The sequence below is a fragment of the Adiantum capillus-veneris genome, chromosome 23 (assembly GCF_014529385.1).
Source record: "Adiantum capillus-veneris isolate H3 chromosome 23, ASM1452938v2, whole genome shotgun sequence".
Lineage (NCBI taxonomy): Eukaryota > Viridiplantae > Streptophyta > Polypodiopsida > Polypodiales > Pteridaceae > Adiantum > Adiantum capillus-veneris.
The window spans coordinates 15,099,448-15,243,626 of NC_140953.1; positions in this window are offsets into that span (position 1 = coordinate 15,099,448).

A 144,179-nucleotide genomic window follows, 5' to 3' on the forward strand; every position below is an offset into this window, starting at 1 on the left:
GTCTGCAGGGATAAGAAAATGAGGGAAATTTTGTTATACCCCCCTGAGCTAGTGCCACAACTCACAGTTGTAGATGTCACACATGATGTGAATACAAGGGCAAGGGCAGAGACTATTGCTCGCCAAACAGAGGACATGAGGGAAGCAGAGCTTAAGAAGAAAGCAAAAGTAGCAGTGGAGTCCCAGAGGCAAACAAAATGCAATGTGACCCTGTCCATAGAGGCAAGCAATCAAGAAACTCTACTTTCAATGAAGGATGGTTTGCTTGCAGAGATACCATTTGTAGATGGAGCTAGAAAGCTAGCTCTGGAAAAAGTGGACATTAATTTATTGCAGAATCCAGATGCTCAGATTTCAGACACAATTATCTATGCTTGTCTTAAGTAAGTGTTACTATCTTGCTAGCTTTGAAAACTCAGATAATAGGTTTGCTAACTGTGGTAAAGTCTCTGCAGCCTGATCAAAAGTCAACTCCCACTGCACACTCACACAGAGGTGTTTCTTCTTGGTCCACAAATGTCAGTGATTATTAGACAAAAGAACAGTCCATCTGGGACCTTTGAGAGTTGGTTTCTCCACTGTGATATGCTGGAAGTTACATTCATCATCTTTCCATATGAGAACAACCATCACTGGAGTCTCATATGCCTTGATGTTGACCAACCAGCAGTGTGGGTGTTCAATTCAATAAAAGGAACCCACCCTGAAATTAGGCTGTAAGTGTTTTGTATCAGAAAGTGTTTCTTATAGATATCCATGTAAATTTGAAGCCTCATGCTAACATCTTGACATTGCTTTGTGCACTTGTATAAAGAGGTTGTTGCTTGCCTATGGCAAGCTATGTGGAAGGTATGAACTATACAAGGCCCCAATCAAAGATGTACCTGTCCCAAATCAAACCGATGGAAATTCTTGCGGCTGGAGATGTCTTCTCCATGCAGAATATGTCCTGCAAAGCTAATTTGCATTAAAACCTTTCATGACTAAGGTAACCATTTGGCAATGCATTCAGTGAGTTTTGGTTTAGTTTATAAAAGAATTCTCACCATGTGGTCTTTCAATTTTGTAGAGTGCTTTAAAAAACTACACATATGATTATTTGCAAAGATACCGGGTAAGTTTAATACAACACCTACTTACTATGTCTAGCCCCAGAGAGATTGAAGATAGCGGCTTGGATGACCGCACTATTGATCTAACAATACATGACGTGCCACCACGACAAACCCCTGCATCCGATACAGTGGAATCACAATGGGCCGAGGGGGTCATATCAGCAGAAGATGAAAGAGCCGAGGATGAGGAAAGGTCAAATGAGCATATGGAAGGTGCTAGTGTACAACCAGAGGAGACAATGAAAGAGCCAAGTCAGCCAGTGGAGGAGCCAAAAGAGCCTATGGGTGAAACCCAAGATGAGGAAAGCAGGCCTATAGATGAGCAAAAGGATATGGATGAGTAAAGCAGGCCTAGGGATGAGCAAACTGATATGGATCAGGCAAGGATGTATGAGGCAAGCCGGTCAACCGAGGGAGAGGAAAAGACCTTGGAGGAAACCTTGAATGAGGCAGAAAGAGCCATGGGGGAGACCCCTGATGAAGATGTGAATGATGACTATGAAGATGTGAATGATGAAGCTAAAGCAGAGGAGAGCAACAACGACATCAACACTACAGAGACCCAGTATGGACCCTTGCTACCTGTAGATACGGTTGTTCCGGTAATGTCTATTCAAGTATGGAAAAATATGTTCAGCTTCTAACTACTTATATGTACTTGTCAACTTTTACAGAGGTTGATTATCTTGGACGTCAATGGATTGCTGCTGATGCGCGTGCCTCTCGGTGACACAAAATCCTTTGAGGATTTGCAAACGTTTTGGATGGGAACTTGTCCAGTCGTGGTTCGTCCAGGAACCAAGGAATTTATTCAGTTTCTTCTTCCGCGCTTCAGATTTTCCATATGGTCTTCAATGCAAAGGCAAAACTTGTCGCCACTAGTTACAATAGTTTGCAGTGTATGCGACGCTCACACGTCAGATTTTGCCTTTTTGTATGATCAAAGAAATGCGTTACCGTTGAGGGCCACTACCACCCTAAAAAACCACACTTACCTCTTTTGTACAAACCGTTTAGCCAAATCGGTGTACCCTTTGATGCAACTAATACACTACTGATTGATGATACTCTTGAAAAGGGAGAACTAAATCCGTCGGGAACAACTATCTCACCACCTTCTTTCGAGGGGCATTCCTTCGATTTTTACCTTGAAGACATTCTGATTCCATACTTACAGAAATTGTATCTCAGTCCATTGTTCACAGAGGAGTTTGTACTTTCTAATGAATTAAGATGACTCTTCTATCATGTCTTTGTCTTGTCTAACATTGAGAGAGAGAGAGAGAGAGAGAGAGAGAGAGAGAGAGAGAGAGAGAGAGAGAGAGAGAGAGAGAGAGATTTGACATGGTAAAGAAATGTATTTCAAGCACACTTTTTCACAGGGCACAATTGACAAATGAGCTCAATAAACTTCATGTATTGAAAGTCATTTGTATACACTTGGGTTCACAAGAATATCTGTTACATTGACACTACTTCAACCTGACCATCCAACTCTTTGCACAAAATATCTTTTTCCCTTCGCCGCATCACCTTACGGCCAGCTAGGAAAAAGGAAAAATCTGATAGGTCCCTGCCCATTGACTCTTCAATTATGTCATGCCGCAAATGCTAAAGACTGCATAGCTCCCTTATTGTAACCACTAATAGTAGGCCATGCTCTTTATCAATCACTTCCACATCCACAACAGGATTATCTTCCAAACCTGCAGAAACCTGGTCCATAGGAATGTACTTACCATTGAGCGTTTGTGATCGCATATACCAGAACGAGAGTAACAGTGATTGGCTTGCAATCATGTACTTGACAACTAGAGTATCAAGCGCGACCTCGCATCGTAAACCAATCTCTTCCTTTACATACCATCCTCTGTCAAGAAGTTTGTCACAGGATGACTACTGAAATGACTTGCACATGAACATAGTTTTCGTAACACGGATGTTGTAGCTATGAAACAACTCTATGAAGAGTGCAATAGGACAAAATTTTGCAATTCTAACCAGTTTGGTGGGAATAGAGCTACGTAGAGACCTCTGTATATCCTTGTAGAGCTTACTTCGCATTGCCTCCACCATTGTTTCCTCGGGAACTGGCCAGTCCACAGTGTTCCAATCGGTTGGTAGAGGCACTTTCACCAACATGCCATTCTTATTCCCTGAGCTGAGTTGGTAGAAGTGGTCATAAAAAAATATTCCCTCATCAGCCAGTCTTTTGCTGCTCCTCCCTGAATACTGTAGAGAACCAATGTGGGCATGAACAACATGGAAGAGGCCTATTATGCACTCCACAGGCTCCCATTGCTCATAAAAAGAGGGATAAACATCTGCAATATATATAAGAAGAGTTAAACTAAGAGTATCAATAAGTAAAAATGACAAATCTAATGTAATTGAGCTGTGAAGAATGGAGACATTGCTCATAACAAGCGGGAGAAACATTGCAAAATATATAAGAAAAGTTATAATGAGAGTATCAGTAAGTTCACATGTCAAGAGTACTTACAATTGCAACGTGGTTGATGTATATCTGATACATTTCCACCATTTGCTATCACCTCTGGATGGGTAAATACATGCTGAACAAGAACTTCCTTTACAGATCTTTTGTCGATTTCAACTTTGAAATCCAACACTCTGGCCTTCCATGCTGAGCGGTAAACGTTGATACCACTAGACCTCTTGGGTCTTCTTGGTTGCATGAGGACCCATGAACCTTTGTTTATCCTTTGTCCAACCCATTGGTTCTCTGCACTTATTGAAGTTGATATTGTAATTGAGGATATGCTACTACTTGGCCTTCTAGGCAAAGTGCAGCTGTTGGTTGTTGGTGTGAGAGACAGTAAACACCTGGAGATTCTTGGGCGAGAAGATGTGGAAGCCATAGCTCTCAGAGAAAAGCTTTAGTGGAGGGAGATTCACTTTGAAAGCATTCTAATGGAGGGAAAGTGTTTTAGAATTCCAATATCTTGTGCGGGCTTAATGGTCACCCTCCAGTACGTTAATGACCATAAGAGAATATCAGAAGTGGGACCACATGCAAGCACCTAAAAGCTCGGTAAAAGGAAGGAAATTATGATTCTACAATCCTAGATTCGTGAAAGTTTTATGCTATTTTCCTATTTTTTGAGTCTTTCCACGTACTTTCCTACGTAACGTAGCCTTCGTGCTCATTGGACGCGCTCTATTTTTCTCTCTCTTCATATGGCCAGCTGTGTTGTGTAAGCCGAGTGGTGCCCCATAGCGTGTGTGTGTATCATTCCAAGAGTGTGTGTCGGGTCGTTATAGAGGCGCTGTGTGTGTTTTCATCCCGCCCACAACGTGACCTGCTCTGATACCAATTGTTGGAATTAGGGTTGCAGAGAAACACACATAGCTTGGAGAAGACGAAGGAAGCTCAAGGCACACAATAGAGAGTGTATAACTTAGTGTGCAATGGAAAGATAGATAGCCCTAGAGTGATGGGCGTATATACAATGCACGGGGGAAAAAACCTCCTAAAGAGGGAAAAAATGCCCTGACGGTCCTAGTGTGTTCACACACATCACTACCACATGTATATGGTAACACAAAGCATATGCCAAACAACCAAAAATACGCATGTGCTCAATAGAAGGCTTTCTATCATGCCATGCTTCATTTGGAGTAATAGAATGCAAAGCTTTCGTAGGACACCTGTTTAGTACATAAGTGGCACACATGATGGCCTTAAGCCAAAAAGAATGCGGCAAAGCTTGACTTTTGACCATACATCGTGCCATTTCCGTAAGTGACCTGTTTTTCCTCTCATCAACACAATTTTGCTGAGGTGTATAAGGCATTGTACATTGGTGTTTTATCCCACGACTAGCCAGAAATGCATTGAATTCATGAGACATATGCTCCCCCCCTTGATCGGAACGGAGGGTGCCCATAGTACATTTCGAGACATTTTCAGCCATAGCCAAAAATTGTTTGAAGCACATAAAAACTTCGGACTTCGCTTTAAGCGGAAATACCCATGCATGCCTGGAGTAATCATCAATGAAAGTCACAAAGTACAGGTAATTGCCCAAGGACGGAGTTTGCATGGGCCCACAAACATCACTATGCACAAGCTGCAACCTGCATGTGGCCCTAACTGAACCATCCTTTATAAACTTAGAACGCTGCATTTTACCCAAAATATAGCCTTCACAAACATGTTTGACAGGTGCTTCAACAGGCGGCAAAGAAACAACCATATCAAATTTCTGCAAACGCAGCAAACTGGCAAAATTCAGATGACCAAAATGTGCATGCCAAAGTTTTGCATCTGAAATAGCCCTTGAATCTGCAACAGCATTTGCAAAATTTTGTCCACACTTGTCATACAAAGTGAGCTTATACAGCCCACGGTCCAAAAGCCCAGATGCAACAATTTCATCACCAAAACTGAGATCATGAAATGTACATCTGTCATCCATAAATTTGATTGCAAGTCCAAGTCTAGCTAGTGCAGATACAAACAAAAGATCTTCTTGATCCCAGGTACATAAAGTGCATCAACAAGTGTGAAGGAACTGCCATTTGCAGCAGTAAGCACAATCTTTCCAACTCCTTGAACCGGATAAGAGGCATTGTTGGCACAAGTGACTGAATCCCCATGAGGGACAGACTTGAGAGGTGAACAATTCACGATGTGAGGTAATGTTCTTTGTAGCACCACTGTCGAAATACCACACATGTGAATCTGCAGCAACTGACAAGCATGCATCATGGATAGCAAGATTGTAAGTGCACTCAACACTAAAAGCCCATTTTGCATCGACATCAGCATTACAATCTCCTTTCACAGAAGAATCAACGATGGCTGCATTTGTAGTAGTTTCAGCATTTTCAATGGAACTACCCTCTTTCTTCTTAGCCTTTTTGGCCTTCAACTTAGGACACTGCTTGATCAAGTGATCATTAGATTTACAACAATGGCAATGCATCTTCTTTTTGCCCTTATCACCAGAATTGCCAGACGAAGTGCTGCCAGCAGAAGCATTGGGAACAGAAGTTTTGCCACTCACAGCAGAACCATAAGAAGTGGCTGCATTGCTGTTACCACCCTTTCTTTGAGAAGCAATAAAAGCCTGTTCAACTGCACGCTGCCTAGTCCTGTTTTTTCTAGAAAGTAACTCTTGCAACAACAATGTGCATAATGCATCAAACTTGACAACTTCAGGATCTCCTTGGGTCATGAGTCTCCAAGTACTAGCAAAAGTCTGGTAGGAATCTGGTAAGGCATCAAGAACAGTCTGCACAAGGGAACTGTCTGAAATGACTTCACCTGCAGAAATAAGTTGCTCATGGATATCCTTGACACTAGCAAGGAAAGTGTCCATATCATCTTCCTCATGCATAATCTTCGACTCCAACTCTTTACGTAGCAAAACTATTTTAGCCTCATTGCGACTTGCATAAAGACTAGCCAATATATCCCAAGCCTATTTTGTAGATTTTGTTGAACGAATGTGAGGAACAATGCTGTGCTTCATAGACAACACAATCAATGCATGAGCTTGTGCATCCTTTACATCCCAACGAGATTGCTTTGCCATGGGCAAAACAACTCTAATAGTAGCAATCCTTGTAGCAAGACCTGGAACATCCTCAACATCGCCTGCATCCTCAGAACCAGGATGTACATCAATGCCCTGCACAATATTCTAGACGCCCTTTGACAAAAGAACATGTTGCATCATGTAAGACCACATAGGGTAATTGTCCCCATCCAACCTGTCCTTAGCAGCAAACATCTTGAACACATCTGTGTTGTTGTCAGCCATGGTAAATGCTGCACTTGATGTGAAAACTGCCCAAATATAGGAGAAATGGAGCGGGTACAACACGTGCTATATAGCACAAATCTTAGAAGACTGTAAGGCACCTGTTATGCAGAAAACGACACTGACAAAAAATCTGCACAAAATGAAAAAATAGCATGTGCAACAATGCCTGTAGTGGAAACGAAGGCCGAAATGAGCCCGAATCAGAAATCTGAGCAGACCCAAAGTAGTTGTCGACTTGCGAACGCTCGCCAAACCGCACTGTAATCGAAGAAAGTGAGTAGACGTGTGCTGGAGCAGCTGGCGACTAAGCCCAGGAGGACATAACCTGCTCTGATACCAATTGTTAGAATTAGGGTTACAGAGAAACGCACACAGCTTGGAGAAGACAAAGGAAGCTCAAAGCACACAATAGAGAGTGTGTTACTTAGTGTGCAATGGAAATATAGATAGCCCTAGAATGCTGGGCGTATATACAATGCACGGGGGAAAAAACCTCCTAAAGAGGGAAAAAATGCCCCGGTGGTCCTAGTGTGTTCACACACATCACTACCACATGTGTATGGTAGCACAAAGGTCTCATCCACAACCAAAAGAACTTGCAGAGACAGCACAAAGACAAGAGGATTGAATAACAAGAGATGTTACCTCACTGCAACCAACATATGAGAAAGTAGCCCAAACGATAGTAAAAAAATACGATCTCAGAGAAACCCTAGAGATGATTGAACTTGAATTCAAGATGGTGACTAGAATTTGGATCAAAGAAGCAAAAGAGGCTAAAGCTACCGCATCACAAGAAAATCAAGAGATAGCACATTATCTACTTAGCTACATCATATTTTGTAACAACAAGGCTACCCCCCAACCTCAACAACTGGTTGCAGCTCGCAACTTTATCAAAACTGTCATCACACCGAGCGTTTTCAGTCATCTGCCATTAACTGCACTACCTTGTTGCACGCTATTAACTATTCAAATGTTGCCTTATTTGCCCCATCTGCACCGCGATGACCACTATTGAGCATGCTACTCACTTAGAGCCTTGTTATTAACTCCACATAAACCTACAACACAACACCTATTGGACCTATTGTCTATAGTTTTGACTCCCGTCTCCTACACTCATCACCTCCAAATTGCCAAACTTGCTCTACCTCGTAGCATCTATCGACCTTCTAGACCATTATAGGATTTGGTGCTCATTTATTAGCTTTTGTTGATATTATGGGAAATCTTGGGAGGAAAGAAAGCATCAAAAATCTATAGAACGATATTTTCTCACTCATTTGGACACACACTTGGAGGCAGAGACTTTGTTGTTGTCGCTACTAGCCTTGGTGATTACTCCATCAAAGCTTTGAGAGATCAATAACTTCAAATCACAATAAAATATTGGTATTTATTGTATTCTTATGATTAATCAAGCTATCTTCACTCTCTTCTCTCATTCAATTGGAATCATTTCCAGTTGTTACAATACTATTGATGCTATACTCTTATTTACTTATACTTAGTTGGGAATCGGCAATGACTACACCTATTCTTTGGTAAATTCTCTACATATACTCTATGGATTAATGATAATGATCTCATGTCTTGATTACATAATCGTTTGCACGTTGACCATATGCAAAAATTATTCATCACTGTAGAATATATGCTTGTAGAAATTTAGTCAATATCATTCAAATTTTTGTCCAACAAAAATGATGGATTGTGCTTGCAAGTAAATCTATGTAACTAATCATGTGATTAGTGCACAAATGGATAATATGAATGCATATGAATGTTAAGCTTTACATAAGAAAAATCTTTGCTTGTGCTAAGTATGAACCATTAGAAAAAGAGGTGTAAAATTGATGACATTACCATTCTCTAGCCATCATTATCAATTGATTTTGTACAATAAGTTCTTACTTATTTTCAAGCTAGCTATTAGTGGTGAGATTGCCCCAAAAAGGACCCGTGTTAGGGAGACTCACTTTGATGAGACTCGCACTAGTGAGGAACCTGTTAAGGGAAAAAGAATAGCAACAGAGGATGTGCCATTGAACTCACCAGGTACCAGTCCTACACTAGAAAAGGTTAGAATAATTAAGTTAAGAATTGCATGCATTTCATAGACGATGAATTAGAAAAAGGAAACACAAGCTCAAATGGAGCAAAAACCATTGCAAACTATGGCATATATTTTCTTTTATAATTTCACTTTGTTGTAAATATTGTTTAGAAAGTAGACTGCTTGATCATAGGAAATAAATGTTTGCCTAGTAGAAAAACTCTTGAACCTTCTTCAGTCAAAGTCCTATATTGATATAGTCAAAACTCCCTTTGATATCCATGGAGGAGGGCTTAAGGGAGTGAATGCTAAAGCAGTGCAAATGGGTGCACATATCTTGTGGGTTTGTGCCCAAATTGCAAGATAGTTCCTACGGGTTTGTGCCGAGATTTCAAGAGAGTCTTGCAGGTTCATGCCCAGATTACAAAACAATTTGGTTGTATGCGAAACTAAAGACACAGGGATCAATAGAATCTTTTCAAGAGGAGTAAACTCTTGGGGTTTGGATATTTTTTATGAAGAAGATTCATATGTTGCTTTTCTTCTAGGAAATATTATTTTGGTGCCAATTGATATTATTTGAAGGGTCGTCTTAAGGAATCTATGAAGGGAAATTAAGAAGGACCTTTATGCTACAAAAAACCAAGTGGTAGTAATTAGAAAACAAGCTTAAAAGTGTGAGTGTGGGGGTGGAAAATGGGGACCTGGCTCAAGTTGCCATGTCAATGGATAGGTGGTCTCAATTATTCATGAAACTTTTGCTTGAGCAAAAGCAAAATTATAACCTCATTGTGCCAAGAGTCGAGAAGTCTCAAATATTCGTGCCTCTGAAAGTTATGGGAAAAAAGGAATTTGAGTTTCTCTCTTTTGGAAGATGAGATCTAGGAATGTAAATATTCATCAGAGATCATGCTTCCCATGTGAGACAGGACTAGGAAACCTATCTAATAGCTCAGACTCAAGTTACCTTTTGATAAAATCCTGTCCATGGGAATCGATACTAACTTGACTATGTTTTTTTAATGATTAGGGCCTATTGACCTGTCAGGAACTCTCTAGTTGCCAAGCAGATTTGGTGATAGGATGGAGAGAGAGAGAGAGAGAGAGAGAGAGAGAGAGAGAGAGAGAGAGAAATAGATCAACACCCAATTAGAGCTCGCTATATTTGATTTATTAAAAACAATACATATATATGAAAAGCCCCTTTGCCATGCAAACTTTTAAAGAGAAGTAGAGTGTATCTGCATGCTATAGGAGTATGTTCCCACAACACAAGACCAAGTGGATACAAAAGACTTGGAGGATTATTTTTAGCAAGAAAGACTTAGTCATGGGAGGGAAGTATATGAAGAATCATGGAGGAAAGTATTTGAAGAATCAAGCTATCCTTACTTGTACACAAGCTATCATATTTTATTACTTTAAACAAGTCCAAGTTTCGGGGGGAACATTTGCGTTTTGGAAAAAAACCTATCAACTGATGACTTTAATGAGATTATCCAAGAAAGCAGGGAAGTGTTGGTTTATTGGAAAAACAAGACGCTCTAGTGAGTGGGTCCAAGCGATTCAAGATATCACATCTAGAATGTTAGTGGAACAAACCAGCTTGGGGGTAATACCAACCATTGTACATATGATAAGTAGCTCACTTATTTTCTCTTTTAAAAAGACCTATTGTAGTACTATCTCTCAAGGAACGAGTTGTACTTGAGGTATTTTGAATAGTTTTTCATAGGTTGAATACAACTTCTCCACTCACAATTGTGAGTATGACAAAAAAAAAAGAGTTGAAAAATATTTAATTCGGATCAAAATTTAGATTAAATTTTGTTGTAACTTTGTTGCCTTATATATGGATTTTCTCATAAATATGCTCATGGTGTTTAGTAATGATATATTTAACACTCACTACAAGAAGCCTTTGGTGGTTGTGACGCTTGTAAAAATTAGTGGGCGCATCACATAAGTGACGTGTGTACGTTCTTATGTGTTGACACCCAATAATTTTCCACCAAAATCATAAAAGTGTCGTTACAACGTCGCTTTTGGAGTCACAAATTGCATCGCTTAAGTGACATAGATTTTGTGATGCTTTCACTATAAAACGTTCTCAAAGTTTACTGCATTTTGCAGTGAACTTTTCAACTTTTCAATTAAAAACACCCTTATGTATGTATATTTTTTGTAAGTTCATAAGTGAATTTAACCCTCTTGTTGAACTCATGCTATTGTACACATTTTTGAATGAACACCCCCAAGCATTTAATTAACATAGATTCACGTGCTTGATAAAACGTGAGAGAGAGAGAGAGAGAGAGAGAGAGAGAGAGAGAGAGAGAGAGAGAGAGAGAGAGGCAACACGAGGACAAACATTCTCAGAGAATAAAATATACAAAATGTTTATGAATCATTTTCAAAAATATATTTACAAGTGGCATCATCTGGATCTAAACCCATGGCTCCTAAATCAACAAAGAGAGAAATTGAATCGTCATTTGTAGATGTGTTGGCTTCATCATCTTTGAATTCTTCATCTTTCACAAATGATGAATAATTGACTTTGAAGATGAAACACGAACAAGCTATGAGGATTGCAATAGATCACAAATTGGCTTTGAGGATTGCAATAGATCACTTAGTTGATCCTCAAATGTGAAGATTTTTAGTGTATTTTCATGCAATAATTGGTCAATGTGATGAACATGGAAATGTTGCATTTATTTGTGTGTGTGATGGTACCCAAAATGTGATCAATGTGATGAACATGGAAATGTTGCATTTATTTGTGTGTGTGATGGTACGCAATATTCACTCGTGTAGCTTTGCAAACCAAAATGACAAATCCAATTAGGTTTGGATGGTTTTTGTATGGGATATGAGCAACTCAAAATTGCAATGATTGAAAATTATATTTTGATTGGCGAAGAGATCTTGATCACTTGATTTTTGTGTATGCAATGCTTGATCCACAAGTCAAACTATTTTTGGAACTTGCATTAGGATTTATTTGAGAAATGTATGACCGATTGATTTGAGTCAAACACTATGCATCAAATTGAAGCCAAGTTATGAATGCTTGATTGATGCTAGAATGAATAAGTTATTGTGTGATTCCATCTTGATTTATGTTAATACTGCAATAAAAAATGAAATGTTTGGAATCATTTAAATGCTCTATTGTGTGTGCCGATGTTTTGGTACTTGTGTCTCATGCATGTGCAAAAAAATGTATCAAGATAAAAATTGAGCTCTTCAAATTAAAAGAAGAGCGACGGGAGATGAATTGAATATGCATTATGTTATCTTTGAATGGTGTGATACATAATATATGTGTGCTTATGATCATGATCACATTGGATTGATGGTAAATGCAAATTTGGATTGAAATATTGATTGTAGCGTATTGCTAATGTGACTAACGTATAGTTGGTTGAACATGGCCATGAAAACGTAAAGAATTTCATATTTTGTGCTTACGTGCCATAGTCCATATGAAATGATTATGAGTCAACTCATCAGGTATATTTCATAGACATTAGTTCATTGACCATACCTTTGATTCTCTTTCTGTGTCATGTGGAAATGCCCTCTAGGAGAATCTTTAAAAAAAAGAGAGAAAAAAAATTCAACTTCACACACACACACACACACACACACACACACACACACACACACACACACACACACACACACATACATACATTTGGAAGTCTGTGAACTACTTTTGGTGCTCCTCTTTGGTGGCCCACCACAACCTGATCGCCCACCCGAGTGTTACAAGTTGAAACAAGTTTCACTCAACTCTCACCCACACACCCGAGTGTTACATTTATATCTGTTGAGAAGTCTGTGAACTACTTTTGGTGCTCCTCTTTGGTGGCCCACCACAACTTGATCACCCACCCGAGTGTTACAAGTTGAAACAAGTTTCACTCAACTCTCACCCACACACACATAGAAAGATCTTGCAACTCTGTTATCAATGGCCCCAAATTAAAGTGGTTTGCAGACTTGGCTCGTAGCTTCAAACACACACATTTGCACCCACAAACACTATTTCCACTCGATGACAAGCATGGGATGTGTATCGACTATCTATCATAACTTGTGTCCATTGTAACACTACAAATTTTGGTGATTTTTTGTGAGACTCTTAGTTGCATTTATTTAATACACTCATAGCCCTATGGCCCGTGCCCATGTTCTCAGCTAAATGCTCACACATGACCCAACTCCAAGCATGCCACTTGCACTGGTATGTCCCACGTGCCGCATATGGCTATTTTCTCATTGCGTGCACATGATGCCTTCTAGGATTTGTGCCCAATAAATGCTTACTAACCTAAATAGAACCTATTGATTCAGTGCCAAATATGGTGCTCTTGAGCCGTGCTCTGTAGTGTCTTCACCACTCCCTTAGCTACTTTGCTCGCCTGACTTGTGCCCACAATCACCCGACATGCACCACAGTCCACACACACACACACACACGTGCACGCGCACGCGCACACATGAGCCGTTTCTCTCCCCCACTCTATCTATTGATTAACACTGTCGCATGCTTGGCTTGACTGGGAGGGTGCGAAATGCCTCAAAACACACACACACACACACACACACACACACACACACACACACACACACACACACACACACACACACACACACACACACACACATTGCAGCCATGGCTATGTTCAATGCAGGCCCACCACCAAAGCACCACACTTCCTCATTCACACCTTCACACACACCTTGGACTTCAATGGCTCTAGACTCTCTCAACCACACCTCACAACACCCACGGTCCAACGCCCCCACCCTTGGTTGCCTCATGATGCCATTGATTCCGCTGAGCAAAGAAACATAAGAAAAATTTTGACAATTTTTTGTTGGAAGAGTGTTCCCACAATCACACCAAACACACATTTCACCACACCATACTGAGATAATTTGTTGAGATTTGAGTGCTTTGACTAAGTGGATTTGCGTTTATCAGGCATGATGATGTCAAGCTGAGAGTTCTCTTTCATGGTTTTGTGAACTAAAAACTAATTGATGGAGAGTGCATTAGCGAGTAGCTTATCAAAAACACAATGATGAGCATTTGACCGAGTTGAAGTCTGAAGCTCTCTCATATTGATGACACCATTATTTTTTGGTGATGGCAGTTAGACTTGAGAGCATGATACCAATTTTAGTATGTTCATCTACCAAGGCCATTTACTTACTCTCCTTTTTTGCTTTCTAATTAAGAATTTTTGATATGAGAGTATGAGGAATATGAGTGTTCAAATTATTTGAACATGATTCCATGGAATGCATAAACAATGCAACTTTGTGTGTCATGACAACTTAGTGCTTGTTTTGAATGTAAATGTTCGGTAGTAACTTTGACATATTGGCATTAAATTTGCATTTAAATCAAAATTCATTGACCACCTCAAAGAGAATTGAAACATCATCTCATCATTTGCTTTTCTCTATTTTCTATAGAAATTTATTCTTGATTGAGCAAACAAATGACCTTCACTACAAGAGGTTGTGTGCTCTTGTGACGCTGTTAGCGACGGAAATACACTGGGTTTTTATAACCCTCGGCGTCGCTAAAACCGTCGCTACGAGAGCGTCGCTATAGGCATCGCTATATGCGTCGCTATATAGCGACGCCCATAGAGACGCCCATAGAGACGCCCATAGCGACGCTTATAGCGACGCATATAGCGACGTTTACACAGAAGACTATAGCGACGCTCATAGCGACGCTACAGAGCCATAAATAGCGACGCTTAGCGACGCCCGAGAGAATTTTTTTTTGGTGGCAAGACATTGAATGCCCTGCCACCCATCAACCATATTGTACTTGATTCACTTTTTTAAAAAAGTGCAAGGATAGATAATAGACCCAAAATAGTCACCCACAAGACGCATTGTTTGCAAAATTGACAATTGTACACATCATAGGCAAAATGAATTGATTGGCAAATGTAATAATGACAATTGTACAACATCATAGGCATAAAGAATTGATTGGCAAAAGGAACTGCGGTGACAAATGTAATAATATACATGGTTCAAAAAGACGTATAAATTCGTCTCATGATACATAAGCTATGAGAAACCCTAAACTAATGCTATCTAGCTACGGCTAAACTGACGTCGTCTAGTCAGACGTCTCATCGCGTCCAAGCGGCGTATCTGTCGGATTTTGCAAAAAAAGACAATAAGACAGCTTTCAGTAAGTATAAACATATAACGACATTTATAAAACAATACAAAAAATAAAAAAGAGTAAACCCTAATACTAACCATGCCGCCGCGAGAACTGAGAATGTCCATCAGGGCGTTTAAGCCCTTCCTGCCTGCGTACTCGCGCTCGTACGGTGTGGGATCACGTCCTGTCATCGACCACTGTCAAAACATACAAAGATTTCATTATGTTAGAATTAAAAAACTCATAAACCCTAAACTATCGAACATAAAGAGCAATGCGAAAACACTTACAAAATCGGCCTCAAATGATGCCCATCCACCGCTCCCCAAGTGGTGCGAGCTCCCTGCCTCTACTCGCGCTCTGGCTGCATCCTTTTGTTGCTTCCACTTGTCGGGATTCTCGCGCGCTGCTTTCTTCACATTCTTCCAATCTTCTTTGGCCAGCCAATCTGGCCTGTTCCACCCATTCTTGATTGCTTTTTGCACTTCGGAACGCTTGTGTTTGCAGTATTCGCGCATTCGAATCTTCATCAGGTCTTCATTGAAGCGCTGATCCCGTGTTGGAACGGGAAACTCATCATGAAGTATGCTGATGACTCTGTTTTTTAAATCACTTGGTACTTCACTCCATTTGTTTAGTATGTAGTGTCTAAACAGCTGAGAGCAAAGACCACGCATGCGCGAGATCACCTTCTTGCCGTCATCATCCATGATGATGCCGCCGCTGATGTCGACGGAGTAAGGCAAGCCCTCTGGCTGGTGACGCGTGAACCTGGGTGTCTCGGCAGGGGTCTCTAGCGGTGTGTCGATGGGGGTACGGACGTCAGGTGTCTCCACCGGCGTCTGGGCCCCGAAGCGAGGAGTGTCGAGTGGGGTGGCTCCTGGCGGAGTAGGTAGAGGTGTGTAGCTTCTAGGAACAGTTAGCCATGCAAAACCTGGCGCAGATGGCGATGCTGTGGCTGGTGTGGGGGCGGGCAAAGAAGGGGAGGGTAAAGAGCCTCGTCGAACACGAGGCGGTGTGGAGGCATCGGTGGCGGAATCCCCACAACAACCGCCACCGCCACCACTAGAGCGCCGGTGTCTAGACGAGTGTGAAGCTCGTCTCGTCGACGCCGAAGCTTCGGAGTGCGCCGAATGCTCCGAAAGAGAGGGAGATGCGGATGGAGTAGGAACGCGCGATGATGCGCCAGAGCGATGACGCTCCACGTACCACTGTCTCTGCTGCGGTGACAAAGAAGAAAGAAACTCCTCATCATCCATACCTGCATTAAACACACGAATATTTAAACTTAATATTGAATGAATAGAGTAGACAATGACGCAAAGACCATTAAATACAATGACGTAATGACGCATATAAATACAATGACGCAATGAATTGAGTGATAGAAGAGGCAAGTCGAAAACTCAGAATTTTCAATCAAAAGATGTGAGCACGAGTAGAAAAGAGCGTTATACACCATGGAAGGTACTTAGAGAGCCAGAGCTTTTACAACACGGAGCAAAATTGTTCAAATACAATATTTGTGGCTTTAAGAGATCTCTCTCTCATCCTCGCATAACTCAGCATAACTTCCTATATCTATATAGAGCTCTCCGTTTAAACACATATCCTCTGTTTCATTTTGTAGCTCCTCTGCATGCACCCCATATAGAGTAGTAGCATCTTGATGCTCGTCTGGCACCACCGCAGCGGCTTCTGATTGAGCATCTTCTCTGATCTCCTCCATTGATGCCGTTGTGATTGGTACATGGTAGCCTTCATACGTCCTTGCACTACGAGGGGCTACCTCTATGACGTACCACCAGTTTGATGTAGACTTTGTAGGATGAAATATTACCTGCCAGAGCCACATAACTTACATGAGAGCTTTCAAGCACATAACTTGTAAAAGGGGGATGTTAACTATTTACATACTTACTTGTTCACAATGCTCGGGTAGTACGAAAGTGTCTCTTAGGTCAGTCCATTTCTTAGTAGAATCCACCTCAAGAAAACCAGACTCTCCTCTACGCACAGTAGCGTTGCGACCCTCCATGATTATCTTGAACCATTGCACGTCGAACAAGTAGACAAAAAATCCTCTGTAATCGATCCTCAAAATCTCTTGCAGCGTGCCGAAGTAAGTGAGTTCCGCCACCACAGGATCTGCATCAGAGGAACGTCGTCGACTAGACTGTTCAAATTTTGCCATGATTCCACAATCTTGAGTAAAACGCTTTTTGTCGATTCGTTCCACCCTAAAATGTCGACCTTTACACCATGCTGCTGTGTATGACTTATACTACAACGAACAAAGATTATGAGTGGCCGTTCAAACGTTTATAAATAAAGTCACTTGCTAGTCGTACATTGCAAACTTACCTTGGTCGCACAACCCCGAGAGTACTCCCACTCTTCTTCAGTCACTTCGTCACCGCATTGTTGTGCGCTTTTCAATTGGTTGTGCAACCATCTTAAGCTCATGAAGGTTGTTAGGCTCTCCAGAACCGCTGGATAGTGCATCGGTGGTCGTCTTCCCCGTCTCCACTCGATTCGTGCCCTTTGTCGCTCTTGCTTTGCATCCTCATATTGTGAAATCCACTTTTGCATCACTGGATTGTGAAGCATGCAAAATCGGTTGATTTTAGCCTCTAGATCTTCCGTCATCTTCTTCTCAACACCGAGATTGCACATGACAATCCTAGATATGCGCTCATCATCTATGGTTCGCCATAGCGTGTCCCGGGATTTATCAAATCCGTCTAGCCACTCTCCAATGTACACTAGGGACTCTGATACCAACCAACCTTCTGCCATGCTACCCTCCAGACGTGCCTTTTGACGCACATATCCCTTAAGCGTTTTCATGAAACGCTCTAAGAAGAACATCCATCGCGTAACCCAAAAAGCCGTCGCGTAACACATGATTCTCTGGAAGATATGCTTGATGACCTTCGTAGATTTGCTTCTTTAGTGAGGGTGCCCTACGTGCATTCAGTCTAGGTCCACATGTGACACATGCTCTGTATCCGCTTGTTTGAAGCCCTGCATGTATACACATGATAATAGATCAACTATGGGAAAAAACAAGATTTACAGTGTCTGAGTGAGGAGTGTCAATAGATCACCTGAGCATTCTGTTAGCCTGGGATAGTCATGCATGGTCCACATTAGAATGCCTCTGATCAAAGCATTCCGTCGTCCTGTGTGTCGGCTCATATCCACCACCTCTATGCCAATCCACAATTGTTGTAGCTCTTCCAATAGTGGACGAAGATACACATCCATATTCCCCACTTTATATCGCCCTGGCACAATCAAGCTTAGCCATAGGTGCCCCTTCTTCGTAGTCAACCACGGGGGAATGTTGTAGTTGACGATGACAACGGGCCATACACTGTAAGATGTTGATCTTTGACCAAATGGATTTACGCCATCCATAGCCAGGCCTAAGCGCAAATTTCGAGCTTCCCTGGCAAAATCCGACCATGTTCCATCTATATGTTTCCACGCTACGCAATCTGCAGGAATTCGTAGCACACCATCCGAAGATTTATTCTCCTCATGCCATGATGCTAGGGCGGCCATGGACTTACATTCGAAGAAATGCTTGATGCGAGGAAGCAGAGGGAAATGTCGCAAAACCTTTTGTGGAATTTTTGTCCCGTGGAGATCTACTCGATATCTTTCGGAATCACATTTCGGACACTTCTCCATGTCTATGTATTCCCCTCTGAAAAGAATGCAGTCATTAGGACAAGCGTGGATAGAATTGTAATCCATCCCCAAGTTTCGCAAAATCTTTCTTGCTTCATCTCGGGAATCTGGCATCACATTGTCAGCTGGTAGTATGTGCTCTTTCAGCAATCTACACAACATAAAAATATGATACAATCGTGTAAAAATCTATCAGATCATTATACATTTAGAGTTTTATTAAAGTAAACTAATTGTAATAGATCACCTGAAAAGCGCTGTGACGCTAGTGTCACTCCATCCAAACTTTGCCTGCATGTTGAGAAGAACCAGGAGTGCTTTCAATCTAGACATACGTGCTCCATTATACAATGGCGTATCGGCTTCACTTTTCATATCATCATAGATAAGCCTTTCTGAATCCATGATCGTCTCGATCATTTCATCAATCTCGGGCTCAAACATTGCCTCGCTGGGAATGTGCTCTGCATGATCATCCCCCGAGCTGTCAGAGGCTACATCTTGTGGCCTCACATATGCTGCTTGACCAAAGCGCCTGCGAACACGTCTATTGGGTTGCAAGATTGCTGCTTGTTGGCCAGCGTCAGAGTCGGACGAGTTATAATTGGCAACAACTCGATCTATAATAGATGGATCGAACTCGCCAAATTCACGAACGTGCTGCAAAGAAACACGTCTTGTCCGTCGCACAGCATGCTTGCATTGATTACAAGGACATAAGACCCTCGTTGAGAGATAGGTGTTTCGGTTGGACGGTCCCACATCCTCGTCGCTACTCATAATGAGGATAAAAAACTTATAACCTGGACAACAAATTTAATATTCTATTGGCATTCTTCGTCTTATCTCTCTCTCTCTCTCTCTCTCTCTCTCTCTCTCTCTCTCTCTCTCTTACCTCACATTCTCTAGTCATGTCCAATCCCCGCACACCTCGGTCTAGAGGTGCACGGAGATCAGAACCACCGGGTTATAATCTCGTCTTTATTGGTCAATACCTATATTTGTGGGTACAAGAAATCTACACACCCACGTCTACATGATACTGCATGTAGTGGACAAAACCCCTTTGCCTCTTCTCTACCTGTAGCACTTCACAACATCTTAACATCTTTTCACAGTAGATCTTTTCACTGTTCGTCTAACTCTAAACCCTAAACCGTAAGTAATTCTTGCGTGGACTCGATCTAACGTAAATAAGCGTAAATCTAAATAAACGTAAATCTAACTAAAAATAAACCTAAATCTAATTTAACGTAAGTCTACATCTAACCTAATCTTTAACGTCTTTTGGGATAGTTTCCTACGACGTTAAAACTCTCTTCTTCTTGTGTGTGTGTGTGTGTGTGTGTGTGTGTGTGGGTAAACCTAAATAAACCTAAGTCTAATCTAATATAACATAAATCTAAATCTAACGTAAATATATTATGTTATATTAAAAACAAAGAACTAAACTAACAGGGATTATAAGAACCTTAAAACTGATTTAACACATAATTTTTCACATAACTCGGCAAGAGTTGGCATTCTCATCACTAAAGATGTGAGAGTTAACTTCCGGCGGTGACGCTGCCTCATCTCCATCCACATCTGACGACAGCAATTGGCCCTTTAGACCGTTCTTGCTCTTGTTACTAACTTTGAAGTTGCTGTTGAATGACTAGAGGTTGTCTAGATGGTCATTGTGTCGGGGATGTAGTGACTCTTGCCGCCCTGAAGATCCACCTTCTTCCCTATCTTTTGAAGACATTTCACCAGTACTTTTGGATCGACGGCGCCCACCATGAGTGAAGGCAGCAATACCCTATATTCCATTGAGGGCTTTCTTCACCCGCTTCATGCAAGCATCGCAGTCTATGGAGACCTAAATCTAATCTAATATAATGTAAATCTAAATCTAGCGTAAATAAACGTAAATCTAGTTAAAAATAAACCTAAATCTAATTTAATATAAGTCTACATATAACCTAATCTTTAACGTCTTTTAAGATAGTTTCCTACGACGTTATAACTCTCTTCTTCTTGTGTGTGTGCGCGTGTGTGGATGTGTGTGCCAGTAAAAAAAGATAAATGGTATAACCTTTCTATCACCCATGCCAAGTATGATAGATTGATTATGCCATTTCCCTCTTGAATAATAGGTCTCGAGTTCAACTCCTCGTCGGCTAGATCTTTAGTTCTTTTAATTTTAATTAGTTTCCTACGACGTTAAATTAGTTTCTCTCTCTTTCTCTCTCAATGTGTGTGCGTTTTTTTGGATTGTATGCATGTTTTCTCTCTCTTTTCCTCTCTCAATGTGTGCGTTTTTTGTTTATGCATGTTCTCTCTCTCTTTTCCTCTCTCAATGCGTGCGTTTTTTGTTTATGCATTCTCTCTCTCTCTTTTTCTCTCTCAATGTGTGTGTGCATTCTTTGTTTATGTATGTGTGTGTGCGTTTTTGTTTTTGTTTGTACTCTCTCTCTCTCTCTCTCTCTCTCAAAAACACTATGTGTGTGTGTGTGTGTATGTGTGTGTGAGAGAGAGAGAGAGAGGGAGAGAGAAAGAGGGGAAGGGAACATGAGAATGAGGAGAGGGAAGGAGCATACCTGGCTCTCCTTCCTCTCCTCGTGTGTGTGTGTGTGTGTGTGGAGAAGAAAAAGAGAGAGAGAGAGAGAGGGAGAGAGAAAGAGGGGAAGGGAACATGAGAATGAGGAGAGGGAAGGAGCATACCTGGCTCTCCTTCCTCTCCTCGTGTGTGTGTGTGTGTGTGGAGAAGAAAAAGAGAGAGAGAGAGAGAGAGAGGGAGAGCATTACCTGCTCCTTGCTTGAGGGCGCCGAAAAACTCAGATCTGAGATCTGAGTTTTTGGGCGCGCTCCGTTATTTTTTTAGCCCAGCCGGCGTCGCTATGAGCGTCGCTATGAGAGTCCCAAATTTACAAAGAAATTTGCGATGCTCATAGCGACGCCGGGATTTTTTTTTGAGCGTCGCTGTGTGAGCGTCGCTAATATGAATAGCCTCTTGTAGTGCTTGCTCCACTAAAAATTTTCTTATGTGCTTGGTTTGATTGACATTCTCATTGCATTACATGAAAAAAACTTTTGGCATGCATACAAGATTCACATGAGAGCTACAATGGATGATAAATTGATGCTTGGTTGTGATAGGCAATTGACCTTGACCTTAGGTTAATGTAAGACCATTGCTTGTTAGTCCTAGACTCATAGTGATCACCTTAATACTTCACTCATTTCTAACATGACATAGATTTATGATTTAAGATTTATTCTCTTAGTCCATTTTCCATAAGCATCGCTAATGATGGAAGCAATAAAAAGGTGATAAAAAAAAAGAAAAAATTGACCATAAAAGTGTCCAAAAAGAGTAGTAAAAATTCTACTAGACACATGAAGATGAAATTTTTATGCTATGTGTGTGTCTATGTTAGGCCTAGCGCCTTATTGACACTTGCTAGGCAAGGGGAATCACCTTGGCATGCTTGGTCAAGGCCCTAAACCAATGGCTTGGATTGCTAGGGGTTAGCCTTTGCCTTCGTAGGCTAGTAGACCCCTGAAACACCTTCTTGAGGGTTTAGGATCCGAGAGTGGTAGCTTGACTTTCCTTGGGGTGGTCTCCTTGCGATGGGCTTTACTTTTTTCTATGCAATGCTAAAAAACAAAAAACAAATTTCCATGAGGTTCAAAAAGCTAACTGACTGTACTAATAGGTTAGGATTTTCTTTATGGCCCATAGACATGATGGACTTGGATGCTTTATTTAAAATGATCATATGGTTTTTAGGCTAGTAGGTTTATGAACTTGCACTAGCTTAGGGTCATAATTGATTGCTTGTGTTACATGCATAGATCTAAAATTTTTAGTGGTATAATCTTCATAATAGTTTATAAGTCTCTTTGCTTTATGTTGTTTAGTTTTTGGCTATGATGGATCCATTGTTTGGAAGAAAAACTTCACTTTGCATGATAGATCCTTGCACTTTTTGTTTTATTCCTATTTGTTGGCCTTTGATACTTATGACTTGTCTTATGTTTTGACAACTCAACATTCCTCCAAGAACGCATTTTCAACCATGTTATCGTGCTCTGCTTCAACAACACACAAGGATGTGCACCAAATTAGGAGGGGGGGAATGTAAGCAGTGGCTAACACATGCTACACCAATTATGCACCAATCTAGGGATGTGCTATTGATGTGCATAATATTTCCTATTCGCATTGTATAATGTCTTGCGCTCATTTAGGAGTTCCAATTTGTATATACTAAAGATAGAAGGCCCAATTAAATTGTAATGCATGGTGACTTAAGGTCCTTGCTTATAAAAGACTACTATGCTAAATAAGAATTCATTCTTGGGTGAGCTCTCATCTTTGTAGAGCCGATGGTCATGAGGCTTATGGTCTTTCCATGCCCATGTAGCTTTGATTTCTAACAACCAAATGCACGTTCTTTATTATTAGTATACTTTGTTCTTGATTATGTGTATGTGAGATAATATTAGTGTGATTCTAGATCTCTAATCCCTTTTTGATTAATCTCTTCTATCCACAACCTTGGCCATGGTGTGTGACGGCTATGTCTTCCTTCTCTTTATCTCTCCACAAAGTGTGTGATTAGTGTGTGTGCATGTGTAGTAGCATTGAGAGGATGGACTGGAATGGCCACCCTAATGCAAAGTAGGCATGCTAATTTCATGCTTGTGTATGTGTGTGATTAAGAGTTGTGACTAAGGCAATTAATGTGAAGGCTAATTTCAATCACATACTTGTGTGCAAAGTGATTAATAATTAGGAATGCGTGTTTGATTAGAGGAAGCCCTTTCCATGATTGCTCTATGATAGGTAGAAGGATCCTTGAATCCTCTTACTCATTGTGGTGGAAGACACTCTCACACTTCATTGTGTGATGTTTCCATGCCCTAGCCGGGTGATGCTCTCTCCGGATTGATGATTTTGTTAGAGTTGGCCTATGCTACAACTACCTTATACAAGTTTTATCATCAGTAGTGCTACAGACTCCAAAACTTTAAGTTCATATGTATTATTTAGCTACCCCCTCTGGCATGTCTCCTATTTAGTGTTTGAGCTCATCTGGAGCATTAAATTCTTGACGGTCTTCTTCTAGATCATGAATGCCTCCCATGGTTGAAGTACTAGGTAGGTATGTTAAGGGCAGTTGATGGGCATTTTCAAGCTTGATGTGTGTGGTTTGGATGACCAATATATGTGCAAGTTCTTGTGAAGTGACGTCAAAGTCCACAACTTTGTCTTTTATCTCTTTAGCATGCATTTTTTCTTGTGTAGTTAGATCTGATTTGGATTTGGCAAGTTGTTCCTGTGATTCTTTGATTTGTTGCAGCTTCTGTGCATTGGTTGTGAGCATGCCAATCATCAATGGTTGCCTTTGTGATTTCTCTTGTTGTTCCAACTCAGCCTTTAGTGTGTTTACCTCCTATAAATTGGCTATTGAAGGTTGAGAGGTCGAGGCTGGTGGTGCAACATCTTGATTGGCAAGGAGAGTTGAGAGAGTGTGCTTCATTGCATCATAGAAATCACAAATCTTTGAGTATTTTTCTTCTCTCTTTCTAGATCCTCTGTTATTGATTGCTACTGAACTTGTAATTGGCTATTCACCTCAATTTTGTATTCTAGATCCTTGTAGGTATCTTTAGCATCCTTCCTGGCCTTGTCTAGGTCTGTTTGTAGCTTCTCTTTGTCCTTTTGCGAACTGACCACTAGCCATTGAAGATTGAGTAGATTACTTAATGGAGAGAGATAATTTACACACAAGAGATTATATATATATATATATATATAGAGAGAGAGAGAGAGAGAGAGAGAGAGAGAGAGAGAGAGAGAGAGAGAGAGAGAGAGAGAGAGAGAGTACACATGATATACGTGGTTCACCCAATGTGGGTTGCGTCCACGGGAAAACAACCACTCAATGGCTTTAGTACTTCAAAACAAGAAGTATGTAATGGAATTGACCTATTTAACTTGAGAGTAGTGGAAATTAATGAGAGTACTTTTGAGAGATGACTTTGTGAGCATAGCGGGTGAACATAATTGAAGATATCAACATAATCATAGAACTTAGCTAACTTGTCATAAACAATACTTCTGCAATAGAGAGAATTTAGAGAACATGACAATAGTTGAGGACCAGATTTATGTGGAGCCGGTCCCCCCTCCAATAGGCATTTGTATTATGATTTCTCCCATAAAGAGAGACTTGTTACGATACAATCTTTGTGTTCCTTGTGACCTAGGTGATGCTGTGAAGATGGAAAGCTTCATACATCACAAGCATAACATAAACTTGAAGAAAGCTTTAACTATCCCAAGCCTTAGTCCCAAGACCTCAAACACCTTCCAAGGTGGAGAGAGCTAGCAGGGAATGAGGGTAGGGAAGAGGAAGAAGAAACATTTCATAGGAGAAAGAATTAGCTCCTCACTTATCATAACTCTTCTTGCTAGCATACATAATAGCATAGTAATGAAGAAGAAGGAGATGGAAAGCTTAAGCATTGAAGCATGGCTCTTGGTTGGATTTGCACTCCATAGCCAAGAGTGTTGGTGTAGGTTCTCAACCTCTACTTACTTGGAGAAGGAGAGGGAGCTCTTGCACTTTGCATAGCACACAATGAGAGTGTTTGTGAGTGTGTGTGGGTGAGTATACCCCCTAGGAAACCCCCTAGCTTGCTTGTGTTGACCCCCCTTCTAGCTCATGCTTGAAGCTCATTGGACCCCTCCAGGCCTAGCCAATCCCAAGGAGGATGCATTACAAGCAGCAAGGGTAGCCTTGGGACAAGTGTCCCCCTTTCCCCTTTGAGAGAGAGGACTTGATAAATGCAAAATCAATTAATAAAATCTCATAAATGATCATTGGACCCCTTGGGTGGCCAACCAATAGGCTTCGGGCACACCATGAGGGCAACATGAGTAGGAACTTGACAAGTGTCCTTTTTGCTTTCTTTGTACCATGCATGCCTTATGTGAGTGTGTGGGTGTTCTCTCTCATCCACCCTCACGTAGGGCTCGCCCCCTCCTTGTAGGGATTGGATATTTGACTTTTTGACACCTCAAGCCCCTCATGCTTAGGCCCAATTCCCACCACAAGCTTGGCCCTTAAGCACTTTAAGCTTGGGCTGGGTTCTCACCTCAAGTACAACCCTAGCATCTCAAGCATGTCAAGCACCTCAAGCATCTCAATCATCAAGCACCTCAAGCATCTCAAACACCTGTATCATCAAGCACCTCAAGCACCTCAGTCATCAAGCATGACAAGCAGGACAAGCACCTCGAGCTGGGTCGGGTTCCCGCCTCAAGATCAACCCTAGCTTACCTAAGGTCAAAGGACTTTTACACACATTATTGGAGGTCTTCAATGAAGCTAACTCTAAGGTCTTATGCTCCATTGGTTAATGTTGCTCTTTGATAGGCTAACTCTCATTTGGGCCCCTTTACCATTGGCCCCGTGTTGAGATAGATCTATAAGCACATGTCTATATCTTAACCCTTGTTCCCGTTTATTCTCCCACATTAAGTGATCAGTTTAATATGAAAAATCATTTGGGTTGGTTAGATATTAGATATTTAATTTTATGACATTACCTCTCTCTTGAAATCATAGTCGTCCGCGACGATGAGGTAGAAGAGATAAAGCCTTAGTCATTAGTCAATTTTACTTAGCGGGTAGAGAATCCCTTTTTACCCTACGAAATCTTTCCAAGATGGACGACTATTCCATTTGGTGCTTGGGAGACTTAGCTGCCGCAAGCATGTCTTCTCTTTAGTCCATTTCATTCTCCCAAAGTAGAGTGACAAATTCTATTTGGTGGGTTGAGAGACGTCGTCATCACAAACAAGATTCTAAGCATGCATAGTAGTTAAATTTGTGCACAATTAGGAAGAGGACTAGTCTTATAAGACAAAAACATGAGTCAGTTAAAAGAGATTTGTACATTTGCTTACTCTAATGTAGCATTGTAAGCATTGACAAGGTTCATACTATCCTTAAGCTGTATTCCTTGCATCCATCTAGCATCTTCAAAAGGATAATTTTTGAACTTAATAAGATACCGTCGGATAATCTTACCATGTCTTAGTACCTTGTCTTCATGCCGAAGGATAGCTTCAAGTTGTAGCACCTCTTCTTGGTCTTCAACTTTGGGAGGGTCTTCAATAATTGGTTCACTTGGTGGCTCTCCTTTGTAGGGCTTAAGTAGGCTTACATGAAAGGCATTGTATATGAGCCAATGGTTGAGAAACTTGAGTTGATAAGCCGTCTCATTGATGGGCTTCAAGATTTATAAAGGACCATAGTATCTTTTTGCTAATTTAGCATAATACTTTTGATGGCCCGTAGGATTTTTGCTCGTCATTTGCCTTAATCGAGCCTTAGGAAACTTGAGTGAGACCCAATCATTTTCTTTGAACATTAAGGCTCTTTTGTGCTTATCAGCATCAAATTTTTTCCTTTGTTGAGAGATGGATATAGCCTCCTTAATCTTTTGAAAAGATTCCTGTAGGTCACAACTATACTCATCAGCGGCGAAGATCTTCCCATGTACTTTGAGTAGCAAGGGATCTTTAGGTCTTCCCTCAATGATCTCAAAAGGTGATTTTCCCGTAGAAGTATGTACAATATGATTGTAGGCATAATCTACAAGAGGTAAGTACTTTTCCCATTGTGAGCGTTGATCTACTTTGCTAACATAAGTCTTGAGTAGTTGAGTATCGTAAGATTGGCTATCTCACTTTGGCCATCCGTTTGTGACTGATAGGCCAAAGAGAAATTCAATCTTGTTCCTAGATTTTCAAAGATACCTTTCCAAAAAATACTTGTCATTTTGGGATCTCTATCTGACACGATGGATGTGGGTAATCCATGGTGCTTGAAAATCTGAGATATGAAGAGAGTTGCCATTTGATGTGCCTTAATAGTCTTTTTGAGAGGAATAAAATGTACTTGCTTGCTAAACCTGTTGACTATTGTCCATATCCCGTATTCCATGGATAGACTTGGGTAATCCAAAGATGAAATACATGAATATACTCTCCCATGGTGAATTTGGGATAGGACATGGATGGAGTAATCAAGGTTGCTTCCCTCTATCATACTTGGTCTTTTGACATACTACACATTTTGAAACATACTCTTGTATGTCCACTTTCATGGTAGGCCAATAGACGTATGTCTCTACTCTTCGGAGAGTAATTTGAATACCTCTATGCCCCGCATATGGAGGAGCATGGGATTCATACATAAATTTCTCACGAAGGGAATGTGTAACACATAACCTATTTCTATGGAGAACATAACCATCCTGCAAGGTGAATGGTTCCTCTTTCTTCCCCATAGCAAGGGCTGACATTATGTCTCTAAAGTCAGGGTCAATAGCATACTCATCTATCATAGAAGATAGATCATTGTGAGTAGCTATAGACACCGCATTAACTTTTGGTCATCGTGAAAGTGCATCAGCCATTTGATTGTGCTTACCAGCAATGTGAGCAATATGAAATTTAAATTGCAAAAGAAAATTTGTCCACCTCATTTGTTTGTCGAAAAGTTGCTTTGCGCCATGAAATACTTGAGACTTTGGTGATCGGTTTGTAGAATGAATGGAGTCCCCAATAAGTAGTGCTTCCATGTGTCTAGGGCATGTAGAACAACTAAAAGATCTTTCTCATAAATGCCCAAGACTCGTTCATCTCTATTGAGCCTTCGGCTCTCATATGCTATGGCATGCCCTTCTTGAAGCAAAACTGCTTGAAGGCAATCACCACAAGCATCACATTGGACCTCAAATGGCTTTGAGAGATCAGGAAGTATGAGGATTGGTTGGGAAGTAAGATTATCTTTGAGCTTATCAAAAGCATTTTGCTCCTTAGCAGTCCATACATACTTAACGTTCTTCTTAGTTAAGTCATGTAGTGGTCCTGCTACTTGAGAGAATTTTGTTATGAAGCATCTATAGTATGCACACATACCAATAAAGCTTCTTAGCTCATGTAGATTCCTTTGGTTAGGCCATGCTTTTATTACCTCTAACTTTGATGGATCCATACGGATACCATCTTGAGAGATAATATGACCTAAGTATTGAATCTCTTGAAGGAAAAATTCACTTTTCTTTTGGTTGAGAAAAAGCTTATTCTCCATCAATGCTTGAAAAATCACTTGGAGATGTTGCTTATGTTCCTCTAAAGACTTGGAGTAGATGATGATATCATCAAAGAACACTCCAGTGAATTTACGATAAGATCTAAATTTTTTCTCCATTAGACGATTGAACGTAGCTGGTGCATTAATCAAACCAAAAGGCATGACTAGATATTCATAAAGACCAAACGTTATGTGAAATGCATCTTTAGGATATCTTCATCCACTATCCTTATTTGATGATAGACACTCTTAAGGTCAATCCTACTAAAGTAGGTAGAGCCTTGTAGCTTATCAAACAGATCTTCTACCCGAGGCACGGGAAACCTATTTTTGATAGTAGTGATATGGTTTAGTGCTCGATAGTCCACACACATCCGGTATGTACCATCTTTCTTTTGCACTAAAAGGACTAGAGAACAAAAGGGAGAGGAACTAGGCCTCACCATCCCTTTGTCTACCAATTCTTGTACTTGCCTCACGATCTCCTCTTGTTGAGCTTGTGAGACTCGATAAGGAGGCTTGTTAGGCGGCGAGCTTCCTGGAAGGAGCTCAATGCGATGGTCATCATCCCCTCGTGTTGGAGATAAGTCCATAGGGATATCATCTATGGAGGACACATATTGGAATCCTTTTAGAAAATTAGACAAGTCTAACTCTTCTTGATTCCTACCATTTACATTTGATGAAACATTAGAATCTTTTAGAGACTCTTTGACAAAAATCATGTACGCAGAAACTGAGCTCTTCATTGACTTATCAAAAGCAAGAGGACTTACAAGTGGAATAGTGCGAAAACGATCACTAGCATCTATATACATGTTCTTTTCCATGTAGGTGAAGTAGATTCTCCTTTCAGGGAACTTCATGTTGGCAACCATGCGATCAAACCATGGTGCCCCTAGGATAGCGTCCTCATGTTGGAGAGGAGAGATGAAGAAGTCTTCTTTGTCGACATAGCTTTGGACATGAAGCCTCAACTTCCCAATCAAGGGAGTAACGAAGGCTTGCTGTCCCTTGAAAGCTTCATCAGCCATTACCATATCTCCCATCTCAAAAGCTTGAATGCCCAAATTGGTGGCCAAATCCGTTGATATGAAGTAGTGAGTAGAGCCAGGGTCAAACACGATGAAGGCATCATGCTCTCTTACCTTTCCTCAAGCATAGGAAAGTGATGATCCTTTGCAATGAGCACTTGTTTGGAGCTTCGATGGTGGAAGCCCTAGGAGTCTCATTGCGAGTATTCTTCTTGGGGCAAGAATGATAGCCATGTTCTTGCTCCCCACACTTGAAAAACTTATGGTCCTTGTGAAAAGCTTCAAGCTCTTCAGGACCGAGTTGTTGTTGTTGTTGTTAGATGTGCCTTGGGAAGAATTTTGAACATTGGTTGAAAACAGTTGAGGACCGGATTTATGTGGAGCCGGTCCCCCCTCCAATAGCCATTTGTATTATGATTTCTCCCATTAAGAGAGACTTGTTACAATACAATCTTTGTGTTCCTTGTGACCTAGGTGATGCTATGAAGATGGAAATCTTCATGCATCACAAGCATAACATAAACTTGAAGAAAGATTTAACTATACCAAGCCTCAGTCCCAAGACCTCAAACACCTTTGAAGGTGGAGAGAGCTAGCAGGGAATGAGGGTAGGGAAGAGGAAGAAGAAACATTTCATAGGAGAAAGAATTAGCTCCTCACTTATCATAACTCTTCTTGCTAGCATACATAATAGCATAGTAATGAAGAAGAAGGAGATGGAAAGCTTAAGCATTGAAGCATGGCTCTTGGTTGGATTTGCACTCCATAGCCAAGAGCATTGGTGTAGGCTCTCAACCTCTACTTACTTGGAGAAGGAGAGGGAGCTCTTGCACTTTGCATAGCACACAATGAGAGTGTTTGTGAGTGTGTGTGGGTGAGTATACCCCCTAAGAAACCCCCTAGCTTGCTTGGGTCGACCCCCCCCCCCCCCCCCTTGTAGCTCATGCTTGAAGCTCATTGGACCCCTCCAAGCCTAGCCAATCACAAGCAGGAGGCATTACAAGCAGTAAGGGTAGCCTTGGGACAAGTGTCCCCCTTTACCCTTTGAGAGAGAGGACTTGATAAATGCAAAATCAATTAATAAAATATCATAAATTATCATTGGAACCCTTGGGTGGCTAACCAATAGGCTTCAGGCACACCATGAGGGCAACATGAGGAGGAACTTGACAAGTGTCCCTTTTGCTTTCTTTGTACCATGCATTCCTTGTGTGAGTGTGTGGGTGTTCTCTCTCATCCCCCCTCACGTAGGGCTCGCCACCTCCTTGTAGGGATTGAATATTTGACTTTCTGACACCTCAAGCCCCTCATGCATAGGCCCAGTTCCCACCACAAGCTTAAACCTTAAGCACTTTAAATTTGGGCTGGGTTCTCACCTCAAGTACAACCCTAGCATCTCAAGCATGTCAAGCACCTCAAGCATCTCAATCATCAAGCACCTCAAGCATCTCAAGCACCTCAATCATCAAGCACCTCAAGCACCTCAATCATCAAGCATGACAAGCAAGACAAGCAGGACAAGCACCTCGAGCTGGGTCGGGTTCCCGTCTCAAGCTCAGCCCTAGCTTACCTAAGGTCAAAGGACTTTTACAATCATTATTGGAGGTATTCAATGAAGCTAACTCTAAGGTCTTATGCTCCATTGGTTAACCTTGCTCTTTGATAGAATAAATCTCATTTGGGCCTCTTTATCGTTGGCTCCGTATTGAGATAGATCTTTAAGCACATGTCTATATCTTAACCCTTGTTCCCGTTTATTCTCCCACATTAACTTTTAAGTGATCAATTTAATATGAGAAAAGCATTCGGGTTGGTTAGATATTAGATATTAGATTTTATTACAAGTAGGTTACAAAGGGATTATACCCTTTTGGAGCTCCCACCTTGCTTCACTCTCACCACCTCACACGAACTTCACAATGCACCACATTGCTTCACAATCCATTTTTGTGTGTAGAAGAGGCCTCCTTTTATAGGCCAAAAGGGCTGCCCTCTCTCATGAGAGGCAGTCATCTGTAGCTGCCCTTGTGTAGATAAGTCCAAATCGGACCCTCCAATCTGCCCATGTGTGGCCGCCCTTGAGAAGACAAGTTCGCTTTTAAATTCGGCCACCGGACATTGAATTCGAGCACCGGCCACCTGCCATTGACTACCGGCCACCGGCCAACCAACCGGTCTTTTTCCGACCACTTTTCGGCCTTTGTTCGGCCAATATTTCGGCAAAGCCAGTCTCGAGCTTAGGCTCGAGATTGGGTGTGAAAATTTTGGTTTCCGACAAGTGATTTTTATTTTTGGCGAGTGATTTTGGTTCACGCACGGTGGCTTCTCCTCATAATGGGGGCCTTACAAATGTGCGTTTTCAATACAAAAAATTACAAGGGGTAAATCAGGTTCCATACTTAACAATCTCCCAGTTGGAGGCTGATCTCCAAACCAACCCTGTGACTGCTTTCCATCCTGGCTTCTTATCCTTGAATGCCAATTGAAGATGAGAAAAAGCTCAACTTCTCCTTATTAACCACCTTTGTAAACATGTCTGCATGATCTTCACTTGTATGCACCTTTCCTAGCTTTAGTTGTCCCTCTTCCAAAAGAGTGCGTATGAAGTGATATCTCACCTCAATGTGCTTTGTCCTTGAATGAAAGGTGGAGTTCTTTGCAAGATGGATAGGGCTTTGGCTATCACTCTACAAGACACAATTGTCTTGTTTGAATCCAAGCTCTTGTAAGAAGCTGTGAAGCCACATAATTTCTTTGCTTGCCTCCATCATTGATACATACTCTGCTACCGTGGTAGAAAGTGAGACCACTTTTTGCAGCTTTGAAGCCCAGCTTATTGCTGTCTCTCCAATCGTGAAGACATAGCCAGTAGTGCTCCTTCGAGTATCTTTGTCACCTGCCATATTTGCATCAGCATACCCTTCTAGAAAAATTTCAGTTCCTCCAGAATACAAAGCATTTGTAGTTGTCCCTTTTAGATACCTAAGTATCCACTTCACAACTTGCCGATGCTCTTTACCTGGGTTGTCCATGAACCTACTTAAAACTCCCACTGCACTTGCAATGTCTGGCCTTGTCCAGACCATAGCATTCATAAGAGAACCTACCGCTGCAGCATATGGAACTTTAGATGTATAGGCTATCTCCTCTTGTGTCTTTGGACACATATCCTTGGTTAGTTTAAAGTGACCAACCAAAGGTGTAGAAACCATTTTTGCATTTTTCATTGCAAACCTTTCTAGTACCTTCTTGATGTAGTCCTCTTGAGATAGCTATATTGTCTTCTTCGTCCTGTCCCTTGATATCTTCATACCAAGTATCTCTCTTTGCAACACCTAAATATTTCATTGAACAAGATTTAGACGGCTCCTCTTTTAGGTCTTTAATGTCCTACATGTTAGCACTTGCAAAAATCGTCATGTCATCAACATACAACATTAGGATGATGAACTTCCCATCTCCCAAATTCTTTGTGTAGACGCAGTGATCCGAGTTGCATCTTGTGAATCCATGATCCAACATCCATCGATCGAACTTCAAGTACCATTGTCTTGATGCTTGCTTTAAACAATACAAGCTCTTCTTTAATCTGCAAACCATTTTCTCATTACCTTTTACTTCATACCCCTTTGGTTAAAGCATGTAAATTTACTCCTCTAAGTCACCGTGAGGGAATGCCGTATTTATATCCATTTGCTCAAGATTTAGATCATGAGCAGCCACAAGGCTTAAGACAAGCTTAATTGAGTTCATTTTTACAATATGAGAAAATATTTCATTGAAGTCAATAACTGTCTTTGAGAAAACCCTTTTACCACAAGCCTAGACTTGTACCTTTTCTTCCCACCTTCTTCTTCCTTTAGCTTGTACACCCATTTGTTTTTAAGTGCTCGCTTACCTTTAGGCAACTCAACCAACTCCCATGTTTGATTGCGATGTAGTGAGTCCATCTCCACTTGCATGCTCTTCATCCATTCTTCTTTGGATTCGTGATGCATAGCTTCTTTGTATGATTCTGGCTCTCCAGAATTTGAGATCAAGAGATGGTTGAAGGATGGAATGAACCTTTATGGAGGTCTACTTGCTCTTGTAGATCTTCAGGGAATAGGTTGAAGCTCCTCATTTGGTTGATGTTATTGCACAGTGTCACGGTTTGCTGTCCTTGAGTCTTCACCGTCCTCAAGCTCCATGTACTCATCACCTATTTCTTTTGTTTCTTTTCTTTGCAAGTAATCTTTGTACATATTTTGTTCGTTAAAAATTACATCCCTACTCCTAAAGATTTACCATCTTTAGGATTCCATAGGCGATACCCAAAGTCACCTTCTCCATAGCCAATGAAGAAACACTTTTTGGACTTTGCATCTAGCTTTGATCTTAGGCTTCTATCTATGTGCATGAAAGCCTCACACCCAAAAACTTTGAGAAATGCATAATTCACCGGTTTACCTGTCCATGCCTCTTCTGGAACTCCCCCATCCAATGCCGTTGAGGGACTGGTTGATTAAGTACACAAACATAATTACAGCTTTTGCCCAAAGCTCAAGCTGTAGGCCTGCATGTAGCCGCATGCTTCGTGCTCGCTCCATGATTGTTCTGTTCATACTTTCAGAAAGGCCATTTTGTTGAGATGTCCTTGGGGTTGTTCTTTGCCTCCGAATGCCATTGCTAGCACACAAGCTTTCAAAAGCTTGGCTTCAATATTCGCCTCCATTGTCGGATTTGAGGAATTTAATCTTAGTACCTGTTTCATTCACCACAAAGGCTTTCCACATTTGAAATATGGAAAACACATTGGATTTATTCTTCATTACATAAACCCATGTTTTCCTAGTCGGATCGTCTATGAATGTTACATAGTACAATGAGCCACCAAGTGATGGTGTACTTGCAGGACCCCAAACGTCAGAATGAACCAACTCAAGTTTTTTATTTTTTTTTTCATTTCCAAAATTTTGAAAATTTACCCTCTTTTGTTTACCATAAACGCAATCTTCACATAACTCTAAGTCCACTTCCTTCAAACCTGGTAGAAGCTTCTTTGTTTGAAGGATTTGCATTCCTTTGGCACTCATATGCCCAAGCCGGTAGTGCCACACCGCACTGTTGACTTCTGTAGTTGTTGCACAAGCTGAAGGTTGCGTGCTAACAATACACAAGTAAAGTGTACCAACCTTTTCTCCCTTGGCAACCACAAAAGATCCCTTTGAGATCTTCCATCGTTTACTTCTGAATGCAATGTTGTGACCTTCATCGTCGATTTGTCCTATAGAGATCAAACTTTTGCAAAGAGAAGGAACATGCCTAACATCTTTAAGCTTCCATTTATTTCCGTTAGCAGTTTTGACACAAACTGTATCTTTGCCGACAATTTCACAAGCTTCATTATCTCCCAAGTATACATACCCAAAATTACCTTTGGTGTAATCTTGGGGATGTTGCTTGTCTGGTGTCGCATGGAATGAAGCTTTGGAATCTACTATGCAGGAATTAGACACATTGTTTAATGAGAGAATTAGAGAATCTTGCTCTACTTTACCTGCCACATTGGCCTCCGATGTTGGCTTGTTGTCTTGAGACTCCGACTCCTTCTTCTTCTTGGACCAGCAATCCTTCTCGACGTGGCCCTTCTTGCCATAGTTCCAACATCCAAGAACTGACTTTTTGCGTGACTTGCTCCGTCTTGAGCGATCACGACCCTTTTGGTTTTTGAACCTCTCCTTAGGCCTTACTCTTGTTTCCACTGTTAGTGCATCACTTGATGATTCTCCTGTGCTTCTCCTTTGCATTTCCTCGCTTAGGAGAACATCCACAACATCATTAAACTTAGAGTATTTGTGCCAGAAATAGAACTACTTACAACCATCACAAGGTTGTCCCAACTATCTGGTAGAGACGATAGTATAAGGAGAGCTCGCACTTTGTCATCGAAATTTATTTTCACAGATCGAAGTTGACTTAGGTTGATTTTAAAGTCATTTAGGTGTTCTGCAATTGAACCATTCTGTGCCATCTTTAGATTGAACAAGTGCTTCATGAGAAATACCTTTTTGGATGCTGATGGTTTCTCGTAGAAGTCGGCAAGTGACTTCATCAAGTCCTCCATGGTCTTCATCTCCAAAACGTTGAAGGACACCGTAAATGCCAAGCTTAACTGGATTGTTCCTAGTGCCATTCGATCAAGGACAATCCATGCTTCATCTGCCATCTTTGCGGGCTTCTTTGCAAGACCGCCTAGTGGAAAATAGAGGTCCTTTTGGTAGAGATAGTCTTCAATCTGCATCTTCCAATGTTGGTAGTTTTTGCCGTTGAACTTCTCAATCTTGAGCTTCCCTTCCTCCACCATTACTCCCACTCAATTTAAGGAATCCTTTCCTTGAGATAATTTAGCTACGAGCAAACCTTGCTCTGATACTATTTGGGAAATATGACGTAGCTAAGTAGAGAATTTGAGTAGATTACTTAATGGAGAGAGATAATTTACACACACAAGAGATTATAGAGTAGATATATATATATATATATATATATATATATATATATATATATATATATATATATATATATATATATATATATATATATATATATATATATATATATATATATATAGAGAGAGAGAGAGAGAGAGAGAGAGAGAGAGAGAGTACACACCATATACATGGTTCACCCAATGTGGGCTACGTCCACGGGAAAGAAGCCACTCAATGACTTTAGTACTTCAAAACAAGAAGTAGGTTACAAAGGGATTATACCCTTTTGGAGCTCCCGCCTTGCTTCACTCTCACCACCTCACACCAACATCACAATGCACCACAATGCTTCACAATCCGTTTTTGTGTGTAGAAGAGGCCTCTTTTTATAGGCCAAAAGGGTTGTCCTCTCTCATGAGAGGTAGCCATGTGTAGCCGCTCTTGTGTAGATAAGTCAAAATGGGACCCTCAAATCCACCATGTGTGCCCGCCCTTGAGAAGACAAGTTCGCTTTTGAATTTGGCCACTCGCCACCGGACAACCGGCCAACCGGCCAACCAACTGGTCGTTTTTCGACCAGTTTCGGGCCGTCGTCTGGCCATAATATTCCGACGAAGCCAGTCTTGAGCTTGGTCTCGAAACTGTGTATGAAAATTTTGGTTTTCGGCAAGTGATTTTATTTCTAGCGCGTGATTTTTCTTCACGCACGATGGATTCTCCTCATAACGGGGCCTTACAAATGTGTGTTTTTAATACAAAAAATTACAAGGGGTAAATTAGGCTCCATACTTAACACTTGTAGCTTTGCTTGTTGTCGCAGGGGACTTGATTTCGAGAGATTGCGGGCCCTAAGGTGGAGTGAGGATAAGCCTAAAGATGGTCTCTAGCTAGCCATTGACTTTTTCACCTGTGCCGAGGGCATTGACCGGCATTTGTTTATGCAAGGTGTGACTCCCACCATCAAACTTTATTTTAAACAAACACACTCATGCGCCTAAAGTTAGGAGGAAAGGTTAAGGGCTAATGAAGCACAAAGCAAAGATTAATTAAGCTGAAAATGCAGAGATTTAGGAGATCTTGATTGATGAGCCAAACGAGATGCGACTTAAGCATGTGAGAGCTCTATGGAATGGCGTCGCAAAGTACCTTACACACGCATGTCACACAATCAAATGAACACTACAACAAGAGTAATGCTAATGCAAAATGGACTGAAAATGAACATGTTAAAAGTGAAAAATTGCATGCACACACACAAATATCAGACGTCACAAATCACTAATCAATTAATTAAGAAGGGTAGTGTCTCATTGGTATTGCCAAGAGCATGCCCAAGCTTAATGGATGATGATAATGAGTAGGGTAAAAGAGAAAGAAAAACAATTAGGCCTAGGGGTGAACCGTAGTCTCTGATACCACTTGTTGGGAGACACGTTAGCGGAAGCGTCTCCCTAATCACCAATGGTTAGTGTTGCGCTATGGTGGGTGGAGCCTTAGTTTCACCATGGTGTTAGGGTTAGGGTTAGAGAGATGGATATTAGGGTTTAGGCTATGGAAATAGCAAGAGCATTAGGGTGAGAGCATAGACAAAATGATAGACTCAAAGTGCAAGTGATTGATTAGAAAGAATCCTCTTAAGTAGGCTTAGTGCTTTAACATCATTAGCTAGAGAGGTTGCATCCTTCTCTCATTGGACCATGTCATCTCCTCATCCATCCTAGTAGACAAAGGGTCATTCCCATGTGGTGCCACACGTGTGGGACTACCCTAAAATATGTAGGATTTGTGGCTAAGCATGATGGATAGAGGACAACCAAGAGGAGCAAGGGGCAAGGCAAGGCCGCTGCTAGGTAGATGCTACAATTGTGGAGAAGAGGGACATTACGCGCTAGACTATCCTCAATCACCAAGAGAGAGTGGAGGCATTTACCCAATGTTAGGTAGAGGCCGAGGTCAAGGATATTTCAATGGCCCAAGAGAGCAGGTAGTAGAGAACCCTGTGCAACCAACTTTGCCAATTGGAGGTGAATTCCCAAGGGTGAATGTTATTGGGGTGGATAAGCAAGATGTCAAGATTTTGGCCAACAAGAGGGCCAGAGTAGAAAGGAAAACAAAGACCAAACGTGAACGAGCTTGAAAGGGTAAAGAGAAGGTATACAATGGTAGAGAGTAGCCTTGGACTAGTTAAAGAAGGAGACATCGCAAGATCAAGCAAGTAGATTCCCAATTGGGAATGGGTACTCAGAGTACAACCTAGTAAGTGACGTTCAAAATCAAAAAGCAAACATTACTTTTGGTCAATTGTTGGCTTTGAACCCCAAATTGAGGAGGCATTGGTTCACAAGTACTACCACTAGGCTGCCAAGAGCTAAGGAGAATGTGTGCGCGGTGCAAAACATGGCCTTGAGGGTAGGTAGCCCTGTTGATGTTCTTCTGCTGGTAGATGTGGTCAATGAGAAAAGGATGCAAGTACATGCCTATCCCGGGGCGGTCACTTTTTAGAATGTGTATGATATCACGTGAGTTAACCGGAGAGGATTATTAAAAGACCAAAATGTATAAAAATGTATACATACAGAGGGGGGTGGGGGTTTTTAAAATAGGCTCACAATGTAAGTGTAGTATGTATATTGGGGTATTATTAATTACCTCTTGAACGCACGTGATATAGGGGTCTTTTGATAAGTGACTGCCCCGGGATGCCTATATAGATGGTGGAGCACATGTATGTGTCATGACAAAAGTAGCCATGAAGGAGATGGGAGTCAAGGCAATAGTCAAGTCGAATGTGCACATGTGGATGGCCAACCATGCTAAAGCTAGGTGTCTGGGTGTGGCTCAGGATGTGAAAGTCAAGGTAATGGGTATAAAGTGCCTGATAGATTTCTTTGTGATGAAGGCATGTGATAATTATTATCCAATCATCTTGGGTAGGCCATGGATTTTGGCAACAGGTGCTAAGCAGGATTGGGAGATCCAAGTGTTTACTTTGCCTGACAAAGAGAAAGGGAGACAGACTGTGCTGTATTGAAGGCTAAGGAGAGCAATTCTAATCCCATAGAGGCTAACGATAAAGACGAACGACAAGCTATTGATAGCCGTTTTTCGGCTCTCCATAATTGCCATACTAAGTTACTCCACCCTACCAAAATCACCCAAACACTGTGGCTATCCCTACCATTTCACTGTACATAGGCGTGCGTGAGTCACGGGACTTTTCCCTTATCTTCTTAAAAACCTTCAACTAGCTAGTCACTGGGCTAGGTGAGCCAAAAAAAAATAAAAAAAATAAAAAAATAAAAGTATATTATGGCCTCTTTGTGTGTAAATATTTCATTGTATATATGGCCTAAATATAGGGATTTTTTATAATTATTTTGGTATTTTATTTAAATATTTCTACTTAGGTGTGTGTTTTATTAAACCTATGTACACCTTCTTTCATCCTCTTACACCATAATTTTATTTTTTTGCCAATATGTACATACTCTAACCTCATATTTTTCCTTTATACAAATCACTCCCACATTTTCACCCTCACCCTCGTGAAAACAAAAAATTGATTTCTACTCATTGGTTACTTTTATTATATTATTTACTTGCATACATTTTCCTCTTTCACCCAAAATAATTCAAGGAGGGACCATATCATATGATTCCAATATCTTTCCATATCCATAACTCCTCCATATTTTTATTATTATTTTTACTCATTATTCTAACACCATGTGCTCATTGAGCTAAAGTCCATGAATAGTCCATACACTAGTCCCACCATGTATATATTTCTTATTTCACCAATAATCCTCCTCCATGCATGGGTCAAGGGCAACTTGAATGCTTTGTATTATAATATGACAAAGGAGGGGCTCACTCTTGGATGCATTGTACAAATTCAACAAAGGAGGGGGCCACTAAAAGACTTTTGCAGGCATAAAAAACAGGCTTTTTGGTGAGAATTTTGGCACCTATCTCCACTCCGAATTTGGAGCGGTGGTCAAAAGAGAAAATGTAGCCCACGCTCTGAATAATCATCTCAAATTTTTTCATGATTTTTGGAGCTACCAGCGGTGAGCTATGATTTTTTGAGTGGACCCCAGTCTGCCCACTTTTCTCACAAGTAGCCCTTAGTCTTCTCTCACCCTTCCACACACCTACTCACTCTTACACATCCCTCCCTCTCCTTCCCTCACTCAAACCTGCAATTTCCATGGCTTCTCCCACCCTCTTCACCATTACCCTTCTCTCTCATCCCTATAGTTCTTTTATGAACCTCTACATACATACACCCTCTCCATGTCTCTCTCTATTGCTTCTATGTTACAATTTCATTTACCTCTCCTAAAATATCTAAAATTCAGCATCTTAACCATGATAACTTCTGCAAATTGAGGATTTTTCATCAACAAATCCTCTTTTCATCGTGGTGGTCAACTGTGGCGGCGGCGTAAAGAAGCGAAGAAGAAGAAGAAGACCAGCGGTCATTTTTTCCACAATCTACACAAGGGTGAGTTCAAGCTTCTTCAAAGCTTCACCATCTCAATGATTCTCTTTTAATTCACCCCTCTTCCTTCATCAAATCAACTCACTCTACCCATTGTAAATGTAACATTAACTTTCTAGTGATTACTAACGACTAACATACTAACACAAAATAGCATTGACCTAACCATAAAAGACACCTCACCTCAAGACATGTATAGTAACTCTCTCTCTCTCTCTCTCTCTCTCTCTCTCTCCCCTTCCTTAAAACTTACTTTCACCTTATCTACCATCAATAATGCTCTCTTTTGAGCCCACACCCATGACTCAAGCAGACAAAGAAGGCCCGCAATGTTTTGATATTCAAAAAAATCATAATCCTGATTTGTTAGCTTGTAAATTAGGATTTCCAATAATCTTAATATGGGGTCTCCAACCTATAAATAGGCCCCTCTCCTTCTTGTAAAACAACCTCCAACATCTCACATAGCACCCCAACACTCTATGCGCGAGGAGAGACTTAGGTGTAGCAACCACTTGTGAGCTTCACTCTTGGTGTGAGAGAAGCTTTCAAGCTACACATTGCAAGTGAGAGAGCGTGAGTTTCACAAATCTCAAAACCACTATTGTATATGCTCCTTTATCATCAATAAATTGAGGTTTGGTGCATTCAAAGGCGTGATTCGACGTTCAAATCTTCGTCCTTCCATTTGTACAATACGGTTTGGTGAATTCAAGGTGACTTGTGTATTTTGAGTTTTTATCAGTTGATCTTGATTTTAGAAAGTGTTTTAGTGTGTTTTTCATTGCCAGTTTTGTGTCCATTGTAAGAGGGTATTGTGGTGAGAGGTCTCCCACACCCTAAGACAGTGTGTGTGTGTGTTTTGGCAATGTTTAGCAATCACTAAGCATTGAGTGAGTTTTATACAAGTTCTACGATATCATCATAACGAACCATCTTCATTTGCAAGTCACAAATAAGGTATTACCCAAGATCCTTTCTCTCTCTCTTCCCTTTGCTCTAGCTCTCTCTGGTCCAGTTTGTGTGTGTCTTGGTGTGAGGTTGTTTGTGTGTTTTGTGTGGTGCATCTTCTTGGTTGTGCCAAAATCTCTCTTGCGTCCTAGTTCGCATACCATAACTAGGTGGTGCCCCTATCTTGTTTGGGTTTGGCTGTGGGTTTGTTGTTGTGTTGTGCTTGTGGTTGCCCCAGCCCCAATTGAGCAGCACGGGAGCCTTGAGGGGTGTTTAGAGGTCGCCTCTCTTGTTGCCCGCCCCGGACCGCCTCACTATGAGTGCGAGATGGAGACGGCCTACGATGAAGGCTATACTAGTAGAGGAAGAGGAGAGCAAGGACGCCATGCTGAAGATAGACGCAGATTTGTTTGGAGCCACCATAGACGACTCTCCAAAGGAAAAAGGCATGTAGCCTCAAGTTCATGGTCTAAGTGTATATGAGGTTTCAAGCATGTTAAGTGAGGATTTGACCAAGGGTGAGAAGGAGAATTATGTCCAATTGTGTGGGTCATATCCTAACCTATTTGCAACAAAATACAAAGATTTACGAGATGCAAAAAGGGTAGAGCATAAAATTGTTCTCAAGGAGGGACATAGACCTAAAGCACAAAAGCTGAGAAGACTAGGGGAGATCCAAAAGGAGGCCCTTTGGCAAGAGATCAATAAGTTGTTGGATGCAAGTATCATATACCCTATGAAGGAGTCAAAGTGGGTCTCATTAGTGGTTATAACCCCTACAAAGAATGGGAAATGGAGGGTATGTGTCAACTACAAGCCAGTAAATGCAGCGACCAAGAGAAATCACCACCCTCTACAGTTTCAAGACGAGATCCTAAACCAAGTGGCTAGGCATGAAACATACTCGATTATGGATGGCTTTTTTAGGGTATTTTCAGATAGGGATTGCACTTGAGGACCAACTGAAGACCACGTTTATCTCTCCATGGGGTTGTTTTGCTTACCGCAAGATGCCATTGGGGTTCTGAATGCATATGCTACTTTCCAAGATTGGATGAATAGGGTGTTTGACCCCTACTTGGGCCGCTTTATCAGGGTTTTCATGGATGATATAGGTTGTTCTAGCTCAAGAGTGGAGCACCTATCAAAGCTATAACTATGCTTTCAAAGGCTTGGATGAAGAAGAAGGTCAACTGAACCCCATGAAGAGCAAGCTAGCACAGACTCGAGCGCAGCTGTTGTGTCACGTGGTGTCGTAGAATGGTATAGAGGCTGATCCTGAGAAGGTGAAAGCATTGGTGTTGATGGAGCTAGCATCAAATGCTCAAGGTGTGCCTTTTTTTTTCATATTAAAGTATATGTCATGCTTATTTTGGATGTTGTTGCGATATGTGCATCCTCTTCAAAAAGAGGGCTCAACAATTGTACGATTATCAATGGGATGAGTAATCTTAGGAGGCTTTTGACAGGGTGAAAGAGATTCTATGTAAGCTATGGGTGGTGTGTCCTCCCAATCGAGAGGACGATTGTTATGTGTCTATGATAGTAGGCACAGTTGCGATCAGAGTAGTTTTACTGCAAAAGGTAGGGAGAAGCTACAAACCTATATACTTTGAGAGCAAGATGATTAGCCCATGGGAGACGACTATCTACACCCAAAGTAGAGCAATGGGTGATGGCTTTGGTCTTTGCTTGCAGGAAGTTCAAAGTACATTTAATTGTGTGCAGGTTTTTTTTTGTTGATAATTAACAATCTGTTACCAGAGGTAGTGTTGCATTTGAAGCCGGGGAGGAGGATTATGAAGTGGGTATTGGAGCTGTAAGAGTTTGAATTCAAGTTCAAGGTCGACCATACGAGTCGGTCCCACCTAGCGAACATTCTTGTCAACAAGGCTATTGATTTTCCAACCTATCCAAGACTGGTGCAAGACAAAGCTAAAGAGGAGCTTTTACAATGTGGTTTGATGGAGCATACCAAAGGGTAGTACAAAAGGCAGGTGGAGGTGTGGTGATACACGAACCACATGGCAAAGTCATATTTTTGAAAGCTTATGATATAGAGAATGTCCATACCAATAATGAGGTGGAGTATCTTGCTTTGCATTTGGGTTTGAAGCAGTGTATAGAATTCGGCATTTCCAGGTTGGTGGTAAAGGGCGATGCATTGCTAGTCATCAAGCAACTGTTAGGCCAATGGAAGGTAAAGCAGGATTCTTTGAATAATTGGTTATTTTCCATTAAGAATATGCTAAAGTCTTTTAAAGAATTTCAATTTAAGCATGTGAGGATAGAGCAAAACCAAGAGGTGGAAAAGTTAGCAAGTATCAGGGTGCAGGTGCATGTTGCAGGCCTATATGTGGCCCCAACCACTTATGCAGGTAGGGAGATCTTGAAGGAGATTGAAGGACTTTTGAGTACACGACAATGTCTAGAGGGTTTGTCCAATTTGTAGAGAAGGAGAGTGGTGCCAAAGGCTCGCAAATTCACAATGGTAGATGAAGATTTGATAAACTAGGCATGACGGAGTGCTAAGGAGGGTGTTGTACAAGGAAGAGATAGGTATGGTGTTGGAGCAAGGCCATGAAGAGATCAGACATCAAGGTAAGGACCAAGTTCTGTTTTGAGTGATGAGAGTAGGCTTTTGGTGGCCTTTCGTAGTGAAGGATGTGCATTACTGGTGCAAAACATGCCACGATTGTCAGATTGTAGGTGAAAGGAGATTGGTACGGAGTCACATGGTGCCATAATTGCATAAAGTGCTTTCGAGAAGTGGGGTTTGGATGCCATAGGTCCACTCCCAAGGTCTACAAGTGGTAAGAAGTATGTGGTGGTAGCCATTGACTACCTTACAAGGTGGTTTGAGGCCAAGGTTGTGAAGGAAGTGAATGCTGATGTGGTAGCTCAGTTTGTGTTCGACAATATTTGTTGCCATTTTGGGGTATCGTGCATGCTAGTTTCTGATAGGGGTCAAGGGTTTAGAAGCAAGCTAATGTGTGCATTAGTGGAGAATTAAAGATTTAGCATCATTTTTCCTCACCCTATCATCCCCAATGCAATGGTCTAGTAGAGAGTGCTAATGGGAAAATCATTAAAATGTTGACAAAGTATGGACAAATTTCACTCCATTCAAGCTAGTCTATGAGTTAAGGAAGCAATATTTCAAGTGCATGCACAATTAGAAGCTCTAAAAGGTATGTGACATGTCAATGACACTCAATATGAGGTTTTATAGAATCGGATAGCCAGTTTAGAGGCTTTATAAATGGACATGGAGGCAACATTGGACTACTATGTGAAGCAGAGAGAGAAGCGGATTGCCAACTTCAATTAAAGCTTGCCAAACAAGAAGATAGAGGAGGGAGACCTTGTGATGAAGTATGAGAGTTACCTAGACTTCACGTTCGAGAAGAAGTGGATGGGTCCGTATAAAGTGCATAAGACCTTCCCAATTAGGACCTATCAGCAGCAGGCTGGTAAGAGCAAATGGTAAGCTTCTTAGGCACAGGGTGAAGGGTGTGCGACTCAAGCTATATTTTGAAAGAAGTCTAGTTCCTAAAGTGCATCAAATTGTGGCTAAGGGGGTTGGGGCACCCACCTAAAGTCTGCAGTGTGCGAGAGGAGATGAAGCTTTTGTACATAGCCTATACATAGGGTTGTGGTTTTGCAAGTGTTTCGAGTTGTCAGCTTGATATGCTAGTTTCTAAAGTTTTGTAGACATACTTTTTGTCAACATAAATGTTCTAAGAGGGGGCTAGGCAATGATGGTACATACAAAGTTGATCAAGGCCAGAAGTAGTGCTAAGAAGTGCCAAAAATGTGTACAAGTGCGTGGCAAAGAGTTTAGGCAAATATCAAGGTCCTGGGCAACCAAAAGGTAGGAGAGATGTGTTGGGGTATAAAGCCCAATGTGGTTGCCCAGGTAAGTGGGCGGGCCGCCAGGTATGTACACATATTCTTTTGTTAAAACCTAATAAGAACTCACTATGCTCTACACATTACAGTAGAGCTAGTTCACCATATCAACGTGCTCTTATTCTCGCACTCTCTCTCGCGTCGCACTTCCGCTCGTACTCCTTCAACTGGTATCAGAGCTCAGATCGAGGCTCGGGGCATCACTGTAGGAGGCTAGAGTCACCAGCTCAGATTGGAGTGAAATTCGACAGGCGAAGACACGGCCCCAAATCCTGTGGGAGACCCCGAAGGACTCGGTGTTCTCAAAATTTCATTCTGAGGTCATCTCGGCCACTGTTCGGCTTTGACAAAGGTCTGCGCAGGCCATTTTCGACTACGTGGTCTCAGTGGGTGCAGATCCGACTCTGCAAATTTGGGGTTTTCGGCCTACGACTGCAGGTGCTGAGGATATCGACACTCCCAGAGTGTTGATTTGTGGCTGTCTACACATCGAAGGACGGCTCACAGTTCTTGGAGGCGTGTCACATACGACACGGGTGCATCTACACACAGACTATAGGCGACATCCACTAGTTGATCAGGTAGCTTGTGTTTGCTGCTTGATATTCTAGATTTCATCCTGACATTGCAGGTACTTCCACATGGGATGTATTGTCAGAGATGATGTATGTCTGTAGAGGGTTTGCTGGCTGTGAGTCACGTAGCAAACAACCGCCGCAGCGGTTACAGCATACAGTGGGAAATTTGTGGATGTATAACTTTGTGGGAAGTCTATGTACTGTCAGATTTACTGCAGCCTTTGTTGAGGGTCGAGTGAGGTTTTATTGAGCTGGGGGATTCTCGAATGTTGAGATCCTTTCGGTGATACAGGTCTTGGAGCGATCCCTCGAGCACCCTTAGATAGGCAGCTAGGATGTATTGACTGTGAGTTAGACATTTGGGATTGCATCTTTGCTTTGCTGCCGTTGAGGCATTGTCGCAGTCTATGCTTATAGGACAGTGAGAGAACAGTGAGAGACAGTACAGGTGCAGGATAGGTTTACCCGCAGCTTACAGTGTCAGAGAGACAGTGTTTTTTGAGCTGTTTTTTGGTCTGTTTTTAGTACACCAGAGCCATTTTACAAAGGAGACTCTGCCAAAATTTCTGCAGAATCTGAAGCTTTCTTGGTTCATTTGACAGGTTGATATTGGTTCAGAGGTCAGTTTACAGGGGAAACTCTGCCGAATTTTTCCCAGAAAAGTAAACTACTGTGAAGCGTAGCTATGGCTGGATCACAAGACACTGCTCTTTACAATATCAAGAAGCTGGATGGAACCAATTTCCCATTGTGGAAGAAGCAGATTTGGCACGTGTTGGTACAAAAGAAGTAGATAAAACCTATAAAGCTCAAGGGGATAAAACCAGAAGATATGGACGAAGATGAATGGAGCGAAATGGATGAATTGGCACTTTCTACCATTATGCTGACTTTGGCAGAAAGAGTTTACTTCAATGTAGCAGACGAGATGTCGGCTTATCAAGCATGGTTAAAGCTGAGTGATCTTTATGAGAAGCAGAGTGCAGCTTCACAGGTATACTGGCTTAAGAAGCTTGTTGACTTGAAGATGAAAGAAGGGACACCTATGTCCAATCATCTGAATGAATTCAACACCATCTACAGTTAGTTGTCAGCTCAAGGTGTCAAGTTTGATGAACCTGTTAGAGCTATGTTCCTGTTGATCACATTGCCAAAAATTTGGGACACTTTTCCCACAGCTTTGAGTAATTCTGCACCTCCAGATGGTTTGAACATAGCAGGTGTAGAAGGAAGTCTGCTTACTGAAGAAACCAATAGAAAGACAATGGACAAAGGCAAAGGAATAGCCTTAGTTGTCAGGGGAAGGACCAAAGAAAAGTACAAAGGTGGAAAGAGGAATCAGTCTCGTAGCAAGTCCTGCAGTGCTAAAGGCAAGAGTGACATAGAATGCTACCATTGTGGCAAGAAGGGTCACATGAAAAGAGACTGCAGAGAATGGAAAGCAGAAAAAGGCAAAGAGAAAGCTGAAGACCATGGTGAGAAGAACAAGTCCTCAGTGAAGATTCAAGAAATAAATGTGACAAACACTGTTGCAGAGGATGACAGTCTAGTGTCAGGAGACATCTACTTCTTGAAGAATACAATGGACTCAGCTCTTCTTACAGCATCTGATGGAAATTCACCGAGTGACTGGATTATAGACTCAGGGGCATCACTTCATGTGTCTCCAAACAAGGAGTGGTTTACCTCTTATGTGACCACTAAAGATCATGTTCGGCTAGGCAATGGGCAGACATGTGAGATCTTAGGTGTTGGAGATGTTCAATTGAAGTTTCAGAATGGCTCTTCTTTCACGCTGAAGAATGTGAGACATGTTCCCACAATTACAAAGAGCTTGATCAGCACAGGTTTACTTGATGATGCTGGCTACGTCACCACTTTTGGACAGAACATGTGGAAGATATCCAAGGGTTCTATGACAGTAGCACATGGAGTAAATTCTGGAGGACTTTACATGATTTATGTATCAAATGTCTCTAAAAATGTAATCAATGTAACCGAGTAGCCGAACGTTTCTTTGTGGCATAGCCGGTTAGGACATATGTCCAAGAAGGGAATGGAAATCTTGTCTCGTTCTGGTTATTTGCCTGGCTTTTCATTTAATGATTTTGAATTCTGTGAACATTGTCTGTATGGTAAGCAAACACAGAAACCACATAAGGATAGAAGCAGTAGAAGAGATACACAGTTGGCACTTGTTCATAGTGATTTGTGTGGACCTATGCCTAACCTATCTCGAGGGGGAGCTTCTTACTTTATGACATTTATAGATGATTACTCGAGGAAAGTATGGGTTTACTTTCTCAAGCACAAGGATGAAGCGTTTAGTGTTTTCAAAACGTTTGTGACACTTGTCGAGAATCAGAGTGGCAAGAAGCTTAAATGCTTACGCACTGACAATGGTGGAGAGTATGTTTCAAAGGCCTTTCAGGACTTTTGTGAGTCAAAAGGTATAAAACGTGAACTTACTGCTCCTTACAATCCTCCTCAAAATGGTGTTGCTTAGAGGATGAATAAGACCATACAAGAGAAGGTCAGAAGTATGTTGTCTAATGCACAGTTGCCAAATGGGTTTTGGGCTGAAGCTGTATCAACAGCTGTTCATCTTGTAAATAGATCTCCTAGCAAGGTTTTGCAGAAGGATTCAGTGCCAGAGATGGTATGGTCAGGCAAAATGCCCTCATACAAGCATCTCAGAGTCTTTGGGTATGAGGCATATACTCACGTTATAAAGGAATTTAGGAACGAACTTGAGCCAAAGAGTAGAAAGTGCATCTTTCTAGGCTATGGTAATTCTGGTGAGATGGGGTACAGACTTTGGGATCCCGAATCCAGAAAGGTTGTCTGCAGCAATGATGTTCACTTTAATGAATCCAAATATCATTCTAAACCAGAGAGGGTTGAGGAGATTAGAAGAGTTGTCTTCCAAGAAGATGGACATGCACGTGCAAGACAAAATGTCAGGGCTCAAGAGGAGCAAGGACAGGATAGAGTGGAACCACAGGTTGTGGCTGAGCCTGAGCCACCTATTGTGCGTAGATCTGGACGTGTCATGCGACCTCCTGATAGGTTTGTTCCATCTATGAACTATGTCATGTTGACTGATTGCAATGAGCCTTCATGTTACAAGGAAGCAGTGCAAATGAAGGACTCCGGGAATTGGCAATTGGCCATGCAGTCAGAGATGATAGCTCTGCATAAAAACAAGACATGGAAGCTAGTTAAATTACCACAGGGCAAAAAGGATCTACCTTGTAAATGGGTTTACAGGTATAAGATCACCGCTCATGATAGTCAGCCAAAGTACAAAGCAAGGCTTGTTGCCAAGGGCTTTAAGCAAGAACAAGGCATTGACTTTGATGAAGTCTTCTCTCCGGTGGTCAAAATGACTACATTGAGATGCTTTCTTGCATTGGTTGCCATATTAGATTTGGTGTTGCACCAAATGGATGTCAAGACAGCGTTCTTGCATGGTGATTTAGATGTGGAAATTTACATGCAGCAGCCAGAAGGGTTTGTTGAGAAAGGCAAGGAGGATTGGGTATGCCAGTTGTTAAAGAGTCTTTATGGCTTAAAACAATCAATGAGGGCATGGTACCATAAATTCCACAAGTTTATGCTTTCTCAAGGCTACAAGCGTAGTGAGTTCGATCACTGTCTATATACAAAGAAGGCTAAGGATGGCAGTTGGCTGATCCTTATTTTGTATGTGGATGACATGTTGATTGCTGGCAAGCACTTGGAAGAAATTTCAGCTTTGAAGTCAAAGATGGCAAAATCGTTTGACATGAAAGACATGGGTGAGGCAAGTCATATACTTGGTATGCGCATTGAGAGAGACAGATCAAAGAAGTTGATTTGGTTATCTCAAACAGAGTATATTGACAAGGTTTTGCAACGTTTCAATATGGAGAAGGGAAAGGCATTGAGTGTTCCATTGCCACCATATGTGAAACTTAGCAAACAATATTGTCCAGTGTCTGAGGAAGAACAGGCTGAAATGGATAAGATTCCATATGCGTCTGCAGTGGGTAGTTTGGTGTATGCAATGATTGCTACTCGTCCAGACATTGCATTTGCAGTGGGAGTAGTAAGTCGATACATGTCAAACCCAGGCAAGAAACATTGGGAGGCAGTGAAAGGAATATTGAGATACCTGAAAGCTACAAAGAGTATGCGTATATGCTATGGGAGTCAGGAGCTAAGTGTAAAGGGTTTTACAGACTCAGATTATGCAGGTGACTTAGACAACCAAAGGTCTACGTCAGGGTATGTCTTTACATTGGCTGGTGGAGCAGTATCATGGCGTTCTAGATTACAAGATTGTGTTACTCAGTCTACTACAGAGGCTGAATATGTTGCAGCATCAGAGGCAAGCAAAGAATCAATTTGGCTTAATCGACTAGTAACAGATTTGGGAATCAAAGAAGAGATGCCTGTGTTATATTGTGATAGTCAAAGTGCTATACAATTGGCTCGCAATCCAGTTTATCACTCAAAGACAAAGCATGTGGATGTGAAGTATCATTTCATCAGAAAATGCTCGAGGATAAGCAACTTCAGGTTGTCAAAGTTCACACCACAGAAAATCCTGCTGATCTACTTACAAAAGGACTTCCCTCAGAGAGCTTTGCGCATTTTCGCAAGCAGTTAGGTGTAGGGTAGTACATCACTTATCTACATCTCTTGTATATTAGCTTGTATAGTAGCTTCTCTCACACTTGAAGTACCACATTGGACTTTAAGGGGGAGGTTGTTGGGGTATAAAGCCCAATGTGGTCGCCCAGGTAAGTGGGCGGGCCGCCAGGTATGTACACATATTCTTTTGTAAAAACCTAATAAGAACTCACTATGCTCTACACATTACAGTAGAGCGAGTTCACCATATCATCGTGCTCTTCTTCTCGTACTCTCTCTCGCGTCGCACTTCCGCTCGTACTCCTTCAAAATGTATGCTAAATGTGACTTTTTAGGCCAAGGAATCCCCAAAATGGGCCAGTTTAGATGGAGGGTTCAAGTGTTCAAAGTGATCTATCAGTGTCTTGGAATGTAGTGCTCGGTGTGCTCTAGAAGCTGCTCTAGACAGCTCGTCAAACAGAGCCCCGCTGTGAAAGTTATGCCAGTTCAAAGTTCGGAGGTCTAGCAGATCCTGGGACGGATAGGGTAGCTGGGGATAGGTGGCAGTAGTGTTACTTATTGCATATATCTTTGTAGCTATTGACTCACAAGTTCGAGGGAAGACTCTTTTGGGAAGCCATGATTTTGAAACACCCTCTCATTTTTCCCTCTCCCCCCCTCCCCCGCCCCCATGAATATGATACCCCCTCCCTTATTTTTAAGCTTGGGATATAAATTATTGGGGACCTGCCCCTAACTTATTCGCTTATGTCACTTGTAAAAAAACCCCCCTCCCCTGCAGTTACATGGTGCGATAAGTTTTTGATGGTGAATCCCTTGGCCCCAACCCCACTAACACCCAAGTGGGATGGGATCCTTGACAGGTCTCTAGGTCTAATGGAAGTCAGAGTCTCTAAACAAGAAAAATACAAGGACCTTTACCATTGACAATGTCTTGGGTCTATAGCCCTAGACAAAGGCCTAGTCCCATCTCGTTAGAAACGGGACAACTTTTTTGAAAATTCTAAATCTATTCAACCCTACAACTTCCACAATTTGGGCTAAGGTATCCTTAACCAACACTTTTTTTCCCCCTAACATATGTGAAGGCACAACCACTGGTGGACTTCTTTTCCAAGTGGAGAAGTTTTCTAGACATTTTTAGTGCACGGGAATGGATAGTTACCTGACTAATCAGGTCCACCGGTCCATGATTGACAACCTTAGTCAATCCCCACTTACCACCCTCGCACTCACACATGATACTTTGTTTTTTAATTACTACCACGTTCTTGTCACAATTAAAATAGTGATTCCTTTTATATTTCATAACAGTAATTCATTAAAACAACCCTTGAAAGCAGTATTGAAAACATTCTTTTAGCAAGCATACATCTTTAGACGTAAAGACAAGGTACTATCAATCTGAAGTAACTATGACCACTACTGACTTCTCTCAAGAACACCTATACAGGGGTGAAAAAAACGGCACCCATTCCGTATTTATAAAAAACGGGGTGGAAAAAACATCACCCAAAGTCCGGGCGCCCATACGCCAACCAACTGCATATACAACCGGGCGGTTCCTCTAGGATAAAAACGACACCTTAAGTAGTATCCACAAACATAGACATGCATGGGTTAAAGACTCCACATACACGGAGGTAATTGACTCATCCATGGCTGGCTTGCCATCATTACTCATCATCTGGAGTGAAATATTTCAAGGAATTAGAGCTGTCTTGAGACAAGCTGTCTTAAGGATAATCAAACATTCTTTCCTAATTACAAACAATGCTCGTTGGTTTCTTGGAAGTTACCTTCCGTTTTCGGCTAGTTAGTCCTTTTTTGATTCTTACTTACTCTTTATGTATGCAATGTTAACTTTATAAAAGAACTTAAACTATTTAAATACTTAATCTATTTTTTGATTCTTACTTACTCTTTATGTATGCAATGTTAACTTTATAAAAGAACTTAAACTATTTAAATACTTAATTGAATAAATGGAAACCCACCTGGGACTGATCAACCATCTGCTGCTGTATTGGTGCCTGGAGACTCTCCTCCGTAGGCCTACTACTAGGCCCAGCCTCATGGTCATGGGACGCCCAGCTAGTCTTTTTGTGCGTTGTATCTTCGTATCATCGGACTGAGGATTTCCTTGGGTCCTCTTTGCAGCCATAGTGGTAGCCTTATAAAAGGATACTCAATAGATTAGAAAATTAATGAAATAATCTCTCTTATTTCTTTTACACAGAAATATGGATTTTTGGACTAATTAAATATCTTCGATCCTCAACTTCCAAGTAGTATTATTGTGCTCTCGTACTTATCCCGTAATTATTGGAGCTATTTTACTAATTTTCCTATTTAAACTCTCTTAAAAAATATCCTAATTTGGCTTTAGTAATTGATGAATTACTTATCTGCTTGTGGGGTATTTATCCTAGGTGGATTTTGATGTATTATAATCCTAGTAATTATCTTGCTAACTTATAAATTAATTTATTAATTTTCCTTCTTAATTTATAGTCAAAATCAGATAATATTAGCTAATATAATTAGCAAACTAATTATTTGTGCATGACCTATTTATCTTGAGTTTCTAACAGTGATTTCTACCTCTGATAATCACTATATAATTATCTAAGTAATTAGCTAATTTACTTCTTCAATTTATGCTAAAAGCCAGACAATTTTAGCTAGTACTTAGCTAAACTAATTATCTATGCTTAAGATAATTATCCCAAGTTTTTAATGATGTTTTCCATCTTTGGTAATTACTATATAATTATAAAAATTGATTTACTAATTTCCCTTTACAATTTACAGTCAAAATCAAATAGTTTTGCTAATATATTTAGCTAAACTAATTATCTGTGCATGATCTATTTTTCACAGAGTTCTAATAGTGATTTCTACCTCTAATAATTACTATATAATTATCTAAATAATTCAGCTAATTACCTCCAATTTATACTAAAACAGATAAATTTAGCTAAAGTAATTAGCTAAACTAATTATCTGTGCTTAAGATAACTATCCCAGCTTTTGAATGTTTTTTCCATCTCTAGTAATTACTATGTAATTATATAAATTGATTTACTAGTTTCTCTTCCCAATTATGATCAAAATGAGACAATATTAGCTAATATAAGCTAAACTAACTATCTATGCATGACCTATTTATCTTCAATTTCTAACAATTATTTATACCTTTGATAATTACTTTATAATTATCTAAGTAATTTAGCTAACTTTCCTATTCAATTTATACTAAAAATAGATAATTTTAGCTAAAGTAATTAACTAAACTAATTATCTATGCTTAATATAATTATCCCAGCTTTGTAATGTTGTTTCTCATCTTTGGTAATTACTATGTAAATATATAAATTGATTCATCAATTTTCCTTTCTAATTTACAGCTAGAATTAGTCTAATCTAACCTAGAGAAATAGCTATATTACGTTTTTAACCTTAAGATAATTATCATGGCTTCTTAAGCATGTAAAATAATTTTGATAGATAGCACCTAATTATCTAACATGATTTACTAATTTATTCCTTTAACTTTTGGCTAAAAATAACTATTTTCAGCTTAATTAAATATTTAGATTAATTATCTGTTGATGAGTAATTTAACCCATGTTTTTAATAGTATTTTGTATCTATGATAATTAACTTAAGAATTTTTGAGCTAATTAAATAGGTTTTTCATTAGTTTTGTGATTAAAAACAACTAATTTTTATCTAATTAATTACAAAAACTAATAAAAAAATTAAGAGATAATTTTCCTAGCTTCTTGACAATCTAATCCACCTTTGATTTTTGAGCTAATTAAATAGGTTTTCCATTAGTTTTGTGATTAAAAACAACTAATTTTTATCTAATTAATTACAAAAAATAATCAAAAAATTAAGAGATAATTTTCCTAGCTTCTTGACAGTCTAATCCACCTTTGGTAGTTATCTTATGCTAACCTAAGTTTATTGAGTATAATTACCCTTAATTTAAGACCAAAAAGATTAATTTCAACCCTAATATGGCTTAATAATTAACTAGATTAATATCCCTAATCTTAATCTAAGCAATCAATAAAATATTAAGAATTAAGAGAGTAATTTAGGGTGTAAATAAGTTTAATCTTCTTAATTAATTGGAGTAATTCAGAAAATATAAGTAAATTAGTATAATTTTTCTAATTAAAAAGGGATTTAGCTAGTTACCTTGGATAATCAACTAAAGTTTTTTCCTTTTAGTGATTTTTGAGTAGAGTTTTCTCTAGGTGAGAGAGAAATGGCCAGGACTTTGAGGCTGATTTTTTTTTTTTTGTAAGAGGGGGGTCTATTTATAGGTTTTTAGGGTTCATAGGCTGCTTCTGGCAGCTACTTGCACATCAAGGCAGCCTACAACCTTCCCCTAGCGCCATCTGCAACTAACATTGGCTTGGGTAGGCGCATGACTACTCCACACAGCCCCCAGATACATTAAATCGATTTTTGCTATTATCTGAACCTTTTCATTGATTAAATTTGAAAATATCTGTAATTAGCTGTAAATATCTAGGGCTTTTATGATAAAAGACTTTTACAGTAATGATTACTAAAGCCTTACAATTTAATTAATTAATTTAATCAACAATGTAAAATTCCAGGGGCCATAACTATGTCAGTTTTCATCGGAGTTCAGTTCTAAAAATATCTAACCATAGTAAAGTCACGATTATGGTTCCAAAAATACAATATTTGCCACGGTTGGACAATTCTACATTGCTTTCTTAACAAACAAATCAATTTGATTAGGCTTTATACAATCTTTAAGGTTTTAGGAACTAGAATGAGGAGGAACTTGATAAGTGTCCCTTTTTCTTTCTTTGTACCAAGCTTGCCTTGTGTGAGTGTGTGTGTGTTCTCTCTCATTCCCCCTCTTGTGGGCTCGCCCCCTCTTTGTAGGAATTGATGTTGACTTTTTCACACCTACTTACCCTCAAGCACATTAGTCAGCAAGCATGACAAAGCACCTCAAGCTTGGGTTGTGTTCCCATAAGCACCTCAAGCTCCCTAGTCGGCAAGCACGACAAGCACCTTAAGCACCTTAGTCATCAAGCACGACAAGCACCTCAAGCACCTTAGTCATCAAGCACGACAAGCACCTTAAGCTTGGGTCGGGTTCCCACCTCAAGCTCAACCCTAGCTTACCTAAGGTGATAGGAGATTTACACTAACCTTTGGAGCTCTTTAATGAAGCTAACCCTAAGGTCTTTAAGCTCCAATAGGTAACTTGCTCTTTGACATATCATCTCTCATTTGGGCCCCTTTACTATTGACCTCGTGCCGGGATAGATATGAAAGAACATACCTATATTCTAACCGTTGTTCCCATTTATTCTCCCACATTAAATGATCAGTTTAATATGAGAAAATAATTTGGATTGGTTAGATATTAATTTTTATGATACTTCTTGGTTTGAGTGTGACACCTCTCTACTCACTACTACCATTGGGGCATTGCATTCAACATTTCCATGCACTATTTAGGTCGGCTAGATCTTCAAATTGACATATTTATGTTGGTTTGAGTTCTCACTAGGCTACTCCGTTTGATCACGACAATCTACCAAGAAGCAGTAAGAGAGAACGTAGGCAGATTCTATAGAGTGGAGAGTGATAGATTTTCTAGTGTTGATGATAGCTTAGTTCTGTAGGTTCACTTACTCATATTTACACCCTAAAGAGTCTATGTGCCCCATCCAAGTTGCTTTCGTGAGTATTGATAGTATGTTAGTGCCAGTCAACTATGCTACACACATCCAATAGTGACAAACCGCTAGCAGTGTGAAAGTAGTGGCTGATGGAGAGTAGTAGATTTCCTTACCATGAAACCTCTCTAATAGATTCTCCTCTCCAATAGGTCAATCCTCCCATTCCAAAAAAGCATATCTCTCAAAACTGTGAAAATTTTCCATGCCCTAGCCAAGTCATATGCTCCTAAGAGTGACAACTTAGAGGGTGTTTTTATTCATCCTGATACACTATTGTAACAACACATAAATCCACTTCATAAAACTCTACCTGGTAATCCTCTCTTTGTTCTCAATAAAATAATCCTCTTTCAAAATATTTTTAAATTTTGTCCAAGTGCTTTCATGTGTGCTTTTGGATTTCTTCCACACATTCTTTCAATTCTAGAACTAGAATCAAAGAAACATGTTCAACTACTACATGTTGTTTTTCTCTAATCTTCATAGCCTAGTCATAAACCTTGCAAAATTTGGAAACATATCTTCCTTCAAATCAACCTATTTTATTAGTTACCACTTGTCTTGCTTCTCAAATTGTGGTATCTATATCCTATACCATACCTTGGTTAAACATCTATTGATGGTGCATATATGTATATAAGATTTCCACAAGGTGCTACATAATCTATTGTAAACCGTTATCTTGGAAACTAGTGGACATAGCTTACTCTATTCACCATGGTTAGATTCATGTCGGCTTGACCAAAAAGATGTCAAAGATGTTTATACTATAGGGGAGACCAGGTAAGAGCTGGGCCTCTAATTATGACTAGAGTTAAGCTATTCTAGATAAGAGCATTGAGACTATAGCTTACAATACCAATGCCAACACCGACTTGCTCACTCTCTCTGATTTGGGTGAGCTTTGTTGAGCGTCAATGGGCCAATTAATACTTTGGGCTTGTTTTGACCTTCGTTTCCACGACAAGCAGCACTTTGCAGGTAGATTCATTCCTTTGTGCAGATTTTTTGTTTGTGGTTTTTTTTTTTGCAAAATAGGTCCCTTACAGTCCTCTTTGGCTTGTACTATATAGCACGTGTTAGCCGTGCTTTGTTTTCCTCTTTTCAAGTATTCTTCACATTAGGTGCATCCACTTGCCACGGCTGACAACAACACATGTTTTCAAGATGTTTGCTATTGAGGATAAATTGAATGAGGACAACTACCCAGCATGGGCTTAGAGGTTGATACATGCTCTTGTGTCAAAGGGCGTTTGAAATGTTTTGTAGGGAATTGTTGCAGTCTTCTATGGATACAGTCTATGTTGAGAATGTTGCAAGTTAATGCAAGTCTGCTGCTACTAGAATTGCTTTACCCATGGATGATTAGGCTCATTGGAATGTTAGAGATGAGTAGGATCATTCATTGATTGCACTATCTATGAAGTGCAATATTACTCCTCACATTCTCTCATCAAAATTAGCAAAGCAGGCTTGGGACACTCTCACTGAGCTTTATGGAAGTCGCAATGAGGCTATAAGTACATTGTTGCTAAAGAGTTGGAGTCAAAGATTATGCAAGAGGAAGATGGCATGGACACTTTCCTTGCTAGTAATTTAATGAGCAACTCATTTTTGTAGGCAAAGACATTTTTGACAGTTCACTTGTCAGACTGTTCTCTATGCACTGCCACTTTCTTACCAAAACTTTTCTAGTGCTTAAATACTTATGATCCAAGGAGCCCCTCAAGCTATCAAGTTAGATGCATTATGCACATTGCTATTGCAAGTGTCACTTTCGAAAAAGAATAGGGCTAACCAACATGCAATCAAATAGGATTTTTTTGGTGTTCAAAGAAAATGTGAAAATGTGGTAATAGTAATGTAGCCACTTCTCATGGTTCTCTAGTGAGAGACAAATCAATTGTTCCTAATCCTTATGTTGGCAGCACCTCTTCTAGGAATTTTGGTGAAAAGAGTAAGAAGAAGATGCATTGCCATTATTGTAGGACTAATGTCACTTGATAAATAAATGTCATAAGTTGAAGGAAAAAGTGGCCAAGAAGAAAGAGGTTGGATTCACTACAAGTGAAGCTGTTGTAGAATCTTTTGGGAAAGGATATTGTGATGCTAACATAGATGTAGAGTGGGCATTTAGTGTAGAGTGTACTTAAGATCCTTTTGTCCATGATTCATGTATGTCAATTGTTGGAGATTCACATGTGTGGTACTTTGATAATGGTGCTACAAAGAACATTACTTCACATTGTGACTTGTTTACCTCTCTCAAGTCTGTCCCTCATGGGAATACAACTACTTCTATCAACATTGCCTCTTATACGGTCAAGGGAGTTAAAAAGATTGTGCTTAATGCTATAAATGGCAATTCTTTCACACTTGTTGATGCAATTTATGTAGTATGGATTAAGAAGAGCCTTTTGTATATATATGCACTTTCTAGACTTGGTCTTGTTGTCAAATTTATGGATGACAAATGTACAATTCATAATCTCAGTTTTGGTGATGAAATAGTTGCATCTGGAATTTTATGTTGTGGGTTGTATAATTCCACTTCGTATGATGCGTGGGCAAAATTTTGCAAATATAGTTGTGGATTCAAAGTCTATTTTAGATGAAAAACTTTGGAATGCATGTTTTGGGCATCTAAATCTTGCCAGCTTGCTGCATTTGCTATGGTTGCTTCTTTTCTGCCTCTTGAAGAAACTTCTACGCATGTTTGTGATGGTTATATTTTGGGTGAGATGCAACGTTCAAAGTTTCCAAAGGATGGTTCATACTTCATGATTGTCATTGATGATTACTCTAGGCACACATAGGTTTATCCACTTAAATGTATATCCAAGTGTTCATAGGCTTCAAGAAATTCTTGGCTATGGCTGAAAATGTCTCTAAATGTACTATGGGCACCCTCCATTCAGATGAAGGAGGGAGTATATATTTCATGCGTTTAATGTATTTCTGGCTAATTGTGGGATAAAATACCGATGTATAGTACCGTATACACCCAAAAAATGGCATTGCTGAAAGAAAAAGCAAGTTGCATATGGAGATGGCACGATATATGGTCAAGAGTCAAGCTTTGCCACATTTGTTTTGGCTCACAACTACCATTGTGTGCCCTACCAAATCCTTGCACTCTATGACTCCTTATGAATCATGGCATGATAAAAAGCCATGTGTTGATCACATGAATGTTTTTGGTTGTTTGGCTTATGCTTTGGTGCCACAAACGTAGTGCATAAAATTGGATGATAAGGCTATTAAATGCATTTTTGTTGGTTACAGTAATGAAAGCAAAGGTTATAGGATATACCACCCGCAAATGAAATGAATTTTTGTTGCATGAGATATTGTGTTTGTTGAAGATTCTATTCATCCTTTGCTATCATGCACCAAAGAAAGTAACGTAAGATCATAGGACATTCATGACACTTTCATTAGGGAAATTGTGGACTTTCAAATGGGCCCTATAAGGACTTTGATTTTCTCCCTCTTATCCAAAATATATGCATGGTAGAAATTTTACAAATGAAATCAAAACTTGTCGGACCTTTTGAATTTAGAATGTATTCATTGAGATCTAACCATTGATATATAGCATGCCATCAAATTCCTTATATTCTAGAAGATTCTATTTTTTATGTGACAACTTTGTTTTATAAATGGAATTTCTCCCCACATTTCAGTTTTAGTGGGGAGTTCATAACTTCTACAAATCAACTCCAAATTTGTCAGAAGCATGTCTACTCTCTTTAGTCCATTTCATTCTCCCAAAGTAGAGTGAAAAATTCGGGAGACGTCGTCATCACAAACATGATTCTAAGTATGCATACTACTTAAATTTGTGCACAATTAAAAGAGAACTAGTCTAATAAGACAAAAACATTGGTCAATTAAAAGAAATTTCTACATTTGCTTACTCTAATGTAGCATTGACAAGGTTCATACTATCCTTAAGATGTATTCCTTGCATCCATCTAGAATCTTAAAAAGGATAATTTTTGAACTTAATAAGATACCATCGTATAATCTTACCATGTTGTAGTACCTTGTCTTCATGGTGAAGGATAGCGTCGGGATGTAGCACCTCTTCTTGGTATTCAATTTCGGGAGGGTCTTCAATAATTGGTTCACTTGGTGGCTCTCCTTTGTAGGGCTTAAGTAGGATCACATGAAAAGCATTGTGTATGAGCCAATGGGTGGGAAACTTGAGTTGATAAGCCATCTCATTGATTGGCTTCAAGATTTGAAAAGGACCATGGTATCCTTTTGCTAGTTTAGTATAATACTTTTGATGGCCCGTAGGATTTTTGCCCTTTGTTTGCCTTAATCAAGCCTTGGGAAAATTAAGTAAGACCCAATAATTTTGTTTGAATGTTAAGGCCCTTTTGTGCTTGTCAACAATAGCTTTTCTCCTTTGTTGAGAGATGGATATAGCATCCTCAATCTTTTGAAATGATTATTGTAGGTCATGGCATCCGTATCAAAGATCTTCCCACTTACTTTGAGTAGCAAGGGAATTTTAGGTCTTCCTTCAATGATTTCAAAAGGTTCTTTTCCCATAGAAGTATGTACATTATTATTATACGCATACTCTACAAGATGTAAGTACTTTTACCATTGTGAGCGTTGATCTACTTGTGTAACATAAGTCTTTAGTAGATCAAGTATTGTATGATTGGCTATCTCACTTTGGCCATCCATTTGTGGCTGATAAGCTGAAGAGAAATTCAATTTTGTACCTAGATTTTCAAAGAGACCTTTTAAAAATTACAGGTCATTCTAGGATCTCTATCTAACACGATAGATGTTGGCAATCCATGGTGTTTGAAAATCTATATTGTGAAGAGAGTTTCCATTTGGTGTGCCTTAATAGTCTTTTTGATAGGAATAAAGTATACTTGATTGCTAAACCTGTCTACTATTGTCCATATTCCCGTATTCCCATGGATAGACTAGGGTAATCTAAAGATAAAATCCATGGATATACTTCCCCATGGTGAATTTGGGATAAGCAATGGTTGGAGTAATCTAAGTTGCTTCCCTCTATCATACTTAGTCTTTTGGCATACCACACGTTTTGAAACATACTCTTGTATGTCCACTTTCATGGTAGGCCAATAGTAATACGTCTCTAGTCCTTGGAGAGTAGGTTGAATGCCTCTATGCCCCGCATAAGGAGGAGCATGGGAATCATACATGACTTCCTCGTGAAGGGAGTGGGTACCACATATCCTATTACCATGGAGAAGATAACCATCTTGCAAGGTGAATGGTTCATCTTTCTTCCCCAAAGCAAGGGCTGACATTATGCCTTTGAAGTCAGGGTCAGTAGCATACTCATCTATCATTGAAGGTAGATCATTGTGAGTAGCTATAAACATCGCATTAATTTTTGGTTGTTTGAAAGTGCATTGGCCACTCGATTGTGATTACCAGTAATGCAAGCAATATGAAAATAGAATTACAAAAGAAAATTTTCCCACCTTATTTGTTTGTCAAAAAGCTTAGTTTGCGTCATGAAGTACTTGAGACTTTGGTGGTCTGTTTGTAGAATAATGCAGTCCCCAGTAGATAGTGCTTCCATGTGTCTAGGGCATGTAGAATAGCTAAAAGCCTTTGTAAAAAATATAAACTATCTCAAGCCTCAGTCCCAAGGCCTCAAACACCTTTGAAGGTAGAGAGAGCTGGCAAGAAATGAGGGTAGGGAAGAGGAAGAAGAAACATTCCGTAGGAGAAAGAAGTAGTTCCTCACTTTTAACACTAACCATTGGAGGTCTTTAATGAAGATAACCCTAAGGTATTTAAGCTCCATTAGATAACCTTTCTCTTTGACAGATCATCCCTCATTTGGACCCCTTTAACATTAGCCCCGTGCACATGTCTATATTCTAACCCTTGTTCCCATCTATTCTCCCACATTAAATGATCAGTTTAATATGAGAAAATCATTTGGGTTGGTGAGATATTAGATTTTATGACAATTCACGCCATTTCACTTGGTCTATGGTCAAGAGGCTTTGCATCAAAATTGAACTCAACATTCGAACACTGCGACTTCATGGAAAAGAAGCAGAATATAATCAAGAAGCATGGATGGATCGACTTCTTATCTTAGCTGATCTTGAGTGGAAAAGAGAAGCAGCTTACAAGTGCTACAAGACGAAAGCTATGCAAGCAAATGAGAAGCTTGATAAGAACCCAGGGAGTCCACTATGTAAAAATTCCATATAGCACGTGGGAACAAGAGGTAGTTAAATTATCCCTTACTTGTATATTTTCAAGTATTATATGTACCGCGTATGTATGCATTTTTAAAAAAAACTAGGCCTTATGTATAAAATTTTTCACTTTCTCAATAATAAAAACTTTTATGTAAGTACATTTTTCTATGAATGTACCTAATTATAAATCCCTTATTTTTTTTGCACGTGCTATCTTACATATTTCCTGGTGGACACCCCGGGGATAAGAATATCAAGGACAAGGGTATCAAGGAAGATGGGCTGGTGTTAAGATATGACAATCAGACGCATGATTATTAGAGATCTTAATAAAAAATATTATGCCAAATTTGGTGTTAAGAAGTCTATTCTTATGCCAAATTCAACACCAGATGGCAAGGTCCGTATGTGGTAACAAAATCATTTAATTCAAGTAACTATCAGCTCATGGATTTGGACAGAAAGGAACACTCTAAGAAGGTGAATGGGTATCGATTAAAACCCTACTTGAGTCGCATTCTACCATCAAGTCTACAAAAGCAGGATCAAAGATCTACACCATCATGTAAGTATTTTCAATCCACGCATGTGTGCAAATCAAGCAAAGATGATGATAAGATACAAAACAAAGATTGCAATGAGCCAACAAAGATCACCGAGATATTGGAACCACTTTCATTGGAAAAGACGCCTTTTGATGGTACATCAATATACCATCATCTTAGGGGAGGGCTGGCTATCCGAAATTTCCATAGTGAGCTACCTCACCCTACCAAAAGCACCCAAACATTGTAGTTATCCCTACCTTTTCATCGTACATAGGCGTGTGTGAGTTAGGGGACTTTCTCCATATCTCCTTGAAAACCCTCTACTAACTAGTCACTGGGCTAGTTGAGCTAAAAATAAATAAATAAAAGTAAAACAATAAAAAATATTATGGGTCATTTGCGTGTAATATTTCATTGTATTTAGGGCCTAATTGTAGGGGGTTTTTATCGTAATTATTTTGATATTTATTTAAATATATTTACCTAGGCGTGCATTATTTGTCTAAGTATGCTAAATACATTGACTCACCCTCACCATAACTTTTTCTTACCATTGTGAATACTCTTTATTATATTAATATATACTTTTATCAAAGGCTCTCCAAATCTTAGTGTGAACCTACTTTGAGAAAAATCACAAAAATACATTCCACCCAGTCATTCGCTTTTACTAAATTATCATTTTTCTATATGCATTTTTCCCTTACTTCTTGTAAATAGTCAGCCTTAATCAATAAAACAAATAAGGGCCCCTCATTTCATTCCCTATATTTTATATATTTGTTTTTTCCATTTTATATTTATATACAGCTGACACTATTCTAAATTCCACGAATTGATTATATATTAACGTGTTTTTTTCCATCATGTCCATATATCATATTTGTGAATAATCCTAATCCATGCATATTTTTAAACCCTCGAGAATATATTAGGTCATGCTCTCATGCAAGGAGGGGCACACTCTTGGAGGATTATGAAAATTCAACAAAACGAGGGCCATTGAAGACTTTTGAAGGAGGAAAAACAGACATTTTGGTGGGATTTTTGGCGTCCACCTCCACTCTGAATTTGAGAAAGTGATCAAAATAAAAACTTTATTTCGCAAGATAAATAATCACCTGAAACATTTTTATAATTTTTGGAGCTACCATCAGTGAGATGTGATTTTTTTGGTGGACCCTAGTCTGTCCACTTTTTCTCACAAGTCACCCTAGTCTTCTCTCACCTCCATTCAGTTCCACACACACACACACACACACACACACACACACACACACACACACACACACACACACACACACACACACACACACATTCCTCTCCATCCCTCACTCAAACCTACACCTTCCATGTAGCCTCCCCTCGCACTTCCATGGCTCTCATAGGAATTATACATGTACATACACCATCTCTATGTCTATCTCTATTACCTCTAAATTACAACTCCTTTTACCTCTTCTCTATATACATAAAATCCAGCATGTAAAACCATGATTAATCTCTACAAACTAAGGGATTATCATAAAAAAACATCATCACTTTCATCATGGTGTTCAACCTTTGCGACGACGAGGTAAGAAGAGAAGAAGAATAAGAGGATTTGCAGTCATTTTTGAGAACCTACACAAGTAAGTTCAAAACTTCTTCAAAGCTTCACCATCATAGGAGTCCCTCACGTAGTTTACTCATATTTATTCAACCATCTACCTCATTCTACCCATTGTAAGTATATCATTAACTTTTTAGTGATTGCTAACACTAACCACTAAGCTACTAACACAAAATAGCCATTGACCTAACCATAAAAGGCACCTCACCTCAGGACATGTACATATGTAAGAGCTCTCTCTCTCTCTCTCTCTCTCTCTCTCTCTCTCTCTCCTTCCTGAACATTCTAATTTCACTCTATCTACCATCAATAATGAATTTTTCTTGAAACCACATCCATGACTCAAGCAGACAAAGAAGGCCCGCAGTGTTTTGATATTCAAAAGAAATCCTAATCTTGATTTGATTAGCTTGTAATAAGGTCATCAATAACCTTAATGAGGGGTCTTCAAACTATAAATAGGCCCCTCTCCTGCTCATAAGTCATCTCCAAGCTCTCACGTAGCAGCCCAATACTATAGGTGTGAGGAGAGACTTAGCTGTAACAACCACTTTGTGAGCTTCACACTTTGTGTGAGATAATCTTTGATGCTACACATTGCAAAGTGAGAGAGTGTGAGTGCCTTGTCTCAAACCACTATTGTACATGATCTTTCTCTATCAACAATTGAGGTTTGATGCTTCAAAGACATGCTTGGATTCAAGATATTTGTCCTTTCACTTGTGTAAAGCTCTTTGGCAAATGCAAGATGACTTGTGTCTTTTAAGTTCTATCATTTGAGCTTGTTTGAGAAAGTGATTAGTGTGTTTCATTGCCAAATTTCTGTCCATTGTAAGAGGGTATTGTGGTGAGAGGGCTCCCACACCCTAAGATAGTGTGCCACTATGTTGGCAATGCTTAGCATTCACTACGCATTGGGTTAGTTTTTTGTACAAGCTCTATGGTAGTGTTGTAACAAACCATCTCCATTTGCAAGTTACAAAGGAGGTATTATGCAAGTTCAAAATTTCTCTCTCTTTCCTTGCTCTAGCTCTCTCTTGCTCCATTTGGTGTGTGTCTTGGTGTGAGATTCCTTATGTGTGTTTTGTTTACACCTCTTTTGGTTGCGATGAAATCTCTCTTGTGTCCTAGTTTGCATTCTATAACTAGGTGGTGTCCCTTCACTTTTTTGGCTGTGGGTTTTTTGTTTCTTTTTCTTGCTTGTGGTTACCCCATCCCAAATTGAGCAACGTGGGAGCCTTGAGGGGTGTTTAGAGGTTGCCTCTCTTATTGCCATCCCCGAACCATCTCAGTGTCTATTTATGCATGAACTTGCCAAAGAAGTTGATGTGCATATTCAAATTTCTAGAAGATTCAGATTCAAATTCAATTGTACAGATTTAGATTCAAAAGTTTGTCACATTTTCACAAACAAGTTCAGACTACGCAAATTCTAATTGTTTTTGTTCATAATAGATTCAGACAATTTTTGATTTTGGACAATTTGCAACCAATTAAGTACCCTGATTCTTAGAGGTTTAAAGAGACTTTCAAACCTGCGACGTTCCAAGTAAATAGTTCTTTAAGTTTTGCATTGAAACTACCTAAAGTTCTAAATTTTGAAAACCTAGAGCATGTTTTAGCAGCTATATGTCAAGTTGTTGTGGACCTTGCCAATGATTTCAAGCTCTCCATTTCAAATTGATATGTAGTCACAGTTTGGTGTGGTGCACTGAATGTGAGGGCTAACTTGCTATTTGACTTCTAATTTTTAAAATGATTAAGAAGAAGAAGTGGGATTTTTTCTAAAAGATGACCATGTTATGGATGATTGTCCATTAGTGTTTGAAGCTTGTCATATGGGAGATGTTTTCAAATACTTTTGTATGTCTGATGTATGCACTCAAATTTTGAAAGTTGAGAAGCATTGTCATAAAGAATCATCAAGGGAGAAGTTGCATGTAGCAAAGGATAAGTTAGATGATTTAGAATGTTTGCTTGATAATGCATTAGATTATTTGTATGAGCACGAAGTTAGAAGGCAAAAGTCTCCTTCTACTAATAAGAAGATCATGTATTTGCAAAAAGCATGTGCATATTTGGAAGAGAAATATGAAGATAATTTTGATTGGGATACTAGTAGTAGTGGTGATGATGAGGAATGGAGTTACCCAATGGGAATTCCGGTGATTGCAAAGAAAGGAGTAGAGAAGGGTGTGAGCCCAGGAAGCCCCCAAAATCCCATCCAAACTCCTAAATCAACATCAGGATTTAACCTTAATGAGGTAGATGTTTAACCCCATAATCTCAAGGAGATGTGTGATCCATTCAATGTATATTTCAACCATTAATATGATTCAAAAAAGAAAATCTTTTTATTTTTAGCCACAAACATAAATTGGGCTGAATTTTCAAGTGGTGTTTTTGATTACTCTGATTTCCAAAAGTCAACTCTTTTTGGATTTTTTTCTCCATCTTGCATTGAAACAAGAAATAAAGAAGCTAAATGAAGTAGAAATAGTTGATTTGAAAGCTGATTTGTCTCAAATTGAAGATCAAGCTGCTTTGTGTGAATATCAAAAAGTTAATTTTGAAGGGATAGAAAAAATTTCAGAATTTTGAAAGCTTTGATGGAGTTGGGAGGCAATTTCTCTAACACAATTGTTTTGCAAATGAACCCATTCTTTTGTGATAATTTTGAGAAGAAGCATGATAAAGCTGATGTTTTTCAAGATGAATTAAAAAATTTTGAAGTGTTTATGCAGTTCTTAAAGGCTAAATATGCTTCAAAAAATACTCAATTTAAAGTTGATGGAGTGCCGATTCAAAGTTCTTTGGATGAAACGTTTCTTGATCCAATTGTCCAAAATCAGATGGTCAACTTCAATGATTTGAATTTATCAAATGTCTAGTATGACTTGATATAATTGTTTCTTGAGTGCAAAATAACAAGAAGGTGCAATCAAATTTCTAACAATCTGAGTTTTGGAAAATAAATTTTTGGTGTTCATGATATTTTTGCAATGGAGTGAACTGATTTGTCTTTGCCAAAGGATTGTGAATATAATTTTTTGATTTGTGGACCTGAATTTAATCAAATTGTAAGGAGGAAAAATTAAATTTTCATTTTTCTACTTGAAGCTCCACAAAGTAAAAAAAAAAAGAATTTTGAAGAAGCTAATTTTACAAATGGTTTTGAACTTGTTAATCGAGGTTCACAAGTGTTGGACATGTTGAAGAAGCAGTGTTTGTCAATGGAAAAGTTCATTTTCAATATCAAGCCTATTTTCCTTCATTTTGAAGTAGAATCTCATTTGTTTGAAGTGATGATTGCTTCAAATTTGTGGCTAAAGCTGATTATGAAGATGTATTTGGAGCGGATGAACTTGTTCTCAAAAGCTTCTTTCACAAATATTTCTTATTGTGCAGTTCCCAAAGATCAAACTACTATGTCTAAAGCGGATAACTCAAAGTATCTGATTGCAAAAGTTGAAGATTTTATTTTGCAAATGCAAGAAGATGAGTTTGGTAACTCAGTGATTCATGTTTCTTATTGTTTGGATCAGATTTTGAAAAAGTAAGCAAAGAGGCTTTTGCTAGGTCTGATTTTGAAAAACTCTATGAGAAAGATGCTATTCTTGGGATGTTTCTAATGATAAATTTGCAGAATTTGCTAATGGCCCTAGCTACCCTCGTCATCAACAATCCTATGGGGGTGCACAAGCCCGGGGGATTCACTCTGTATACAAAATAGGACGCCGCCTGTGAGCGGACAACTTTGATATAACACCTATATATGACTCATATTAGAGAATATGACCCCTCTTTCTACGCTTATATGACAATCAATGCAAAAAACTACCATACCCCTATCTTACATATTTGGTCTCACATAATCCAACTGAGTAAAACTAGTCAAAGAGCGTGTAGCATAGTGACTGACAGTGTACTAAGGAACCACTTCTATTGATAACTAGATATACCCTCAATGTATCTTAGTTTGACTTTCAAATTATATGCCCGTTCAGCCTACACTCTAGCTACTCGTCCAATTCCGACGCATCTAAATTACTAAAACAAACATGGTTATAAAGTTATGCTAGGTTCTCCGTGTAAATTTGCATCTATACAAACTCTTTATACCCTCAACAAATGAACTATAATCACAAAACAAAAAATTGATACAAAGTAGTGTTAGTTTTTGCATATATCTTTGTAGCTATTGACTCACAAGTTTGAGGGAAGACTCTTTTGGGAAGCCATGATTTTGAAACACAAAAATTTCCTCTCATTTTCCCCTTCCCCCCCCTCCCCCCCCCAACCCTAAATATGATACCCCCTCCCTTATTTTTAAGCTTGGGATATAAATTATTGGGGATCTCCCCCTAACTTATACGCTTATGTAACTTGTTAAAAAAATTCCCTCCCCTGCACTTACGTGGTGCGATAAGTCTTCCATGGTGAATCCCTTGGGTGCACAATCTTGGCAATTCACACTATCTACACAAGACCACCTGCTAGCATACCATATGCTAACTCCAATTCATCAACATATGTGATTTTTCATCTCTTGCCATGGAACTATTGCCAGCCTCCTTCTTGTTGCCCCGTTTGTGCTATACTCCACACTTGCTAGCGATGCAGTCTATAATACTTCATTCACTGCTTGCTTGGCTTGTGAGCCTCCAACCGACAACTTGCCTATTTAAAGACAATTGTTGCTGCTCTTTGCTTGGCTCTCTTTGGACTCGATTCACCAATCACCATTGGCCAAGACATTGGTTGCCTGTGGGCCCACTCTGAGCCCATTGAAGGTCAAGGTGCAGTGACGCACTCGTCAGCTACTTGTCATTTGAGTAGTCAACCTATAGCCTATCATATCGGCCTATGCAAGGATCTTCCCAAGCCTTAATTGAGTGCCTAGTGCCTGTTGGCCTTGCTCTGTAGATGCTACCTATAAACAATGCCAACTTGAAACCTGCAACTCGCAGCTTGCCCTGGTTCAAAGCCCTCTCAAACCCAAGCTTGCATATTCTCAAAAAATACTTTGACCTTCTCACCTTAGCTCATCACAAAAGTCCAATCCCCAAATATTCTCACCCTCACCCATGCCCTCCATCAAAAAACCAGGCATTCTCGCGCCCCTGTCGGCCACACTCGTCATCACACCACCATTCATCCAGCCTCTGTATCCTCTTGTAATTTTTTTTAAAATGAATATCCCTTTTATCAAAATGTATTAAGACACTCACTCACACGGCCTCCATAACCAAATTCCAAAACCTTAGCATAACATTGAGTGCCATCCGCATCATGACTGTTCCCATGAGTTTGAGCATTGTTTCCACGGTTTCATCTTTTTCCCAAAAGACTTAAATCCTTTTTCAAATCCGTTCCAAGGGTGTCAAGTGTCAATGCTATCTCCAACAAGGTAGGTGTTGCACGAGAGCTTTTGTAGTAAACTCAGGTACAAGACTTAGCTCATCAAGGTTTAAGGGGACCGTGAATTTTCCTTTATCAAGCAATCATTCAAAGGAATTTTCAAAACTTTTGTTCTAAAGAGGTGCTTCACCCAAAAGGTGAAGAGGTAATTCACATGAGCAAAGGTTTATCATATAAGTTCCATGTGTCATGCACTTAGTTTACATGATCTTGCACAAATTCTATTTTTTGTGTCTTGTACAAAATCTTGCAACCAAGCACAACATCTTTTGCAATTCATAATCTACATTTAGGAAGATGATTTTCTAGTTAAACAAGCCTTTTCATCATCTCTCCTTCATCTTTGTTATTCTCTTGTCGTTGTTGTGGATGGGCTAATTGAGATTGAGAGGCAATGTTGCCTTGTCTGCTGATGCTTTCTCCACCTTGGCTTTCAATGATGGGGTCCATGTTGAAGAATACATCCAGCATATGATCCATGTCAACTTCTTGAAAAGTAGCATCGATGGTTAATGGGGTAGACTCCACTGGTAGTGTTTCATTTAATGTTTAACTCCTCTATTGAGTTCGTTTGACATTTGAGCAATATCGATATACAAGATTTCACCTATTCTCTTTTGGACATGAGATTGATAACACAGATCTTATAGCTTCTCAATGGGAAAAAGTCTGTTGTTGTGTATATGCTTATCACAAATATTTTGTTTTTGAAATATTTGATGCTTGCATAGCATACAATGGCATGCCATCCTTCGTCCTTAGGCTAAACATTTCCAAACAAACTAACAAGTAATAGTGAGTGCACATGGATTGACTGTTATTGGAGAGTATAACAAAAGCTAATAGAATCATTTGAACAAATGGCTAGCTAGCCTTAAGCGGATAACCAACAATAAATTTCTTTGCACCGCTAACCATAATGGCCAAACCAAAATTCGCTAGCCCTAATCGTCCAAACCATGAGCGTCTTTGCATGTCTTGCGCGAATCCTCCAAACCATCTGTTGATGTCCGTAATCGACCAAACCAATAGTATCTTTGCATGACCGATCTTAATTTGTCAAACCAAAAGTAGATAGTAATGTAGCTCAACTACCTCACATTCTCTAGTCGGGCACATTCTCTAGCCATGCCTAATCCCGACACACCTTGGTCTAGAGGTGCACATAGATTAGGACCACCGGGTAATACTTTTGTCTTTATTGGTCAATGCCTATATTCATGGGTACGACATAAGTACACACCCACGTCTACATGACACTGCATGTAGATCGAGGACAAACCCGAATACGTAACAATCCATCCCAAAACTCGTATTGGTCAAATGAAGACTCTAATCCTTAACTAAAATGGCTTAAGCAGATTGAAACGGCTAAGCACTATCCTAACCCAATTTGGAGCGTCCAAACCTAAGTGGATTTACACGGCCTACCCTAATCGTCCAAACACAACCGGCCAAACATAAAGCTGCTAACCCTAAGTGGCTATCCCTAAGCGATTGGAAATGGCTAAATACTTCCATAATTCATTTGGAGCAACCTACCATAAGCAGATTTATATAGCCTACCTTAACACCCTAAACACGGGCATCTATTAGAGACAAAATTTGAAGCTGCTAACCCTGAGCCGCTTAACGTAAGTGGCTAGCCCTGAGCAGACTGAAATGGCCTAACCTAAGTGACTAGCCCTAAGTAGAATGAAATGGCCTAAACATAAGTGGCTAGCCCTAAGAAAATTGAAATGACATAACCTAAGTGGCTAGCCCTAAGCAAATTGAAATGGCCTAACCTAAGCTACTAACCCTAAGTGACTAGCCCTAACAGATTGAAATGACTAAACACTATCCTAATCTGATTTGGAGTGGCCTAACCCAAGAGGATTTACATATCCTACCATAACACCCTAATCATGGCCATCTATTAGCAGCCAAATCCGCTAACTTTAAGCAGACTGAAATGGTCAAATGCTACCCTAACCCAATTTAGAGCAGCCAAACCTAAATCCACTAGCCCTAAGTGGCCTGACATAGACAACATGCATAGTACTAATACCTAATCAACTAGCCCTAAGTGACTAACTCTGGGCTGAAACAGCCCAACTCCTTACCCTAAGTGGCATACCCTAAGTGGATTATTGAAATGGCTAAAATAATGATACACTAAGCTAATTTTTGGAGCAGCCAAATCAAAATGCATTGATTAGCCTTAAGTGGCTAGCCCTAAGTGACTTGAAACAGTTAAATTACAAAGAATATTAACTAACACATAATTAAGCGGCTAGCCCTAATTAAGCGACTAACCCAAAGTGGACTAAAACAGTCCAACCACTTATCCTAAGTGGCACACCCTAAGCGGATTATTTAAATGGATAAAGTAATGCAACACTAAGCCAATTTAGAACGGTCAAGTCCTAAGAAACTAATCCTAAGCAGATTGAAAGAGCCCAACCACCTTTACAAGACCAACTATGAGCGGCTGACATAGCAACACCACTTTACCTTAAGCGATAAACCTAACACTATAACCTAAATCTAAACCTAACCCGCTAATCTGTATTAAGACAGTGAAATGTATTAAATGTTATTGAAACCTAGCACTAAAGCCTAGCTAAAACATTCTAATTAATATAACACTAACATTTACAACACCTAAAACATGCAACAATTTAATTAAAATACAACATAATATACTGATTTTATTTTTTTTGCATAAAAAGAAAAAAATTGATTATAGATTGATTTAAATTAAAATAAAATACTAGTTATAAATCAATCTAAGTTAAAATATAAAACTAATTATAAATTGATCTAAATCAAAATAACTCTTTTCTTATTATCAAATTTCATTATGTTTTTTTGTGAATGATAATATTTAATCAAAATGTAAAAATAACAAAAAAATAGTTTTTAATTTGAAAATTTGTGTGTGTATGTAGTGTGTTTATCTATGTTTAAAAATTTATATGAATTTTTAATTACTTGTGTGGCTAATTATTTACATGTGTGTGTGTATGCAAGAGAAAAAAAGGATAGGGCACTCACATGCGGCATATCTGAGCACAAAAAACAATGTAAAACCCAAAAGACAGACTCACGTTCTCATGCAATACAGCCAATCAACCACCATCAAATTAGAAACGTGGCTCATTAAGAGGTGCATGCTCCAAAATTTAGTCTCTTCTATGGAACTACTCTCGCCTGCATGGCACTTGTGTCCCCAACCCTCTATTTTCATCTTACCTTGTTTATGCAAGGGTTATGTGAGTAGATATCCCAACCCTCTATTTTCATCTTACCTTGTTTATGCAAGGGATTATGTAAGTAGATATCCCAATCTTGACAAGCCCCACAACAATAGATCTGAACCAAGAGAGGAGGAGGAGAGCAAGAGAGATTTACAAAAAAATGGGGCGAAAAATGTAGAAGAGAAACCACGGGTTTTGTTTTTGCAGGTGACATCTGTACAACTGTCAGATCAATTTTGGTATGCATGTTGATATGCGTGTCAATACCGCCGTCAGTATCACCATCAAAATTCAAAAAGTTAAATTTTTTAAAATTTGGGTCTCCCTCTAGATCTAGCTACACATATACCGACGCGCGCCCGCCACCAATGTCAGTAATTTGGCATCGGTATTGAATGGATCTCTTGTAGTGTATTTGCTTAGGATCTTGCAAATCAACTAGAATGAATTAGCAGATCATCTCTCTAGATTTCTTACTAATGATACAAAGAAAGGAGTAGATGATGATTTCCCTACTGCTCATCTATTTGTTGTTAAGGGAGAGTTACTTTGGTATGCATATATAGCTAACTTTCTAAGAATATTTGAATACCCTCATAAAGCTACAAAGCATGAGAAGAAGAAATTACTTCTTCAAGCCCATCATTACTCCTTGATAGTTTTTGTACCTCTATTTTCCTCGCAAGGGAATTTATAGATGATATTTAAGAGAGGATGAGATGTCTCAAGTCTCAAGGGCATTGCACAATGAGCCTTGTGGAGGATATTTTGAAGGAGAATTAACATAACGAAAAGTATTAATGGTAGGATATCGGTGGCTAACTGTATATAAGGATGTGTTTGCACATTATAAGAAATGTGATAAGTGTTAGTGAGTTGGTTGACCTACTCCACAATATGCAAGATACACGGTAGTGGAGCACATGGTTCTTGCATTAATGTTTGCTACTACCAAATTTTGCTCTTATTTATTTTTTGGACCATTCATAATTTTAACCCATGGAAGAATTATTTCCTTATGTAATGCAGCACATGCATGTTTCTTCTAGGATTTCCAAATGGCTCACAAGGTTGCAAGAGTTTGACTACACAATGCAAGTGGAGAGCTCCATAAGAGCCAGTCTAGGAGGCATTATCACTCATTGCCACTATGAAAAGAAACTAAAGATCAAGACAAGTGACAAAGAAGTAACACTTGTGTTGGAAGTCCCTCAGATAGAGAGGGCTCACTCTCTTTCTTTGATGAAGCCTATAAGAGGACAATGGACAAAGCTGTAGTGGGCATTGTCATCTTCAATGAGAAAGAGGAAAATGTATTCTCCATTGGGCATCTCTTAGACTCCCACTCCAACAATGAAGCAGAATATGCAGCCTTAACTCTTGGGTTAGAGTGGTGTGTGACACAAGGTATTCAACGGCTAAATGTATTTGGTGATGCCATGCTTTTAATAAAACAAATACAAGAAGTTGGGCTTGCAAAAACATATCTTTCTAGGCCATTTTCACCAAGCTAAGAAACTTCTAGGGAAGTTTCAAAATTTGTACAATCACAACATGTCCCTCGATCAAAAAATTAAGAAGAAGATTCTCTAGCTAGAGAGAAGCTACAAGATGTTCCAGTGGTGGGTGTTATCAAGTTGAAGCTGCCTCTCTTCCAAGGTAGCGATGCTATGCCTAAAATCATGAGTTTCTTGGACATAAGAGAGTGTCCTAAAGATCTTACTAAGGGACACAATAAGTGGCTTGTGTGCAAGGCAACAAAATACCACCTTATCAATGATGACCTCTACTACAAGGGTAAGGATCAAATTCTTAGGTGTGTACCTCTCTCTAGAGAAATCACCAAAATCGTTTCAAGTTGCCATGATGGTGTTTGTGGAGGGCACTTTGCACTTGACATCACGCGTAGGAAGGTTCTACAAGCCGGGTTTGTGTGGCCTAGTTTACAAAGAGATTTTCCTCATTGGTGTAAAACATGCAAGGAATGTCAGAAGGCATGGGATAGAAGGCTCACATATGAGCCACAGATGCCTATATTATCTTATGGACCATTTCAAAAATGGGTACTTGATGCCATTGGGCCTTTGCAAGGAGCCAATCAGGTAAATTGTATATCATCATGGGTGTGGACTACATGGCCAGGTGGGCTGAAGCAGTTGCTCCCACCCGGATTACAACTAAGGAAGTGGCTAAGTTTGTATTTGAAAACAATATTTCCATTTTGGAACTCCTCTTGAAATAATATCTTGAGAGGGGACCAAGTTTTAGAGGAGACCTAGTAGGAGAGTTGATGGAGAAGCTAGGTATCTCACGACAACACTCAAATCCCTACTACCCACAATGCAATGGTTTGGTGGAAAAGGTAAATGGTATGATCTACAAGATCATCACCAAACATGTAAACAATCACAAAAGTGATTGGGACAAGCATCTTATGGATGCACTTTGGGCTTATCGCACTTCATTTTGCACATCCCTTGGGTTCACGCCATATCACTTGGTGTATGGTAAGGAGGCCATTTTACCCATTGAAGTACAACTGGCTAGTCTCAGGGTTCTAGCTAGGCAAACGGAACGTCCTAATGCTCATCTTCGCAACCACATTCTTGATCTAGAGAGGCTTCAACTAGACACAGAAGATGCTATCAGCTATTATGCAGCACATGCAGAGCAACGTCGACTTACCTTCAACAAGGGACTTATGGCAAAAGGTCTCAAGAAAGGTATTTTGGTCCTAAGCTATGATAACAGGTTTGCCACTTGAAAGGATAAAAAGTTTTCACCTAGATGGGAGGGGCCATTCGCCATTAGAAAGCACTACAAAAATGGTAGTTACTGATTGATTGATGCAGATGGTATGCTCCACAAAACATGTGTCAATGGATGGAGGCTGAAGCAGTACTTTTTGAGGTTTGATGAAGCACCTATGATGGATATTCCTGAGGAGGGAGACTTATCTACCTCAACTGAAGAAGAATTTAGTACAAAGCTAGAGACATAAATGCCTCTAGCTTCAGAGGGAGGGCTAATGAGGGCCGCTTTTCAGATTTTTGACCACCTCTCTCTTGGTATGCACATGATGGCAAGGCTTCGCGGAGGAGGAGGGACCTGATGCATTAAATCTATGTTTATGTTTTGTACATAGATATGGTTTGACACATTTGGATCCTGGAAATAAGGAGAGGTAGGAACAAACCCTATGAAAAATAAAAAATTCACTAGATGCTGATTCTACATGACGGCCACTACATGTGAAGAATGAAAGTCAATAGTAAAAGGGAGGAGAAACTTATGCATGATGGACTTGAAATCAACAAAATATTAACAAATTCAATCATAATTCACTTGTGGAGACAAGGCTTGCACATGGAGTCAAGAGGGGACCACCTGGAAGACTTTTGGAAGGGAAAAGATGGACGCTTAATTTTGTGGGATTTTTCTATATTTTGTCCATTCCGAATTGGAAAAGTTTTCAACAGTAAAGTTGTAGGCATTGAGCTAATCCTTTTGTCCCTATTTTTTTAATCATTTGGAGCTACAATATAGGAGATATGATCAAAATGGTGGAGCCTATCTGTTCACATGGGAAGAAGTCATGGTTATCCAACTACACACACATAATTTCTTAAAGGTTTCTCTCCATTATTTTTTTATTTTCTCTTATTTATGAAGATTCTCTCAAATATTATAAGGAATAACTTAGACTCAAGCTATGGAAGTTCACCATGGAGACAAAGTTTGCCATAATGAAGGCGATTAGGCGGAAATTGGTCAATAAGTAGAGCACATGGAGATCTCTCATTGGTGGGATGCCTCTAACTGAGGTTGCTTTGTAATAACTCCTCTTGATCATACTCTCTTCCCTAATCAATATCTTGGCCTATAAAAGGAGGCCTTATCTTTTGTAAAGGACACACAATCAAGCTCTAGCACTCATATGTACATCCTTGTGTATGCACCTCTATGCATAGTATTGGATATGGTTCTTTGTTTTGGATTCTTAATGGCCAAGAGGTTTGAGTTACCATGCACACATGAGTTTGTGAGATGTTGATTATGTGAAATTCCCCTCGTGAATGTTTGTATGGTATTTATGAAGCCTATACTAATGAATCTCTAATGATCTCTTCCTCTCCCTCTCTTTCCTTCCCTCACATCATTGTTGTGCTGTGGTGTTTATGAAGCCTATATTAATGAAGCTCTAATGATCTCTTCCTCTCCCTCTCTCTCTCTCTCTCTCTGCTTCTCTCACATCTTCCTTGTGCTATGTGCCAACCCCCCTACCATGCATCCTAGCCGCATTCCAAGATAGGTGGTGCCCTTATTGTGTACCTCCCATGGCGAGGCTATTGTGCATAATCTTGGTGTAGAGGCCACCAAATAGCGTGATTGTCATGAGGAAAAGATAGTTGCTGGCCCAATACAAGTTGTTGTTTATCTCTTCCTTGTGTTGAATTATTGGATCCAATCTGGTACCTCGAAGGTGGTGGAAATTGTTGCACTGTTGGAGGTCCATAGGGCCTTTTCCTCACATACGTCCGGTTATTAAAGCACCCATTTGTATCATGATTGGTGTATTTCTTCTCAATGGCACACCACTTTAACACTCTTGGAGGATTTATTGCTTGTGGCTTTTGTGGTCTCAGATTGGGATTTTTTATGTATGTTTGGTTCATTTGTCGAATCATTTCTTGGACCACTTGATCCATGTTTTGTGTGATTGAATCCGAAGAATTACATTGGTAGCTGACTCGCTAGTTATAGAAGAGACACTACTGATGTTTGTATCTACGTTCTCCATTACATCTCCGTACATCTTACATTTGTTGACAGGATACAACACTTCTCTCGTGACTTGCCTTGAGAGTTTTGTTTCTCAGGACCTCTATGAAAAGAACATATAAGCAATCTTCTTGCGATAACTCTTGCAGTGGACATCTTTCAATGTATTTTTTGAAACGAAGTGAAGCTTCATTCATTTTTTCATTCTCCTTCTGCTTAAAAGCATAGACTTAGGAAACCGTGTTGTGCTTGATTCCCCTCTTAGAGAATTCATCGGAAAACTCTCAAAAGAGTTGAGAGGAAATCCTGATTGCTTAGTGGCTAGAAGCAATTCAACATCATTACTTCCAAAGTCAAACCAAATCCTATGTACTGCATATGGAAAGCCACAAATTTTTCCGCCCTTAAGACTTGCTTAAATATGGAAATATGTGCATTTGTATCTCTTGATCGGGTATACTTCTTGGGAACACACTTTGTCACTTGAGAAGGTTGCATTCTTTGAGTTTCTGCTACCATTATCATCATTTGAGGCTCTCCTATCGCTACATCTCTTGTCTCATAACCACTAATGGGTGCTCTGGAGGGAGTTCATTTGGTTACTCTCTCCTCAAGTTGCATGTCTCTACCCTCAGTTCTGATATTAAGCACCCTTGTTATGAATTGTGTATGAAATATCACTACCTCAATGTGTGGACAGAAAAATCCTTGAACTCAAAGGTCCCATCAATCTTGACTCAAAAAAATGTGGCCGACTAAAAGAATCTTCCACTCAGGTTCTAGACGGACTCACTCTTGTAGTTTCTAGTCGTGTTGTTTCAAAGACAGTAGGTTTATGACTGCTAGGGGTGACATAGTATCATTGGAGTGGCTCCCCAAAGTACGTATATCCCTCAAGCTCTTTGCGGTTTATGTACAGGAGTATCTCCGACCATACTTGTCTAGGATGATCACGTCAATATCTCTCTCCATTTTGTATGTGAACACATAAAAGCATTTCTATTCTGTTAACTCTCTCACATTGAGTTCATCACACTTGTAATAGATGATTTTCTCTTCATTATCATACTTATACAAGCCCATATGAATGTTAATAGTGTTGACGCGAGTAGCCACATTCACTCGTCAAAACTTTGCACTACATCCAACTTTGATGGATTCTCTTTAGGCTTGACGTCAACCTTTTCTTTTGTGCACAATAAAGGGATTGTACACACCTATTGTTCCACTTCCATTTTGGTATCCTTCTCAAAATTCACACTTTTGAATCCTTCAATTATATAGGTATAATATCTCTCTGATGAAGTAATTGAAAGAATTTCGTCCAAAACATGCACTAAAGCCAATAAAGTTCCTTTATTGACACTTCTTTCTGTCAAAATATGACTCTACTAGTCTCTAACAATAGGATTTCTATTCTAATATAGCTTACCTGATTGCAAATATATCAAGAAAATTACGCTTACAAAACCCTGACTTGTTACCTTTTATGGTGCATCCAACCTTCAAATCAATAGCAAATTGAGCTACAAACCCTGATTTCCATGACTTGTACAAAATTCACTTGGGGTCTATAGGTCTACAACCACTGTGTTTCTGTTGAATCAAAATTTTGTTGTACTTTCGACACAAAATTCTTATTTTTCTTGCAAAATGCACAAATCTCATCCAAATTGAATTTTGAAAAAACCACTATGCTTATAGGGATTAGTGCTAACTCTGGTATCAATTTGGGTTCACTTTGTGATAGGGGGTCGTGGATTGTGATCCATGTATTCCAGTGTTAGAATGCTCTAAAACTTGACACACAGGTCCTTCACAGCCTCTTGATCCCTACTATATGGTTTGGATCACTTTTGATCAGTCAATTCCTAGATATGTTTGGCAGTTTTTTGGCCTTGGATGTCTTTTGTCCTATTTTGACCCACTTCTTGCACTTGTTTGGTACCTGTTGTAGCATTTGACCAACACACATCAAATTTGATGGTTTAACAAGGGCGCATTAATTATTCTTTAACTTTTTTGCCTAAAGACGGCTTTATAACTTCTAATCCTCAAAAAGTTTTGTAATAATGAAAGAGGCTGATGCATTCACTATTGTAATAGTTACCTCTTTTTAGCCCAAATTTATACCTAATTTAGAGCCCTAGGTATATAAGCCAAAGGTTTTAATTATTAGCAAGGATCAACTATTGTGAACTAAGAGCGCACAAACAATTTTGGGGACCAATTACCGTTAATGAGAAGAGTACAAACAATTTTGGCCTATGCTTGCATGCTCACATCTCCATGTACGGGTACGGCATTAGAATGAAACTTCAAGTGTTGCTTCTACATGCTGTTAGCTTCATGTACATGTCTTTTGTGCTCTATTTGAATGTGTGTGTGCGACGCATCAAGTGGTTTTAGGGTTGAGGTTTCTCCATATACTAATCTTGATTTTTTAGAGGTAATTAGAGGTTTAAATGTGTTTATAAGCTTGGATAGAGGTCTCTAGGAATAGAGAGATTCCATAGGACCCCTCATTTATGACTTTTGGTGTAGGTGGACAATGGCGAGAAACGTGGTAGCTTATCCCAACCAGATTTTTAGACTTGAGTTTTGGTCACATACTTGTGTTCCCCTATGTATTATTAGTTACTAGGATATCAAGTTTCATCAAGTTTGGAGTCCATTTGAGTCCTCTACGGCTTTAGAAGTCTTGGCTAGCTTGCACATAGGTTTCTTGCTATTTGCTAGATCTACCTCGTATAGAGAGTGTGGCACCTTTCTCCTCACTGCGTTGCATTCGATGTTTCCATGCACTAGGCAGGTCAGCTATGCCCTTGAATTGACAAATTATGTTGGTTTGAGTTCTCTCTATGCTACATCGTCCAATCACGGCAATCCACCAACATTGGTGCCACCAAGGGCGTAGGACTTACACTAGTGGAGGAGGTTGCAATGAGGTTTACCCATCATCCTTGTGTTACAGTTCTAGATTTTGTTCATACTTTAATTTAGACGGAGAGTAAGGGAGGCTTACTGTTTTCTCTTTGGTTGGTTTCGAAGCCCATATGCTTCTCAGACTTTTTGTTTAGGTTAGACGAATTTGGTTGATGTTTTTGGTGATTGGCATCGAGTCCATGCTTGGGTGGTTGTGGTTTAATAGAGTTAGGTTATACTTGGTGATTTGGGAGTGAGCGGCAGTAGATTAGATCGCCATCCACCTCTGTCATCTATTTTTTGAGTTTTCTTTCATTTTTATTGTAGAATTTTTCTTTTATTTTCTTTTAGGAGTAGAAATTAGTTTAGGATATGGTTTTGATGTTTTCGCATGCATAATAGATTGCATTTGAGTGCTTGATTTGACTTCGCAGTTTTTGCATTGCGGTTTTTCAGACTCATAGTTTACCTAGAGTATATATGGATATGTAAGTGATCATTTGAGGTGCTAAATCTACAATTTTTTGCTTATACACTTGCACTAGCACTAGATAGGTTGACATGTGCTGATTTGGATGCCAAATATTAACCATAATGCTGAGTTTAAAGTTTAAGGTAAAAAAAACCACCAAGAACACATGTTTGAGCTCTATTGAGACTGAATCAAAGTGGGGAAACCCATAATCTTTGGTCATACACTTGCATAAAACCATGCTTAAGATGATTTTTTTGTTTTTGTTGTCATATGATTTGAAATTTGTAGGTTAGGTAAGTGTGTGCACCTTGGACTAGGTCTAGCGAGACAAAATTGACCATATCTTGTAGGAAAACCATCATTTGGAAGTGCACATAGCATCAAAAGAACCTACACGTGACGCGGAATCCAAATCACCACTCATGGGTGCAAAATGCCAAAAGTGGCACCAACCGTGGTATGTGGCATCATGCTCAAAACTGCAGTTTGATTATGCCATTAGGTGCTCCTTGACTTGGGCTATCCACTGATACCCACCAAATTTTAGATGCCTAAATCTCTCTAGATTTGAGATTTTGTGTGCACTAGAGTGAGCCAAAAAAGAGTCTTATGATAGGGTTTTGAGCTCCAAAATCAGTGAGCGTAAGCTCAAGAGAGTGTCAAAACCTCTGGCTACTCATTGATATCAGCAAATCTGAAGGGGTATGCTTAAATCTTTGTAGATATGGAAACTAGGTGCTATTTGAGATGAAACAATAAAAGCCAATTTTTCAAGTGATAAACTTGTTCAAAATTTTGTTGCGTAGGCTCATTGGGAAGCCCTGACCATAAGGAAGAGGGAGCAAACTTCAAAACTTTGAAAATCTAGAAATGGCAAGGACTGGGGTATCTGGCATGAGGGGATGATCTGAGAGCTGACATCACTAAGGGTCATGACACCCTATGCTAACTAGTGAGAACCCCCACAAGCTGTTTGAACTCAAAAATTGCCTTAGATTTGAACTCCCAAATTGCCTTGAATTGGAGTTTTGTCCAAGAGGACTGCCAGTTGAGCCAAGACTTTTTGGGTTGGAGACTTCTCCCTCACATTCACTTGAGCATAGGCTCATAAAGAACCCATAGACTTCCAGGGACAAGGAAGCAGCTATGTATGTAAGCACATTTAGGAAAACTTAAGTCAAACTCAAAATTGAGCTTGCATTAGCTTCAATCAAAGAACCTAAGAAAGGAGAATGGAAGGCTCAAAACCTCAAGACAAGTTTGGATTAAATATCTGTGGTGGTTAAGACCATGCAAAAGAATGACCATTTTGTGGCAAACTTAAAAGAAATTTTGAAGTTCAAAGTTGAGCTCAAAAGGCCTACTACCTTTGAGGAAGCAGTCACTATCGCCAAGGAGAAAGAATGGAAAGCTCAGAGACTTAATGAGTATGGGAAAGCGGTCCATGTGCAAGGTAATGGTGGCAAAAATGAGGGAAATTAGACAGAGGCTAAATCCCAACCTACTCAAAGGGTTGCAAAAAAAAACTGAACAATTACAACGAAATATGCAAGACATGATGACCCTGATGCAAGAATTACAACGCTTAGTGTTCTTGGAGGTGGTCGTGGTCGTGGTCGTGGTAGAGGGATGGCCCAACCATGTGAAGCTTAGCCTAATGCTAATGTGGGTCGTGGACAAGGTGTGTTTGAGCCACAAAGGAGGTTCATCCCTACCTGTTATAATTGTGGTTAACTTGGTCATATCAACACTCATTTTCCAAGGCCAGTAAGGATGGAGGGTGATATGTTTCCACTTCCTCAGTAGATTCCTAACAGGGCCAATGATTATGCATTGGATATATAGGGAGATCAAGGTATTGAACAGGAAAATTAGGCCTCAACCTCTGGTGTTCATGTGGGTATTATGCGAGTTGAAAAGAAAGAAGCAGATATGATGCCCACATGCAAAAGAAAGAGGGACGGCTATGTTGCTTCAGATCCCAATAAGAAGAAAGGGAAAGAGAAAGAGGGTGAAGATGCGAAAGTTAAGAGGAAGAGAAGACCTCGTAGATGGTTTGAAGTAGTAGATTTACCTTTGGAAGAAGGCCAAACAACTTACAGTTTAAAGGAAGACCTGATTGGGAGGAAAGTAGATTGTACTTTTGGACAGTTGATGAATACGGTGCCCAAACTTAAGAGGCAATGGAAGTCATTAGTGAATTGAAAGAAAGAGCCAAAGCATGGACAAGTTAGAGTGTTGTCTATGGGAGAGTTACCCAACATTTGTCATGTGGTGAACACTTGGCAAAAAGGTGTGGGCATCGGAGAGGCCTACATTGATGGAGGTGCTCAAGTTTGTGTGATCGCACAATCATGTGTGGAGAGACTGGGTCTCATTACATGACGAAGCTCTGGGTTTAGGATTCAACTAGCAAACCATGCCACAGTGAAGTGTTTGTGGTGGTTGATTCAGAATTTGGAAGTTGAAGTCCTTAACGTGAAGGTTATAGTAAAATTTCATGTTATGCCAACTGGCCTAGGAGCTTCTTCTCTCATTTTGGGACGACCTTGGTTGATAGTTGTGGGTGTTGTGCAAGATTGGGGCAAGGGCACAATCTATGTGTATGGCAAGAGGTGAAAAGAGGGTGTTTGATATGACTACCAAGCAACCTTTTGGCACTAGAAGATGTGAGTGAAAATGATGAATCCAAAGTTACCAATGAAGAAAGTTCTGAAGACTCGGAAAGTAGCACTACTTCTAGTTCCAGTGATGAGGGTGAAGTGTCATTTTTGTGGTTGGACAAGGAGAAGAGAGAAATTAGTGAAGTATTGCAAGTGTCAGGGGATATAAATGCTTCGATCCATTTAGAGCAACTTGAGGAGTTGATGCAGACTAAACAAGAATTGCCAGTGAAGAAGGAGTTTGTTTGGTGGATACGAGCGAGCACGCGTATGCACACAAAACCCGATGGATACTCTATTTTTTTTTGGCAAAAACCTTGTAATTCTACCTAAAATGAGTTGTAATTAGAAGAAGATTAGACCATATTCTTTTTTATGCTCTCTGAGTCTACCCCTTGTAAGAGGCCGGTTGGCCATGGGAAAGCCCCCTAACTTTTAAAGTCAAAACCCTTAGTTTTGAAGGGATTATTATCATTAGCTTGGATAAGAAAATCGCACTGCTAAAGCTTCTTGTGACTACAGTTTGTAATCATCATTTCTCCTGAACGGGTAATCAGAATTCTATTCCGAATAGTACATTGTGTTCCTTGTCTCTTGCTCTTCAATCTAAGTGTAATCATTTCCAATTCTGCTGTGGTTTGCGACGAGTCGTTTGTGAGCTAAATGCATTGATTTGGGAGTTAAAATGGTTGTTTTTTTATGTTTTGACCTTGGATAAGTGTTTCTATGCTTAAGGAGGATCTTTCCAAGTACTTCTGTTTCAGTTTTCTGCACATTTTTTGTGATGGATCGTGATTTATGTACCCTCCCAGATGGTGAAAGAACTGGGTAGGATTGAGCCCATAAGTGTTGTGATACCTCTCCTTAAGTTTCATGACCTTCCGGATTTGTTTGGATACCGAAACGGTGTGATTGTGTTGAGTGTTGAGAATGGACGCATACTGATTGTCTGACTAGGAAGTGGTTGATTTGCTTTTGTTGTAAGAACGAGTAGTCTTCGAGTTCAGTTTCGTGAGATTGACACCCTCATTAAGTCTCCGTGCCCCACCCCGGGTCGCTCCTTGCATATTGACATTATGTTAGTGCAAAAGAGCTATGCTGCAGACGTCTGTCGCGGCGACCCGCTAACATTGGCGCCATTGCTGGGAAACCGATCCTTAGGTGGTGAGTGACTTAGTGTACAAAAAAACAAAAAGAGAAATCTCCCTTCAAGCTTTTTATACCTGTTCTGTTTACCCATAGACAGTGAAGCATCTAGACGTAGGTTTAGTGCTTAATAGCGACTGGAGTCCGAGACTAGCTAGTGCTATTCCTTAAGAGCAAAGAAAGCTGTGAGTGAGGTACAAGATAGTATTTCGTTCTTTGATTTTTCATATGCTTGGAAAGGGCTGTTCCACCACACACATTGTTATATCTATACTGTTAAGTTCAATTATGTTTGCACATTCATTACAGTTGTAGGAGTAGGTTAGGTAACAAATTACACCATCATTTGTGGCCAAAAAAATTGAGGAAAAAACTATCGAAAACCTTATTTTGGTGTTGACCATAACTCGGGAAAATTGAAGAAGTGATGGTCAGAGCTTCAAAATTGGACCAAACCTAGTAGAACTTTCAAGAAGGGGATAAAAACACTTGTTGAAAAAGACTATGCAAAAACCTATCAAAAATCTTGCCCAACATGGATCGCGATCCATGTACCTTTTTGACAAAATGTGCTAAAATTATTTCCTCTGCTTAGAATAGGCTCTCAGGCATCAGAACATTGAGTTTGGTGAAAAGAAGAGGACCAGAAGATCATAAAAATCAAGATTGGGGTGATCAAACCAAAAACCTTGGAGAAAAGGGGAAAACAAGGAAAAATTGAACTTTTAATTGGCCAAATCCAAAAAGACATGAGAATTGTGACCAACTAGAAACAAGGAATCCACTGAACCAAATTTCATGCCCAGGTGCTTCCCAACATGGATCGCGATCCATGTTCCAGGTAGACATCTGACATCAAGATTTGACCAGTGTACTCCTGATTATTAGTTGAAAAACTTTTCCAAAAGAAGGCATAGACAAAAAGTGAAAAAAGCTGGTCAAAATACCAAAAAGGGAGTGGTTTGTAAAAAACCACAAAACAGACACAAAACTTTGCTTTTCACTTGGAAAAAACTGACAAAATCCAAAAATACTTGGGGAATAGCATCATCATACCTTGTGTGATCAGCTCACAAAGTGTCAGTCGAAAATCATGCCAAACATGGATCGCGATCCATGTACCTTTTTGGAAGTTTGAGCTGATAAAAGACAAGCAGGGAATTAGTAGTAATTGGAGCACTTTCTCCTAAAGGACCCTTATCAGTAAATCTCAAAAAGAGGGCAAAAGGTGACAAAAATCAGGTCAAGGGAGGAAACCACTGACATAAACCCTAAAAATGACTTTTGCCTGTCCTAAAAAGCTTTAAAACATTCAAAAACCATATAGGCAGCATCACTAGGCCAAGGACTAGCTGTAGGACAAAATTCAGTGTATTTTGACACAAAGGTACATGGATCGCGATCCATGTTCCTCTAACACAAATTGACACCAAACTAGTACCATAGCTAGAGAGTATCACAGAGAGTTTAGTGGTCCTTCCAGAGTTGAAATTGAGTGCAAGAAACCCTTCCAAAAGCTCAGAACTAACAGGAGCTCAGGCAAAGTGACAAAATCAACTTAGCTTCCAATCCAGAGATTCATTTCTGAAAATTTTGATACCATAAGATCCTCTAACCATGCTGAAGCTGAGGGTATCAACAAAAGTTCAAATGGCTTTCCAACATGGATCGCGATCCATGTACCTCTGAGCTAGAACAGAGACAGAAACTTACCACACAAGGAGCTAGGCCATAGCAACCAGGTGCTTCTTTCAAAATTGAAATTGGATCAAAATTGTTGAGGTTGTGTAGGGAATTGTGTGCCAAGTTTTGTCGGACAAAAGCAAGAACTGACAAGGACAGCTGTAAGCTTACAACTATCAAGCACATTTTTGGCAGGTTACAGGTACTGGAAGATATTATCCAGCTAGCAAGAACAAACGGGAGATTCAAACTATTTCATGAGGTAACTCGGTTTGGATTTTTCTTGTTACCAATTCTTCATGAATCTGCGATCAGGAAGATTGTACCAGAATAGAAACCACAACATCTTTGATCAAGGGAGTAATCACTCAACAAAAGAAAGTGTGAATCAGAGACCACTACCACCTCTGGAACCCATTTTGGAGGAGAATTTCTTTGACACTTCGTCTGAGAGATCATACGGCCTCATGACTGAAGATTCTAACAAGTCAAACCCTAAGGGAACATATTCGATGGGTGTAGGTCCTTCACAGCCCACATCTAATGTGAAGTTGTTGTATCTAAAGTTTCAATTTGAAAATGTGCTTAAAGCCAAAATCTATAAGGATGGAATGGACCACCACTGTGTTAAGTTGGAATATAGGCCAAGCGAGTTCAAAGACCTTGTAGATGTTGATTATGACGAGGATAGGTATTTCGATCGAGAGGGAATGATGTACTTAGTGGTTCATAACCCATATATTGTGGATAAATGGGGAATGACCGGCACCAAGGACAAAGTAGATAATGAACCGGCCAATGCACCACCCAAAATGGAGAAACAAAATGCGATACTCAGACGCACCAATGAGACTGAGTGCCTTAACATAGACAACAGATATGTGGGGCTTTATAAGTTCAATAATGGAGACCAAACACTCTATTATAGATGTGATGAGCCCTGCATCAAGGAATTCATCGACCGGAAAAACTTGTATGTTACACTTACATGGAGGGTAGAAGTATTCAGGTGGTCATAATGGACAAGTATGGCCGAAAGTACTCCCCAATGGACCATAAGGAGTTAGAGAGGTATACATATTTTGGAGGACCACTCCACTAATACTATGTAAATCTGGAAGCTAAAAAAACCACGACCACTCACATCAAACCCGAGACTGTACTTGAGAGTCCCTTGAGAACAAGAGTGGAGGATTCTTATGGACATGAACGAGTGCCAATAACAGAACCCTTAGGGTCAACGGCGACTAGGGCTTCCATGAACACACACATAGGGGAAACTGTGTTCCTGAATTCACTTACACCATTGGAATCCCTCCGACTATCACAAGAGATCAATTGATAAACGTAGGGCGGATAGGATACCACTGTTAGTACCAAGAGGAGATTACGAACCAAGAGAAGCCATCCCAAGGGGACCAGGAGTTGTTAGAATGGTTGCAGAGGCTAGGCGTATGCGACCATCCTAAGTGGAAAAATGCTTACCCAAAAAGTATAATGGATCTGGCAATCTGTATGCCCATGTTTCAACCTTCAAACAAGTATTGAGAGCGGAACAGGTGACTGATTTCCACACTCAGTATGAAGGATTTGGGTTGACATTGCAAGGTAATGACCTGACTTGGTTTCAACCATTAAACAACTTAGAATTCCCAAGTATTGAGCAGCTTCTTCGAGAATTTGTTGAGGAATTCTCAAAAAGAGGGATCAAGCATAACACTGTCTCCTAGATTTATGCATTTAGGAAAAAGGAAAAGTAAAAAGTGAAACAAGCATCGCTTCGTTTCAGGCAGTATATTGAAAGATGCCTTGCTAGAGAACTACCTCATGACGAAAGACTATCAATCCTTTTCATAGAGGGATTGCAAAATGACACGCTCAAGAAGGACTTGCACCTGAAAGCCTGTGTCACCTTTGAGCAAGTCACGAAAGAGGCATTGTATCTTGTAGATAGCTACAAAGCATATGGGGAGGTGATTGAAGACATAGATCAGAGGACTAGTATCACCTCTTCAACTACTAGCCCTTTTTTACAACCACGGCGAAATCAAATTCTAGAAGAATGATGAACCATCTCAATATTCTTCTTGTGCTGCATGGCTTGCTGACCAAGTACAATAAGGCTTGGTGGTCCACAAAGAACACAAATCTGTTTGCAAATAGGTAATATCTATACTTTTTTACGGCATAGATCATTCCTAATCCTTCCCTTTTGGTGGTGGTATAATTCTTTTCTGCCATGTTCAACTGTCGTCTAGCATAAGAAATAGGAAAATCAAATTTCTCGTCTCCTGGTTGAGCTAGTATACATCCTATGGAAAAATTGGAAGCATCTACATGTATGTGGAATATCTTTTTCCAATTTGGTGCTTTCAATATTGGAGCTGAAGTGAGAGCTTGCTTAAGCTTCATGAAGGATTCTTCACATGCTTCAGTCCACTCAAAGTGTGTAATCAACCTATACGTGGGTTTTGCAATTATAGCGTACATGTAAATGAACCGTCTGTAATATCCACAATGTCCCATGAAGGCTTGAACCCCCTTGGCTGTTGTTGGTCTAGGAAAATCAACAATGACATGAATTTTATCCATATCAGTAGCTATGCCATTTTTAGACACTATATGTCCAAGAAGTTTTCCTTGTCTACCCATGAATGTGCACTTTTCAGGATTTAAGCAAATCCAAGTCTACATTTTTCGAATACCTTTTTAAGATGTTCAAAATGATCAGCTCGGATTGACGAATGTATGCATAGATTATCCATATATACTTCCACCAAGAATTTCCTAGGATATTCTTTAAAAGCATGGATCATCAATCTTTGAAAGGTGGCAGGAGCATTAGTTAACCCAGTAGGCATAACCCGATAGGCAAAAATATCCCATTCCGTTGCAAAAGCAGTTTTATGCTGATCTTTTGGGTCAACCAAAAGTTGATTGTATCCCAAAAATCCATCTAAGAATCTGTAAGCTTCTTTACCTACAAATCATTCTAATACATGCTCAGTGATTGGAAGAGGAAAGTTGTCTCTAATGGTAGCTGCATTCACTTTGTTCAGATTGACATACACTCGTAATTTCCTTTCTTCTTGGGTACTACCACAATTGGAGACACCCAATCTGTGTGTTCAATTTTGTAAATGAACTCGGCTTCCTTTAGTTTTCCAATCTCTTCTTTAATCTTTCTGGTAAATGTTTCATTATATGTGTATGGACTTTGTCTACTTGGTTTCGCATAATCTCTCATGGGTATGGTATGTTGACAGATTTCTGGATCAACATCCTTGAGATCCTTGTAAGACCAAGCAAACATTCTTTTAGCAAGCTTAACAAAAGCTCTTCTTCTTCGTCTGTTAGGTCATTTGCAATGTAAGTAGGCCTAGGCTCTTCTCTTGGTTCAACCAAATCTATTTTTTTTGCGTTTTCAGGCCCTTCGTAGGACTTGCCCTGTTTTCCTAGTTCTCTAACAGGTTATTCGGCTATGATTTTTTGATCTTGGAGAGTATACTTTTTATAATGGGATGGAACACTCATTACAACTTTATCATCCTCTTCTGTGGTTTCCATTTTGGTTGTATATATCTCCTTTAGAGCTTTTTTCAGCTCTTGATACTTCTTTTTCCGCTCAACTCGTGTCATGGTTGAATCCTTTTCCTATTTTTTTTGGCTTTGCTTGAGTATCCTTCCTCGTTTTTCTCAATGTTTTTGACATTCCTGGATTGTCGTTTAAAGGATATCTGCCAGTGATTTTGTCCTTGACACACATGTGCATCTATCTACATCAGGAACTGTGTTCTACTAGAGATTGACGGTAAAGGTCTATCTTTCATGTTTCTAGTGTCTCTTTTTTGTCTATACCATTTTTGTCTTCTCGGTTTCTGGTTAGTAAAGTCAAAAAACTTTTCCTTCCCTCCTTTCATGAGTAGCTTATCTCTCACATGTTCTTTTTATGACCCCAAATCTTCTGAGGTAGCTGAGTGTTCTTCTAACTCGTCTGTTGCATCATAGTAGAAGTCTGAAAAAACTTTTTGAGCTTTCATCAAGTCCTTGGGTTCCTTAATTTCATCTTTGATGTGGAGTGTTGAAATCATTTGTATGGGAATTATGTCATAGCCATCCTCAATGCAAGATTGAGTAGGCATAGACATATTCACACATACATTCATTGTCGCTAAAATTTGAGTCTACTCAAATGGCTCAAACAAATGCTCTGGAAAGGGTTCAGGTACATAGGCTTCGTTTGTGCAATCCATTTCCAAAATACATTCTTCTCGTTTTAAACTCCCCTTTTTTGAAGCTCCGCACATCCAAATAGGAATGTCTTTGTTCAACCACGATGGAAGCTGAGTTTTAGCCGAGGAGACTGAATTAAACTCTTGTATGGCACTTTCATGACATCTCTATAAGTGTGAGCTTTTAGATTAACCCTTGTTATAGATCCCACTTGCTTCAAGTACAGATAATTGTCTCCCCAATCTTGGATAAGTTGTACCTGTCTCATGAAAGGTCTTCCCAATATGATTTCATAATTGAGTTTTTTTCCAAAGTCTTCTATGGCAAAAGTGTGTGTGTGTGTGTGTGTGTGAGAGAGAGAGAGAGAGAGAGAGAGAGAGAGAGAGAGAGAGAGAGAGAGAGAGAGAGAGAGAGAGAGAGAGAGAGAGAGAGAGAGAGAGAGAGAGAGAGAGAGAGATTGACTATCACAGGAATCGACTATCACTTTTTCAAGCAGCCCTAATGGTCTTTTAATGTGTCCGTCAGCCAATTGCAATTTCATTCGAGTTTGTCTAATGGCTGACTGTCCCTAGGATTCCCATACTGCTTTCGTGGCTATGGCTATGCCTACCCCACTATCCAGTATTACCATGGTTTCAATGTCATTATATTTCACTAGAAGGGTTGTGTTTCCTTCGTATTATTCTCTGACTTTGTTCATTGGAACATATCAAATCTCTTTGTTGTCCATTTCATTTTTCAATTTTCCCAATGTTTTTGAGATTAGCCTCGTTATCTCCACCTTCTCTAGGGTTTTCTATACATCATTCTATAAATATGGTCTGAGTTTTAACAGTTCTCCCAAAGTAAGAGTGCATTGATGGGTGTAGACATGATTGAATGAATGTTGTCTACTTCTAGGGTCTGATCTGCTCTTCTTAATTGAGTGGTCTTGCACAATATGGATTCATCTTTGTTATCTCCCAAGTAAGAGGGTAATGTTATCAAGGTCAATGGTTTTGACATCCCTGAAGCTTCAGATCCAAAATCCCCATACAAGGATTGTACATCCATGTCCATTCCAGGAGGTAGGTTGTCTAACCAAGCTTCCTCTATAGGAGCTGACTTTAGAGTTAGGCTCCCATCATTGATCTCTCGAAATTTTTCCCATAAGTGTCCTAACCAATCCTCCTCTACGAATGGAATTCCATCTAAGGCATCTTTGCTATCTAGCACTATAAGTTATGGCTCTTTTGTTTCAAGGTGGTGTTCTACCACCACTTTGGATTTTTCTTTAGTGTCTCTTACCACAAGCTCCTCATGTTTTGCCATACTTTCGAGCATGGGTTTTTGTTTTTCCAGCATTTCTTGCGTGATTCTTACCAAATTTTGATAAGCTTCAAGCTTAGCTGCTTCCATGTCTGGAGAAGGATAGTTTTTCCATTTGTTTTTCATGTTTTGGCCTGCTTTAAGTCCCGCTTGGTAGGCTTCCAAGACTGCATTAATAGACTCAAAAATTTTATCAACCAAAATTGATCCTATAGATTTTACGTGATTTCGCTTCCAGGTTCTTTCACCTTTTCCTGGAATAGTTGTTTTGCTTTCGCCTCAATTTCAGCTCATTGTTTTTGTTTTCTCATTTCATACCTTTTGCTTCTGCTTCTTTTGGTCTTTTGAGAGGCAATTTTTGTATTCTCCGAATCATCAGAGGAGTTATGTTTTTTTTTTCTTAGCTTGGACTCTAGTGATTACCTTGATTGGAACAATCGGTTCACTCTGAAATGAGCTACTAGGTATCACTTGGACTATGCTTACTATTGTTTTACCCTTGTTTAAAGAATTAGGATAATCTTCTGGGAAGTGTCCTCCCTTTTTGCAACATTGTATGCAATAAGCTTCAACTAGCTTGCTGTTCTTGTCAGGCTCTGGGAATTCATTTTTCCAATGATCATCTGCACCATAGTTATGACAGTTTCTCGTTCTTGGCTTAATCATGGGTCTTACCATAAGAGGTATAACACCTTGATTAGCTAAATAATACATTGGTGCAAGCTTTGGTGGAGTATAAGTCACAGGTTCTTCCATTGGTTGTGGATGGGAATTATACCAATCTCCTTCTACCATTACTGTAGATGGACTAGGCTCAGCATAGCGTGTAACAGGCACTAGTGCTTGTTCATCTATGAATCCTTCTAAATGCATGTACTTTATAGGTACTACATTATGTGTTGGATACAGAGGTTGTTGACCCAACACGGGTTGAGGTCTTTGCATACCCATCGGTGGTCTTTGAGCTAATGCCGTTAGGATGGTATCTATACATGGGTTGTCCTTGTGGCCTCATGGGCACGTAGTGAACATTCCCATCATACTTTGGTTGGAAATAGCACTCATTGGTCTCATGGTTGGTCCATTTACCCTCTATTGCACACCATTTTTGCAGTCTAATTGGTTGTCCCTGTTGAGGTATCCCATGTCTTGGTCCTCTCATAGGTGTTTTTTGCATTTTTTCATCATGTCATTCATTCTTTTGAGCATGTCTTCTATGGAGCAGCTGTTCCCACTTGTGCTGGTTTAGTGGATGCTGTTTTCTCACTTTGGTTATCCTTAGGGACATCTTCTTCATTGAAAATATCACAATTGTCTCCTAAGTTAATAGCATCTCGCACACACTCTTCTAGGGTTGTATGCTTCTTGCTATAGAGTATAGGATGAAGCTCTTTGTTTAGTAGTCTCTCTAGAAATAATGATACTAGTCGTTCTTCTGCAGGTATCTCTAGCCTTGGGCATCTGGCAATGTATTTTTTCATTCAAGTTGCACAATCCCTAACATACTGTAAAGACTAGGGGGAGACTAGTGCCTTGAATCCAAGGACTAAATCCATTCGTGACGTGCTTAACACTATTGTAGGAAAACTCGAGAATAGGTAAGCACTCTTCCCAGTCTGACTTTTTCTTGCTAATGTATCAACGTAGCATATCCTCTAGCACTTGGTTAACTTGTTTCGTCTGACCATCTATTTTTGGATGATCGGTTGTACTGAGGTTTAGTTGTGTACCCAACCGTTTGAACACATCCCTCCAAAAATTACTGTTAAACTTGGGATCAGGATCACTGACAATGTTACTTGGCAAACCATACAACTTGTATAGGTTTTTCACAAATAACTTGGCTAATTCTGAAGTCTTAATCGTTGATTTGTTTGGAATAAACTTACATAGTTTAGTCAACCGATCTACGACCACCCATACTGAGTCATGACCTCGTACAGTAGTTGGTAAACCCACAATAAAATCCATAGAGATACTTTTCCATTTACCATTGGGAATCTCTAAAGGATGTAAGAGTCCTCCTGATTTTAGGTGCTTTGCTTTGTTAACGTGACATTTTTGGCAATGAAAGACATAATCTTGAAAAAAGCCATGTAAACCTGGCCAGTAAAACTGTCGTCGTCAGAGAGCATAAGTCTTTCTAATACCCGGGTTTCCTGCACTTGGACTATCATGACATTCATAAAGATTTTGGCGCCAAATGTCTGTGTCCATCGGTACACAAACTCTCCCCTTATGGAGTAGGTATTCATTGTGGATGTCAAAATGCTTCCATCGTTGTAGTTCATCACTCAACAGAGGAGAACTATGTGTGGAGGTTAACGTTACACTACCATCATTGGAGTGATAAGGATCCCTCATTTGTGCATGGCTCCACACTTTGGAATATGCGTCATCATGCTCATATTTGCCCTTTAGAGAATCCAAAAATTCACTACGAAGTTTTGTGAACAAGAGAGAATTGATCTCCGACATACGACTAAGAGCATTAGCCACCACATTGTATCGTCCTTTATGATACCAAAGCTTGGCATCATATTCCTGAAGAATCTCAGCCCACATATTCCGTTGTTGTGTAAACCATTTGATGTTGTCATGGTCAAACACAATCTCAAATTGAGCACCATACAAATAATGTCTCCATGTTTTCAAGGCAGACACTATTGCATAGAGTTCGCATTCATAAGCAGAGTAGTTCTGCTGAGCTGCATCAAGCTTCTTGCTTTCAAATGCAATTGGTCGGCCGTCTTGTGGTAGGACTGCTCTAATAGCATGATCACTGGCATCCGTTTCCAAAATGAATGATTTCAAAGGATATATAATCGCTAGTATTGGAGCTGTAGCTAATGCATCCTTGAGCATATCAAAACTATGCTATTGAGCGGGTCCCCACTAAAAATCTTTGCCTTTTCCTTTCAATTGATCCGTCATGGGAACAACAATATTAGCATAGTCTTTAATGAACCTTCGATAAAAACCTGCAAATCCTTAAAAAATCTATAACTCTTCCAGATTTTTAGGAGAAGGCCACTGCCGAATTGTATCCACTTTGGATTGATACATATGTAGCCCATGAGTTGAAATAACATGCCCAAGATAGTGAATTTCTTCTGTCAAAAAATCACACTTAGATTCCTTGGCATATAATTGATTTGTTTGTAACAATCTGAACACTTGCCTCAGATGTTGTAAGTGTTCTTCTTTAGAAGCACTATATACTAGAATGTCATCAAGAAAAACGATGACAAATTTGTCCAAGTACGGCGTCAAGACACTATCCATAAGTTTTATAAATGCTGCTGGCATATTGGTTAACCCAAAGGGCATAGTCAAAAATGCGTAGTGTCCAAACCTTGATCGGAATGTAGTTTTGGGTATATCAGCATGTCGAATACCTACTTGGTGATAACCTGACCGCAAGTCTATTTTCGTAAAAATACGAGCATGAGTGAGTTTGTTGAACAACTCATCCACGCCTGGCAATGGGTACTTGTCCTTAACAGTAACCACACTTAAGCCACGGTAGTCTACGCACATGCGCATATTGCCCTCTATTTTCTTCACTAATAGGATAGGAGCAACCCAAGGTGAAGAACTGGGTTGGATAAACCCTCTGCTAAGGTAGTCAGCAAGCTGACATTCCACCTCAGCAGCTTCAGAGTAACTCATGCGGTAGGGTGGTTACTGACAGTTTTACTACCTGCAACCACATCGATGCTATTGAGTGGCATAAAATGGTAACCATCTTTTTGCAACATTTCTCAACCTACTCAACGTCCTCTTCCTCATATGTGTATATATTTTTCTACGCTATTAAGTTATCTAGAGTAAATTTCCTCTCTTCGTTTAACCTTTGTGGTGACACATACATTGTACTCTTCCCAAGAATGTCACCTTAGTCATATATTTATATTACCACCCTTTTCTTTTTGCTTTGTAAATAAAAGTAAGCATACAATAACCAACTATATACCCCCAAACTTTCTTACCTCTTGTGAATTAGTAGTAGAAAAATAATATATCCATCTTCCACCCCTTATAGATAAATTCCCATGGAAATCAACTCTCCACTTGTCTTTACCAAAGATTATGGTCCCTCTCTACAAGTCTTCTATGCCCCCTACATAGGTGGCCCAATATCTCTTAAGAATATACATATAGTTTCTCTCCTTTCAAAAAGACTCCAATTGTATATTCTTTTCACAAGCAAATAATATTGGGCCCTCCTCTATCTGTTTAAGCATCATAGCCTTTTGAAAAAGCATGATTCCCCTTGGATGCATACAAGCAAAGGGCCCATACAAGAAGACTTTGAAGCAAAAGGTTCCCTAGCCTAGTGTGGACCTTCCAAACCGAATTCCTTGGTGCATGGGCGTGAAGAATAGTCCAAATTCATATCAAACATGTTGGGAAGGTCAATTTTGCCTTTTGAAGCATGTCATTCCGAGCTACAGGTAAAACGTTATGGTCAAAATAGTGTAAATCTGTCAGATTCGCAGCAAAAGGGAACTGTAAATCAAGTAAATCAAGAGAGTGAGATCTTATTTTTCCCCTACTCATCTTCTAGAAAAGCAATGAGTGTTCAAGGTCACTTGCATGTGATGGGACCAACCTAAAGATGCTTTCTAAATGCCAAGACAGACAAGTTGAGATACCCCGCAGGAGCCACCCGTAGGGCCTCATGGTGGGGCCCACCTACATTATGCACCCCTATGGAGCCTTCACGGTCTAAAATGATATTTTTGGTGAATAAATAGTCCCTTTTATGTCCAATATTCAATGAGTGGTCAAAGGACACTTAATTAGGTCTAATCACTTACTCTAATTAAGTGTAGCATAATCCCACTCCTACACAACTATAAATAGCCCCCCTTGGAGAGACTCAAGGACACACACACACCTATATTTTCAACTTCATGTTGTTTCTTAATCAATAGTAGAGAAAACCCCAACTCTCCCTCTTTCACATCCTCCCTCCTAACCTTCCTCTTTGGAGGAAGTGCAACTCTATTCTCCACTCTTTCCATTCTACAATCTCTTACTCCATCAACCCAATAAATCATTTGTAGCACCTCAATAACTTGTAAATACATCATGATCTCTCTCATGGTTATGTTAATGATCATGAAATCATCTTCAAAACTTTCAAGTGTCGCAATTCGTGATGGTTAGCAAGCGTCGGAATTTACCATTGGTTTGTTTCTCCACACTTATTCAATTGGTCTAAAGAAATTTCTCACTCCAACTCTCTTTTGCTTCATTACATATGCATGTGGCTACCTCTCATGGTGATTTTATTTGTGTCACGGCATTGCATAGATGGAGATGAGCTCTCTATGCAAAGTGTGTTAGTTTGATGTAAGTGATTCTCTTGTGTGTTTGAGAGGCAAGTCTTGTGAGCATGATTTTTTGATGAGTGCTTGAGAGAGGAAGAGTTTGGATGTATTATGGGTATTCTTATGGGGAGAAGGTGAATGCTATTCCACAAATTGCATATTTCATTTTGATGCACGGCATTGGGTTGCATAATCGTTGATGGTGTTCAAGTGTCCAAAGTGTATATAGAGTAAGGGGGTTTTCAAAGTGTGTTGCTTGAGTGGGTGAGTGCAAGTGTCATTTTGATTGGTTTCCTTCTCCACTCCCAAAAGAAGGTGGTGCCCCAAGTAGTGTGCGTACCTCTTTACGAACATTTTGTGAGGGTAGGCCCATTGGTTTGGGTTTAGAGGCCCCATTTCAAAAAGCTCGCCCTCATAAAGTGGTGCCCCCACTGAAGAACATATTTCCAAGTTACCTTCAAATTCTTTAGTGATGAACAATGGAGTTCCCATCTATCCATTTCATTTTGCACAACACATTAGAGTAAATGTTCACATAGATAGAAAAGTCTTTTTCTAGCAACGCATTGTTTTTATGTTTGGTGCAGAAAGACTTAGAGAAATACTGGCATCACCCAATCCAATTATACTTCCAATCATCAATTATGAAACTTCTTTTGATGTTCACGTTTTCATTTTGTTTTAAAGGCAGGAACAAGGAGTGGTGAAGGGGTGCTCAAGGGCCATATGAAGGAACGAGGTCTTCAAACCAACAACGAGGAGTAGCACATGAATCACGATCAAAATAATGAACCTTTTAGGCCTATTGCTCGGCAATCCATTCATATAATCATTGCAACTAAGTTTAGGTTTAAGTCTATCATAAGGAGGATATTTGGATCCACTCGCCTCAATGAAATCAATGCTTCAATTAATCCATTTATTCTACCTATGATAAAGTACGAATTAACAATGGATGTGTACATCTTCATTTTAATGTAATCAGATTTATAGTGTCAATAATCTTGTGCGGCCTGTAAGAGAAAAGTTTCTTTAAAAAAAGAGATTTAAAAAAGTCTAAACAAAATGTCAAGTTCTTTTCCCACGTTCTATGCAAGAAGTGGGGAAGATGCGCAAGAGTTTCTTGACAACTTGGAGATGACACATCTCATATCCGGGAGAGATGAAGAGGAAGTAATGCTACGAGCCTTCCCGTTGGTTCTAAAAGTAGAAGCTAAAGCATGGTATGAGGCCTTGCAACCCCAAATCAAGTCCAATTGGGAGAGACTGCGAGCAAGCTTCCTCTCCAAGTTCGGGCAAGGTGATACTTCTGAAGGACTATGGAAATGTCTTATTGGGCATAAGCAGGTATCACTTGAAGACTATCCCTCTTATGAAGCAACCTTTGTCAATCTATGGGGTAGGTGGGAGGCTACATTAGAAAATCATGGTGGTGCACCTAACTTTCTAAAAAAAGAGAGATTCATGGTTGGCTTGTATCCACTTTTAAAGGCTAAAGTAGAGCTAAAATTCCCATCCACCTTCGAAGAAGCACGTGAGGTAGCCATCATCAAGTTTAGAAAACTACACTTCCAAGCACATAGAGCAAGGGGTTTGAATGAAGTGAGTGAGAGGGAGTCTTCACAAACCATGGAAGCACCAATTAGGGCCCCTCTTGCACAATCTTCACAAATAGGAGATAACTCTCAACAAGAGATTTTACAAAGGCTAACTCAACAGCTTGAGAACCTCACTCTGAATCTAGTACAAGGCCTACCGCAACAACGACAACCAAGAGAAGGGAATCGCAATCAACGAAGACAAGCTCAAGAGTTGCGATGTTGGAATTGCAATGAAATGGGCCATGGCATGTACAATTGTCCACATCCAAGGCGACTTCCGGGAGACATATATCCCCCTAGACCGCCTCCTCTCACTGTGCAACAAGAACAAGCTCAAGGCCCACAAATCCTTTGACGACCACCACCACCAGCAAATATACCTCCCATCCCACATGAGGAGGAAGAAAGAGGAGTCAACATCATCAAGCTAGAAGAGGTAATAGATGAGCATACTCTAAACTTTGATGTTATGCGGGCAGAAAAACGCACAAGAGCACATGATAAGGATGAAGGCATGAGAAGTGAAGGAACAAATTCAGCCAGAAGGGACAAGAAGAAGAAGTCAAAGATGGAAGAAGCTGAAAGTAGCAGGAAGAAAAGATCAAGGCGAAGGGAAATTGGTATCAACGACTTCCCATTGGGAAAGGAGCTAGAGCCCTACAACATCTTGGAGGATTTACAAACCCAAAAGCCAAACATTTCATGGCCTCAACTTCTACACCTATCAGCCAAAGTAAGAAGGCAATGGCCAAAGTTGGTAAGTACAAGAATTCCAAAAAAGAAAGCAAATCTTTCCATTAAGGTTGTGGCCTCAAAGCTACAAAAAGATGTGGAACCCATTGTGGATGCTTACATAAGGGGTAAAAAGGTGTCTAATGTATATGTTGATGGTGGAGCTCAAATGTGTGTGATCACGGAAAAATCAATGAACAAGTTAGGGCTTGAAATTACAAAGTCCTCTAATTGTCAAGCTAGGCTAGCCAACAACTCAAGTGTGAAGTGTTTGGGGATCATTGAAAATGTAAAAGTATCTGTATATAACATAGATGCACGAGTGGATATGTATGTCATGCCAGCTAAGGGGGAGGGCTATCCCATCATCCTAGGGAGGCCTTGGCTCATTGCTGTGAATGCAGATAAAAAATGGGGAAGTGGTCGTTTGATTCTTAAGAAGGGTCAACCGGTGGTGTATGATTGGCGAGAAGGAAAGCAACTAGATATCAACTATGAAACCACGGCAGATGAAGAGAGCGAGGAGGAGAGTCCCTACTCAAGTGATGAGGAAGCATCAACCAGTGCATCAACCAGTGAAGAGGAGTCTTCTTTGGAGGTAATGGGAATTGTATTCAATGCCAACACTCAAGATGTTCCAGTAGAAGAAAAGCCAACAGACAATCACACACGAGGGGATGAAAGATGCCACCACCTTGAAGAAGGATTTGAGAAGATGCTTGCAAAAGATCTTACTTGTGAGGAGAAGAGGTCCTACATCAATATGTTAAGGAGGTATCCCAATTTGTTTATCACTGACTACTCACAAATAAGAGGTGTAGATGTAATAGAGCATCGAATTGAATTGAAACCAGGGACCAAACCCGTGGCTCAAAAGTTAAGGCGACTAGGATCTGTGCAACAAAAGGCTCTCCTACAGGAAGTGAATCGACTCTTGAAGGCTGGCTTCATCTATCCAGTATCCAACTCCGAATGGGTATCACCTATTTTAGTCACTCCCAAGAAGAATGGTAAGTGGAGGGTCTGCGTGGATTACAAACCCCTCAACGCTGCGACAAAGAGGGACCACTTCCCTCTCCCTTTCCAAGATGAAATTTTGAATGAAGTAGCAGGTCACAAATGCTACACTGTGTGTGGTGGGTATCCAGGATATTTTCAAATTAGAATAGCAGAAGAGGACCAACCAAAAACCACCTTCATCACACCTTGGGGATGTTTTGCATTCAGAGTAATGCCTTTTGGGCTCACCAATGCTCCTAGCACCTTCATGAGATTCACAATATTTGTATTTCAGCCATTCTTTGGAAAATCTATAAGAGTCTTTATGGATGATTTTTGTATTTATAGTTGTAGATCACTTCATTGCCAAAAGGTTGAAGAGGGGCTTAAGAGGCTCCATCAATTTGGGGGACAACTCAACCCAGAGAAGTGTCATATCGGTGAATCTCATGTGGTTTTGCTAGGCCATGTGGTTTCTTCACAAGGAATTCAAGTGGATCCCTCTAAAGTAGAGGCCCTTTTGTCATTATCTCCACCAACAACAACAAAGGAGCTAATGACCTTCAACCACAAAGTGAGGTACATGTCTCGCTTCATCCATCTCCTAGCAGAAGCCATCGCCCCTTTGCATAGGTTGGCAAGCCAATCTACATTTGAATGGGGGAGGGAACATGCAAAATGTTTTGAGGAAGTGAAGGGAATTCTTAGCTCTCTCCCAATCCTAATGCCACCAGATCCAAAGGAGACTTACTATGTCACTCCAAGTGTAGGTTTCGAAGCAATTGGTGTTTTTTTGATGCAAAAAGATCCTAAAACATCATACATGAGGCCGATCTATTTTGCAAGCAAGGTGATGACTCCAGCCGAGAAGGGATACACTGAAATGGAGAAAGTGGTCTTTGCAATCTTGTTTGCGGTAAGGAAGTTTCAATCGTATCTTCTCCCTGTGCCATTTGTTTTTCTCACCTTAGAGCACAATCTACCATATGTAGTACAACACATGAGCCTCTCATCTAGAATAGCAAAGTGGGTGCTTGAACTCCAAGAATTTGAATACACTTTCCTTGTAGAAGATAGCACAAGAGCAGGACTTGCAGACATTCTCACCTACAAAGTGAGAGAAAGGGAAGGATCACGACCACAAAGAGAGGAAGGCTCAAAACAGTTCAAAGTGAAGGAGATTGATAATGCCCATACTTTATGCTTTGACGGAGCCTATCAACGCCAACAAGACAAAGCAGCAGGGGGGATCCTCATTTTAAACCCACAAAAGGAGGTAATGGTTAGAAAAGGTATCACTCTACCCAATGTTCACTCTAACAATGAGGCTGAGTATGCTGCTCTAACCCTTGGGTTAGAAGAATGCAAAGAATTAGGCATACAAAGACTTATTATAAAAGGTGATTCTTTGCTAGTGGTCAGGCAAATCCAAGGGACTTGGAGGTGCAAGAATCGTACATTGTTTGAGTGGCTTAGTAGTGTAAGAGCTTTGATGAAGGGTTTTAAAGCAACACAGGTACAACACATTGTGAGAACTCATAACAAGGAAGCAGACTTACTGGCAAATGAAAAGCTTCAAATGGCGGTAGGAGGTGTGAAACTATATGAACCCAAATATCAAGGTCAAGAGGAGCTAAAAGACATTATCTTCTTTCTACAAGCAGGTGAGTGTCCCAAACACTTAGACAAGGTGCAAAGACATAGACTAGTTAAGAAGGCCACACCTTACCAGTTGATCGGGGATGATTTATATCACAAAGGGAAAGATTTGGTCTTGAGGAGAGTACCAGGTGTGCAAGAGATAGAGAAAATTCTTCTTTCATGTCATGATGATGTCTGTGGTGGTCACTTTTCTCAAGATATTACAAGTAGGAAGATTTTACAAGCAGGGTTTATTTGGCCGAGCTTACATCGTGATGTCCAATATTGGTGTAAAGCATGTAAGCCATGACAAATTGCTGGGGATAGACGACTAACATATGAGCCTCGAGTCCCAATAATATCTTATGGCCCTTTTGAAAAGTGGGGTGTGGATGCAATAGGTCCCCTACCTCGTACTTCTACAGGGAAGGTTTTCATCATCATGGGTGTTGACTACATGACACGATGGGCGGAAGCAACAAGCACAACCCGAATCACAGCTGAAGAGGTATCAAAGTTTATTTTTGATCATATTTGTAGTAGGTTTGGAACACCCCTAGAAATCTTATCAGATCGAGGCCCGGGTTTTAGGGCTGACCTTCTGAATGATCTCTTGAGGAGGTTAAAAGTGAAACATCTGCATTCCACACCCTACTATCCTCAATGCAATGGATTGGTGGAAAAAGTGAATGGAATGATATGTAAGATCATTTCTAAACAGGTTGTGGACCGGCCTAATGATTGGGATCGCCATTTGACGGCTGCTCTTTGGGCGTATAGGACATCTTTCAAGGTATCTACCCAATTCACCCCTTTTCATCTAGTTTATGGACAGGAAGCACTTCTACCCATTGAGGTAGAGCTCTCAAGCTTGCGCGTTCTTGCAAGAGTGGCAAAAAAACCAAAGGAGGTTTTACATGAAAGGATCTTAGATCTCCAACGACTTGAGCTAGATAGAGAAGAGTCCATTGATCACTACATCACCAAAGCGACAAGCCAAAGGGATAAAATCAACAAGAAGCTCAAGGGGAAAGGTTTGAAGGAAGGTATGTTGGTTCTTCGCTATGATAACCGACTTGATACTCGACTTGACAAAAAGTTTTTGCAAAGATGGGAGGGACCTTTCATGATAAAAACAAAGTTTGGGAATAGTAGTTATAGATTAGCAGATTTATCAGGAAAACTCCACAAGACCAGAGTCAATGGATGGAGATTAAAGCCCTACTTTCAACGTATCAATCCGTTGATAGGCAGTCATCTGCCTACATCATCTAAACTCCAAATTGGCATGGCTCCCTTCGGCTTGGCAAATGCTCCACCTATTTTTAAAGCTTTGATGTGCAAAGAAGAACCAGTCTTGGAATCTGAACATACCCAAGGCAACCCTCCCATCTCCGATTTATGGGATTGAGGTAATGAAAAGCAGGTCTAATGGAGTAAAAGAGTGCATAACACTCCTCCTATTGAAAAAAAAAAAAGAAAAGAAAAGGAAAAATGACAAAAAAAGAGAAAAAAAGAAAGAAAGAAAAAAAAGCAACACCGTCCTCCTAAAGATATGAATATCTTTAGGCTTGGGGGAGGGCTAATATGAGTGGCATAAAATGGTAACCATCTTTTTGCAACATTTCTCAGTCTACTCAACGTCCTCTTCCTCAAATGTGTATATATTTTTCTACGCTATTAAGTTATCTAGAGTAAATTTCCTCTCTTTGTTTAACCTTTGTGGCGACACATACATTGTACTCTTCCCAAGAATGTCACCTTAGTCATATATTTATATTACCACCCTTTTCTTTTTGCTTTGTAAATAAAAGTAAGCATACAATAACCAACTATATACCCCCAAACTTTCTTACCTCTTGTGAATTAGTAGTAGAAAATAATATATCCATCTTCCACCCCTTATAGATAAATTCCCATGGAAATCAACTCTCCACTTGTCTTTACCAAAGATTATGGTCCCTCTCTACAAGTCTTTTATGCCCCCTACATAGGTGGCCCAATATCTCTTAAGAATATACATATAGTTTCTCTCCTTTCAAAAAGACTCCAATTGTATATTCTTTTCACAAGCAAATAATATTGGGCCCTCCTCTATTTGTTTAAGCATCATAGCCTTTTGAAAAAGCATGATTCCCCTTGGATGCATACAAGCAAAGGGCCCATACAAGAAGACTTTGAAGCAAAAGGTTCCCTAGCCTAGTGTGGACCTTCCAAACCGAATTCCTTGGTGCATGGGCGTGAAGAATAGTCCAAATTCATATCAAACATGTTGAGAAGGTCAATTTTGCCTTTTGAAGCATGTCATTCCGAGCTACAGGTAAAAAGTTATGGTCAAAATAGTGTAAATCTGTCAGATTCGCAGCAAAAGGGAACTGTAAATCAAGTAAATCAAGAGAGTGAGATCTTATTTTTCCCCTACTCATCTTCTAGAAAAGCAATGAGTGTTCAAGGTCACTTGCATGTGATGGGACCAACCTAAAGATGCTTTCTAAATGCCAAGACAGACAAGTTGAGATACCCCGCAGGAGCCACCCGTAGGGCCTCATGGTGGGGCCCACCTACATTATGCACCCCTATGGAGCCTTCACGGTCTAAAATGATATTTTTGGTGAATAAATAGTCCCTTTTATGTCCAATATTCAATGAGTGGTCAAAGGACACTTAATTAGGTCTAATCACTTACTCTAATTAAGTGTAGCATAATCCCACTCCTACACAACTATAAATAGCCCCCCTTGGAGAGACTCAAGGACACACACACACCTATATTTTCAACTTCATGTTGTTTCTTAATCAATAGTAGAGAAAACCCCAAATCTCCCTCTTTCACATCCTCCCTCCTAACCTTCCTCTTTGGAGGAAGTGCAACTCTATTCTCCACTCTTTCCATTCTACAATCTCTTACTCCATCAACCCAATAAATCATTTGTAGCACCTCAATAACTTGTAAATACATCATGATCTCTCTCATGGTTATGTTAATGATCATGAAATCATCTTCAAAACTTTCAAGTGTCGCAATTCGTGATGGTTAGCAAGCGTCGGAATTTACCATTGGTTTGTTTCTCCACACTTATTCAATTGGTCTAAAGAAATTTCTCACTCCAACTCTCTTTTGCTTCATTACATATGCATGTGGCTACCTCTCATGGTGATTTTATTTGTGTCACGGCATTGCATAGATGGAGATGAGCTCTCTATGCAAAGTGTGTTAGTTTGATGTAAGTGATTCTCTTGTGTGTTTGAGAGGCAAGTCTTGTGAGCATGATTTTTTGATGAGTGCTTGAGAGAGGAAGAGTTTGGATGTATTATGGGTATTCTTATGGGGAGAAGGTGAATGCTATTCCACAAATTGCATATATCATTTTGATGCACGGCATTGGGTTGCATAATCGTTGATGGTGTTCAAGTGTCCAAAGTGTATATAGAGTAAGGGGGTTTTCAAAGTGTGTTGCTTGAGTGGGTGAGTGCAAGTGTCATTTTGATTGGTTTCCTTCTCCACTCCCAAAAGAAGGTGGTGCCCCAAGTAGTGTGCGTACCTCTTTACGAACATTTTGTGAAGGTAGGCCCATTGGTTTGGGTTTAGAGGCCCCATTTCAAAAATCTCGCCCTCACTATGTTGCATCGATCATGTCGGTGGTAATCTTGGTGGAAAATCATTAGGAAAAACATCGTGAAATTACTTTACTAAATTTTTTAACTCACAAGCAACTTTTTCTTGTTGGGAAGTAGCCATTGGTGGAAGAGATGAGAGAGAAGCATGCAGCATTGAGGAATGTTCAATAGATTCAATGTTAGAGATAAAATGAGACAACGAGTAACACAATAAAACTTGATCTATTTCATTATCTGAAACAAGCTGCATAAGCTTAGCTGTACATATCAGTGGTGAAGAAGGTACATCCTTCTCTCCTAACAACAATACATGTGCGCCATGGGATTCAATATCATGTTGTTGTGCTCATAGCTACACTTGAGTGATGGTCCTAGGTTATGCAACCATTCCCTACCAAGGACTACGTCTGCCCTCTCCATGTTCATAACTTGAAAATCTAAGGATGTGGAGTAGCTTTGTACTTCCAACGATACAACTTGGACTTGAGTATCCCACACTTTGGCATCATAAACATTCATCATTGCTACCTTGTAGGGGTGGGTACTCGGAGTTTGAGGCAATTTGAGTTTTTTCACCAATCCATAATTGATAAAATTGTGAGTAGCACCGTCATCTACCAAGATGTGCACCTTGTGTCCTTGCAGAGATTTGTGCATACGTACTAACTCATGTGATCCAAAGGTCTGTTGCCACATGGAAGGTGTGAGACAACATTAATGCACCACCTCGGTGTGTGTTACTTCCATTGTAGAAAATCATGAGGAAGACTCAAGAGGCAGCAGTTGCACCGTGTGCACTGCTTTCTCCTTGCCATGAGCAATAGATTTTCCCTTGGGACAATCATTTTTGCCATGCCCACTTCCTAAGCATTGAAAACATAATTTCTCTTTCTTAGCTTTATCAAAGTCCTCAGGAAAGAGAGGACCTTTGGACCCCTTGGGTTTTTTAGATGCTTCAAAATTGGCTACTATAAATTTCGTTTTATTGTGCCCATACGGTGTGCATGTAGTACCATATGTATTAGCAGGCACGTGATTATGATGTAATTTATTTTCATCTGGATCATCATGAATGTGTGCTTTCACTATGGCTTCCTCAAGTGTTTTAGGGTCTTGAGTCTTGACATGCTTCTTAAGCTCTGCTGTCAGACCATGGATAAACCCACGTACTTGCTCAAAGATGTCTAGTCCATCCAACTTGAGGATAACATCCCGGTAGTGAGATATATATTCAAGTCATGATGGGTATTGACGCATGGAACACGTGTCCCAAGCCGTCCAATTCCAATATGCCTCATTGTAGGCAAGAATTCTTTGCAAAACATAGTCTCAAAGGCTGCCCAATTCTGTGGTATGATATTCTTCTCCTTGAAAGACATCCACCATTTATAGGCCTTGCCTTCCATAGTTAAGCTTGTTTGCAGTGCTCTGACTGCATCCAGAGTACGCCATAAGGCATGAATTTTATCCCACTTGCTGAGAAAGATACTCACTGCATCCTTATTGCTATCTCAATCTTCTCCCTTAAAAGTCGGTGGTTTGGTGTTTTTCAACAACTCATCCACCTCCTTTAATGTAAGAGTGTGCAAAGAATTTGGAGATGGACCCTGTCCATGATTAGAAGGCCCTTCCCCCTGTGTAGCAATGTGCTCATGCATGTGTGTGGCAATAGGGCCCTTGGCCTGCTGCTGCGTAAGTTGTATCGCTAATGTAGATAATTTAGTGACGTTTTTATTTAAAGTTGCAAAATTTTCTTCTATGACTAATATGCGTGTTTGAAGTGCATGAAATTCTTGAATATCAAGCTATTCATAAGCGCCGTCACCCATCGTAGCATCGTGGGCACTCTCCATCAGAGCATCCGGCTACGAGACATCACGGGCAGGATCAGGCGTTTGATGCTCGAAATCAAAAGTCATATTAATATTTGAATCCATGGCAACACCGTGCAGTGGAAGGAACAAAAGAAAAAATACCTCGAGTCAAGGAAAATTAATCCCGTAGTAGTAATTGGCACTGCCAAGGGCAATTAGCCATGCTAATTATGTCGATTGTCCAAGTTGAAATCAATCCAAAATTCCAGTTGTGCAGGAAGTCTACTTGGACACGTCGTAGCCGAATCGGGTGTGATTGTTATTGCTATCAAATGCAATTGACTTGATAAATACGGTCGCCAATAAATCCTTTTGAGAGAATTTATCGACTTGATGATGTTCCGCAGCAAGCACGCAGGGAGAATATGTACTTTCCGGCCCCTTCGTCGATCAAACCCAAATACGTGGTCACAATGTGATGTTGTTAGAAGCTACGATGCTTATTGGTCGACGGTGTGTGTAATCACCCTGAGGTTAATTTAAGTCCTAAGGCCAAGGGCCTTAGGCATTTGTGTGTGAACACAAGGCTTCAAAAAGCCATAGCCGTCGAGTAGATAGTGCGAGAGTAGTGGGAGGTTGAGGGGGAGCAAGACGATGCGAAGCGGGCCTTGCCCCTGTGTCGAGAGTTTCTCAGGGTCCCTAGGCACTCACGTTGAGCCAGCCCGTGACCGCTTTGGTGCACCTTCACCCGACAGCTCCCCTTGCCAAGCTTGCCTGCACACGCCCTTCAACCTCGTTGTCCTCCCTTATCAAGAGACAGGCTCCACGGCATGCAATCATGCAAAGGCCTTTTGTGGCTTAGAAAAACCACGCCCTCCTTTCCCCCAAAAAAGCAACTTGGCTCTTGATACCAGTGTAAAGACTAGGAGAGACTAGTGCCTGGAATCCACTTCCCAACCTCCCACTATATAGGCCAAGCTCCTAGCCCCTTTGCCCTATATGGATTCCCTTTCCACATTGCCTAGTCCGGCCCTTGGCCCGTCCATGACTCCCTGGCCTTGCCATTGTCCTAACACAAACTCACCATGTCTCTGTTCAAAGTTGTAGATTTGAGCTACCGTATTGTGTTTGATCCCCGTTTTGGAACAAGTAGCTACAAATCCTTGAGCTAATGTGTTTAAGTCCATGATTGACCTCGGTGGAATGTTTTGGAACCATGTTATTGCTTTCCCTTCTAATTTCATTCCAAACCCCTCAAATTGAGTATGGAAATTGAATATGTGTTTTGCTCTTAGCACTTGTTTAAAGCTTGCTAAGTGGTCGTATGGATCCCCTGAAATCCATTGTATTTTCTAACCCATTTATGAAAATCAATTAGTCTAACACGTCTATTTGGTTCAACTCCCGGTCTCCTAGCAGTTGGTCCTGTTCCGAGTCCTTCAAACCAGTCTGTTGGAAATAGTGACTCATGTAACTCTGGACTTGCCTTAGTGTCACACCCGATTTTCTGCGTGATGAGGTGGTTTCTGGTTTCTTAACATTACTGGTACAAGATCTCTCACGGTGTTCATCTTTTGGAATTGTTTTTGGTCCTTGTCCCAATATCCAATCCCTTATGGAATACCCTTAGTATTTGATTTGTTCTACCTCCTCAGGAGTCATCATAACAAAGTTGTTGTTATAACAATCCCTAAACAGGTAGGTTGGTAGGTTTGCTCATCCCTTATTGTTGATCTTGAAGATATAGATGATCTTCATGGGGCTGTCAATTGTCTTGATTTGGCATGCGAAGTCCACCAAAGATCTTTTAGGTTTCTATCCTCCCAACAATAGACTCCGATCCTAGGATTATCAGTACTAAGCCGTTTCAAAGGCTTCAAATCAACTTGATCGTATCCCTCGAATTGTAAAGCTGGTGGTTCTTCTTTTGCGGCCATATCTAGAATTATGGTATTTACTTCTAAACCCCATTTGTCTATCAGGTCAGGGTTTTTGACTTGTAAATAATGAGTTCCATTTTGATCTATGTACATTTTCCTTGTTTATTTGCCCTAATTTCCTCTTCGAACTCAATACCATGATCATCAATGCGAATAGTGTACTCTTTGTTAGGATCGAGGTAAGCCTGAGCTCCATGGCTATTAGTCTTATAAAAAGAGATTATATTCTTATAACGCATTGTCGTTCGGGTTTTCGAGTGAGTCAAATAAGAAGACATTTCGAATGTCAAATCAGAAAAAGTGTCTAAGACTTCTTCAGGGATAGTGTGCAAGGAATTTCCTTGATTCATGCTTTCTTTGGTGGATACTCTAATGGAGGTTTCTCCAAGTATGCCCTGATTTCTTAGTACACGACCAGATCTAAGGTTCATAAAGACTTATGAAGCCCTGAATAGAGTACTTACCTTTGGATTGACTTATTGTCAATTTCTTCCACTTGACGGGATTGCACTTTCTGTCTGGGCTACCGATTCCTTGTCTGCAACCTGATTCTGTACAAATTTGATCAAATTAGCTATTCTTCTATAAAAACAGTATAGTTTTTGCCAGCTATTATGATTGGTCTATGTGTATCACTGCAATTTGAGCTAATTGAGTCAATAGTTGCAATTTTCAAATTCGACTTTGGCAAAAATCAAAGGACTAATCTGCAACTCAAAAACTGAGTGAACATGTACCAATTTGGACCGATTGAATCCAAACTTTCCCGGTGGCCTTGTATTATGTTGGTCTAACACTGTACAAGCTAAAAAGTCAAAATGGGTGGCTTTGTGTAGCAGTAGTAAATAATCATGATTATTTACTTTTGTCAAATTTTTACCCTTTTTGGCCTGATTTGCCAAGTATACAACCTGTTAAGTTCCTTGGACAAGTTTCAACAAAATCTGTTCAAGTTTATCAACTGTTTCGCGTCCACAGACTCTGATTCCAAGAATCTGGCTTAAGTCTCACTTTTGTGATCCAAATCTCACCAAAATTGATTTGTGGGGTCTACTTGATATGCTTGACCTTGTGGTATGCTTAAGTATGCAAGATTGTCAAATTTTGAAGCATGTAAATAATCATGATTATTTACTCTAGCTATTTTTTTGCAAGTTTTTGTCCCAACCTTGACACAGATCTATTAAGCACTTCAACTTAAGGTCTCTTGCCAAGTTTCATCAAGTTTGGACTATTTTTGGTCAAATGTTCATCAGTTTTGTGTCCGCAGACTGACTTGATGTCGCTCCCACCACCTAACTTTCTTTTACACACACACACACACACACACACACACACACACACACACACACACACACACACACACACACACACACACACACACACACACACACCCCTAAAGTTATGTGGAAAGGTTAAGGGCTAATGAAGCACAAAGCAGAGATTAATCAAGCTAAAAATGTAGAGATTTAGGAGATCTTGATTGATGACCCAAAAGATGCGACTTAAGCATGTGAGAGCTCTATGGAATGGTGTCGCAAATGAATTTGCACACACAAAAGTCACACAATCAAATAAAAACTACAACAAGAGTAATGCTAAATTGATTAATTAATAAGGGTAGTGGCTCATTGGTGTTGCAAAGAGCATGTCCAAGCTTAATGAGCAATGATAATGATTAGGGAAAGAGAGAAAGAGAAACAATCAGGGATTTAATATATACGTAATTATGTCAAATTTTGTGTGATCACAAAGTCTTATTGACACATTAACATGATCACAGTAAACATGATCACATAGAACCAGATTAATGGTGACCTGCAAATTCACAAAATTTTGCACCGTGCTTTTCAGTATCCCCGAAGGGCCCGCCGGGGATACTGAAAAGCCCGGTGGGCTGTCAGCGTTATATATATGTGAGCTCAATCGAGCCCGCTGGGTGTATTATCACCTTGCTTTCATCTTCTGAGAGAGAGAGAGAGAGAGAGAGAGAGAGAGAGAGAGAGAGAGAGAGAGAGAGAGAGAGAGAGAGAGAGAGAGAGAGAGAGAGAGAGAGAGAGAGAGAGAGAGAGAGAGAGAGAGAGAGCTTGCGACCACCTTTGCAGGTACGCCGAGAGGAGAGAGGAGAGAGGAGAGAGGAGAGAGGGAGAGTGGGAGCGTGCAGAGTACCTGACCACACGATCCGGGTATGTGTTGTGTGTGTATATGCGTTGTGTGGTAGCGTGCCTTTTGTCGTAGTGCGCGGCAGTAATAAGGTACCTTACCACACAATGGGAGTGTGTGTGTAAGCTGTTCTACGGAACAGTGCTTATCACGGGGGATTCACCTTGATGACACGGGGAAGATGGTGTCCTTGTGGTAAGTATTGGCTTACTGTCTGGGTACTACGTCAGTAACGCGGCGAATCTAGTATCCTTATGGTAAGTCAACTTCCCTTCCTCTTTCCCAAAAAGCATATGGGCATCGGTCCGTAATTTGGCTATATGATGTTCGTATGTAGGCCATTGTTTTTCCTTAGATTCAGGCGGCACTCGATTGGTAATGCGGTTAATATAGTGTCGTTTGTTAGAAGCATATGTTTTTGCCTAAATGTGGCGTTCAGGTCGTTAACTCGACCATACGAATGTCATATAATTTGTATGTGCATGTGCAATTAATTTTTTAAGTATTAAGTATATGAAATACTTGGTCGGTAATGCGGCTGTGAAGAGTATTTCATATAGAAATTGTATGAATTGTTTGATTATGTTGTTTTTAACTGTCCATTTGAAATTATATACTAGCTAATCATATTCAAAAGAATACTTTATTTATCAATCATCGCTATTTTACATGTTCCATTTATATAAATTACATGTAAAAAATTATTTGCAGACAAATTGCATGTTTAATATTCTTTTTTAATCTTTTTAAAGGACTCTCAAGAATTATCGCTATTTTTAATGCTTCATTTACATAAATTGTCTATAAAAAATCTAAATGCACACAATTTGCATGTTAAATATTCTTTTGTATCTTTTTAAAGAGCATCAACTATCATCGCTTTTTGATTGCTACATTTACATCAATTCTATGTAAAAGAGTGTGTGAATACAATTTGCTAGTCCAATTTGTATACTTCCAATGTTTTAAATGTTTTTAAAGTTTTTAAGTCTGTGTGTGCTTTGTTTGAATTAGTATGTGCATGGAGAAAAACATAAGTTAAAAATTCAATATATGTTGAAATGTGCCAAAATCTTAACATGTATTAAATCTGAATTAAGTTCTTATAAACCACTTGTTTGAACTGCTTTTTACACGTGTAACAGATTACAATATTAAGTGAAGATTATATTCAATTTTTATCAATGTTTTCTTGCACATTTGTTAGAGTCTTCAAGTGGTGGTTAAGAGTTTACCTGAGATAGTGTGAGAGTGTTAGTGTCATTCGCAACCATGAATTTGTATTTGATATGTTGTTTTTGTATTGTCCAGTGCAAATATGACGCCAGATCAAAAGAAATGTATTATGTGTGCCATTTGTAAAGAATGTATTTTGGCAATCTCATCATGTGCAATTGATCGCATACAGCAGATTAGTGAAAGCTATGTTTACATCAAAGACATCACTAGCACTATATGAGAGAACACAGAGCACAGGTTGCGACTTGAAGGCCAATATGAGTTGTTGCCCACTTGGTCGGTATAGTGCACAGTGACCTGCACCCGTTCAACGTAATGTTGGACTTTATTCGCGCCAATAAACTTCGCGTCAGCATCATTGATTGGGGTATGATGCTAAGAACACCAGCTAAGCGCGTAGCAAATAATTATTTGTCTCCAAGCGCACAGTCGGACGAAGCAGTTTTGAATGCACAGAGAGCAGGGAATGCTGAGATGGCTAAGCGACCGTGGATTGCTCCCGAACTATACGATCCACAGTGTGCAGATGCATACACAAAAGCGAGCGACATTTATGCATTGGGATACCTATTCGACATGCTGGCATATTTTTGGAGTGCAGCCAAAAAAAATTATTTTCCAGAAGAAGTTTTTCACCACCCGGAGGAAGATGTTATGAGGGCTATTCTAATTAAAGTAGATTGTTGGATGAAGTTAAAAGAGCGGGACCAAAGAAGGAATGCTTCTGATGTGTTCATATTTTTCAAAGAACATTTAAAGACACACCCTAACCCTGTCCAACGTCCACTTGTTGAACTTGCACCATCATTTTATCCGATTTAAACATTTCTATGATATACATATGTCTTGTCCAGTGTATTCTTTTTTTTTATTGAAGTGTATTATATGGTTTGAAGTGGTTCACCTAATTGAGTCAATTATCTTTAGTCATTTCAAATTTGTCATTTAACTGTCAATATTTCAAATTTGCCTTGTGGTTCAATTAGTCGCATTTGTTGATATTTGATTTAGTGGATTCCGTGCAGTGTCCCAATGAGTGAGAATATATATTTGCCAATGATATTGAATATTTTTCTATCTATTGACTGCAACTCTAAGAGAAAATGTCCGATCAAGAACAAGATATTGGCACCCAATTACTACCTGATGATCAACAACAAGCGGTTGTTAATGCATTTCAGCACATGAAGTCTCTGGCACAAGGCATGTTGGCACAACAAGCGAAGCGTACTGCTCGCGGACTCTTGAAGTGGGAAAATCCAAACCATATGCAATGGAAAGAGATCAATAAAGAAGTGACAAAGGACATGATAAAGACAATATGGCCATTTGAGGACGTAGAGATCAAGAAAGGAAGGTGGAAGGTTTCGAAGTGCAACCATGATGGTATCAAAGATAATGCTGAGAGGATTTATTTGGAGGTTTATGGCCATCCCCTACACAATGTAGATTGTGCGCTATATTTTGCAAAAATGTTATATGTTCACTTTGTGCAACAACGACCAATAGACTTCTCGTCAAAGGAAACAACTATTGCCACTCATGATTTAAGGGAGAGTTGTGTCACTTTCACCCGAGATGAGCTGGCATTGATAGTGGAAGATGCGGACCTATGGTTAAAGAGAGAGAGAAGGATATTTACACGACACAGCTGGCAGAGAAAGATGCAGAAATAACATGTCTTTCTATAGCCACCCAGACACCACAACCCTCACAAGTCCGGATGGAGAAAAGCATTCACCGCTTAAGTCAGGACGTTCAAAACCTGACACAGTGAGTGAATCCAACACCTGTACAAGGGGCACACATCAACCACCTTGTCTTGCATCTAGAGTTGGTCTCCTCGTCTACTTCAGATGCATCCTCATCTTCCCAATGTCCAATTTGCTACAAGAATTTTGATGGATGGAGTGGGTACTATACATTGACATGTGGTCATTATTATCATTTAGTTTGTCTTATTCATTTGATACAAAACAGTAGTTGGTGCGCAAACTGTTCACAAGATATTCCACAAGGAATATATATTATGTTTGGCATGGCAAACGAATATAAATTCAAGCAAGCACGCCTAGATATCCCTAGCACAATTAAATTAGAAATATGTTTGATGAGCAAGATGCTGCTTCAGGGAAACACAATTGAGATCGACAAACTATGTAATATCAAGACAAACTATGTAGTATCGTGAACATGAAGCATTGTAATTACTCAAAACACATTTGAATACAAGGTCTTTTACCATGGTTTTTGACATTTACTCATTCTACTCTCAAGCTATATTGAATGAGTTGAGTTGTTATGTGGTTCTAAGTCTGAGTATTGTGGTTCTCCTTGTAATTCAACCTCCACATGTATAATCAAATTCTCTTCTATTTCATCTATAGTGCATTGAGATACACCAACATTGAACTCTTCTTCATCTTCGTTTTGACAATCATACAATTTCCTCCTTGTAGCCAGCACTTTCGATGTGATTCAGTATTTTTCGTTGCAATACATATACACTAATTTTTTTGCTCTGTCTGCTAATAGTCTGTTGCGAATAGTGCTGTGAAGATACTTGTAGATACTCCAGTTTCTCTCTGAACTTGAATTTGCTGCACATTGTGCAAGTACTTTCATTGCAAGGGGACGTAAGGTAGAGTAATGCTCTCCATGATTCATCATCTACCACTTCCATGCATGTTGCTCTTCTGCCATTATCTGTACAAAATCATTCGCAAAAGGACCTTCTTTTAATCTAAATGCACTCATTTCTTTGATGCAATCAATTTGGTCCTAAACGTTGGAGTAGAACGTGTTGACCACGAGATAGAAATCACCTACCACCTCTGTATTGCACATCAGATCTAACTTCCAATACTCTGGATCGAGCATGTAAGCCACACTATGGAGTGGAGTATGAGAGCTATTCCACCTTGCATGAAAATACTTAGCCAACATTTTTCGCTGTTTGCCAGAGAATGGTAATTGCCGCTCCTTCTCTACTACAGACTCTTTCAGCTCTTCAGGATTTTCAAGACTCTGTTGGACTGACCACCATGTCATCCACACTTTGCCCAAGTTTGGCACCCTTTAATCAAGATTGCGGATCACGAACATAATGGGCATCATTACATGGTATGCATCCATTACACTCCTCCACCAAGCAACCTTGTTTACATTGCCACGTAGAAATATAATTTCATATTTCACTGTTTCTTTCTGATCAAGGTGCCATTTATCAAAGGCTGCGCAATGGAATGTGTCAATCAAAGTACATTTATTACAGAGAAGTGATTCCAAGGTATAAAAGTGTGTGCAGAACCGAGTTTCAGCGGGAAGTTTCAGCATCATTGACATGTACAAATCGAACAGTCTTTGTTGTTTCAAGATAAATTTCACAACCTGACGTGCTGTATCAATTATTTTGGTGAACCATGTGGTTTCTTCGCTAGTATACCAATCTTTCAGCACCAAGTTCAAGCTATGCGTATTACAGCCATTGGCAAAAATGTGTGGAAAGCACTTCTTTATTAATTTACTGGCGTTTTTACAATTCTTTACGTTGTCCATGACTACTTGAAAGACATGTTTAGCACCAATTCTTTAATTACATTAATCAACACCTCAAAAAATGTATTTGCCACTTTTAATTGCACCAGACCTATCAATCGCCTTTATAAACGTTTCTTCCGTTGGACAAACTAGCAATACATTGATCGGTGGTCTTCTCTGAATATTTGACCAGCCATCACTCACAATCGTACATTCTGAAAGCGAAATATTCCCAAGTATTATTTTGCCAACACGCTCTTTGGCTTCGATGTAACATTTGTCCAAGAAAAAAATTCTTATTGTGTGATAAGAAGGAGCTGAAAATCCTGGACCAAACTCACTGATTTTCTTCCAAGTAGCCTTCCAATGATTGGTGTCTACCATGACCAAAGAACTTCCAGTAAAGAATATTGCTTTGACGAGTGTTGTTTGTGCTTCTTCTAGAGACTGCACTCGAAAGCTTTGATGTAATGATTTTTGACGCATTTGACAAAGTCCACCTTCATTGTGATGTTTAAAGGAAACACTGCCTGGAATTTCCTCTCCTTACGTAGGTTGTTCTCCAAGGTTAGTTGGCGTCACTACAGGATCTGCGGAGTTAATATTTGGCTCTGGGAACTCTTGACTCGAAGCCATAGAGCTATATATATGTTGTCTCTTGCCACCCTTTTCGGCGAGTTCTTCTCTCAAACACTTTGCAACAACAGGTGCCTGAGAATGTTCACATTTCTTACAACTGTTTTTAGTGCTACCCAGAAAATGATTCCTAATACGTGGTGCACCGCCTGATTTTGTTGTGTGACAAAATTTACATTGCCACTCCATATATTGGCCGCATATGTTGTGAGCATAATCCCACTCTTTGCTAGGAGCTTTTTTATTCTTTGGCTTCTTCGTACCACTTGTGCCCACATTTTGCTCCATTGCTTTTAAATTAAAACTGAAGAGATGTTCAGTTTTTGAAACATTTTGCTTATTTTCAATTTATTATAATTTAAAGACCATTCAATATGAAAGTAGCCATAATGCACAATATGAGATTTTCAATGCACGCTAGTCAATCCACATATCGATCACCTTTATTGTGAGCAACCATACACATTGCAATGTAGTCTATGCATGAAATAATAACTATAACAATGCTATGAATCTCTCTATGCAATTATTATTATAATGATTATTTATATGTCCACTTTGATTTGCAAACAATAAGACACATCTAATTTCATTTGCTACAAAAAAACAAACGAAAGCAATAAAATATATGATTGGTCATTTCATGCACTAATAATCTATCGTAATCCATAATGCACTCTCTGTATAAACCAATGCATGAAATAACGCAAATAAATCTTCAATATAATCACTCTATTGGGGACTACTTGTACCCAGTGAAGGATTGTAGCCCACCCATGAAACCAATTCAATATATAAAAGCTATTTTAACCCAATCAAGGATTATAGCTGCTCTTATATTGGAAATCAACTCAAATGCAAGACTTCAAGGATCTTTATATGCCCGGTACACTAGTAGAGGACATCTGACCCTTGACTATTGACTCGTCGTTTACATATGCTCATCTTCTAAAACCAATTACAGCCCTCATTTGGACCAATGGCTTCTTCGCAATGAGCATGATTCTCCAAGTTTTCAATTGTTTTGGTTTCGTACCTTTATGTCGGTAAACGTATTAATTTTTTTTAGAAGTGGTTACTGAATTAAGAATCACGTTCAGCCCAAAAAAAGGACCTGTGACTCTGTAACCTTAGGTCAATTCGCAAGGAGATGACAATACCCGGCACTCAGATACACTCCCCAAGGATTTTCCTAGCTAAAAGACCAGGGTTAGCACACTATGTACTATATATAATTACTCCCGTCGAGCTTTTTCATTTTCTTGGCGGGCCCGCCGGGAAAATGAAAAAGCCCAAAGGGTTTACCGGCTCTTTAGGTTTTTGCAAGTCAAAATCAAAGTCATGTTAACAATTAACGTGATCACGTGAGTGTTTTGTGTAAGTACTAGAGTTATTTACGTAATCACCTGATCGTGATTACGTTAACGAAATCCTTGGAAACAATTAGGTCTAGGGCTGAACCGTAAGCTTTGATACCACTTTTTGGGAGATATGGTAGTGGAAGGGTCTCCCTAATCACCAATGGTTAGTGTTGCGCTATGGTGGGTGGAGCCTTAGTTTCTTCATGGTGTTAGGGTTAGGGTTAGAGAGATGGAGAGTAGGGTTTAGGCTATGGCAATAGGAAAAGCATTAGGGTGAGATCATAGACACAATGATAGACTCAAAGTGCAAGTGATTGATTATAAATAAGCCTCTAAAGTAGGCTTAGTGGTTTTACATCATTGGCCAAAGAGGTTGCATCCTTCTCTCATTGGACCATCTCATCTCCTCATCCATCCTAGTAGACAAAGGGTCATTCCCATGTGGTGCCACAAGGTGGGCTTACCCTAACAGATGCAGGAGTTGCGGCTAAGCATGATGGATAAAGGAAAGCCAAGAGGACCAAGGGACAGGGCAAGGCAGCTGCCAGGTAGATGCTACAATTTGGAGAAGAGGGACATTACATGCCCAACTGTCCTCAACCGCCAAGAGAGATTGGAGGCATTTACCCGCTGTTTGGTAGAGGCCGAGGTCAAGGGCAGTTCAATGGTCCAAGAGAGTAGACAGTGGAGAACCCTGTGCAACCATTTCCGCCAAATGGAGGTGAAGTCCCAAGGGTGAATATTCTCGAGGTGGATAAGCATGATGTCGAGATTTTGGACAACGAGAGCGCAAGATCAGAAAGAGAGAGAGATACCGAACGTGAAACCAGAGCTCCCAATGGTCAAGAGAAGGTATACAAGGGTAGAGAGTAGCCTCAGACTAGTAAAAGAAGGAGACGCCGCAAGATCAAGCAAGCGGATTTTCAATTGGGGAGTGGGTACCTAGATTACAACCTGGTAAGTGGCGTTCAAAATAAAAAAATCAAGCATTACTTTTGGTCAATTGTTGGCTTTAAACCCCAAATTGAGGAGACAATGGTCCATGAGTGTTAGCACCATGCTGTCGAGAGCTAAAGGGGAGTGTGCGCATGGTGCAAAACATGGCCTTGAGGGTAGGTAACCCTGCTGATGTTCTTCCGTTGGTAGATGTGGTCATTGAGAAAAGGATGCAGATACATGCCTATATAGATGCCTATATTGAGAAAAGGATGCAGATACATGCCTATATAGATGGTGGAGCACAGGTATGTGTCCTGATGGAAGCAGCCATGATGGAGATGGGACTCAAGGTGATAGCCAAGTCAAATGTGTGCGGCACGAGGATGGCCAACCACGCTAAATCTAGGTGTGTGTGTGTGGCTTGGGATGTGAAAGTCAAGTTGATGGGCATAGAGTACCTGATAGATTTCTTCGTGATGAAGGCATGTGATAATTCTTATCCGATCATCTTGGTTAGGCCATGGCTTTTGGAAATAATTGCTGAGTAGGATTGGGAGAGAAAAGTGTTTACTTTTCCTGACAAAGAAAAAGGGAGACAAATTGTGCTGTATTTGAAGACTAAGGAGAGCAATTCTCATCCATGTCAGGGGTTTAGAAGCAAGCTAATGCGTGCATTAGTGGAGAAGTTAAAGATTCAGCATCGGTTTTCCTCACCCTATCATCCCCAATGCAATGGTCTAGTGGAAGATAGAAAGAATGCTTGATTGAAGGTAACAATACAAACATTACACCTAGTTAGCTTGGCATGAAAAACACTTGTAAAAGAGAGAGAAATAGAGAAATTGACAACAGTTGAGGATCGGATATATTTGGAGCCTGTCCCACCTCCAAAAGGCTTCTATATTATATGTTCTCAATAAAGAGAGACTTGGTACAATACAATCTTTGTGTCCCTTAAGACCTTTTTGATTCCATGAAGATGGAAAGTTTCATGCACCAATATTATGCCCAAAACAAAAATTAACCTACTTGCAATAGTCAAGAACTTGTACATCAATCCCAAGAGCTCAAACACCTTCAAAGGTGGAGAGATCTGGCAGGTAGTGAGGGAAGTGAAGAGGAAGAAGATGTAGCATACAAGAAAGAAGTGTTCTCCTTACATATCATCACTCTTAGAGCATAGCTTAGCATAGTAATGAAGATGGAGAGGAAGATGAGCATGCTTGGAGCTTGTCTCTTGCTTGGATTTGCATTCCATGGTCAAGAGTTATTGGTGTAGTCTTCTCCATTGCTCTCCCTTGAGATGGAGACTTGATTTACATTGCATCCATGTGTGTGTGTGTGTGTGTGTGTGTGTGTGTTGGTGGTTGGGGGGGGGGGGGTCCACCTATCTTGACGCTCATTGGCTCAAGCTTGGGGTTAGTCAATGGGAGACCTAGATCATATCAAGCAAGGGGTGTAGCATTTAGGCAAGTGTCCTTGTTTCCCCTTTGAGAGAGAGATTAATTTATTAATTAATTGAAACTAAATTTGTATTGGCTCTCTAGGTCAACTGGCCAATAGGAATTAAGCTTGCACATGAGTTGCTCAATTCTCATTGGACCCCTTGATAGATTGTCCAATAGGAATAAAGGGAGTTGTAATTATTACTGGTCCTTTTTATGGGCTTTTCCTTAATGTTTAAGCTTAATTCCCACTGGTCCTTTCCATAGGCCATCCAATAGGATTCAAGCTTAATTGGAGCCAACTTGGCTAGGGGTTGACATGTGTCCTTTATGCCCCATGTGGAAGGGTGACTCTTGGAGTGTGTGTGTGTGTGTGTGTTCTCTCTCCTCCTCCTAGATGTAGGTCTCCCCCCTCCTTTGTAGGAGTTGTATTGACTTTTGGCTCAAGCACCTAAAGTTGGCCATCGTCTTACCTAATGGTCCTAGGCCTAAGGACTTTTAACACTAACCGTTGGAGGCTTTAATGAAATTTAACCTAAGGTCTTTTAAAGCTCCATTAAGTGTACATTGCTCTTTGGTAGACCTCTCTCCATTTGGACCCTTATTGAGATAAGCTAATTTCTCCTCTTTATTCCCTACTGCCTCTCTACTCCTATTTTTATCTATCTATCTAATGTATAGATAGAGAGGGTGTAGAGAGGGAGGTCTCTCTCTCTCTCTCTCTCTCTCTCTCTCTCTCTCTCTCTCTCTCTCTCTCTCTCTCTCCATCTCCCCATTGTTTCATGTTTTAATTTCATTTTTAAAATTTTTTTTTGACGGTTTAAATAATGTTCTTTAAGTTTTTAATCACAAGAAAAGCAGAGGGAAACACCAAAATTTGAATGTTTAAGCGCTAAAGCGAGATTCGATCATAATCGCGGTAATATACATGGTAATATGAAAGGCAATAACCGTAGTAATATTTGAAATACAAAAAAATGCACCCCCCCGCCCCCTCTCTTCTTTGGCTAGCCCATTTTGGACTTTCTCTACAAAATGCGGTAAATGTTTTAAGATTTTCATAGTGTGGCAAGCATAACCATCAAATAATATCACCTTATATAATGCGGTTGTAGATCTAGTGTATATGCATCATAAGACATTGCAAATCTTGATGAACTAGATGTTTTGTGTGGTTGTTAATTGAATTTGTGAATGTTGCATATTTGACCCACACAACTTTTTATAATTAATTCTAGTCCTAATGACAAAAACAATTCACATAACAATTGCAAAAATGTCAAACAAATATATAAGTAGCTTTTTTTTCACATAACAATTGCAAAAATGTCAAACACATGTATAAGTAATTACCATGGATAATTGCATGCACCCTTGTCTTTTTTTTTCTTAGACTAGAGTATGAGTTTTTGTGAAAGATCAACTGATGTATTATGTAGGTGCTTTTTATAAGTGTAGTTATATTGAGGTTGTATACAAAAGTGATCGAAAATAAAATTTATGAGTACATTGGATAACATTTTATAAGTCTAAAAAAGCATTTATTGAGATGTTTTCTAGATTTCATGTACCATTTTCTTTAAATTCATGAAAAAGGGACATTAAAGTGTCCTTTTTGGTACCAAACTAGTGTTAATATTGCACTGAAGTAGTGGAAAATTTTTGGACAATCTCCAAAGCCTTTCTCAAATTTTGGGGGTTGTCTTTAAGGAACTGCAAGGAGTCATTTCCAAACAACTTGGCCAAAATCTGTTTGTTGCTAAGTAAGGATAGGCCTTTAATCGCTCCTCTTGCTGCTCTGGCTTCTAGCATGGTGATTAGAGTGTGAGACCTGATGGAAAAAATAAGAGAGCAAGGAGGCAACCCTATTTGATTGATCTTTTCAAAGGCCCCCACAATTCTATTATTAAACAAAAACTCAGAGTGATTGTCTGCCCCAAGGGTGTGCACCGATTGACAAAGCTAAGGTCCAAATCTTAGTGCTTCCATGACGGCTTCAATGAATGAACAAGCGATTTGGTCATATGCTTTGTTGAGGTTGAGTTGTAGAAGGATAAATTCTTGGTTTGTGAAGTTTGCATATTCGATGCCGACCACAGCTGCCAAAATGTAGTCATAAATGGACCTTCCCTTGATAAATCCATGTTGATGAGGAGTTACAATTTTATCTAGGAGGGGTGAGAGCCTAAGGAAAATAACTTTGGTAATACTTTTGTAAGCTAAGGTCATCATGGTGATGGTCCACCAATGCTTTAGTTGGAAGCAACACACTTGCCTAGGGATAGGTTCGATGAGCCCCCTTTTGATGCTAGTATCTAGCACCCCTTCCGCTAGAGCCCTATTGGCTAGATGCAGATCTTCTGAGAACTCTATGAAAAACTCAATCGTCAACCCATCCCATCCAGAGGACTTATCTCTACCAAGAGAATGAAGAGCTTTGGAGCATTCATCCTTGGTAAAGCCCCTCGCTAGTAGATTAGCTTCTACCTGGGAAATTGTTCTTTTGACATTGCCTAGGAGAGATGATGGGCTTCTTTCACTTCTGTGGACTCAAATTTTGGTTGTTCTATAATAGGACTTAAGTGCCCTAGCATCACCTTAATTAGACATATCATTGGGGTCTTGTTCAACTTGCCCCTGGTCATTCGTCAGAGATGAAATGATAATGTGATTCCTCTTGACTTTGAGGGCCTTGAAGAAATGTTCCTGAGTATTGGCTTCAGGTTGGAGGAAAATCTCTCTAGATAATAGCCTGGCCTTCTTGACCTCTTCTAGTTTATGATCCTCCAAGTAAGCTTTAGCCTCGACCCATCTCTTGTAATCTGTGTTGGAGGATTTCCCTTCAACTTTTTTCATGTTTAGTAGTTTGACCTCCTCTGTTAATCGTTTCTGGTGGTCCTCTTGAGATTTAATCATTCTTTGGCCTATCCTTTTGATCATTGTTTGTATACTCCTAGCGAAGGAATCCCAGGCTCTAGGATTCTTCATTTCAACATCTATATCCAGCTTATGAATAAATTTTCTAGAGAGACTTTAAAATAGGGTATCTTTGAAGAGGTGTTCTCCAATGACAAGATTTTTCTTCAACCCATGGGGGTGTGGTCCATCCCCCTTGGCTTTACTTAATTTCATGAAAGAGCAGCATGCGATCTGAGAAGTTCTATGAAGTGACTACTTTCATTTCAGTTGCCAAGGGAATCCAATCAGCTTGGTGGGAGAAATAGTACCGAAAGCTGTGCGATCATATTGGAGGCTTGTGTAGGTTGATCCCAATGAGCTATTCCATGGACGGACTAGTTGACCATAGATCCAGTAATGGCCAATTCTCACACAAACTCTATCATTTAGCTTTCTCAAAGCCCTCCAACAGGCTTGAGGAGCTATTTTTGTCCTTTCTCTTCTACACATATTGAAGTCTCCTCGTAGGATCCATTCCCCTTCAAGAGGGGTGTCCCTAAGACTCATCCATAGTTTGTCTCTATCTTTGGCCATGCAAGGCCCATAGATGTTGAGGATGGTGAAAAGTTGTCCGGCTCAATTGAATAACACTCCTTGGGATCATATGATTCAGTACTAGTTTTGGCTCGAGGTGCTACAGTCGGAGGCGTGGAATTCCCTGCAAAATATCCAAAATAGGCTACTACAAATCATAAAACAGACTAATCAACATACCTGGCAATTACATAGACGGATAATTGCAAGATACATGAACAGAGAAAGACAGAGTGCGAGGGAGAGCAATAGGGCATGTGCAGACGCACCTCCTAGAATGGAGTGCTACGTCGGCACGGCGAGAGAGAAGAGAGGAGAGGTAAGAAGAATAACGCAGACATTGGGTGCAATCTCCCCCCGTGCAAGAGTGACCATTTCCCTCTTCCACGTATTTCATTTATAGATTTCTTAAATGGTCAAAGTGATTACAAACTGGCCGGCTGGTCATAAATGGCCAAAGCTCATAGAGCACTTGAATAATAAAATGTACAATATATATATTTTTCCATTCGCATAGGCCTAGCTTGATCTAGTATTTTCCACCTATCAGCTGTAATAAATAATAAAATATCAATTCTACAACATACCTCTCCATTGGAAAGTAACTGTCCTTAGTTGCGCAAGACAAAAATCTGCAAACAATACTTGTAAAAAACAATGATTAGAAATCTATATCAAATAGTCAAAGAAAAATCCATAATTAGACAGCATTGCTTATGCCTGCCGTAATCCACATACTACCAATTCTAGTGTCCCATACCACTAGAATAAGCAGTATATGTCATACCCTGATGAATCAGGATATCATTGGTCACACTCATCATCCAATAATCCATTGATCTCATCAATCTCAAGTCCAATTCCATAAATATTATCGCGACAGAAAATCATCATGTACCAATTCCAAATCCCATTCCCAAATCCAAATCCAAAATATCTTTCATTTTCTATACCCGGTTAACAAAATCATACCAATTACAGTGGTGGCTAGCCACTGCAGCATGATGTTGTGATCGGTGTTGCCTAAATTGACGAATCTACACCAATAAGACCTGCTGCCTAAATCGGTGAATCTGCACTAATGCTGCCTAAATTGGTGAATTTGTATTTTGGTATAAGTTTAAAAATCATGAATTTGCATTTTATTAATGTGCTACCTAGATCGACAGATCTACACCAAGATGAGTATCTACACACTGCCTAAATAGGCGAATGTGTGTGTCCGTGACCAATGGACTAGACAAGACATAAAAGGGAAAAGTATTTACTATGTGTGTGACATCATTTTGGAGTATAGCAAGGTACTTACAAATTGTTGGTCACTATCCAAAGCACCTTAGCTCACATGAGTAGCTGCATAGCCTATTGACCAATCATCTCAATAAAATCTTTCTTTCAATACAATCAGAAGCCATGACCTTAACAGTGTTTGAGCATTCAGCTTAGAACACAATACAAAGAAATAAAATAAGAAGAGAGGAATGATGTATTGGATATACATACCAAGAGGTATCATGTATTTGAAAATATATATACCATTGTTGGTAGATAGGGACAGGTACAAGTTCTGCAACTAGCATTTTATATCAAAGTATAGTTAATAAATCCAAAATGTCATAATTTGGTGTTAGTAATTTGCAATGAAATAAAAGGATATTCTGCCTATCTAGAATTTGATTCAATATTAGTGGTTGATTTCACATTGAGAACGTGCAGTCTTGGGACCTGGACTTGATAAAGGCGATGTTATAAATAAATTAAATTGGAACACAAATAAGAAAATGATCCATAACCTTGTTGAAACTGAAATTTGAGAGACAACTTAGCGAGAACAAAAACTCCGCAGTTCTAACTTAATAGCAAACAGTCATAAAAGATAGGAATGAGATTCAATTTGATCGTATAGCTCAATGTAAGAGACAAAATGACACTGATTAATTACAGACATCTACTATGATTAGCCTTGTATCGATTAGAGAGTGAGGGGGAATTATAAACAAAACTAGTGCGGTCTTAGCGGCCTAGGCCTTCATTTACGACATGCATTTCTAGTTAGACATAAAATGATGTAAGAGAATGGAGTCGGCTTCTGCTGCAAAAAAAATGCCTTGCAAAACCACATAATTAAACTTGTCGGTTAAACTTGTAGTGGGTATGATGGGAGTCTACAGCTTGTAGAAATTATTTAAAGCAGGCTAAATAATGCCTTGATAGTCAGATAACGCGGACGACACGAGGTATACCCTTGTCATTTAAAATTGGCAAAGTAAAGGTCTAATTAGCTTGAATAGAAGAATAAAGATGCATCAAGCAGGGAATGCTAGTTTGCGTATTATCGAGACATTCAAACAAAATGTGTGTGTGTGTGTGTGTGCGTATATCATCATAATTGACAAGTGAGTGTGTGTAGAAATCCACAAAAATAAAATTAAGAAAAATCTGAGAAGCATTCTTAGTCACAGTGTTCTCATTGCCAATATATATAACTCAAGTTTAGAACAATTGCAATAAGACTCTAAGCTAATCAGAAGAGATGTCGCCCTAGTAATTACTTGTTGTGAGTTGATAGATTGCATTGGTTGTAGGTGTGTGTGCACGAATTGTAGACGAGGTGGGGACAAAGAGAGAGAAAGAAAATGAATTGAAATGTTATATTAACAGTCTTCAAAATACCAAAATTTCCTATGAGAACAATTAGATACAATCCTTGGGAATCTACTCCAATGCCGGGGTACACAAATAAAAGAAGTAAAGTGAAAGACTTGACAAATTACAAGTATGCATCCTCGTCGGCAATGACCAACAACACGTTGCGGAAAAAGTATTACAGTGATTACTGACGAACCTCATCAATGTTTGCCGCTGTAAGTAGCCGTGCTGGGAGGGGAAAGAGCGAAGGCGAAATGAAATGAAATGTTATCACTCGTCTTCAAAAAGACTACGAGACCAAACTAATACAATCCTTAATGATCTAATCCAATGCCTAGGTAGCTAAAAGAAAATGAAGTAAGCTAAAAAACTAAAAGAAAAAGTTCAACAATGTCAGACTAAAATCATCGTCTTCATCATCAATTCCCGTGGATGCATGGCATTCGGAGAAAGTATTTCCTGTGGTCGTTGAAGAGTTTCCTTAATGTCCGCCGTTGTATGAAGTCTGGGTGGGAGGGGAAGAGAGAGAGCCAAATGAAATAAGATGTTATATTATTCTTCTTCCAAAGGGCTATGTGACAAAACGATATAATCCTTACACATTCAATACAAGGTTTGGGTACAAAATAAAATGAGGTAAAATAGAGGTAAATTGAACTTAATGTCTGAGGATGGTTGGCATCGGGCGCTGTCTGTGAAAGGATGGCCACGGCACCGTAGAGCTTTGCCAAAGTCCACGTCAGTAATTAGTGGTCGGGGGAGGCGCCATAGTTGTGGGAGCGGCAGATGCACTAGACGAGGGGGGGCAAGAGAGAGAGAGAGAGAGAGAGAGAGAGAGAGAGAGAGAGAGAGAGAGAGAGAGAGAGAGAGAGAGAGAGGATGATGGCGCCTTGACGGCCTCATGTGTGTGTGTGTGTGTGTGTGTGTGGCCACCAGTAGGCCAGAGAGAGAAAAATTGGTTGATTATCTACAGTGGCGGGAGGCTACGATGGTGCATGATGTGAAAAAAGTTGTGATTACCATGCATATGAAGCTGGTTGTGATGTCCCTTTTCTCTCTTTTTTTGTTTTTTGACTGCGTGACGATAGTTCTTAGCGCGTCTGCATGGGTAGGATTGGTGGTTGTGGGGGCATGTCAAAAACTATTGGGGAGTCAACATCCGATAGAGTTCGGAAGATTCAGACAGTGTAGCTACTTGTGGTGTTGGCCATGCAATACTAGAGTGGCACCGAGGTTGGTTGCCTGGATAAGACTTCAGATTTAGGTACAGAGTGTGGGGCCACGGCTGAAGAGAGAGAGAGAGAGAGAGAGAGAGAGAGAGAGAGAGAGAGAGAGAGAGAGAGAGAGAGAGAGAGAGAGAGAGAGAGAGAGAGAGAGAGAGAGAGAGAGAGAGAGATGGAGTCGGACTGCAGAGACAGAGGAATCCGCTTGTGTGACTGGAATACCACATGAGCTGGAGTCACTCGATAAGTGGGGGAAAGTGAGGAAGAGAGGAAGTTTACTGTCGGTTTGCCACAGCCTGAGAGAGAGAGAGAGAGAGAGAGAGAGAGAGAGAGAGAGAGAGAGAGAGAGAGAGAGAGAGAGAGAGAGAGAGAGGGAGAGAGAGAGAGAGAGAGAGAGAGAGAGAGAGAGAGAGAGAGAGAGAGAGAGAGAGAGAGAGAGAGAGAGAGAGAGAGAGAGAGAGAGAGAGTCTCAGTGGGTTGTGAGCAACTCAGGCATCATCAGCTGCAGATGAGGTTGAGTGGTGGGCTTTGTGGTGCATGCAAGAGGAGGGAGGTTTGGTTGCATGCGAAGGGTATGCATGGTTGCGGTTGCAATTGCTCTTGCAGTAGTGCCGAACGAGAGAGAGAGAGAGAGAGAGAGAGAGAGAGAGAGAGAGAGAGAGAGAGAGAGAGAGAGAGAGAGAGAGAGAGAGAGAGAGAGAGAGAGAGAGAGAGAGAGAGAGAGAGAGAGAGAGAGAGAGAGAGAGAGAGAGAGAGAGAGAGAGAGAGAGAGAGAGAGTCTCAGTGGGTTGTGAGCAACTCAGGCATCGTCAGCTGCAGATGAGGTTGAGTGGTGGGCTTTGTGGTGCATGCAAGAGGAGGGAGGGTTGGCTGCATGCAAAGGGCATGCATGGTTGCGGTTGCAATTGCTCTTGCAGTAGTGCCAAACGAGAGTCGATAGGGCCTACTCTAGACGTGATTATATGGAGTCATTGCCGTTCAAGGCTTGTTGCAGATGCTATTCACAATCTGCACTACCTCGCTTGCAACCATTCATCGACCTCGTGCTGCGCAGACAGGACTCATTCTGTCTCAGCTTATTAGAGTTATTATTAGTTAGTAGAATCATTTTATTAAAGGATCTTTCCCACGATATGTTATCGCGGGGTCCCTTGGAGTCATCATTTCATGCTCGAATTGATATGTCGTGTATCTACAGTATTTTATTCTTACAACTCTAAATTTTTTTCTTCTTCCTCTCCTTACAATCAACCCTCATTCTGCCCTCTATAAGGAATTCAAGATTGAAAATAATCATCCTATTAGGCTTACCAATAATAATAATTAAAAGAAATCAGTATGTATGTGAGCATTTGACAATTTAATTTTCACATTTCAATTATCATTTTTTACACGAAATACGCATGCATTCCCATAAAGATGAAAAAAATAGTCGAGATCGTGTAGCTCTATTAATTGTAGCTCCTTTCCTCATGATATCCATGCATAGTTGCAATACCAAGATCATTTCCAAAGCTCTGATACCACTGCTACAGTCGGAGGTACCGGTGTGGAGTTCCCTGCAAAATATCCGAAATAGCGTACTACAAACCATAAAACAGACTAATCAACATACTGAAAATTACATAGACGCATAATCGCGAGATACACGAATAGAGAAAGACAGAGTGCGAGGGAGAGCAATAGGGCACGTGCAGACGCACCTCCTAGAATGGAGTGCTATGCCGGCACGGCGAGAGAGAAGAGAGGAGAGGTGAGAAGAATAACACAGACACTCGGTGCAATCTCCCCCCGTGCAAGAGTGACCATTTCCCTCTTGCACGTATTTCATTTATAGATTTCTTAAATGGTGAAAGTGATTACAAACTGGTTGGCCGGTCATAAATGGCCAAAGCTCATAAAGAGCACTTGAATAATAAAATGTACAATATATATATTTCCATTCTGATAGACTTAGCTTGGTCTAGTCTTTTCCACCTATCAGCTGCAATAAGTAATAAAATATCAATCCTATAACATGAGGTCCCTATCCACACCCATAAGAACACTAGTAAACCCATCAAATTATGCCTTCACCCACTACAAGAGGTACTTAATAGTAGCGACGCTCAAACATGAACAACCACGACGTCACTATGAGCGTCGCTATGTTACTTGTAACATAGCGACGCCGCCAGGGCTTAAAAAAATAACCGAGAGCATCCAAAAACTCAGATCTCAGATCTGAGTTTTCGGCGCACGCTCAAGCAAGCAAGGTAACGCTCTCCCTCTCTCTCTCTCTTTCTTCTCCACACACACACACACACACACACACACACACACACACACACACACACACACACACACACACACACACACACACACACACACACACACACACACACACACACACACACACGAGGAGAGGAAGGAGAGCGAGGTATGCTCCTTCCTTCTCCTCACTCTCATGTTCCCTTCCCCTCTTTCTCTCTCCCTCTCTCTCTTTGTCACACACACACACACATTGTAACATTTAATGGCCTAAAAACTTGTGTGTAGCGGAATTTAGCATGAACATAGTGGGCATTTCATTAGAATAGATTCCTAATGAGAATTACAAGAGTGCTTGGGTGGAGAGAGCAACAAAAAGCATAACACCTAGTTAGATAGCATGAATAATACTTTCAAAAGAGAGAGAAATTAAGCTATTGACAACAGTTGAGGACCGGATTTGCATGGAGCCGGTCCCCCCTCCAAAAGGCTTTGTATTATGGTTTCTCCCATCAAGAGAGACATTGTACAATACAATTCTTTGTGTTCCTTCAAGACTAGCTAGTGCAATGAAGATGAAAGCTTCATGCACTAAGCAAAACACTTAGCAAACAGAACATCAATTATCCCCGGTCGGATGGTGAGAGCTAGCAGGGTATGAGAGTAGATTGAGAGGAAGAAGGAGTATCTTACGAGAAAGATGTACATCTCCTCACATAATCACTCATATTAGCATAGCTTAGCTTAGTAATTAGCTTGGTAGAGGAGATGAGCATGCATTGAAGCTTGGATCTTGGTTGGATTTGCATCCACAAGCCAAGAGTATGTCGATGTAGGCTTCTATCTCACAAGCTTGGAGTAGGAGATGAGCTCTCCATTAAAGCTTGGGAAGAGATAGTCTTCTCTTTCTTCACACATGAGATTGTGTGAGTGTGTGTGTGTGATAATTCCTTGCAAAAATCAGCCCCCTCTCTCTCTTGGGCGAGCCCTCTTGCTATTTGCTCTTGCTCTACCCTCATTGGACCTCCCCAAGTCAAGCCAATGACAATTAAGCAGCATAAATGATAGCCTTCTGACATGTGTCCTCCTTTCCCCTTTTGTGAGAGCTTTAGGTAGTTTAATAATTCAACTTAAATCTCATTGGACCCCTTTGCCTCCTGGCCAATAGGAATCAGGCAAGCCATTGGGCTCCTGAATGCTCATTGGACCCCTTGGGAGTCTGTCCAATAGTCTTCTAGAGGACTTAATTCTCATTGGTTCTTTTATTAAGTGTTTTTAAATTAATTAAAATAGATTTACTCTAGCCTAATTCTCATTGGTCCACCTCCAAGGCCATCCAATAGGAATTGGGTACACCTTGTGGGCATCTGGGCTAGGGAGCTGACATGTGTCCCTCATTCCCTTTGTGTAAAGGGAGCTTGTGTGTGTGTGTGTGTGACTTTCTCTCTCATCCCCTACTCCTAAGGCTCGCCCCCTCCTATGTAGGGATTTATAAAGACTTTTTGGGTCACACACAAAGCATCCAATTCCCCTACCGGGTTGACCTTTGGACACAACCTTTGAATTTTGGAACCTTAGCATTTTGGAAGTCTTAATGGGCTGAACCTTAGGGTCTTTTTAGCCCATTGTTGCACATGGATCTTTTGCAGATCGCCCCCCCTTTGGATCCCTATTTTTCCTCCTTTGGATCCCTACTGTGGCCAGTCTGCTAGCTTAACCAATATTCTAGCTTTTTCTCCCTTGGCACCTCCCACATTAAATGATCAGTTTAATATGAGAAAATCATTTAGGAGAATTAGATATTGATTATTATGACACACACACACATTGTGTTTTTGAGAGAGAGAGAGAGCGAGAGAGAGAGAGAGAGAGAGAGAGAGAGAGAGAGAGAGAGAGAGAGAGAGAGCACAAGCATAAACAAAAAACGCACACACACATGCATAAACAAAGAATGCACACACACATTGAGAGAGGAAAAGAGAGAGGAAGAGCATGCATAAACCAAAAACGCACACACACATGCATAAACAAAGAATGCACACACACATTGAGAGAGAGAGAGAGAGAGAGAGAGAGAGAGAGAGAGAGAGAGAGAGAGAGAGAGAGAGAAAAGAAGAAGAAGAAGAGAGTCTTAACATCGTAGGAAAGTATCCCAAGAGACCTTAAAGATCTAATCGACAAGAGTTGAACTCAAGACCTGTTATTCATGAGGGTAATGGCATAACCAATCTATCACACTTCGGTGATAGAAAAGTTATACCATTTTTCTCCTTTTTTATTGGTGTGCACACACACCCGAGAAGAAGAGAGTTTAATTTAACGTCGTAGGAAACTAATTAAGGAGACCTAAATATCTAGCTGACGAGGAGTTGAACTCAAGACCTGTTATTCAAGAGGAAAATGGCATAACCAATCTACCACACTTGGGTGATAGAAAGGTTATACCATTTTTCTCTTTTTATTGGCACACACACACCCACCCACACACACACACAAGAAGAAGAGAGTTTTAACGTCGTAGGAAACTATCCCAAAAGACGTTAAAGGTTAGGTTAGATGTAGAATTACGTTAAATTAGATTTAGGTTTATTTAAGTTAAATTAGATTAGATTTCGGTTTATTTTTAGTTAGATTTACGTTTGATTAGATTTAGGTTTATTTACGTTAGATTTAGATTTACGTTATATGAGATTAGATTTAGGTTTATTTACGTTAGATTTAGATTTACGTTATATGAGATTAGATTTAGGTTTATTTACGTTATTTACCTGTTATTGAAGAGGGAATCGACATAACCAATCTACCACACTTGGGCGATAGAAAGGTTATACCATTTTCTTATTTTTATCATTTAAGATAGGTTAGATTTAGACTTTCATGTAGGCGCAACTCAGAGAGCTGCCGACGCTTGTCAGAAATGGCGAGAAAATTTCTTGCGCTCACAGCCTTGACAGTCCATGCAGACCAGCAATTCCACGTGCATGTGCGACTGCTGCTACCATACAATAAGCCGTCATGTTTAGCTAATGGAAGAGCAAATTGAGCCTCCATAGAAATTAGTGATGCAAGATGACGATTCCAAGGGTCACACACACACACACACACACACACACACACACACCACATCCCGTCAAATCTAGAGTAAGAATTAAGTGCCTTGAGCAGACATCAGCTACATTGCAAGAATGGCGTACGTGCATGCTACAAACAAAGATCTACTGTGAAAAGATGTTAAGATGCTGTGAAATGCTACAGCTAGAGAAGAGGCAAAGGGGTTTTGTCCACTACATGTAGTATCATGTAGACGTGGGTGTGTAGATTTCTTGTACCCACAAATATAGGCATTGACCAATAAAGACAAGATTATAACCCGGTGGTTCTGATCTCGTGCACCTCTAGACCGAGGTGTGCGGGGATTGGGCATGACTAGAGAATGTGAGGTAGTTTACAGTGTGAACAAAGAGAGAGAGAGAGAGAGAGAGAGAGAGAGAGAGAGAGAGAGAGAGAGAGAGAGAGAGAGAGAGAGAGAGAGAGAGAGATAAAAGACGAAGAATGCCAATAGAAGATTAAATTTTTTGTCCAGGTTATAAGATTTTTTCCCTCATTATTATGAGTAGTGACGAGGATGTGGGGCCATCCAACCGAAACACCTATCTCTCAAAACGAGGATCTTATGTCCTTGTAATTAATCATTGCAAGCATGCTGTGTGACGGACAAGACGCGTTTCTTTGCAGCACGTTTGTGAATTTGGCGAGTTCGATCTATCTATTATAGATCGAGTTGTTGCCAATTATAACTCGTCGAACTCTGACGCTGGCCAACAGGGAGCAATCTTGCAACCCAATAGACGTGTTCGCAGGCGCTTTAGTCAAGCAACATATGTGAGGCCACAAGATGTAGCCTCTAACAGCTCGGGGGATGATCATGCAGACCACATTCCCAACGAGGCAATGTTTGAGCCCGAGATTGATGAAATAATCGAAACGATCATGGATTCAGAAAGGCTTGTCTATGATGATATGAAAAGTGAAGCCGATACGCCATTGTATAATGGAGCACGTGTGCCTAGATTGAAAGCGCTCCTGGTTCTTCTCAACATGCAGACAAAGTTTGGATGGAGTGACACTAGCGTCACTGCGCTTTTTAGGTGATCTATTACAATTAGTTTACTTTAATAAAACTCTAAATGTATAATGATCTGATAGATTTTTACACAATTGTACCGTATTTTTATGTTGTGTAGATTGCTCAAAGAGCACATACTACTAGCTGATAATGTGATGTCAGATTTCCGAGAGGAAGCAAGAAAGTTTTTGCGAAACTTGGGGATGGATTACAATTCGATCCACACTTGTCCTAATGACTGCATTCTTTTCAGAGGGGAATACATAGACATGGAGAAGTGTCCGAAATGTGATTCCGAAAGATATCGAGTAGATCTCCACGGAACAAAAATTCCGCAAAAGGTTTTGCAACATTGTCCTCTGCTTCCTCGCATCAAGCATTTCTTTGAATGTAAGTCCATGGCTGCCCTAGCATCATGGCATGAGGAGAATAAATCTTCGGATGGTGTGCTACGGATTCTTGCAGATTGTGCAGCTTGGAAACATATAGATGGAACATGGTCGGATTTTGCCAGGGAAGCTCGAAATTTGCGCTTAGGCCTGGCTATGGATGGCATAAATCCATTTGGTCAAAGATCAACATCCTACAGTGTATGGCCCGTTGTCATCGTCAACTACAACATTCCCCCGTGGTTGACTACGAAGAAGGGGCACCTATGGCTAAGCTTGATTGTGCCAGGGCGATATAAAGTGAAGAATATGGATGTGTATCTTTGTCCACTATTAGAAGAGCTACAACAATTAATGTGGATTGACATAGAAGTGGTGGATATGAGCCGACACACAGGTCGATGGAATGCTTTGATCAGAGGCATTCTAATGTGGACCATGCATGAATATCCCGGACTAACAGAATGCTCAGGTGATCTTTTACACTCCTCACTCAGAAACTGTAAATCTTGGTTTTTCTCAAGCTGATCTATTATCATGTGTATACATGCAGGGCTTCATACAAGCAGATACAGAGCATGTGTCACATGTGGACCTAGACTGAATACACGCAGGGCGCCCTCATTGAAGAAGCAAATCTACGAAGGTCATCAAGCGTATGTTCCAGAGAATCATGTGTTACGCAATGGCTTTTTGGGAAGAGAGCCACCGAGGATGTCTGCACAAGCATGGTTAGAGCAGAAGGAGATGTGTGATGATGGATTGCCCCCAGGGACGAAGAGACTATCTCTATGGTACGAGTTACCATACTGGCCCCGACTCATGATCAATCACTTGCTCGATCCAATGCACATATTCAAGAATGTGGGTAATCTACTATGGGACCATCTGATTGGCAAGAAAGATACTTTGCAAACAGCGTCCGATGGAGCCCAAGAACGCAAAGTAAAAGAGACCATTCGATCTTTGCGGACCCCCACTGGCATAATGCACTCGCTTCGAACGTGTTTTACTAAAGAAGGAAAGCTTATCAGTTTGAAGTCACACGACTGGCATAAAATGTGTCAGGTATGTTCATAGTGGGAATTGTGTAAAAAATTTGTGTGTGGACTTTAATATCATTGTTGCACGTGGTTTGCAGTTTATTTTACCGGTTGCCATTGAGGAATGTTTGTCTCTTGACGTCCGTAACACAATTTACAAACTTACGAAGTTGGTGCAATGGATCTCACAGAAGGAGATCAACGTAGACTCCATACCATTCGCCAAACTAAACGCTGTGGAGGTTGTGTGCATGTTTGAGAAACATTTTCCTACTACCATGCTAACCATTCAGGTGCATCTTCTTGTTCACATAGTTGATGAGGTGGAAATAGTTGGCACAATACATTCCAGATGGATGTTCTTTTTAGAACATTTTATGAAAACGCATAAGGGATATGTGCGTCAGAAGGCACGTCCGGAGGGTAGCATGGTAGAAGGTTGGCTAGTATCAGAGTCCCTAGTGTACATTGGACAGTGGCTAGACGGATTTGATAAAACCCGGGACATGCCATGGCGAACCATAGATGATGAGCGCATATCTGGGATTGTCATGTGCAATCTCGGTTTTGAGAAGAAGATGACGGAAGATCTAGAGGCTAAAATCAACCGATTTTGCATGCTTCACAATCTAGTCATGCAGAAGTGGATTTCACAATATGAGGATGCAAAGCAAGAGCGACAAAGGGCACGAATCGAGTGGAGATGGGGAAGACGACCACCGATGCAATATCCGACGGTTCTGGAGAGCCTACCAACATTCATGAGCTTAAGATGGTTGCAGAACCAATTGAAAAGCGTACAACAGTGCGGTGAAGAAGTGACTGAGGAAGAGTGGGAGTACTCTCGGGGTTGCGCGACAAAGGTAAGTTTGCAATGTACGACTAGTAACTTTCTAGATGTTTGAACGGCCACTCATAATCTTTGTTGGTTGTAGTATAAGTCATACACATCAGCATGGTGTAAAGGTCGACATTTTAGGGTGGAACGGATCAACAAAAAGCGTTTTACTCAAGATTGTGGAATCGTGGAAAAATTTGAGCAGTCTAGTTGACGGCGGTCCTTTGATGCAGATCTTGTGGTGGCGGAACTCACTTACTTCGGTACGCTACAAGAGATTTTGAGGATCGATTATAGAGGATTTTTTGTCGACTTGTTCGACGTGCAATGATTCAAGATAATCATGGAGGGTCGCAACGCTACTGTGCATAGAGGAGAGTCTGGTTTTCTTGAGGTGGATTCAACTAAGAAATGGACTGACCTAAGAGACACTTTCGTACTACCCGAGCATTGTGAATAAGTAAGTATGTAAATAGTTAACATCCCATTTTAGAATTTATGTGCTTGGAAGCTCTCATGTAAGTTATGTGGCTCTGGCAGGTGATATTTCATCCTACAAATTCTGCATCAAACTGGTGGTACGTCATAGAGGTAGCCCCTCGTAGTGCATGGATGTATGAAGGCTACCATGTGCCAATCACAACGGCATCAATGGAGGAGATCGGAGAAGATGCTCAGTCAGAAGCCGTGGAGGTGGTGCCAGACGAACATCAAGCTGCTACTCTCTATGGGGTGCATGCAGAGGATCTACAAAATGAAACGGAGGACATCTGTTTAAACGGAGAGCTCTATATAGATATAGGAAGTTATACTGAGCTATGCGAGGATGAGAGAGAGATCTCTTAAAGCCATAAATATTGTATTTGAACAATTTTGCTCCGTTTTGTAAATTCAGAGTTATGAACTTGCCTCTTCCATCACTCAAGTTGAATAGAAGAAGAACGCTTTCTGTTGTTGCTAGCCTTTGAACATTCCAAAGCTACAAGCACCTTCAAGTTCTTGTACGATTATCCGTTTTGAACAATTTTGCTCCGTTTTGTAAAAACTCTGTCTCTCTAAGTACCTTCCATGTTGTATAACCCTCTTTTGATTTTGTGCTCACATCTTGAGCAATCCATGGCCACATGCAACTTCACCACCTGGTTTTACGACAGCAAGATTTGATTGCTCTCTCTCTCTCTCTCTCTCTCTCTCTCTCTCTCTCTCTCTCTCTCTCTCTCTCTCTCGATTGAAAATTCAGAGTTATGCACTTGCCTCTTCCATCACTCAAGTTAAATAGAAGAAGAACGCTATCTGTTGCTGCTAGCCTTTAAACATTCCAAAGCTACAAGCACCCTCAAGTTCTTGTACGATTCACCTTTTTGAACAATTTTGCTCTGTTTTCTAAAAACTCTGGCTCTCTAAGTATTTGCGTCATTGCGTCATTGTATTTATATGTGTCATTGCGTCATTGTATTTAATGGTCTTTGCGTCCACTTCAGGTATGTATGCTCTAGGTATGTTCTCAGAAGCAGAGACGACGAGCACCTCCTCCTCTCTCTCTCTCTCTCTCTCTCTCTCTCTATATATATATATATATATATATATATATATATATATATATATATATCTACTTGTCCATGTTTTCTACTCCATTCATTCAATATTAAGTTTAAATGTTTGTGTGTTTAATGCAGGTATGGATGATGAGGAGTTTCTTTCTTCTTTGTCACCCCAACAGAGACACTGGTATGTGGAGCGTCATCGCTCTGGCGCACCATCGCGCGTTCCTACTCGATCTGTATCTTCCTCTGTTTCGGAGTCCTCAGCGCGCTCCGAAGCTTCGGTGTCGAGGAGACGATCTTCACACTGTCTAGGCGCCGACGCTCTAGTGGCGGTGGCGGTTGTTGTGGGGGTGTCGCCATCGATGCTTCGACACCACCTCGTGTTCCAAGAGGCTCTTTACCCTCCCCTTCTTTGCCCGTCCCGACACCAGCCACAGCATCGCCATCGACACCAGGTTTTGTGCAGCTGACTGTCGTTTTCCCGCAGCTACACACCACTAGCTACTCCTCCAGGAGTCACTTCAGTGGACACTCCTCGCTTCGGGGCTCAGACTCCAGTGGAGACACTTGGCGTCCATACCCCCATTGACACGCCGCTAGAGATCCCTGCCGGGACACCCAGGTTCACGCGTCAGCGGCGAGAGGGCTTGCCTTACTTCGTCGACTTCAGCGGTGGCATCATCTTGGATGATGAAGGCAAGAAGGTGATTTTGCGCATGCGCGGTCTTTGCTCTCACGTGTTTAGACACTACATACTAAACACTTGGAGTGAAGTACCGAATAAATTAAAAGACAGAGTCATCGGCATGCTTCATGATGAGTTTTCCGTTCCAACACGAGATGACCGCTTCAATGAAGATGTGATGAAGGTTCGAATGTGCGAATACTGCAAGCATAAGCGTTCCGAAGTGCAAAAAGCAATCAAGCATGGGTTGAGCAGACCAGATTGGCTGGCCAAAGAAGATTGAAAGCATGCGAAGAAAGAAGCGCGCGAGAATCCCGACAAGTGGAAGCAACAAAATGAGGTAGCCAGAGCGTGAGTAGAGGCAGGGAGCTCGCACCCTTGGGGAGCGAGTGGTGGGCATCATTTGAGGCCGATTTTGTAAGTGTTTTCGCATCCATGTTTGATAGTTTATGATTTATGGGATTTTAAATTCTAACATAATGGATTCTTTGTATGTTTTGACAGTGGTCGTTTACAGGACGTGATCCCACACAGTACGAGCGTAAGTACGCAGGCAGGAAGGGCTTAAACGCCCTTATAGACATCCTGAGTTCTCGCGACGGCATGGTTAGTATTAGGGTTTATTCTTTTTTATTTATTGTATTGTTTTATAAAAGTCGCTATATGTTTATACTTACAAAAAGCTATCTAATTGTTTTTTTTTTTTTTTGCAGAATCCGACAGATACGCCGCTTGGACGTGATGAGATGTCTGATTAGACGACGTCAGTTTAGCCATAACTAGATAGCATTAGTTTCTTTTTGTCATAGCTTATGTATCATGAGACGACTTTTATACGTCTTTTTGAAAACCATGTATATTTTCTAAATAATGACAATGGTTTGTAACTATTACATTTGCAACGATTAACAATCAAGTGATTTTGCCTATGTGTACAATTGTCATTGATTTACTTTCATCAATTCACGCTTGTCATTTTTGTATCTTTGTTTTGCAAACAATACGTACTATGGATGATGGAGATATTGTCTTGTGGGTGACTATTTTGGGTCTATATTTACCTTTGCACTTTTTTTCAAAGGTAACTAGACAAATGAAACATTCAATATGGTTGATGGGTTGAATGCCCTGCCACCAATTTTTTTTCCTCTCGGGCGTCGCTATGACCGTCGCTATATAAGGCTCTACAGCGTCGTTATAAGCGTTGCTATTGATGGCCCTGCAGCATTGTTATATAGCGACGTTTATAGCGACTGTCATAGCGGCATCTTCGTATCGACGCTCATAGCAACTCTCTTAGTGACGCCGAGGGTTATAAAAATCCAATGTATTTTCGTCACTAAAAGCGCCAGAAGAACACACAACCTCTTGTAGTGACCGTAAAAAAATTAGCTTTTGTCTCAAGGCTTGCTTTCTACTACAAGAGGCATCAAGGTGATTACTACAAGAGGCATCAAGGTGATGCTTATGAATGGCCAAGCAATTAACTTCCTGGCTTTCCTTACTTCTTCCCTAGAAAAGAGAGCACGCGCTTCTTTTAAACTTTGTTTTCATGTACATGCCCTAGAAACAAAATCTTTAATGCCCACAATAGAGGCCTGGCCTTGATAAATTAGAGTTTTTTACAAAAACAAGCATTACATTCATATATTACTCGGTCTATTTTGAATCAATTAATTAATTACGTTGAAAGATTCCATATTTCTTAACAATTTGGAAAGCAAAAGTCGCTTTGTCCACCGTTCTCATGCAACATCCGCCTCCATGCCTTCTTGCGTCCAGGCCCTATCCCTAACACGTTTGTGTGCTTGCAAGTGTTGGAAACCCTGGATCTTGATTGAAACAGCCTCGTGGATGGCATCCCTGTAGGGCTTGCGGCTCTTCATGGCCTGAGGCATCTGTCGCTGTGAGCAGGCAAATGCCAGCTGAGCACGAACATGTGTCACGATCGGTGGCTGTGAATTTGCAAGTCAATGGGCTGAATGGGAGCATTCTTGAGCCGTTGGGCAGGCTGCAGGGGTGACGATGGCTGGCGCTCCGTTTAAATTTCTTGGCAATTAGCCGACGACCATGTACAATCACAGGCATGGGACCCCTCCTTCGCGGACGTAGAGAATGAAAATATCTTGCGAAGGAAATGAGAGAGAGAGAGAGAGAGAGAGAGAGAGAGAGAGAGAGAGAGACCCTGTCGTGCGCTACCTTACCGTCATCTCTGTCCTGCTCGTCCTCTCCCTCTCTGCGGAATCCTCTACACCCCCCTCACATTCAAAGGGCTGCACACATCCTCTTCGTCCTGACAGCATGTCATCTGTCACTCTGATCTCTCTTTATCTCGTTTTATTTGCAACGCTGTCGTCCGTCTCTCTCTCTCTCTCTCTCTCTCTCTCTCTCTCTCTCACACACACACATATTTCCTTTGGAGTGGCGACACATGTATAACAAGAGTAGACTTTGAAGATAGATTGCTTTTCAACTGTAAAAAAGGAATAAAGGTATTAACCTTTTTTTCTCTCAACACAAACAACATCTCCTTTGATTCCCATTAAAAAAAATGGGAAAAAGATTAGAGGCACATATTCACATGGGAAGATTACCACAAACAAGTAACATCATTTTTTCCACAAATTTCAATTTTACACTAAGAGGGTGGGTTGGGTATTTGGGGTCAAGTAGCGTTATAAGCCTTTCTAGCTTACTCTTTTTCCTTTCCGTTAGATAGAATCTCCTCTCGATCTCTAAACATCGCAAGGCAAATCAAAGGATTTTCCTTGACCATGACACCCAAAGTATGTGCTTGCACCTTGTACGAAGCCATAAGCCTTAGAAAAAAATAACCATTGTGTCCTTCCTCATTGCTACCCTAGTTGTGGTATGCCACCTGGCTTCCCTCCATCGCTCCCCACGTCCCCTCCCTAATTGGCATGCTCTATGCATTGAGTCCTTGGCTTGCCTTTGTCACTCACCACTTTCTCCTAGGTGACTAGCTCTGTCTGTTCATATTGGCTAGCTCACCACCGCATGTCCCTTCCCTTGATTTTTCTTTTTACTCATGCCAAGGTAGAGGGCATCTCCCTAGATTCTCCCTAATTAAATGGTTCCACTCTCCACTAACAGGTAACTACGTTCTTTAAAAAGGTCCTCAAAAGGATACTTTTACGCCTTTTAGAGTTACCAACCTAGTGTTAACACCCTTCCGAAGGTGTAAGTGTTGATTTATTGACTTCATCCTACATAAAGCATAAAAAGGGAAGCTGGGCATCAAATCCTAATACCGAAATTTAGCTTTGAGACCCATCTAGCCTAAGACGCCTTGGGTTCGAAGCTGGTGAACATACCATTTAGGTCCCTTGGGAAGGTTGGATTATTCCTTTAAAGAATAGGAACTTTTTCACTTCTTCTCTAGGTTTACGTTTTTCTATGTGGTCTTAGCTTTTGTGCATTCTCACTTTAGTGGTGAACACAAGTCAAACATCTTGTCTAATCTTGCGTATGCCTTCGTTTTAAAGCTGAAAGGCAGCACACGCACAAGGGATAGATTGTTTCATGCTCCTTGAGAGCACACCCTGTCTAGTGTTCCTATAAAGTAGCCAACGTCAATCGTGATCACATTATGGGGAAAAGTGTGTTTCTAAGGTGGACTATATACTAATTAAGAAGAAGAAAGGGGTAAAAGCTAGAACTACGTAAAGTCAATTGAACGTCATTAATATGCATACCACATGTTATGTGCTCTAAGAGATGGATCAACGATGGGGTACATGCACACATGATATAGATTGCACGTGAATG